General features: G+C 38.0%; 9 protein-coding genes and 1 long non-coding RNA gene across 11 annotated transcripts in view; 7 read left to right on the top strand and 3 right to left on the bottom strand.

The window, feature by feature from the left end:
- LOC132144049 (polycystin-1-like) overlaps positions 1-9,183 on the bottom strand; it is a 78,076-nt gene extending 68,893 nt beyond the window's left edge. Inside the window, exon 1 of the mRNA XM_059554773.1 lies at positions 8,690-9,183. Coding sequence (XP_059410756.1) covers positions 8,690-8,958 — 269 coding nt within the window. The 5' untranslated portion in view covers positions 8,959-9,183. The remainder of the gene's footprint in view (positions 1-8,689) is intronic.
- A 10,680-nt stretch (positions 9,184-19,863) lies between these two features.
- LOC132144050 (somatostatin receptor type 5-like) lies at positions 19,864-25,196 on the top strand. Of its 2 annotated transcripts, none has more exons than XM_059554775.1 (2): positions 19,864-21,278; positions 24,262-25,196. In XM_059554775.1, the coding sequence occupies exons 1-2, from the start codon at positions 20,160-20,162 to the stop codon at positions 24,343-24,345; spliced, it is 1,203 nt and encodes a 400-aa protein (XP_059410758.1). In that variant the 5' UTR covers positions 19,864-20,159; the 3' UTR covers positions 24,346-25,196. The 2 variants fall into 2 exon arrangements, with proteins under 2 accessions (XP_059410758.1, XP_059410757.1); XM_059554774.1 differs by having other exon boundaries at positions 19,866-21,278; positions 24,483-25,196.
- Positions 25,197-42,850: 17,654 nt separating this feature from the next.
- Positions 42,851-44,082, bottom strand: LOC132143201 (uncharacterized). Its single transcript, XR_009434218.1, has 3 exons — positions 44,037-44,082; positions 43,890-43,959; positions 42,851-43,318 (listed from the first exon to the last, which is right to left on the bottom strand). It is a non-coding gene; the product is annotated as an uncharacterized LOC132143201 (long non-coding RNA).
- Positions 44,083-66,554: 22,472 nt separating this feature from the next.
- LOC132144054 (gastrula zinc finger protein XlCGF7.1-like) lies at positions 66,555-67,940 on the top strand. Its single transcript, XM_059554779.1, has one exon. The coding sequence runs from the start codon at positions 66,611-66,613 to the stop codon at positions 67,520-67,522; it is 912 nt and encodes a 303-aa protein (XP_059410762.1). The 5' UTR covers positions 66,555-66,610; the 3' UTR covers positions 67,523-67,940.
- A 2,358-nt stretch (positions 67,941-70,298) lies between these two features.
- On the top strand, positions 70,299-76,036 carry LOC132144053 (gastrula zinc finger protein XlCGF57.1-like). The gene is made up of 2 exons (XM_059554778.1): positions 70,299-70,595; positions 74,225-76,036. Exons 1-2 carry the CDS (start codon positions 70,496-70,498, stop codon positions 75,796-75,798), a joined length of 1,674 nt encoding a protein of 557 aa, XP_059410761.1. The 5' UTR covers positions 70,299-70,495; the 3' UTR covers positions 75,799-76,036.
- A 7,824-nt stretch (positions 76,037-83,860) lies between these two features.
- On the top strand, positions 83,861-88,807 carry LOC132144052 (gastrula zinc finger protein XlCGF57.1-like). The gene is made up of 2 exons (XM_059554777.1): positions 83,861-84,484; positions 87,213-88,807. Exons 1-2 carry the CDS (start codon positions 84,385-84,387, stop codon positions 88,805-88,807), a joined length of 1,695 nt encoding a protein of 564 aa, XP_059410760.1. The 5' UTR covers positions 83,861-84,384.
- A 2,696-nt stretch (positions 88,808-91,503) lies between these two features.
- Positions 91,504-95,195, top strand: LOC132144051 (oocyte zinc finger protein XlCOF6-like). The gene is made up of 2 exons (XM_059554776.1): positions 91,504-91,796; positions 93,041-95,195. The coding sequence occupies exons 1-2, from the start codon at positions 91,649-91,651 to the stop codon at positions 95,107-95,109; spliced, it is 2,217 nt and encodes a 738-aa protein (XP_059410759.1). The 5' UTR covers positions 91,504-91,648; the 3' UTR covers positions 95,110-95,195.
- Positions 95,196-95,827: 632 nt separating this feature from the next.
- On the bottom strand, positions 95,828-101,386 carry tekt4 (tektin 4). The gene is made up of 6 exons (XM_059554780.1): positions 100,761-101,386; positions 99,390-99,460; positions 99,029-99,172; positions 98,628-98,850; positions 96,630-96,784; positions 95,828-96,557 (listed from the first exon to the last, which is right to left on the bottom strand). The coding sequence occupies exons 1-6, from the start codon at positions 101,307-101,309 to the stop codon at positions 96,344-96,346; spliced, it is 1,356 nt and encodes a 451-aa protein (XP_059410763.1). The 5' UTR covers positions 101,310-101,386; the 3' UTR covers positions 95,828-96,343.
- A 4,999-nt stretch (positions 101,387-106,385) lies between these two features.
- Positions 106,386-110,831, top strand: LOC132143203 (LITAF domain-containing protein-like). Its single transcript, XM_059553346.1, has 5 exons — positions 106,386-106,470; positions 106,717-106,822; positions 109,683-109,766; positions 110,382-110,523; positions 110,595-110,831. The coding sequence occupies exons 2-5, from the start codon at positions 106,726-106,728 to the stop codon at positions 110,698-110,700; spliced, it is 429 nt and encodes a 142-aa protein (XP_059409329.1). The 5' UTR covers positions 106,386-106,470; positions 106,717-106,725; the 3' UTR covers positions 110,701-110,831.
- Positions 110,832-124,679: 13,848 nt separating this feature from the next.
- Positions 124,680-127,445, top strand: LOC132143204 (uncharacterized). The gene is made up of 6 exons (XM_059553347.1): positions 124,680-124,767; positions 125,622-125,731; positions 126,357-126,440; positions 126,513-126,557; positions 126,973-127,020; positions 127,287-127,445. The coding sequence occupies exons 2-6, from the start codon at positions 125,638-125,640 to the stop codon at positions 127,322-127,324; spliced, it is 309 nt and encodes a 102-aa protein (XP_059409330.1). The 5' UTR covers positions 124,680-124,767; positions 125,622-125,637; the 3' UTR covers positions 127,325-127,445.
- Positions 127,446-144,179: the final 16,734 nt, after the last annotated feature.

Consider the following 144,179-nt stretch of genomic DNA (forward strand, 5'->3'; position numbering starts at 1 on the left):
GGGGAAGAAAGGAAGAAAAAGGAAAGAATTTTATGGCGCGCTCCGTTTTGTTTATGTTCGAAATTTCAGAAGGAGGGGGTCAATGATTCAGGCCAGCGCTCTGTGTGTGTGTGTGTGTGTGTGTGTGATCATGTATCTCATTTATTTAAGTCAGTGTGTGTATAAATTAGAGCCAAAATATACGTGTGTTTGTGTAAATATTAAGTCTGAGTGAGTGTGTTTGTGTGTGTGTGTGTGTGTGTGTGTTTGGTCCTGATAAGTACCAGAGTGGTACTGTAGCACCTCGGGGCTTTCAGTGAACAATCGTCCACTGTGAGCCGCTCGCATCTGGCTTTATTCCTCAGCTGGGCTCTCTGGATCTGTCCGACCCGGGCAGGGTGCCTCATTCTGGGCTCATGAGTGGCAGAGTGGCCCCTCTCCTCCTGGAAGTCCGTCCCCGGAGGATGATTAACAGGGTACTTTCCAATTGCCGGGAAAAGAGGGGAGGAGGAGAGAAACGCTTCGTTCCTAGAGCTATAGCGAACTGCACTGCTGCCTACTGAGGATGCATTCACACAGAACATGTTTGTGTTCAAAAACAGACAGAATTATAATACAGTCAAGACATGTTTTTACTGTTAATAATTTGATGTCTTAATGTAATAAAAATGGCATGAGATGCTATTGAGAGACACCATCAACGATTTTAAAAAATCGTGTTTTTTTAATGACAATCAAACTGATTTTACTCGAAACTCTCATTCTCATTAGTGTAATGTGTGAAAATTAAAATATGTAAATCGAAAAATATTTATACAGGACAAGCTGTGTTACTTCTGATAAGAAACAAAGCCTCAGCTTTTGAAGTTTTGACACTTTTAAATGTTGTGTGACCGATCGCTGTATCAGCTTCAGTTCAAGCAGCAGCGCTCCGCTGTATCAGACCACCTTAAATGGGTCACATTGAGATTTCATTCTCTATTAATGACATCTGTGGTTCTGTCTTGACCGAAAAGAGGGTATCTTAGGAGATGTATTAAGTTATTACACTTTGATGGAAGATTATAAAGACATTTGTTTGTAATAACTGCCAGCCCTTCTGAGTAAAAAGCTCTTTGCTTTGTCCTTCTCAGGACATGGTGTGCATTTTTACTCTGCTGCTGCATGAGCTGTCTGGATCCCAGCTGGCTCACACACACACACACACAAACCTACAGGCGCGCAAATATATACGACACACTCGCGTAAACATACCGAGTCACAGTCGAGCAACATCAATGAAGCCGAACCACCACAAAGGCACCTCAGAAGTCTGTTCATATCCAAATGTGACTCCATATATTGGTGAAAACTCCAATGAAAAGAAACAAGAAAAAATATGTTTGGCATAATAAAACGGAATCCAGTTTCTTAATTTGCATTGTGACTTTTTCATGACAGTCAAGCATATTTTATTTCACACTCTCATTTAACTAAAAAACAAATCTAATTCACATTAGTGTAATGTGAGAAACAAATCAATAACAGTAATTTTAGTTTAATATGTATTAAAATGTTAAAATAAGCACAATTGACCATTTTTAAAACTATCATTTAAAAGTATATTTTTAATAAAAGAAATGTAAGCATACAAATTACACAAATATAAATATGAATGCAATTCACTCTCTCTAAAATTTTTCTATAAAATATTACATAAACATTTCATAAATATAATCATTGAAAGTTGGATGTTTGGGAATGCCAATTTTAATGTAATAATGCAAACTATTTTCAGCCTTGAAATGATTTGCTACTACTTTTTTTTTAAAGCAAAGTATACATTTTTTTTTTTTTTCTGGGGAAATATGGCTAAGACATGTTTTACGGAGATTTGCCATTCTATAAAATTTCATGTCTCGATATTATAAAGTTAAATACACTGCCAACAAACTTCAGTGTTCACACCGTTAAGTCCATCCAGACCTTTTACTAAAACTAAACAGCAATCATCATCAGCACATCAAAACTATAAGCTCATTAACATATGATCATCAACATACAGGTTAGCCAATCATAACAGAGATCAACCAAAGACAGTAGTCTTAAAGAGACAGTAACGCACATACAAAAACACCCGGTGGAAAACGGTCATGAACCTCAGGAACAAACGTGAGATGTGACCAAACAGTACTCATATCTTTATTTAGACAGTTCTATTACATAACATGTTATCTGCTCTTATACGACCCCTTTAAATACTCGCAGCAGGAGAAGCCCAGCTGTCTGGAGAACAGAGATCAAAACATCAGCAGAGAGAGAGAGACAGAGACAGAGAAAAAGCTCCAGACACAGGAAATAGAGGCTCGAGATCTGGAGCAGAGAGTAAGTCATCCACTGGAGATTGAGAAAGCCAGATTAATACAAAGACTGAGTGTTTATATGCATCAAGTGCTCATATAAGGATGTTTATATCTGCTGTGGAAATCATGTATATGCATGAAAACGTTCAACTAAGTCCACAGTCATTGCTGTAAAAAAAGTGTTTTTGGCATTAACTAAAACTAAAACTATTAAAAATTAGATTTTGGTCATAGAAATAAAGCTTAAAACATTAAATAACTAAACAAGCAGAAATGTTGGCTTGGCCACTAACCAAAATAAATTTAATTATAAATAAAATATGCACAAAATTTACTAAAATGGTAATAAAATGAATTACAAAAACTTATAATAAAAAATTATATAAAAATGATAAGCACATAAAAAAAATACTAAAACTTAAACTAAAATGAAAACTGAACATGTAAAATATTAATAAATAATCTATTGTACTATACACTGTAGAGTACTTGTCACGATCATTAGATGGAGTGCCCATGAGCTTCAGTAGAGGGCACTCCACTCAGGACCATTCCACCCATCAACCACCAGATGTCACTTGGACACTAGCACCTCTCATACTGTTGCACCACACCCGAACTACATTACCCATGAGTCACTGCATCACAATCACCCTGCCACACCTGCACCTCATTCATCAGCCTATTTCCTTGCCACACCTGCACCTCATTTACACACACACATAAAAGCAGCACACTCACTCTCACTCAATGCGAAGTCTTGTTTAGCTAGTCTGACATTTCCGAGCGTTTTCCCAGTGTTTGTTATTCCTGTGTTTTGACCTTTGGACTGTTTATTCTGACTCTGATTCTCCGCTGCCTGTCCCGATCCCTGCTTGTTTCTGATTACGATTCTGGTTATCCCTGACACACCTGACGCCATTCCTGATCTCTGCCTGTATGACCATTCTGTTTAATAAATGCTGCATATGGATCCGAACGCCTCCGACTCCTTGTTACAGTACTGCAAAATAAATAAAATAAATAATAATAATATTCTGCTAATTGTATGAACATTTTCCTTAATGTCCTTTAACACTACGCAATGAAATAAAAAAATGAAAATAAAAAATAAAAACAGGTAGAAAAGAGGTTAAACTTTCACGTATACAAATGAACGAATCAGATTCATGCAGTACATTGTGTTGTATTATTCAGTTTTTTACAGTGTAATTAATACTCAAATTTTCAACATTAAAAAAATTCCTAGCAAACTCACGTTTCAAGAACATATTTCAAAACAGAAATAAAATCTGACAAATGTTATCATAAATTGTCTTCTTACCCTCTCAAATAATGACAAAAACTGTATATTTCTGGTTGGTTTCAATTTAATTTCTGGTCTGTCTGATCTATATTCAATCTCTGCTAAAGTTTTATCAATAGCAATTAATGTCATAATGTTTTCATAATGCACAGTGTCCTTTAACAAATCTTACAAATAATCGCAGCACTCCATATTATTTTAGTACTTCGTATCCACAAAAAATTCCTTAAAAGACAACAAAGTCAACATGACAGAGCTGACATGGGGTTAACAGACATGAACTGAGAGCCACAAAGGTCTAGTCTTAGTCTCATGGGGTTAAAGACAGCAACAGTTGCTCCTGAATCAGTGGAAAAACACAGACAAGCGAGTCAGGGACAAATTTATCAAGGACGTAAATACATGTGCAGAAAACACAGGCTCTCAGGGTTATCGAAGCCTTCGCAGTCTGTTATTATTCTTCCTTTGGCCGCTGTGCAGTAACTCATGCAAAGTCTTCTTGCTGTGTTTTTTATTTTTTTGCTTCAGGGTTTAATGCTTTACCGCCTCCGGCTCTCAGTGCCGACGGAAAGAGATGTGAGAGAACGGGGAAATGCATGGTAGTGGTTATTTTTACTTGCATGGGAATGAACAGATGAGGAGGGGAAGAAACAGCACATTGATGAACAAAAACACTGCCAAATATAAGCACACACACTAGCACTAGCGAGTTGAATCAGTGATGAATCAGTGTTCCTCTAAATGAAGCACAGCCCTGCAACAAATGACTTCCATAACCAGCTGCGTCTGGAGCAAACATTCCTGGACATTTTCATCAAAACACAACCTGATGATCAGGAGACCAACTCTAGATCAGGTCTGGATCAGGCTTGGTGAAATGTTGTGAAATGTTACATGAGTGCAGTTTTTAAGGTCAGGAATCACTATTGCTCATTCTCAGGGGTCAATGTCGATCTTTAACTTCTTGAGCACTTATTTTTTTGCTGCTTATATATATAACCAATTGCAAAAGTTTAGTGAAGTCGGAAAATCATTGCTTTTTAGTGTTGTTATCATTTACTTAATCTGAAGTTATTAAAAATTGCTTTCGGGAACTGAAAAACGTCAAAATTAGAAATGTTGTCTTGGAAATCAAAATAAGTTGAAGTAGTAAAATTACTAAGAGTATTAAATAAAAATAAAGCTAAACAGAAATATATATAAAACATTTTTTGAAATAATACACTTCATTTAAAAGGTTGCCTTGACAACTAACTGAAATAGAATTTCGAAGTTGAAACTGAAGCACTAAAATAAATACAATTTAAATAAAAATAAATTAAAGCTAAAGAGATATAAAACAAACATTAGTAAAATAATAAAAAAGAATACAAATATGCCACCTGATTGTAATAAGAAAATAAGAAAAAAATGTTTAGTTATAATCACTATTGCTCATATTTCCAAAACCACCAAGTATGAAAATTCTGGCTGAAATTTTTAGATAATAAAGATTTGAACCATTTTCTAAAGTCCATTGGAGTCTACAGTCATTGTTTTTTTTCCTATAGCTTTTATTACTTTATTAAAGTCTAAAACTATTACAAATCATTTTTGTTGGTAATTGAAATAAAGCCGAAATAAAATGAATTACAAATATTAGATGTTTGGCCACTGCAATCAAATAAGCTGAAGCATTTATCTCAAGCATTACATTTCTAAAACTGAAATCAATTTGATTGTACTTAGTACTTTGATTGTAAACATTTACATCAGTGTAAAGCAGCAGAGACGTGCTGCTGGTGGTGAATCCCGCTCTTGGTCTGTCTGTGCTCCTGTGTATGGTGATGTCATAATGTGAGACTGTCATGGCAACCAAATAAACCTCCGTGCATTCACTCAGTTAGTTCCAGCCCAGCCTATGAAACACACACACACATATACACACACACACACACAAACTCACGACTGCTCGGCGTGATTAAAACATACAGGACAGCAGGAATTCAGACCACCTTCCTTTCCACACAGTAATATCTCCATTCACAGGTTCAGACAGATGAGCAAACTTGGATGGAAAAGGAGTAAAAGACTCGCACACATCATTGAAGATGATGAGATCATATCTCATTTAACAAAATGACCAATTCTTAATATTTCTGGTGCATATACATCTAAGCCAACACAAATCAACTGACAATATGTCAGACTAACTGAAATAAACCTGGCTTGTTTGGTAAACTTGTTTTATGAGACAGGCCCCAGAAAAGACTGAGCAAGAAACATGACTGCGTCTGAGGAGACTTGAACACGTCTCTGTTGTTGTTGTCACACTGCAGCCCTCTCCACAGATGAAGCTAAGCACAATTACATCACTCCTGAGTCAATAATGATGGTTCCTATTAAACCCGAGCGCATACGTGAATCAGAAACAAAAGAGAAAGTGCAGCAGTCTGGCAGTTTACTGTCAACAACTCATTCACTGTGAACTACTCACGTCAGCACCAGACACTTACAGATTCAAATGGATTTCCAATACGCAATAACACAGCTTCTTATGAAAGATTGGAAGTTTGGAAAGCAAGTCAGGTTGGATTTGTAATTCAAACTCATCGAGTTCAGAATGACACAGCTGGAGAAGGAGTGGAGAAACCTCATAGGAATGGGAACGGGAGTCGATCTGGGTTTTACATTCTACCAGACGTCATTTCATTCTCACAGCAAAGAAAACGTTACCATCCATCTCGGTCTTAGAGACGCTTAAATATGAAAGATCAGCAGGCGGCCGCGGCCTCGCAATGAGAGAAAAGAAGTGAGGTCAATGATTTACAACTCCTCGAGCTCTTAATGCACTTCAGAAACACTTTCTGCATATTTTTTTCCATTTAGGAACCACTTAAATAGGAAATACCTTTTAAAGAGGGAGAAAACAGCATGCATTTAAGTTTTAAAACTGTGTAAAAAAACATAATGCAAAAACTCCTATTACCCATAAAGACATCTGCGTTCATAAACATTCATGAATAAAATGTACGGCTGCATTAGCACAACTTATTGCAATCTTAAAGCATTTGAGTTAACAGTTGGAGGCCAGGGCTATAATATAATATAATATAATATAATATAATATAATATAATATAATATAATATAATATAATATAATATAATATAATATAATATAATATAATATAATATAATATAATATAATATAATATAATATAATATAATATAATATAATATAATATAATATAATATAATATAATAAATATAATATAATATAATATAATATAATATAATATAATATAGATTTCAAGTCAAATTCCAGTTGCACGAATGCTTGTTTCAATATCACCATTTCAATATCGCCATATTTGTCCCTTCTGTTCGTTCAGTGTGTGTTCAAAAACGGTTACTTTAATTAATAACGGCGGAAAAAACAATAACTTTTTAGCTTTGTGTCTACAGAAATTGACTTGCAGAAATAAACAGCCTGAGAAATATTCACTGGAGAACAACAACAAGCCCCCTAATGAAGAGTTTGTAAATGTGACAGAGTTATTGACAATTTTGCAACAGTTGTCTGATGATGAGTAATTTCGGTCTTGAGGTTTATGCCCTAAAACAAAGATTTCAGAGTATCAGATTTTTCTGCACATGCATCTGCAGTCTATGTGAATGGATAACACATGCTGGAGCTCGAGCGCCACAGAACCCAGAGTAAAGAACACCGTGTTCTCAATGCAAGGACGCCGTCGCAGGACTCGCCACAAGTGCACAAACTCTTCATGCATCTGCTGGTACACAAGCTGTGTGCATGGGTTAAATCGAGTGCAGCCATAAACTTATACAGCTTCCTTGGGCTTTTCCTGGGTTGAGATGTGTTTTCTCCACTCAGAGAAAGCTAAAGTACCCAAAGTATTGACTTTTTGACAGTTCTTACAGACTGGGATGAAGACAGCACCATAAGAGTTCAGTCAGGCAATGAGTTATGGTGATGAGAATGGATTGATTTGGTATTGACTTTTGGTCACCAGAACAAAGTCAGTGTAGAGTTACCCATACGCAGGAAGCCATTTTGTTGTCATGTGACAAAACCACAAAATAAGATGGTTTTCATGTCACATAACCTCCATCATGACTAAAATATCATAATACTATGGACACATTTTAGTCACTGCATCTAAACGTTTGTAGAATACAAAATAAATCATGTGTGTGTTTCCAAAAACAGCCTATTACAAACAACATACTTGTGTTTTAAACCAGGCTTTCACAAGATTTTGGGTAGAATGGGGGAAAACGTCCCCCTACTGTTTTTCCCAAAATAGCTTCTAGATAAAGTCAAGACCATTTTTAATTTGTAACTATGGTTGACAAACGAGATGTACAAGATTTCAAGCTTGAAGCTTACACAGGTGATACACCATCATCTAATATCTATATGACACGAGAACAGTGTCTGTAGATATGTGTTATTTAAGAAAATAAAATAATATTTACAGATATTTTTTTTCTCAGACACAGTCAAAGAACATAGCTTAATTACTGTAGATATATTCTGTTCTGAATATCGAAATCCTTTTTCCTTCATATGTATTCTAGTTTGTTTTTATATTCAAGTAGGTAGCAAGTTAGCATCATCTAACTTTTGTTTTTTATACATTTTCATAATTGTTCATAATTTCATAACTATTAATTATATTCTTTTTAGTTTTAAGCTAAAACGACCTGCACTCTGATTTTGCTGTAAATGCATGAAGGAAATTGCTTTGTCTGACTGGGGGGCAAATTTTTATTACAAATCTAAGAACATGAAAACTCTAGAAATGTTTCATACTTGGTTCATAATTTATTATGTCAGTTTCACTAACGCTATTATAACTTTTCTGAACACATTTCACTTTTGTTCCCCCCCACTCTACCCTTCTGTTTCTCCCCATCCCCAGACATCTTCATGATCCTCGTGATTATGATTGACTGATACATAAACAGTGGCAGTCTGAAGTATGACACCAGCCAACCTTCTTCACCCGGATCACAACAGACACCCGCATCATCTCCTCACGGTCGCCGGGTCACTTACAGAGTGTGCGTGTCGGGCGGTAGGTCTGACGCCGCTGGGGCCTGATCCAGTCCGATGTTGGAGCAGTTAACCACGCACGAGTTTTGCGGTCCCACCGCCGTGCACGAGCAGTTACCCGGACACGGGCCGCACGCTCTCCCGTCCGCCGCGACGCCCGAGCGCGCCTCCAGGCAGCAGAGCGCAAAGAGCAGGCTGGAAAATAATCCAAACTTTGGGAGACAGACGCCATGTTTTCGCTTAAACACAATCTGTCCATTTCTACAAGGCATCGCTCACTCGCATCTCATCGCCCCTTCTGTCGGTGAAGTTTTCCTCGGGGCGCGGGGAGGAAAGTTCACTCTTTTCCCAGTTTTTCCATAGGAGAAACGGCGTTGAAAGCGTCGCAAATCGCGTTTCCCCCCGAGTTCGCTGACGTGCCCCCCTCTATTCCTCCGTTAACGGAACTGGATTCACTTCTTCTCCAGAGGAGGGAACAAACCTCTGGATTGATTGTGCTCTGCCTGAAGTGGCTGAAGAACTTCCTCTCGTTCTCTGCTGCTCTCCGCTGGATGAGGCTTCTCTTACACAACACGAGCTACTGATCACTAGGCTACAGCCAGTACACAAACTCGAGGTTTTAGACTTTATCTTTGACTTTATTTAGTTATGGCACAACTTTTTTACTATGCGGCCCATTTTATTGTCCATATGCCGAGAGCACGCGCGCACATAAATGCATTCGATGATGTAAAGGCTGTGGCACGATAAAGAAGCATCGTCCAAATATTGTTCACCACGTGCAGAACTTTACAATCGTGACATGAAAACATTGTAATTTTTTTTTAATTGTACTAATTAGTATTTCAATATTATTTTGAATTTCCGATGTCTTCATTGTCCAGTAATATTTTATTCTTTGCAATAAAGGCAGTTTCTTAATGACATCAACGTCCAGGAAGGGGCATACTTTTTGGTGAACAAAAAACAACATCCGTCACCCTTAAACATAATTTTATAATCATTTTATTTTTTACAAAATGTTGCTAATTTTAGAACTACCAAAGCTAATGGACTCCAAATGATTAACATAATAATAATAATAATAATTATTATTATTATTATTTACTCTCACTTTAAGTAAAGGTAACATTTTCAATTTGTTATTTATATTTATAAAAAAAGATAGAGATTTAAGTGTTAAATTAATTTACTCTGTCAACTTAATTAAAAGTCAATTGTTTTAGTATAATGACAATGTAAAAGCCAATTATTTAATTTTGGATTTTTAAGTTAATATTCTTAGACTTTTTAACATTTAATATTTCCCTCACACAGTATTAATGGATGTATCCACATAAAGATATACAACCTTTAGCATCAAAACGTTTGAAACCCCTAAAACATTCCTGTCTGATTAAATTACAGGATAATATCAACATTTTAGAAGATTGTCAGAACGAAAATGATGTCCTCTTATACAATGCTTTATCTCAATAATTCTATTCTGTGGACTGTCTTCCTGCTGTATAAATAATCAAGTCATAATTAATAGCTCCATCTTAAGAAGCTGAGCTTGACCAGATCATTTCTGAGAGTCTGATATTCCCTTTTATAGGAATACACTTTAAAATTACAACACAAGCATATTCTTTTCTTAAAGAAGGCTCAGAAGGTAATGATCCTGAAATAACTCTGCAGACGTGAATAAACTATAGCCTTTATTTCTTATCTTTTCCTTAGAGAAATTTTCCAAATAAGGCTAATTCATCATTCATGCACATTGTTTTGCAGTAACCAGAGCAAAGTTGATCTCTGACAGAATGTGGATGAATTATTTAGGTCTTGCTGGAGTATGTTGTGTGTTCAAACTATAGGGGGAGTCTCAGATCTTCACATCATCTGATTTAGTGCTGTATATGGACTGGAACAAAACCAAAGGAGATTGAATATACAAGTCATTAGAAAACACACATGGCTGCTTACACACTGTAAAGTTTTAGGAGTGACAACCATATTTAAATAGCTACAGAAGTGGATCCTCTAAATTTACTCGCTCTTGAAATGGTAATGATTGGCACCGTCAGATTTGGGTAGCTTTTCATTACACTCATAACCGTCCTGCAGTTCCTGCACAAACCCAATTTGGGAAAGTTTTAATGGACTTCATGTTGTTAATAGCAATATGAATGGAATATATTTTCTTTTATATCAATATGGTACAAGATTATCCTTTTTGAATAAATGGCAAAAATAAAAAAGCCATTTAAATCAAAAGCAATCTAAAGGTAATCTAAGTCTGATTATATTAACTAAAATGTGTAATGTAATGGATTACGCTACTATTATTTTTGTCATGTAATCTGGAATTAGTAACAAATTACAATTTGTAAATAGGCCTAATCTACCCAGTTTTATAGACATTTGCAGTTTTTTATGTCAAAATCTGGCAACACTGTCAAGAGGCTATTTGTTGCACAACTCTGATATTCATTTAAATATGTCATTAACTGTGCTGGGTAGATTACTTACAAATTATAGTCCATTACTAATTACAAATTATTTGATGAAAATTGTTGCCATAAATGTTGTCTAGAAAACTCATTTAACTAATGCATTCTGACTACATTTGAATTACTTTTAGATTACTTATCACCATTAACCAACATCAGAGACGTGCAAATGTGTTGCTAAATTATTGAAATATTAACTTTAAATACTTTTAGGCCAAATGGGTTTGACTGAAGAAAAAAAAAGGTTGTGAATTCCTGCATCACATGAACAATCATTCACACGTTCATACTCACTGCATTCAAAATGACACACAGCAGAAGTCTTTAGAAAGTTAAACGAATTAAAAGAGAGAAAAAAATTGGCAGAATCAATAATAGGAATAATTGACTGCCATTGTTTGAATAGCTTGTAATCATATAATTCATAAAAAGCATCTTTAATCTGATAATGGGTATTTTAAAAGATGATGTAGTCTGGTCACATGTACCAAATATTTAGACTCAAATTACTTAATCCATATTACATGCAAATCAGTTACCAGTGTAGCCAAATCTGCAGTTTTCCAGTGGAATTTGTTTGCAGTTGTCACTCCCTTAAATAACTGAATAGTGTTTGTAGAGAACAGGATTGAGCACTAAAAGGTGAACTGACAACTGAATTTAGCTGTGTCCATATCTAGTTGTCAAGTCTCTAATAGGAGTCCAATCTGTGCAATTTGTAATTTTAGGTAGTTGCTAGGGTGTTGCTATTTGGTCACTTGTGTGTTGATGAGGTTTTCCAAGTAATTGCCATGTTAAAAGTCTCTATTTTATACTCCATTCTAGGATCTACATGAACAAGTGTCAATGTAAATAAGTGTCCCTCACACACACACACACACAGATCTGCTCAACATGACACGGCTTTGGGAATGTCACCCGAGTGTCTGAGGTGTTTTTCACAGGTGTCTCCTTCACCCTGATCTGAGCTGCTCTGCAGATCAGTCTGTCTCATCATCCTGGGATAAAGGGAAAGATAAAGAGATCTCAAGCCCAACCTGAGGTCGTCACTGATTGGACGCAGGACGTTTCCATTCGTCCGTCTGTCTCTTCTCCCACCTGCTTTGCTTATTAAGTTAACCTTTCTTTATTACATTGTTGTGTTTATTTTGAGCCATGTGCTCTGCCAGTCTCCACGGCAGGTGTATGTTGAGCTAGCTTACTTGTGTTTTTATGGATATTTGTGCTGTGTACTTATACTGTACATGTGTCTTTGAGGAGCTGAACGGACTGAAAGATTTGACTTAATTCCAGCTGTGCTGTGTTTGCAGGAGACCACACAAAGATTTACATTTCAAATAAACACTGTTCTTTTGACCATCCTATTCATCAAATAAAATCCTTACAAAATAAACAACATAACATACTCACATAGAAACCAGTTATTTTAAATTATAATAATATTGTTAAAAATAAATGCAGCCTTGGTGAGCAGAAGAGACTCAAAAAAAATCGAACCGACCAAACATTTGAACAATAATGTCCCCATTATGGAGAAATAAATATAAATAAAGATAAATTAGCATAGTCATAACTGTATATGTGTATGATTTCACCTTCACATAGTCTACATCTTATACATCATATAGTCTATAATCTACATATTTTAGCTGAATAAGGAAAAAAACGTAGGAAGTACACACATTAAGTACTGTATGTGAAATGAGAAATGTTACCGTTTATTAATCTGAGAGTGGTATATGTACCACCTGATGAAATATTTTGATGAAATAATGTTCATTATACACATTTTAAGATTCAATCTATCAGTTCAGTCATAAGAGTCATATTTCATAAGTAGCACCCCACTTCACAGCCACGATCAGATGCATCTATCAAAACCAATCATCCATTTTTAACCAGCAACCTAAATATAAAAATAAAAAGTGTAAATTCAAAGCATCAAAACATACAGCTAAAGAAAAAGAGAAAGAGAGAGAATGATGGAGTGTATAACATTTTCACACATCTCAAGCAAACTTTACTGAGCACATGCTGAATAACTGTTAGCTCTAGCTTGACTGTCTATGATTGAAAGAAACTGCAGTCGTTGACTGACGTATGATTCATATATCGTGGCATTTACATTCTGTAGTCCAAGGTATACGGTGCAATCATTAATGAGTCCAAGCACATGCATGCTACATTTCCACCAATGGTGAGGCCGTGGAATCTGTCATAATGTGTCTGTTGTGAGGGACTACATCCCTGCTGAAAAACAGGCATGTTATGAAGCATGGCAGCTGGTTTGAGCCGGTTTAAGCTGGTCCTGAGCAGGAGCTAGATGCTTAGGACCGGTTTAAGACCAGCACATGACCAGCTTTAACCATCAAAACATGCCAAACCAGCATATGCTGTTTTTTCAACAGGATCAGACCCCCTTTAAACCATAAACAACAGCCTATTCATTTCTGCCAAGCATTTGTCTGAGAAGATTGTCTGCATCAGTTCTCATCTTGACAATTCACTGATCTGGGATCATCGTCACGAAGCCGTTACTGACCTAGGGTCAGGTTAACTCAGTAAAGTGGCATAAAAGTTGAAGAGGAGTGGGTTATGAGCAGACAAGCCAGAGGAGGGAGAATGACCTGCGATGTAAGCGTGAGCTGCAGTGGTCTCATATTTTCATCAGGATCAATTTCACATCAAATTGGCACTGCTTACTGCTCTCTTTGGAAGCATTGGACTGTATTACAAGCACTGGCATTCATTTTAAATTTCAAAACTTTGAGTTTGGAGCAGAATGCTCATATTAGATCTCACAGAACACTTCAAAATTAAAAGTCACGCTTCTTTATTTCTGCAATCAGGCACCTAAATTACTGCTCCACATGTCATTAAAATTGCACTGGGGAGTGAATAAGGCAGTTACTCGCTATTAGATTGGAACATTATCAGAAACTGCAACATTATATACTGATTAAATCCGTTTTTTAATCTGGTGTAAATTGCATTAGAGATATTTGAGCATCATGAAACAGCTTTTACATAACTTAAAATTTTAATCAAAGTTTCCAATATCTCCTATATGAAATTATACTACGATGATGATGATACTATGAAATAAATAAATCACATTTAATAATTTATTTAATAAGAAGTAAATGCATATAATAACCTAAATAAAAGAAATAAAGATAATATGAAAAAAAATAACAGGCTGTAAAATACTTACTTCAAAATGCTTATTCAATATTTTGGCTATACAGTGCATGCAGCTGGAAGTTTAGACTGGCTAAAGCAAAGCAGACGTGATCTCTGTTATCTATCGACTAATTCACATTCTTGTTGGTCAGATTAATTTGCATATTTCTATGCTAAAAGTTAAGTTGCGCATATAAATATTTGGACGCTTAAGTCACACTTAAAAACAAAACATCAAAGTGGCATCAAATGAATGATTCAGGAGAATTCAATCCACAGTTATATTGAATATATTTCAGCACAGATTAGATTGGATTTTTCTGACTCCATAATATTTCATTTGTAAATATCATGCCTGGAGCAGCCCAAGCTGTCCATATCAATTTATTTTTCCATTTATGTTCTTTTCTTATCATGTCCCCTAATTGCATATATTTGCACTCGAGAACAGCAGCTTTCTAAGGACAAATGTCTTGAGATCAAACCTCAACGCGGCGATATAAAAGCAGTCCTAATCTAATTTCACTGCTTAGACTGAGGTGAAATCATACGATATTGGTAAGAAGATGCTGTAGGAAGATCTGATGTGTAAGATCTGCTGGTCTTTGATTGTCAGTAGAAGAACAAATGGCAGTCTGGGAGTCATATAATAAACTGCATTAAATCTCCTTCCTCTCTGTCCAAATGCAGGTAAACTATATTACCCTAACTGTATCATGTAAATTATTTACCATAGTGACACTAAATCCAATGACACACAGACAACTTATAGTCATGACTCCCAAAGCTTAAATATTGTACTCAAGTCTTTTGACAAAGTTTTTGCAATGAACTCAATGGTTGTGACAGTGATATAACCTCACTTCGGCCTGCTCTTATGTCTGCAGCTGGGGAAATGTTCCATGCTAACTGCAGTGTAAGTGAATTAGACTGGTGGAGAAGCACAGAGATCAACATTAATTCTGTGGAAGAAACCACCACCTGTCTCAACATACACTCAATACACTCCCAAACTCAATATATGTCTGTAGATGGTATTATGCTCTTCATAAAGGTCACTGTTAAACATGATTTACAGCAGCAGAAACACCTGCGATCCCCACAGAGCTCCCCATTAACCATTTACCTGCCATCTCCTTCTCTCTTTATCCAGTATTTCAGAAAATAACTTAAGCAATTACACATTTATGCCATTGAATGCTTAGGAATTTATTATACTGAATATGTCTGCCATGGAAACAAGAAGAAGAGAATCTGACATGAATACTAATAGATTCAGTATGGGTTTTGGCCAGTAGGGGAGGCTATCATCAGCCAAAAGGGAGTTGAGGGGTATTTGTTTTCGAATGCTGATCGATATTTGTCTAAGTGACTTAGTTTAACATGACAAAAAACGAAACACTGTAAACAAACGCAGAATAAAATGTCAATTAAGACAGTAAATATTTGGCACAAAATTGATTAAATAAATAATATATACCACTGATCTGAATACTGAGAGGATGAATTCATCTAAATTTCCATACTGCATTAATATGCATTTGATATCATTCAGTGTGACATCGGTATAGAGATTTGTAGCCTAAAAATACCCCGTGATCTGATGATCACTGAAACAGAATGCGGCCTGTCAGAGGCGTCTAGGAAACACTGATGAATCAGAGAGAAGCTGAAGATTTGCAGGAACACATGTGGATTCTAGTTCATCAATATCTGTAATTATCATGCTGTGTACTTGTCAAGTACAAAGCTGCCTCAGGCATGAATGAACTCGACTTCAGTTGATCTCTGCTGTGTGTTTTCTGGATCTTCGGGAGTTTCTCAGCAGCAAACACCCCTACCGTCTTAACACTGAGTACTTGTTGAGACAAATTGATTTTTATTTTTTATTAATGCTATATGTATATATACAACAGGAGTACCACCTGAAAGCATGTTAATGTGAATGAGATACATTAAAATAAGATATTATACATTTATATTGATATTTAGTTATAATATAAATGTGTATTCATGCATTTAAGCACCTGTTAAAGATACTGTAGGCAAGTTTTACACACAAACTATGGCCATAATCATGCATGACTGTACGTACTGTAAGGATGAACTTACATCTCTGCAGTTATGTATGTTTGTAGCAAAGATATCACTGTCATTTGTCCTTTGATGTAGTAACAACAAAAGACAAAATATTTTATTCAGCTGTGGTGGCACACTCCACAAACGCCAGCATTGTTGTTTCATTAAAACTTAAAAATCTTACATACCACAAACTACTCATCTGACCTTTTTTTTTTTTTTTTTGCATACAATGTTGAAAGGAAGTATGCATATTCTTTGCGAAATGCTGACCTCCAAAAAGGCCAACAATCTCAGTCGTACAAAATGATTGAAAAGGTGAGAGATATTTCTTGCAAAATGTCTCATTTCAGTGATATCTGTCAGGCAGTATGACTATTTTGTACTAGGTACCTAAAGAAAATTCCCCAGTGATGCCTGATGAAAGACGCCATCTGTTTCTGTGCGATTAACATCTCGAACGGTGTGTTCTGTGTACCTCAACTCTGCACGTACCTCAAAGCTCTTGTTTTCTGCTTAATTATGGAAAAATCAACCAGCTGTAGGTGAGATATGAGTACAGGAACTCTGCTTCCCGCTGAGAAGTGAATTATGTAATAAGGTGGCACTGTCAAACCGCCTCAGATGTAATGTGTGAGCCGTATGCCTCATTTTTGTCTCGCACCTTCTTCTAAAAGTTACTTTAAGCTTGTTAAAGGCACATCTACCTCCAGGTCATGTCAGGAATCAAAACTTTCTCAGGTCTCCGTGTGGGTCGCACCACTCATTTTAATGGCTAAAGCTGCTATGGTTCACATCGGAGGTGCTATGTTGTTGGCACTCTAGAAAGATGGATAAGGGGGTGAATTTCACAAAACCTGTCAAGAAAAGGTCAATAATGAGAAATAAGAAATTCCATTCGGCTATTTTTAAGATTTCCTGCATTTTGACATTATTTTTCATAATGTCAATCATGCAAATCGTTGAAAGTAATGGAAAAGTTTGCAGCTAAAGTTGCTAAAGTAAAAGTCTGAACACATTACAGTAATGAACATGTGTAATGGAAAAGTTATAAATTGCCGTAAACATAATGCCACAATACCAAAAGCCAAATGGTTGCAAAAATAAGACCAAATTATGCATATTTGAATGAAAGTGAAATTTTGTGTTTACAGTTGGTGGTCACAACAAATTACGATTTTCAATAATTTACAAATGTCCTAAAGAAATTTCACAGAATAATAGTGTTCATTCTATTTGTTTATCATGAAATGTTGCATCATAAGCTTCTGTAAAAATGGGTGTAGCAATTGTAAAATTGAAGGGCCTTATGGGCTATTTTTAGCCATCCAAAAGCTTCTTTTGCTTCTTGATATTGCAAATTGTTGTGTCTTATCATATTATTTAAATTTAGCATCTTAGCACACCGGTTTGTAGTGGAAACAGTTTGACCGTTTAATGCATGTTGTAATTCAAGGGATAACGTTTAGAATAAGTACTAATATTCACTTCAGAGAATGTACAAATCATTTTCATATTTAAAAATGCTATAGCTCGGCTAATGTAAATAGGCCTACTGCTGTCAGAAAGGATTTCAACTGTACCATAAAAGTATCCATACACTTCATACTCACCATTAAAAGTCTTCTAATAAGTTTATATTAGGAACAGACAAAAATTTCACATGAAATCTTCCGTTACGCTCTACCAGTTCAAACTGTTTCGCCCGCGAACTTTGTTGTTTACGTTCTGAGCTGAGCCATATAAGGTAAACAAGGGAGGAGTTTAAACTGCGCATCAACTTTATAGGCTCTAATGCATGTGGAATTTAAATATTCAAAAACTATAATTAGAACTCGCCTTCCTTCAAACTGCATATTATTGCATCTGGTAGCATCCGATATTTTTAAGTCTGGAAAAAGTTAGGGTTAAAGAATTATTACCCTGTCGGATGATCGGTTGTGACTGGAGTGCGCGCACGGGTTGACTGCAGGATTGTGATTTAACTGCGACCTCTCTCTCTCTCTCTCTCTCTCTCTCTCTCTCTCTCTCTCTCTCTCTCTCTCTCTCTCTCTCCAGGTTTAACAGGGAGGTTTAGCTCGATCTAGAGTGAATCGGGCAGCAGATGCCATCACCTGTCGCGAGGCTGCACATTGGTGCGAGAGCGCGCACGCAAAGGCTGTATCTCCTCAAGCTATAATTCAGATAGCTCTGCTGACAGATTTAACCTGCACTATGTTTTCCTGTTTTTGTTACATTTTTCTTCTCTTCTCATCCTCCGGTAAGCACAGTTTACTGTTTCAGATTGAGATTTTTATTTATTTTAGTCAACATTTCATCTAAGGAATCTTGTTGTAGCCTAATATTCGTAAGGGTATTTTTTAATTGCTTCAGGACTGGGTTTCGTTGATACGCTGATCGTATGGGACGTTGCGCAAAATAAGATTTAAAAAAAATCTTTAGAATTCCCCAATAATGCATGTGGTTTGTTTAAAGGTATTAAGTTTTAATGTCATCCCAGATGAATAGCATCATATGCATTTTAGTTTTTACGCATTTTAACAAAGTGTTAATTTCTAAACAAACATAATAAATAATGTCTCTAAATAATGCAACCAATCAAGAAAGACCGGGACACATCGTTCTTATCACTGTCTTTGACGACTTCAAGCTGATTTCATCAAGATGAGAGCAGATAGTTTGAAAGAAAATGCTTGTTTTTCAGTAAATAAGTCGAGACCCTCAACGCTCCTTCAGCTCCAGTGCGGTATTTCTGCGGGTAAATGCTGTGAATTGCATGAAAGCAGCAGTGAAGTCCGTAAATATCAAAACACTGTAATGGCCCAAAAATAATTTAAATAAAAAAACAGTATAAATGTATACATATGTGACAAGCTGCCCCAACTTTGCCTCTTTTCTTGAGAACACAGTTCAAACTTATGGTTAGCATATAGATTAATTATTTAATTGCATATCATTGTAATTTTATTGTGTTGAAAACTATTATATGGTTTAGGGGTGAGAATTTACATAACCTATATTTACATTAACATAAAATTTATTTTTAGGTTAACTGAAATCAAATGAGTTCTCTCTTAGATTATGATCTGACAGTCTGTTTTGGGTCAGCTGTGCTCAGATTGATAGAAAAATGCATTGTGAAGATTAATCACTGGACTAATATATATATATAAAACAAAAAAAATGCATTTTTCTATTGCATTTGTTGCCATAGTTAACTGTGTTTTACCTCTTTAGTTCAAAAGCTTGAAAAAAACTTATTTGGTTCAGTAGATGTCAAGTAGGCTATAGTGTTTTTTAAACCGTGCTTTTTAATATAGTTAAATCATTTTATTGCATGAATGTGCTGTGCCACTATGCAACACTGATGAGAGACATAAAACAGGAGACAGAAAGCGACAGAGAGATATGCATGTGTGCGTTGTGTCACTTCAGTCTCCTTGTGTGGGTTTTGGCTCTGATCTTTATAGCTGAGGTGTGATCATCTGCACTGATTCGGACTCTCTGATCTCTCACTGTAAAACAAACCATCTCAAGCACATTAAATGAACATATTATAAGCCATATTCTCTCCCTCTGACAAACACAAACAGAGAAATATGTACCTTTCCACTGAGCTGTTATGGATTCATTGCTGCGTTATATTCTCTCGGGCACTCATCTTACCTCTACACTAATTGCTGACCCTTTTTTATCTTTCTGTCCATTCCAGATCAAGAATGGAGTCATTAAACCAATCTGGGTTGGTGGGGACAATCCCAGGGGATTATAACTCCACTTTTGGAATGGGATTTTCAGGAAGTCCAGTTGGGAATTACACTGGCAATGTGTCCGATCAAAGCATGCCGTTTCAAGGTAGCAGCACGATGATTACTGCGGTCATATCATTCACTGTGTTCATCGTTGGACTCACTGGCAACACTCTGGCTATCTACGTAGTTTTGCGTTATGCTAAGATGAAAACTGTTACAAACATCTACATTTTAAACTTGGCCGTGGCCGATGAGCTGTATATTTTGGGCCTTCCATTCCTTACGACGCAAAACGTACTTTCCTACTGGCCGTTTGGCTCATTCCTGTGTCGTGTCGTTATGACGGCAGACTCGTTAAATCAATTCACAAGCATCTTCTGTTTGACAGTGATGAGTATTGATCGCTATTTAGCAGTGGTGCATCCTATCCGCTCCACTAAGTGGCGCCGACCACGAGTAGCTAAAGCAGTTAGCGCAGCGGTGTGGGCGTTTTCCTTCATCGTTGTTCTCCCCGTGGTGATATTCTCTGATGTTCAGGACACGTTTAACTCATGCAACATGAGTTGGCCGGAACCACGAGACATTTGGTCGACGGCATTCATACTTTACACAGCCACGCTCGGATTCTTCGGCCCCCTGCTGGTCATCTGCATGTGTTACCTGCTCATCGTAGTCAAGGTGAAGTCGTCTGGTGCGCGGGCGGGATTTACGAAGCGCAGACGCTCCGAGCGAAAGGTGACCCGCATGGTGGTGGTGATCGTGGTGGTGTTCGTCCTCTGCTGGCTGCCGTTCTACATCATCAACATCGTAAACCTATTCTTCATACTCCCGGAGAACAGCGTGATGGCCGGGGTGTATTTTTTTGCCGTTATCCTGTCGTATGCAAACAGCTGTGCCAATCCGCTACTCTATGGGTTCTTGTCTGACAACTTCAAGCAGAGTTTCCGGAAGGTGCTGTGTGTGCGCAAGACAAACGGCGTGGAGGATGGCGATCCCAGTGTGCCACGGACGGAGAAAACGACGACCCAAGATACCTCCCTGGCACCTCGGAACAATGACTTTAATGGACACGCACAGGGCAGCCAGGTACAGTCACTCTGAAAGCACATTTCACATATTTTACATGTGTTGAATGTTTATTTTGGGGCTGTTAATAGACAAAAAGAGACAAATTTTAATTGTGTCCAATTCCAATTCAAACTTAACGTGAAATTAAACATACCATTTATGCATTGTCGGCTTGCTCAAACTACACTTCAAACTTGATAAGCTTTAAATGGGATGCATGCACAGAACTTTACGTTTCTTTTAAAATAGAAATTTCTGCCTACAAGGGTTACGGGTGTTTTCTTTATTATACATTATTTTGATGCATTAATGTTGCCAGTCCTAGTTTATATCGCTAAAGCGTCATATTTTTGTCTTGGGGACATTTATGTGACAACATTTTTAACTAAATACCGCAAACTTTTTATGCGTTTTTGTAGTTCATTTATACGACAACAGCATTGTGTGTTTCTGTAAACTTCTGAATATGGGTTTCAAAGTACAAAATAGTTTTGCGTAAATTAAAAAAAATGCAAATTTGTGAAAAATGGTGATGTCATGCACATGTGTATTACGTGTTCAGTACTTGACAAGCAAAACAGCATTTGTATTCACCACTCTGAAGAAGAATGCTTCCATAAACACATGTTTCTGAGTAGTTTTGAGATATTGAGCTTCAAAGTTTTTGCATTCCACTTGAATGTGTAGATAGAACCTTTTTTTAAAATATTTTTTTTTTAATAAAAACATCACATAATGTAAATAAATTGTCACAGAATAGCAATATGGGAATTACTCAGTTTTGACAAAAATGTCAGACAGAACCTTATAATCCTTATAGATTTGCTTATTGTTAGTTAATTCAGTAACTCATGCTAATATGACCTAATTGACTTTCTTTTGTGGAAAAAAAAAGATGTTTAGCAGAGTTTTCACATCATGCTCTCTTCCAGCAATCAATGCATATGAACAAAAAGGACAACCAGAACGATTCAGAAGACTTTAATTCTTTAAGTCATATGATCTACATTCAAAAGTCTATCTACCTTATGTTTTATGTTCCACTGAAGGGTTGGGGCAACATGAGGTTGAGTAAATGTTGACAGAAATGTTACTTTTTGTTAAACTATTCCTCTAAACTGTTTTCTAGAAGAAGAAAAACAAAGGTTACAGTTAGGGCCAGTTGAACTCTCTGTAGATTACACACATGCTGAGAATTTTACGTTTGATACAGCTGCCCCAAAGAGACAATCTCAGTGAAATTGATTTACTAAGCAGCAAATTGAGTGAGAGAGAGAAAGATTGTGTTTGTGTCTTCCTGTCCATCAGTCCTAACCCCCTTAGTGCCCTCAGGGACAAACACAACTCATATGTTCCCAATAAACTTTCCCAGTGTCCATGTATATTAGCATCTGTGTGTGTACGTGAGTGAAAGAAAAAGAAAAAAGAAAGAAAAAAAAGAGCTGAGCGATAGTATGACCAAAATCTTACACCAGTGATTAATTTTAAATCAGTTTTTGTTATGAATACATTACATACCCATTTTCACCAGTTTTATTTGATCATATTGTTTAGCCCTAGTACAAGAGATGATGAAATGTATTTCTCTGTTTTATGGTTCAGCCTGACCAACTGGACCATAAGGGAGTATATGTATGTATGTGTGTGTGTGTGTAGAAATGTGAGTGTATTATAAGAGTGTCCTTCCGGGAGTGAGATCAGACGATGCCATAGTTCATTCAGTGGGGAAATCAGAGCCATGTGGCTCTAGAGACTGAATCAGGTCTGTATGACTGAAGAATTCCTTGTCTTTGATGGATATTATAACATCTGATGTAGGATCAAGGGGAAAAGCCAGTCTCTTTAAGGCAATACTGCATCCGCAGAGTTGATATCAGCTTTAATGTCTCTCTGTGGCAGACTGGCTTTCCCTGCTTTGACTGATACTCAGTCTGATTGCTGGAGACACAAAACACACATTCGCTCTCTCTCTTTTAGCCCTTTTCACCGGCAGTGTAGCACTGCTGGAACTGGAGGCCAATTTGGCTCCATTCTGCATGTTTACAGAGCAAAATAAATAAATAAATAAAATGCCTAGAAATGGTTCTTTAAACCTGCTGGTCTTGAACCGAGAACCAATCATCACCACAAGTTTTCAGACCAAATTACTCTGGCACAAAACAAAAAGTAGATCACTCTCATTATTAAAAAAATACACACTAGAAGCATTACATAGATTCAGCTAATGGACAGCTTGTGCCAATTTTTGTTACACTACACAGCTACTTTGCTCATTTTCCTTGTTAGTGTGAAAAAAAAATATTTTATTTAATACAATATTATTTGAATACATTAAATATATTAAATATAATAATACTGCACACACACACACACACACACACACACACACACACACACATATATGAATATTAAATAGTTATATATGTAATATTTTCTCTCTGAAGTCTGTGGAAATGCAGGCCAGTTTTAATTGAGGTTCACAGATCCCGCTTCCGAGCACCATCTCCAGTATCATTCCAGATTTATAGTTAAATAGTCTCTCTCTCTCAGTTTTGAGGAGTAGGCTACCAGCAGGGAATCTCAGAGGCTGAATTAGAACCACATTGTGCACCAGAAAGAAACATGTTTTTCAACAGGAAGAAAGAAGGAACAGGAAGAAAGAAAAAAAGATATGAAAATGGCTGAAAATGTTGGGAAACAGAAGGACAGAATGTTGTGCTTGTTAGGCTATTATTCTTACGAATGCAATTTAAAGGGACAGTTCACCTAAAAATGTAATTCCGTCATTGTTCACTCACCACAATGTTGTTCCAAAACCTGTATGCTGCTGTTTTCTCAGTGGAACACAAATAGAGAGATGCTGAAAAAACTGGGTCTGAAATAACTAATGGCAGGATTTTCATTATTGCATCATTATTTTTCTAAACTTCAGAACAGCATCTTTGACCCACACACAGCAGTGCAGAGGTGCCACTGTCTGTCCTGTTCTGTGTTTCTGCAGGATCTGCAGTTAGAGTCTTGCATGAGCGCATCTGAGAAGCCTCAGCCTGCAAGACCCCAGATCATTGGCCAGTCCACTCTCTAAACGCTGTTTCTCTCTGTCTGTCCTTTCCATCTTTATTTCGTCTCCTTTCCTGTGCTCTCTTGTCTTATCGTCTCTCTGTTCATCCCTTCAATTTGTCTGTCTGTCCGCCTGTCTCTTCTTCTGACTTTTTGTGGAAGGTGTGGCCTGAGCCTCAAGCCACGCCCCTGAATGTGCCAGTGACTCCGCCCTCCCACGCAGCAGAGCTCAGCCTCCACCCGGTGCCCGCTGTCTCTACGCCCAGCTCCAGCCATGACCTGTGACCCCAGGGGGTCGTGAGGGCCCATTCGAACAATGCCAGGATACTTTGTTTTGGGTGGAGGGTCCAGTGTGTTCTGGAAACACAGGGTCTTCATGCACACGGAAACCTGGAAATGTCAGGAATTTTAAAGCCGTCTGGAAAATTCTGTGTTGAATTTAAATGCTTTATAATATTTAAGCAGTTAAGAATTACTATTTGTGAATTTGTAAAACACTATTAAAAACCTTGAGTCTGAGGCCACCAGTGAAAATCTGTTTCGTGTTTTTAGAATTTAATAAAATCCCTTTTAAAGTTTCTGTTTTATGATTATGTGCATAATCATTGACTTTCTCCAGCATGACTTAAAAAGGAATAATGGAGGGTCTGAAATCTTATAAATGTCATTTTACATTTATTTGTTTTGAAAAATGTTTGAATCCAAATTTACTTTCTGGATTAGATTACATTTTGAATCCCAGATTTTCAACGTGGTCTCAGACTTTTGGGCCCAACTTTTAAAGAGTTTTAAGAAAGGATGAAAAAGAAACAGAAGAGGGATTTAGAAGAGAGACAGGACTTCAGATGCAAGTGAAGGGGACTGAAGGAGATGATGAATGTTGGAATATTGCTTTTCACACACACAAACACACAGGCTTTAAAACATTAGATCAATTTTCCTGCATTAAACACAAAGTAACCTTTTCTCTTTCTCCCCTACAATCAAATGATTAATGTGAAGTGTACAAAAGAAACACCCACACAAAGAATATGTATTAAATGTACCTGCTACAGCTGATTGCGAAAAACTCTGTGTATCCCAGTGTCCTTCACAACCTCAGACTAATTATGTTGTTTTCCTTCAGGAGTTCAGCAATCAAAAAGTGCAGCACAACTCCAAGAAGTTTGATGTAATACTTGGAAACTCATTCTAATACGACCAGCACCCAGTTATTATTAATATTCCCTTTTAAACAGATCAAACAATATTCCAACTACAAGATAAAACCAAATCGGTTATCAGTGATAACTAAAAGTAAAACCGTAAAAATCTTGTTTTCTTGAAATAACTTAATGTTATTGCAATGGGAAAATTTCTAATTTTCATTTAGTTTGAGTTGAAGTACTTATATATAACTTAACAGAAGCAAAACTTAAAGTTAATAACATATTAACTTAACTATATAGAAATTTTTTAAAAAGTGGTAGAGCATTGCGTTAGCAATGGGTTCGATTCCAAGGGAACACATTAGGGAATAAATGTTAGACTGAATGCACTGTAAGTCACTTTGGATAAAGGTGTCTGCTAACTGCATACATTTTTTAATTTATATTACTGATACTAAAAGTTTTCAGATAGAGATGTGTAAAACACAGTAAATGATTCTGTTGTACTCCTTTCCAATGCTAGAACTGCAGAGCCAAATTTGGTTGCAGTATGTAGGTCAAAGTTTTTAATTGACAAGAACATCTGCAATGCAAACCAGTTGTTTTTTAGATATATTTTTCCAGAGGTCAGCGACTCAACAGGGTTATGGGTGGACGTATGAAGTGAATGGACAGAGCACAGCCGTTGACCCTCGACACACTGGGCAGAAACTTCCCTTTCTTCATCTGGGGATTTGCACTGACAGGTATAACCAGAAGTGAAAGATTGCTTCTGGACGTCAGGATCCCAGCCAACTGAACTTTTTGACATGTCAGAGGGGTTGGGAATCTGTGGAAACTGGGATTTTAAAGTACTTTAGGGTGTGGTGTTCAATGGTTGTCGAGTATGAGGGTCAAGATAGTGTTTCCTGATCCGTATTGACATGTTTAAACTGTCCTCTGCTCTCTGACAAATGTAGCAAAGTGCCTTTTCTTGTCCCAGATCAGACGTTTGAAAAAGCGAGGCATCAGTGGAGGCCTTAGAGACACAACCTGTTGTTTGCTTTCTTTGTTGCTCGGCTTCTTCCCTTGTCGTTTACTGGTGAGGGTTATTTCCGTTCATATGCTTCGTTGTTAAGTGTAATGTATTCATATGGTTTATATTTAAGAACGCTTTTTGTCACTTGTGTAATGATATTGTAAAGTGTAATGGAAACCACACCAACAAACATTATCATCGCCTTTCTAAAGTCATTTCTATTGATCTTTGATGTACAAATGGTCTCATTTGCCGAAAAACAAAAGAGAAAAATTGGTGTGGGATGGATGAACCCATCCAGTGTGGTCGCAGTCACCCTTCTGTACCATTGGTGGAAGTTTCTAGAAATGGCTTCAATTCCTTAGCTACAAAGATCTTCCTAGTGCGACAGTGTTTAAGTGTTCTGCGTGTCGGCATGTGTAGTTAGCTGTTCATAAAAGCTATAAAGAATGTGCATTGCTTTGTTAATGCTAAATGTGCCTCTGATATTAACTTGGAAGACACTCATAATTCAGCAGGCATATTTAAGGCCTGTTCATGTCAGTCAGCAAGCTTAAGATTCTTCTATTAAACCCAAAGACTTGTTTGATTCTAGACTTGTTAGGAACTGTGAATGACGCATTAACAAATCACTCTGTGCTGAAGAGATGCTGAGCAAATGTCGTGTTCTGCAGTGTTGCTGGTATTAATGTTACTTTATAATGATTACTCACTTTTTATTATTCATTTGTTTCGCGATCCTTATCAGGAACCTGTGTAAGAAAATGTTTATAAAAAAAAAAGATTTAATTGGAGGTATTTAAATACACAGTTTCCTGAAAGAGACCCTTTAGATCATGTATTGCACTCGTTTATACTTAATATTAGAAATCTATATTAATGGCATATTGCTGACATTAAGAGTGCGCTTGAATAGCTGATGCCATTATTACTTATGAAATCAATCACCAGACCTCCTTAAGTGAGAATCAGAATATTTAAGTTGTACATGTACTATGTTTTTGTCTAAATAAAACAGTTTGTTCATTAGCCATTTGCTCTTGGTTTTTCTTTCAAATCTGAGTTGCATTCAGGTGACACTGTACCATTGCAGACTTTTGAGTTTTGTCAGGCGTTGTTTCTGCTATTTTAACAAAATGCATTTTTAATTAGCAATAACCAGACCAGACTTGAATTGCAATACCTTTAAGGAGGTTTGTAATATCTGGAGAGAGTCTGTTTGGGTTTTCCATTCATCTCAATGACAGTTGCTTGGCTTGCGCAGGACCACCTCGAAGCATGCAATTTAAAATCTGCCATATTGCCCAAGACGACATAACCTTTTGAGCCTTTAAATGTCAGGTGATATATCAATCTTTATATACAGTCCTAAACCGTCATGAACAAAAGTACATACACATCTGCTGCAAGAGAAAACAAAAAGTCAATCACATGACCAGTCTTTGAATTCTTGCTGGTTATTATTGGGTCATTTACACTTCTGAACAATTGTAATTATTAGCTGCTAAAACATGTACATTTTAAATAAATGGCCAGAATCCAAAGGCCAATGGTGTTGTACAGGCCCCAATGCAAAAACCATTAATTCAGGGCCTAAATATCCTTATAGTTCACATTAATAAACTATGAGGATATAACACTGTAATTTTGTGTTTACAGTCTCTTACAGTCTCGCCAACTTAGTGGTCTCAAGGTATCATTTCATTAACAACTTAATGAACTCCATCTTTAGAGAAATTCAACAAAACATTTGTCTTGCACCTTGATTTTATTTGTCCTAAAGTGTTCTATTTTGCTTAATAAAACAAATTTGAGTGTGTAATGATGCCGTTAACCTGATTTTATGACTGAAGCTCTGAAAATGTAATTTACTGTAAATGGGTAGTGGCTACAGGTAGATGCTATTTGTAGTGTGTAATGGTGGTACATGATTTATACATGGCAGACAATCAGCATACTGTTTACATTTAGTGTATGATAGTATGCTAATGCCTTCAAAGGGTTTACTCTCCGGAGTTGAAGGGTGTAGGGGACCAAAAGACTTTTCTTGAAGTGCCCTTCTGCGTCATCATCGCCGTCATCATGGAAAGAATCTGTGCAAAGGATCATGGGAAGCGAAGTGCCAAGACAAAAAAGGATACAAGTACCGTAAAAGTCATTGATATGTTTCCAGCGATGTATTGCAAGCTTTCTGAAGGTGTGAAATAGCTTATATAAAGAAAAGTCAACATTTTTGCAGTAACACACAGAAAACCGTCCACTTTTACACCTGCCGATCTTGCCATTTATTTGGACGCTCAGAGCCATATTAGGAGAAAAAAGGGAGGAGTAGAAACTAAGCTTAAACTTAATTGGCTTAAAACTTAAATTGCATAGCCTATATGTCTCTTTGCGCCATATTTGAATATGCAGAAACTAAAATAGCAGTTTTTGTAATGTAAGTAATAGCATGCAGCTCTTATGTTTGTGTGCAAACCAGTAAATCACTTTTGCATTCTGCTGCATTAAGCCAAATTTAGTCCTATTACCAGGGACTAATTAAAACAGTTCAATGTTTTAAATGAAAACTGTCTCCTGGTCTTGTTTGTGTGTATGAACTGCTTTTGCTTCAGATGTAATGTCTCAACCTTAGACTTCAGTTTCCCATCTTTTCTCACTCTGCCTCCATTTGCTCCTCTGTTCCAGCTCAATCAGGTTTTCAATTCCTGGTTTACATTCCCTCGTTCCACGTTCAGCCGCCTAGGGAGGATAAAAAGACTCTTTGTGTCTTTGTTTTCAATCCACTTTCACATTGTCATCTCAGACAGAGCTGAACTCTCTCTGCAACAATACACTTATCTGAGAAGTCATTTTGTGTCAAATAGCAGAGGCTCCGTGGATGCTGGAGGATTCCCATAGACTTCAAATCATGAATATAGCAGAAGTAAACAAAGATGCAGAGTAATAAAGCATCCTTCTCATCAGACAGGCTTATCTTTTTCCAGCTTGACAGCAACAAATCTTAGGTTTAGATCCGACAGGCAATAACACAGGAAAGCAAGCCCCCCAAAAACTAATAAACCAGATACGATTTAGGGCATGGAATTAGAAAAAGACAAATACTATAGCATCATGGCAAACACGATTAAGAGCCCAGTGTATCTCAGAAACAGCAAATAACATAAATACAGTTAGGATCCCTGTTCAAAAAAGTTAAACACTTTTCTATTCTTAAAATGACTGATAGATAATACAAGATGCAATTAATGTAATTACATACTCAGTGCCTATGGTGGTTAAAAACAATAACAAATTCTGAGTAACTCTGTTAAAACCTTATAAACGGGACATTTAAAATAACATTTAAGTGAACGTTCCTCAACACTTTGTACTAAAAAAGCCAAATACTGACAACAGTATAAACAAAACAGGTAGCAAAAACACATGCTAGGGAAAACAAGTATCATATTTCCTTCGTTTCATGCCATTTTACTCAAATATTACAAGGTTTTTGTACAAGGCTATTGTAAAGGAGAAAACCTAATTTATATGCAGATTTGTATCAAATGTAAAGGTACAAAACAGCTGAATCAAGATAGCTTTGACTGATATAAAGATTCAGATGATTTCCACAGATGTCTGGCAGTAACTTCGAGACATTCTTTAAACACTTAGGTCTTGAGCAATATCTGGACATTTCATTGCTGTTCTGAGGAGGAACATTCAGCAGTGTCCAGTGAGAAACTTCAACTTCTGGCACAAGGAGGAGGACTGCAACACCCCAGAGAACCTAGAGGTGATGCATTAATGTTAGTGGGATGTGCGTTGTACCAGTGGACGGCGTTCAGAAATCCCTGTGTTGACATGATTTATAACCATGAGATCTTTCTGCTAGATTTTTTGGCTTGACTGAAAATCTCAGGGAACTTACACAACCGCTTTGCACACAAATTTCAGGGGAGCCTACAAAGAGTAAGGATTTCCAATGTTTGAGATAAGCCAGCGAAAGCTTAGTGATATCCAGCATTCTTTGGAATAAATGAAGGCCGTTCTCACCATTTCTCCTGCTCTAATAAGTCCCTGCTCTGACAACAAAGACCGGTACAAACAAAGACCGATAATGCCTTGTTCGATTCTGTTCTGACTGCTTTTGATGAATATCATCTTGCATGGGAAACTGGAACTACTTTCAGCTAAACAAATCACCTTTAATAAACCTGAAGTGCTCTTGCGAGATGTTTTTTTTTACACCTTTCGTGTACTTTCGTTCTGAAGGTCAAGGCACCAGAATCCAGACTTGGGGGAATTTGAGAATTTATGAAGTTGCAACCTTGGAAACTTCATTAAAAAGCTGCCGCTGCTCCTTTCTAATGTAGAGTTTCCTGTCTGTTCGAGTGTGAAGCTGATTTGATTGCAACTCATTCTGCACACTGCCGACAAACTCTTTCTGCCAATGCATCATTTGACGCTGGACGATCATTAATGCTGACTGGGTTGAAGTTTCAGTGATCACTGAGGAGAAGATTTGTTGAATGGAAACACCTTCACATTTATACTCAATAGCTGTGAATCCTTAATAGCGCTAACACTCACTTTTGAAATTCCTTTTTGTGTGGTTTCGTTTTGTTTGACATCAACACTGTACAGTTTGTCCCTCTCAGTAGCAAAAACTACATTTGCTATGGTTGTACAAGGAACCCCAGGAATATAATTTGAAACAACTGGGACTCAATCTTTTGCAAGGCACTGTTTGCTTAATCGAAGCTAACCCAAGCAGACACACATTCACACTTAACACTGTGCCCCAGCAACAAATATACGTCATTGCCAACAGAAACTTGAAAAACATGGAGACACGCATTTGCTCTTGGATGGGGTTTTTGTCCATGGATGAGTGTAGAGCTGGACTAACTGTACTAACTGTTCTTATGGGGTTTTTATGAGATACAGCACTGGAAAAATGTGGCTGTTTTATGGTGCTTATGTTTTCTTGCAAAATGTGTTTTCATTGCTTATCATTCAATATGTGTCAATATGTACCCCAATCCAAAAGATACAAAAATTATGTGGCATAACATCAAAACTCAGTAATAAACACTGACAAATCTAGGCACAAATTTAAATTCTGTGCCAGAGAAATTAGCCATTACAATTTACATATAAATAGAAACATAATATTTAGAATCTATACAGAAATCAATAATAAATATATGAATAAATCACCCTGACGAAGATGAAAGCAGCCGTTTAGCAAAGACCCCTAACTGTGTGACCTTTTCAGTGGCTCCCTTTTCCTCTGATCCTGGACCAGCATCCAAAACCGAGTCCTGATCTAAACCACCATTAGATAAAGCCTACACCAGATCTGAAACAAAACAGGACAGTATAGTCTCGTTTAGGACAGCGCTTCAGAGCACCCTGTCAGACTGAATTCTGGGATGCGGGAGATTCAGTATAAAGCTTCTCAGACCAGACACGTAAACATCCAGAAAGAAAGCAGCGTATATGTTTATCTGTGTGGGTGTCTACACCTGTCTCACACTGTGATCTTTAATAATGCTCTGATATTTGAAAAGGTGCAAGCTAAAGTGAGATTCACGTCCCTCCCTAGCCGCCCGCCCACAGAAGCTAAATTGATTGTAATTATATTAGGCGGAAAGAATGAGTGGGATGTAGAGAAAGAAAATTTCATTGTTGCTCCTCTATTTGACACACTTTCCATGATGACTTTATACATACCAACTTCCTGCTCCGTTTTGCATGTAGTAAAGTGTGCAAGGTGTAGACCGAGCATACAGTACTTTGAGTACATTTAGATAGACACCAATATGCAGGGGCGGACTTAACATTTCAGCAAGGGAAGAGGCCGCTATAGGGCCCCTGGGGAATCAGGGGCCCTCATCTGAAACTAGCAAAACATATTTGCAGCATTGAGCAATGTAGCCAATCACAGGCATATCTGAGACCAGAAGAGTTTATGTTATGCTTTGAACGCTGACTAAAAAGCTTGCGAATCCTCTCATTATAACAAAGTGTAGATATGATGTATATAACAGATTCATTGTGAAGTGCAGGGAGCTTATTAACGGGATGTCGTGAGATTGCAACGATCTGAAGTGTATGACAGCTTTTAGTGATTATATGAGGGGGCGCTCTTTGCATGAATTCTAGGCTGTATGTTACTGAATGTCTCAGAAAAGAAATGTTCACCTCAGTAATGAAGGTATTGTGGTTCAGGTCATAATTTTCAGAATGACTTGTTTGAGTGCTTTTACAGTGCAAACCGCCGTGCACTCATATAAATGCACAAATTCTATGACTTGCTTGATAATAGATTATATTTACATTTATTTCTCGACAAACCCTACAATATGCCTTCAGAACACTTGGAATATGGAACAAGTTGCATAGAATTTTTTTTGTTTGTTTGTTTTTAAAAATTATTGAAGAAGGTTACAATTTATTAAATGGACAAGTGCAAAAAATAAGTGATCGCATCTTTTGCGATCCGAAAAAAAATAAAAATAAGGAATCCTGCTATGGCTTTAGAACAGTGTCAGGTTGATTAATTATATACTGGTTGTTAAGGCATAAGTAAACTATGGGAGCAAGCGAGCAAAATTAGGGTTTGGTATAAAAGAGCACATGGTTCTTGTGTTGGGGCCCCATACCTGGAATTTGCTTAAGGGTCCCCAAATCATTAAGTCTACCCCTGCAGATATGAACAATATTAATATGACCAGCTTTCTAAAACATGTAAACAGCAAAAATACTGTACCTATGCGAATGACCTTGTGTTGTAAGTAGGTTTTGTTCTCCTCTCCTTGTAATTTTGATGTATCTCTTCAGTCTCCTCCACATGACCTGCGATTCGTTCTCACTCAGGGTCAGTGTGACTCTGGTATCACATTGAGCCAAAGAAAATAACAGAACGAACAGTTCTGAGCATTTCATCTTGTGCTGTTTGGTGTTCTCGAACATAATGATAATTAGAGTTCAACAGCCAAAAAAAGTGGAAGTGGACATTTTCGCAACTCTTCAGTCATATTTACAGATCATTCAAGGATTATTTTTTTATTTTATTTAGTAAAACACAAAAGGAGCTGTTAGGAAGAATGGTTGATCAATGTCAATATGTACGACTTCAGAAGAATTGGTATAGACATTGCACGATACAGATGGATTATTTAAATCAGTTGTGTTGTATTTTATGGAGTCTGGCAGTATGAATTACCCAAGATCTAAACATGTGCAAGAAGGTCATACAGATATAAAGTAACATGCATGGTGACAAAAATGTATTCTTTTAAAGTCTAAAATGACATGATGATGTTCAGAGGCCATATACAGATTATACAACATTTTACTACAATCAGTTTCATTTATTACTGAACTGAATTAAATCAACATTGAATTGACCAGAGCTAAATAATGACACTATTCATTTAATTCCATGATTGATTCTGCTATTTTCCTGTTTATTTCATTGTGAAGCTGTTTTGAAGCAATCTGTTCTCTACAATCAGCCTATTACATAAAGGACTATAGAAATAAAGGTGACTTGACTAATAAATCATATTACATTCCCTTGCATTGTCCCATGCCCTCATATAGAGGTTATAGTTTATTTACATTGATTTATTTTGAAAAGTGTTAGGTGTTCTAGAAAGCATGCATTGATTCATTTCAAAATAGCTTTTTAGGAAATGCAATTAAGACCTTGCCTCATCCTTCAGGCTCTCACCATGTTTCCCCTCATTTTTGTCATTCCACTTCTCATCGGTAAAGACATTACAGCATTTGGATTGGATTTCCTGAGGTAGATTAGAAGCAGACACAGCAAGAGCCCATCCTGAATGCTTGGAATTCTGGGTAATGGATGGAAATTAGTGATGCCATCGGTTAAACAAACATTTGAATGCAAAACACACACTCACGCAAGCTACTGCAGATGCACACTTTATCTTCGGCTGTATGTTGTTTCTTGCACAGATTTCCTATTTAATTCAATTTATTTAATAACTTTATTTCATCGTTCGCTTTATTCCATGTCTTCCAATCTATACTTTAGATTTGTCTGAGGAATACATTGAAACTTAAATTAATATTGATAATTTTGCTTTAAATTGAGAATCAATTTAGTCTAATTGTTTGGAAAATAAAACCGTAGGTCACTTATGCAATACTTTCATGGAGCTTTGGTTATTTTGAAGCTTGACAGCTCCATTCCACATGCACCATTATTATTTTGAGTAGAGTTGTCAAGATATTCTAAGAAAGTTTCAGGTTCAGAAATGTGTCTAAATGCATGAACTATTCCATGTTTAGCACTGCATGGTCCTCTTGAACTTGGGTTGATCCTGAGGTTATTTTTAATTTTCTGTTGCATCAATAATCCAATATACTCTAAAAATAGTTCTTACAGTACCTTAACATGACTGTTCTGTCTTTGAAAAAGGTGAGTGCGCCTGTACGCTATCTATCATTATTCAAACACACTCCTCATAAGAGAAACACAAGCACTCGAACGCACTTAAGGGGAGAGCTGAGTGGGGTGTACCATTACACACCCCACATTTGTGCACCTCTCACATTCTGTTCTTTGTAGAACACACACTGACAACTGCTGAATAGATGATGCATGAATAAAGGCAGACAGAGAAAGGAGAATAACATATAGACAGGGACCGAGTAAAGTAAGGGAGCTCCTGAGACAGAAAAGGACATAGAGAAAGGGGAAAAGATATCCTTCCATTCCCTGAACATCAAGACACGAGTTTGCCTGTGAGAGAGAAACTTATCATGACAGGGTGACGATAGCAGAGGTTTAGAACAATCATATACTATATGCTTTTGTAGCATTTTTTTATTACTACAAACGGTTGTAATTTAGCTTTTCATTAACATTTCCCACCCTCTTTTTGACCCTTAAAATTAAAGAGGTGTTACTTCCAAAAGTAAGAATTCTCTCATCATTCACTCATCCTCAGGCCTGTGCACTATTCAGTCATATGATGTCTATAGTTGCTTGTATTCGATAAAAAAAATTGCTCTGTTTCTTTGAAGTCAGGAATGAATGATGATGAAGGTGTTTGGAAAGGTTTAATCTTGTATTTGTGATTGTGCTCAATAGAGTGCATTAGTGCCTATCCACTTTATCAGCGGTGCTTTCCAGAAGCATTTTTTCCCTATTCATTTTTACCATAAGGAATAAAAAAAACAATCTTAACTGAAGTGTTATAAGCCATGAACCAAGTGAAATAGCTACAAGGTGAATCACACATTCAAACTTTTATTTGAACCAAAAAAAAAAAAAGTATTTGAAAATGAAAAGTATTGAAAAGTATTTTAGTATCTTCACACTACACTAAAATCCCATGAACCACTGCAAAAGACATAATCGAAAATTATCAATAAATATTCAGTTAAATTTTTAAAGTTCAATTAAAAGTTTATTTGTATAGCCCTTTTTACAATTCAAATCATTGCAAAGCAACTTTGCAGAAAATTATTTTTCTACAATATTTAGTAGTAGCTTATAACTAGTGACTGTCAGTTTACATGCATATGACGGGAATTTTCAGAAAAATTAATACAAGACATAGTTATGTGATGCAATCACACTTATAGCAATATTTGTTAGTTCTGTATGTTGTTTCAGGGTTAGCATCATCTGAGGTCCTCTGAGGGTCAACATCATCTCTTCTCAGGTGTTCTGGATCCAGACTGGAGCTTGTGTAAATCCTAGTTACCACGGGATGTAACAAATAGAGACATAATTAGCATTGCTGCTATTCCAACCAAGTAAAATTAATTAGTTTAACCCAAGCTAAAGAATAATAATGTGCATTTGATCAGATACAACTGCAGTCACAAACTATAAGATGCATTATTCGAATGTTGAAGGTGAACATAAATGAGATGTACAGCTCTCTGCTTGCAGTGCGTCAGTCACGCTCATCAGGAAAGTTAGTGAAACACACACACAAACACACATTTTCATCAAATACTTTGTCATTAAAAGCGGTTCACTTCCATGATTTGGTACGATTGCATTCACATAAGCGGTGAACCGTACCAGAGTTCACATGAAGCGTACACCAGACCACCGTTTTTAAGCGGACTCGCATCCGAGTATGGAAGACAGCGTTCACATCATCCAAACGAACCGAACTCTGACATCAATCGAACCTGGGTGTGCGCCAAAAGTGCTAGTGTGAAAGCACCCTTAATCTAGATTTAAATAGAGAGAGTGTGTCTGAACCCCAAACATTATCAGGAAGTCTTTTCCATTATTGACAACCACCTAGAAGTGCATTACAATAGTCCAGTCTAGAGGTCATGAATACATGAACTAGCTTTTCTGCATCAGAAACAGGTAACATGTTTCGTAGCTTGGCAATGTTATTAAGATGGAAGAATGCAGTTTTTATAACTTGGGAAATATGGTTTTCAAAAGACAAGTTGCTGTCTAATATAACACCCAGATTTTTGACTGTAGAGAAAATTACAATACATCTGTCTAGTTGCAAACTGTAGTCAACTAGATTCTGTGTACTGTTTTTTGGTTCAATAAGTAATATCCCTGTCTTATCCGAATTTAATAAGAGAAAATTATAGGTCATCCAATCTTTTACACACTCTGTTAGCTTAGATAATTAAGAAGTTTGGTCTCGTTGAGATATATAGCTGAGTATCATCAGCATAATAGTGGAAACTAATCCCGTATTTTCTAATAATATTACCAAGGGGCAACATGTATATTGAAATAGCAGAGGTTCTAGGACGGATCCTTGTGGCACTCCATATTTTACTGATGATAAATGAGATGACTCCCCATTTAAATAAACAAAATGGTAGCAATCGGACAGGTAGGATCTAAACCATCTTAGAGCCTGCCCTTGAATACCTGTATAGTTTTGTAATCGATCTATGAGTATGAAATATAAAACTATTCATTTAAAGCAATTGATTGTATATATAGAAGCAATATAATTTACATTTATTTCAAAATATGCATGCATATACATGCATATACTTTAATATTTAAAGTGTATGACTACCATTCCTACTCTCTGATTGGTGGAATTTTCTGTATAGCATCATGGGTAATGTAGTTTTTCACCAGGGATTCCGCCGCTAAACAATTACTTACAACATAAGTTGAAATAATGCAAACTGATGGCTTTATCAAAATTATATAGGCTACCATTGATCAACAACCTCTGAGCCCACAGTAGGTCTGTCTTTAAAGCCTCATGAGTTATTGTTACAAATCCATTTCCCTATGGAGAAAATGAATGTAATTTTTAATTCCGGAACCCTACTGTTGCCCTCTATTAAAGAACCGCACCCCTGCAAACACTACTGTTGTTATGTGAACAGTCATATTGTGATATAGTATATTACACTTGTTTGAAAAGAGCAAGATATAATTTTCCAGGATTTTTAAGGATAAGTGAGTGTGTTGGTTTGGATGAAGTTTGATCATATTTCAGAGATACGGTCATAAAGGACAGAGTGCACTCTATAAAAACACGCTCTAGTTATTCCTTACGACTCTATCTCTGTCTGCACCTGCAGTCTTAATCTTGATAAGTCCTGTTTAACACTGGTGAGTGTTTGTCTGTGCCACGGTTTTGTCTCTCATCCTCTTCATTATGAGCTCAGCATCCTCAGGTTTCGGTCTAATTAAGATGTTATTTCTTCAGCGCTTCCCGCATTCAGACCACAGACAGGAGGGTGTTTATTCAGAACCTCTTCACTTTTTAAAATCTCTCCATTATGATGAAGGGATACTCCAAATTATCTGTGCATATCTGATAAAGCCAGAGCAGCCCGAGTCATTGGATCCCTCCAGTCACAATAACTGCAGCCGTGACTGCAGTCCCGCTTTAATCACATTGACATTTTCTGGTAAATATTGTATGGTGGGTAAATGTTTACGCAGTGAGTGCCTTCAGTGCATTTTGTTGCAAAAGTATTCAACCCCCCAGTAAGCAACAGTTTGAAAAAAGTCTTTGCAATGTTATTTTCTGCATGTTTACAGATGCTACATCAATAACCCATCTGGCACAGATATTTTGGTCACACTTTATTTTGATAATCCACTTTAGACATTCTAAGTATCTTTGCAACTACTTGTCAACTAAGTCTCATTAATTTACAACTAAGTGCATGTCTACTAACTCTCAGAGTAGACTGTTAAGTTAGGTTTAGGGTTAGTAGAACAAGTTGACATATAGGCCTACTTGCAAAGTTTCTCATAGTCAGCATGTTGCATGTTGTGGACCCATCAAAATAAAGTGTTAGAAGATACTAAGCGACACATAGTCGCAAAGTTACTTACTGTTAGTAGAATGTCTAAAGTGGACTATCAAAATAAAGTGTTACCGATATTTTATTGCCCCCTTGAGCACTGATGGTAAGATTGGTTAACATTTTCACATGCAAAATGGATGTCAGTTGTTGGTGGTTTGCTGTCAGTTTTAATGCTCTGAATCAGTCGTCACTAACAGTTTCTAGCTTTGCATTACATTTGGACGGGTTCACAATCCAACCGAAGGTTAAATCTGTTAAAATTAGACTGAAATTGTCAGTTATATTTACCCTACATTTGACTATTTTTCATTATATTTCAGAATTTTCTGATTATTCAAGAACATTTTACCACAGTGAATCATATTTCATTTACAAAAGCACCCACTCATAGTCCTCTGGCAGTGTTTAAAGCCTTGAGTCTTCTTTGATATGTATGAATGAACCGTGTACATGGATACCGTGAAATTATTCTTCAGAATGTGAATTTGCTGCAACAGGTGGCCAGCAGTTTTCTGATCATTCCACAGATGTTCAAGTGGATTCAAGTCTGATTGAATTACATCCTTTTGTTGAGCCATTCCTCTGTAGTTTTCTTCAGTTCTTGTGGGAAAATAGATTGGCATTCAAAAATAGTCTCTGACCCAATTTACCCCCGTCTTAGAAGTTTGCCTTTTTGTCTATGCACTTTTTTCATGCCTTCTACAATCATTTCCCATTTTGAGTCTCATATTGAGTCTCGTTTTCTGCTCTGATGTGAGCACAGTTTGTGTTCCTTTAATGACTTTCTGTATGCTGTGTGTGTTTGTCAGTGATTTTGGCTCCTAATTTGGCTTCTATTTTATTCTGTAATACACTGAAACAGAGGAGACACACATAAATGCACACATTTAACATGTTTAAAGGGATAGTTCACCCAAAAATGAAAATGTGATGATTATCTGCTAACCCCCAGGGCATTCAAGATGTAGGTGACTTTGTTTCTTCAGTAGAACACAAACTATCAGTCTTATAATGGCAGTCAAAGGGCTCCACAAAACCAAATTAAACCCTGCGGCTTGTGACAATGCATTGAGGTCTTAAGACACGAAACTAGAGTTAAAAATCTTTGTTTGTGTTCTACTGAAGAAACAAAGTCACCTACAGGTAAACAGATAAACATCAAATGTTCATTTTTGGATGAATTATCCCAACAATCTTTGCTCGTCCAATTTTTACTCACACGTCCAGTGTTTATCACATTTATTCACTGTCTCCTTGGATGTTTTCCCTGTGGACTGATGGTATGGCAGATTGAAAGCCCTGTAGTTATTTTGTTTCTTTATTAGACTTAATGAAGACACCAAATTAGATATTGGATGAGAGAACAATCACACACTGGACATTTTTATTTTGGACATACATTTATTTATTTTAATTTTTTAAAGCTAGTTTACCGTGAAATGCAATGGTAGTGTTTCAGGCATCATGAGATACATTTATGCAACTGAAATTTTACAGATTTCAAACTGTATATATCACTAAGCATTAGAATGTAAAAACACACTAACCTTTATCCGTTATAATGCAACATGGCTAGTGTAATGAGAAGAAACACAACTATAATAAAACATCACTGTAATTACTTGTGAAGGTTCACAGAGGGACTTTCATTGTTTCTCACCTTAAATTATAAAGTGTTAAGACTCAGTGTTCAATGAGCTAAAGGAAGCCATCAGCATTAATGTCTTTGAGCAACTGTTGTTAAGTCAATCTCTTTTCATTTCAATCATACGGTGGATGATAATGGGTCTCATCACACATTGAATGATGATTTTATTGTGTGTAACACACTCTGGGTGGGAGATGTGTGATTGAGACCCTCTCCTTTAGCAGATGAAGTGTTACCGATTAAAATGTCATGCACGAATGTGCAAAAATAATGTTTTTTGTAATGTAATGTAATGAGAGGCCTGACGAGACAGCAATGTGGTCTAATTGGTAAATTCAGCTAAATGCAGAATAACAGAGAAATCAGAATGAAGGAAATTATTCATGCATGTACACATGGGCAGTGAAAAATTTTCTAACTTCTTGAAAAAAGTACTTGATATCATTAATGCATAATTGCTTTGGATATAAGTGCTTCTAAATTACTAAATATAAAAGTAATCTCAATAGTTCAACCTTGTTATAGGACAAAAATCCAATAGTTTCATATTTTTTTATGGGGAAAATAAGTCCCTAAGTGTCTGTCCTTTTGCTTTGGGTCTCAGGTAGAAAAGTATTATTTATTGCATATTTATTCATAACCTTTTCATGAGAAGTGATTAAAACACAAATCCGCACAGCATTAGCATTTATGTAATTTTACCCAACCTTTGTTTGGTTTTTGTAGTGTACATGCTTCAAGGGTGTTTCTTTTCACAACATGTTGTTCGTTTTCAGTTTTTTACTGAGTATTTATTGTGGAGCGGTTTGTTTAGCCGGCAGGGGTGTGATGATGACAGCCCACACCCACCATTTCTTAAATGTCAAACCTTTTAAGCTTGTGTCTCTGTGAATACCTGGCACTCTTCCAGCCACATAAAGTTTCTCAATTTTTTTCTAAATTAATTTGGTTTAGGAGCTGCATCTGTAAGTGTAAAGCAAACTCAGTGTCATTTTAGCATGAAAATAAATTATAACCAATGGAGCCCAAAAGTGGGTGCAAACACATGAACACAAAAACAAAATTAAATTCAGGATATCGCATTTCATTCTGGAGGCATTGGTTATTTCCCAAACTACTTGTGTGAAATATTAACTAAGGTTGAAATACTTTATTAAAAAAGGCAAAAAAGGTAATATGAAAACATATGAAATACACCACTGATTTATAAAGTGGATTCTGCTCTCATCTGAAAGAACCTGTGCAATTTAGTATTTCTCAGTCGACTGCTTTTCATTTTATTCCTCATGGTTTAAAGGTTTTTCAGGTCTAGGCTTCCTTCTCATTACGGCCCAGTACCTTTGTGGAGTGACCCGGGAACAAGCGGTCAGCTTCAGGCCGTCCACGGGCCACTTGAAAACCACAGAGAAAATTGGGGGGTCATTACGGCCCTGTGAAGAGCCCTCGAGGCTTCTGGGGAATAAAATGGATTGAAGGTATTGTGTAGGAAAAGATTGAAGTCTATCTCAATAGATGATGTCAAAGCGGAAGATTCTGTCATCGCAGATCTGTTTCTGAGAGTTATTGATCTGTGTCACGCACGGATGACAAACTCTGTGTTTTTGCTTGCAGTCTTTCACACACAAAAAAATCTGGTTTTGTTAAAAAAAACAAAGAAGTGCCAATATCCGAGCTTAAAAAAACAACAACTTGAGTCCTGAGGTTTGTTTTGACAGTGTTTTTGATTTACTGTAACTAAAAATAGTTGTATACTTTTAAATATGAGCGATGTTGATGGTTTACAGCCTTCACTGTGGATTTTAAAAACATCCCAAAATAACTACAGAACACTTCTTTATCTGGAGCCCCAACATCATCGTAATGAGCTCACTACCATTTGACGATTTTAGCACAGTTTTCATGGGAACCATCACACTGTTGCATTTTAAAGTGACAGTTAACATGGTGAAGACCAACAGTTGTGCACATCTGTAATATTATGGTATTAGAGTATTACTGTAAAGTTTGGAAAAGTGTGGGCTTGTTAAGATGTTTAAATTTTTTTAGAAAAAAAATCTCTTTTGCTTACCAAGCCAGTATTTACTTGATCAAAACATAAATATTGTGAAATATTATTATAAATAAGAAAAATAAAAAAATAAACAAATCCTTTAGTCTTCAGTGTCACATGATCGTTTAATGAATTTTTGCAAAAAAAAAAAAAAAAAAAACTCTTAACCCAAAGACTTCTGATTATTAGGGCAGGTGGGTACAAAGAAACTGATTTGATTAAGCTCAAAGAGCTTGATATGAAATTAAAAAAACTATCTAGAATAAACCATATAGTGGAAGGATTGCACTGAGATTGCAATTGTACCTCAAGATTAAACTCATCTATAGAAAATTATAACCTTGAGAAGATAAAGACATTAAGACCAACGAAATTCTTGTTTCTTTGCTTTGAGTTTATGACACAGGCATGAATCATGATTTTCTAAAAGCTATTTCTTGCCATAAGCAAGCCTTTTATATATGCTTTAAAATGAATATTTTTATTCTATAAAGTTTTTTATTGGACAAAAACATTCTTAATTCAGGAAGTTGAAGGTTTCAAATGCATAAAAGTTCCTTTTCTCAGGGTTTAGGAGTACATTAGCATATAAATGATGTCAAAGCTGATATACATTAACAAAAGGTCCAGTTTGGAGATCATGGGGTTTTTAAATGTGCAAAAACGTAAGTGTTGAGTCTCCTTATGATTGAAAAACGGCTCCACCGTTGAGTGTTGAAGATGTTTCAGCCTTCAGATGGAGAAGCTTCATCTGCCTGGATGTTCTAGGAGCACTCAGCGAAGTATTTGGAAGGAAGGACAGAGCGACACTCTTTCACCTGCAGCATTGCCAACCTGAAGCACATAATTGCACATTTACTAGGAGCTCAGAGCTAGAGATCCGTCACAATAACTTCTTGGGACTCAAGCCACTGCTATAAACAAGATGTTTGAGATCATATGTGACCCTGGACCACAAAACCAGTCTTAAGTCGCTGGGGTATATTTGTAGCAATAGCCAAAAAAACATTGTATGGGTCAAAATGATTGATTCTCCTTTTTTATGCCAAAAATCATTAGGCTATAATGTAAAGATCATGTTCCATTAAGATATTTTGTAAACTTCCTACTGTAAATATATCAAAACAAATTTTTTTGGTTAATAATATGTATTGCCAAAAATTCATTTGAACAACTTCAAAGGTGATTTTCTCAGTATTTTCATTTTTTTTGCACCCTCAGATTCCAGATATTCAAATAATTGTATCTTGGCCGAATATTGTCGGATCATAACAAACCAAACATAAATGGAAAGCTTATTTATTAAGATGATGTATATATCTGAATTTAGAAAAAATGACTTAAGACTGGTTTTGTGGTCCTGGGTCACATATGTGCATTTGAACCCTTGCATGAATGAACTTACAACTTGTTGCTGCTTCCCGCCAAAATCTTCAAGCAAGCGATGTCATCAGAGATGTCATCATCAACGAGAGCTTTCAAGACATAATAAAGACATGATGACATAAAAAAATAGCTTGAATATATCATGATGTGTTTGACCTCCACTCACCGCTGCACTCAAGACCACAAAGGTTCAGCGATGGGCTCGATCCGGATGTCCGGATGATCCATGTCCAGAGAGGCTCCTTTGCTTCTAGCATCTCAACGTTCTTGCCCTCGGGGAGAGATCTTGCATGTCTTCCCTTGGGAGGACTTTGTGGTTTAACAGGGATTAAGTGTTCCTCTTCTAGTTTCTCATCATCTTCTTCTTTTGCTGGGTTTTTTTCCTCCTTTGGTTTGGGGGGAATTTGTAATGCAGGTCTAATCTCATCTTGGTTGATCTGGATGCTGGTGACGAGGCTGGTGTTGAAGCCGGAAGTGTTTTCCAAATTACAAACAACTAAAAGAAACCAAATGAATAACTTTCTGATGTTTGGTGACGTAAAATATGAATAGGATTTGAGAGCTACAGCAGAGGGTTGAATTTTTAGTGAATAATGACGTAAATTTGACAAAAATATGTTATGACTATTTTAGTCATTTTAATCCCGAATTCGAAAATTTAACGAAAACATGAAGGTCCCCCAGCTAGGAATGTTATTGTTCTAAGAAAGTACCAAGAACATTACATGTTCTGGGAATGTTTTCAGTGGCAAGTTTTATTTTAGTTCCCAGAATGTTCTGCTAAAAATTAGGATAACATTCTCTAAAAACATTCTAAAATGTTTATTGATGACATCGTTAGAACATTATCCTCTAACATTCTAATTAAGATTTAATCAGGAAGCTTCCCATTGAACATTGTGTGTGGACTCAAATGTTGCACAGATTTCAAATTAAATTTGGTTGAATGTAAAAACTCAACCTTTGCCAACATCAATAATTAACTCCAAAAACAGTATTTCCAACTTCAATTATTATAAACCAGATTGACTTTATTTCTGTCATATATTCACAAAAGGTCTTATTGAGATTAACAGAGGTTTAGATGTTGATGTCTGTTTAAAAGTAATAGTTTGGTTCGATGTCACCGTTATGGTGATCAGTGTTTGGAATTAATTGGGAAATTTTACACGTGTGGTTTTAATGCTTTTCTTGCTGTAGCTATGTTTATTATGGCAAAAACAGCAAGATAATTCATGATAAGATGATACTGGCTGCCTGATGATGTTTAAAAAAATCATCACGTAGCAGTCTGATTTTCTGCAATCTAATCTATGGTATTAGTTGTACTTTTTTTATGGCAACTCGATGGTTCTACAGGCTCAGACCCAGCAGAATTTTAATCAGATTATTTCAAGAACTAAAAAAAAAAGAAGAATTTTCATACAGACATCAAAAATCAGTATATGAATCTCAACAATGAATGGTGGCATGCTGCAATGTATTCTGGGTGCCTCATACAAAACTCATCCATGGCTCAGAGAATGCATTGCAGCATGAAGCATGTCCCCATTGTTGATATTCATACACTGATTCTTGATGTCTGTGTGTGTCTAATTATTTAGCATTTAAAAGTGATTTGTGAGCAATGTGATTTAAAAATTACAGACAGAAATACAGATTATCTGATTAAAACACTGCTGGATCTTATGCTGTTGAACTTATGCAATACAAAATTAAGAGTATAGATTTGACTCTAGATGAGATCAGTTAATCAGATCACTACAAGAGGATAGTTTTAACATCAGCAAGTAGCCAACAGCTAAACATTTTTTTTCTCACTGTTTTTGCCGTAATAAATATAGTTACAGCAACCAAATAAAAACTAGCATTGAAAAGTTTGAGTCAAGCTGCCTAACTACTGATCATCATAATGGTGACGTCAAACCAAACTATTATTTTTAATAAACCATCTACATCTAAACCTCTGTTAATCTCAATAAGACTTTTTGTAAATGCATGTCAGAAATAAAATGGAAGCTGTTAATGCTGATTTTGAAGTTATTTACTCTGGAGCTTGACATCAAACAAAGGTTGGGTTTTCACTTTCAATCAAAATTTTACCTGAACAATGTCAGTCCACATCTAGTGTGATGGGAAGCTTTATTAGAGTGTTAGAGGATAATGTTGTAACAATGTTATCAATAAACATTTTTAGAATGTTTTTAGAGAATGTTATCCTAATTTTTAACAGAACATTCTGGGAACTGAAATAAAACCCTAAACCTAATTTTCAATGGGGTTTACGAAAATGTAGCTACAAATGTGATTGTTGAAATTCATATGATTTAGACACCTATTCGCCAAAATGTGAAATTATTTCCAATTTCCATGAGATTGTGTTGTGATTTTTGTCATTTTTAGAGCAGAAAAAATGTACTCACATCTAGCGATGTGTTTGTCCTTGGTCATTTGGTCTCCAATGGATCTAATCACCTGAATCTGAGATGCTTCCAGCTGCTCCTTCAGCTCACATTTACTCATGATCCGTCCCTCAGTCACACTGAACACCAGCAAAACCAGAAGCAACGCCGCCAACATCTTCACAGAGAGAACGCTGTGGATCAAATGATAGCCTACACAGAACAAAGAAATCCACAGAAAGTGAGCGTTGTTAAATTAATTTCCTCTTTATCAAGTCCCTTTCAAACGATGTTCATTTCCACCTGACAGCCCGCACAGACTTTTTATAATGCTAACTAATTACCAAAGAGCTATTAGCCTATTTAACAACAACAACAAAAATGGAAAGAAACAAGCTCCATTTTATAACATAAAGACCAACTCCAAGCAAGAACTATAACTATAATGGTACAGTTTTGTTGTAATTGTGTGCTCGAGCATTTAAAGCAGATGATGATAACTTCAATGGGTGATTAATGGATCATTATCATCTGTTTAACGCGATCTCATGAATGGTGAAATTTTCTAGTATGCCAAAGTATGCCAAAGTATGCCAAAATGCATATCCAGAAAAAGTGCATGTAATATGCACGCAAAACTTCGTATTATATGCATGTCAAACGTGTGCATAACAAAAGTTAGTTTCTGTGTACAAATAGAATGCAATATACAAAAAATAAATAAAATTAATGCTAGTGATACACATTATCATGAGACCAACAATTCGTGAAATTTTTTCTCACAATGTCAGACTCGGCAAAACTGTCTCATGGTAAATGATAAAATCACATGAAAAATGGATAAATACAAATTTTATTTTTTTTAAATGAACAAAGACAAGTGAATGTAAATGTTTTGTTTATTCCTACTCTCATTTTTGTTCTCTGCCAAATTATGTCCAGAAATGGCCACTGTTGTCCTTGGTGTGTATTTGAGAGGAGATAAAAGGAGAGCCATGCTGAGCTCAAGTAGTGTAAGTGGGCAGATGTTTATGTGCTGATAACAGCCCAGCAGACGTGAGACACATTTATAAAGAGAGAAAGAAGCTTGACAACTGCTTCACTGTCAGCCCTTGTCAGAGACACACAAGGGGAGACGCTTTCCTCTGTTTCAGCCTCAAATTAAACTAAGTCACTTTGTGGAGAAAAACACTTTAAAATGAGCTCCAACTGACACATTAGAGCTCTACGATTCAAAAAGTGCTCTACATAAAGTAGCCTACATGTTATAAACCACCACTACTCAAAACAAACGAAAATGTCATTAAGTGCTACTTGAAGACACCAAGTGCCTGTTAGAGTAAATAAATAATGGTTTTATTAAATATCAAATGTTCAAATATGAAAAGCACAACTGCTTACCAGAGGTTCTGTTGGGAAGATGCTTGCTGGTGATTTGACACTGGTTTGCTGGTCGTTCTTATATACATGCTGTGACCTTTAATCACATCAGCACTGTACGCTGGTCACACCAAGACTAATATTTAGGACAGGCAGGTCAACATCTGTGACAAAAGCTTCATTCTTTCACTGTTGTTTACCTTTCCTTCAGTGTACAGTGTACTTAAAGGGTGTTTGAATACTCCACATTTTAAAGTTGTCACCTGATAAGAGCCCCTTTTAGTTGTTATGTGGGTTATTCAAATACAGAGACGAGAGCCGCTAATGCAAAGTGTCAATAATCACACCAGTACAATACCACACAATACACATTCGAATTTCTGATTCAAAATGCATAACTAAGTTTCTAAGTGATGGTTGGATATTTTCCTTTAGTGTTTGATGCAAACCACAGAACCAAAGTATCATACTTTTGGTTTTATTGCCTCAAACGTTCACAAAATCCCTCCTTATGACAACAGTAGAGCGTTAAAGAGGCTTTTGTGAAGATGTTATCTGCATCGGTTGCTCTGGAATGTTTTTGAGCCATTCGCACTGCTGAATTAATGTTCAGGTGCGTCCCATAGAATTCATTTGTTTTATGTTGGTGGGTATTTTGGTTTGAATTTGTATTTCGCTTCGAAAGTTTGTAGATGATTTTCAGAAAATAGACAGAATCATACAATCACATTTTTTTCTAGTGAGTTTTTGAGAAGATTTTAGAGAACAAAAACAGATTTTATGAGAGCTTAAAACTGGAATAAACATTGCTGAATAACTAAACTGCTCTTGTTGCACCGAGTCTGACATCAATTTCTGATAGCAAAACTCTTAGAAATAAAGGTTCTTTATTGACATCTATGGTTCCATGAAGAACTTGTAACAGAACCTTTCCACAGACGTTTATAGTGGTTCTTTACACTCTTAACAATAAAAGTTCCGAAAGGGGTTTTTCCCAGTGATTCCATAGAAGAACCAGTTTCGGTTCCCCAAAGAACCTTTCTTAGATGAACCATGCTTTTCATAGTGTGGAGATTTTAAAAATCTAAAGAACCTTTATTTTTAAGAGTGTAGACTGTGTAGAGAGAAATTTTTAACACTAAGAAAATTAATTATTCTTTTAAGAATCGTTCATGGAAATTGTATTTGGGAAATCAAAAATGGATCCTCTATATGTCATCTCTGTGAAAACCCCTTTTTAGAAGCAGTATTTTAAAGAGTGTGATGCACACATCTTGACTTCGAGCTGAACATAGGCGCTCAGCAGACGCAGGTTTGATGCATGCAAGAGTTGTAATAAAATGTCAAATTTCACAACCGTTGTTTGTCACCTGCATGCTTGAGTGAACCAGACCTCAGCTGGGGTTTTTAGCTGACCAGACAGATGATTTGAGAAAATCTGATCTATTCGGGGTTATAGGAGGCAGGTGTCAACACTTGCATTTGAAATGTTTTCATAAGAGGAGCAGGACAGGCCATTAAGATGATGGATAAACAGCAGTTTTCTGAATCTGTTTTCAGAGTGAAGGCTGCTGCTGTCTCCACATATCTTTCATTAAAAGCCCATTTTAGCATTAGGTCATTAATCACATCTTGTGTTCAGAGTGGCCTTGTGAAGAACAGAAAGCTTGATTCCTGCAGTGGACAAAGTGAACTAGGTTAGATCAGAAAGAAGAATCAGAGCTTTCAAGACAGAAAAATAGATTAAAAGTTTAGGTGTGAGGATTTGATTCAGAGTAAATAAAACATTGAGGTGAGAGTATCTAAAATGGCTGTGCTACATGCTTTACTACATTTTTTTTCCAGGTGTAACTTTTCCAATAACAAGCTTGCTTTTAATGAGTTGCAGTGTAGTGTGACTAGACACTAGCTTCACTTTGCATTGCACTCACCACTTTACAGCCAAATACTTTTGATCAAAGCAATTCCTCTCTTTTTTTCCCCTCTCGAAAGAAACATTAAGGAGGCCAGTTCGTTTAAGTGAATTGGTTCACTTGACAGTTCCTTTAAATGAATTTCAGAGAAAAGAAGTGACTGTATGGCATTTTATGCATTATTTTTCCAGAACAATATTTCAATGCTGCTGTTTGTCACTACGTTTTCAGTTTACTAACAAAAGAATAAGTGCTTTATAGTTTATTTAATTGTATTTAATGTACATAGTTAGTACTTGTAAAAGATATATAGTCATCCAAGTCGTTTAAAAAAATGTGAGCGTTTTAAAGCTCTGCATGTTCAGGGTTTGGTTTTTTAGTGTGTGTGTGTGTGTGTGTAAAGGTTGTTGTAATTGCGGTTCAGTCAGGTCAACAGAGAGCAATGTTAATCCCACACAAAGAGAAGCACAAAAGAACACTTGACCAGGAGAATTACTCTCTATTCAATTAGATCTCTTAGACTCTTTTCCTCTTTCTTCTCATAATTTCTCTCTGTTCTTCCCTTGTACAGTTAATAAACAGCCTTACTGTAGGAACAATCCACAGGCCTCTATGTGCCACACTACAGTTTATGAAGAAACACATTCAAACTCTTTCAACTGGATCTTTGAGATTCTTGCATGGATCAGATTTTGCCAATACTGTGGTGACTATCTATCTGTCTATCTATCTATCTATCTATCTATCTATCTATCTGTCTGTCTGTCTGTCTGTCTGTCTGTCTGTCTGTCTGTCTGTCTGTCTGTCTGTCTATCTATCTGTGTTGATTATTGTACCACACTATATAGCTTATATAACCTTTATTTTATTTCATGCCTTGTTTCGTTCCTTATTTCTCCCTCATCATCTTGGCTGCATGCACAGAGGAAAGCAAACACACGCTGTAAATCATCTTCTGTTGTGTGTTTATCACTGGCAACAATCTCAAGCACAGCTTCTGTTTATCTTTTATGAGCGTGCTTTATGAGCTGCTTGCATTGATTTCTAGTCTGCACGTCCAAAACTCAAGTGCAGAACTCTAAACACAACCCTCTTCTTCAGCTGAACTTGTAGTTAATAAGTTGTTTCTGATTTTGTCTGTTCCACCCCAGAACACACACACAGGTTCTCTTTATACACACACGCAGACTCTGAATAATCTACAATATGCTTGTGGTGTGACGAAAGAGTTTGGCTCAGATTCAAACACGAACGTTCATCTTTTAATGTCATGTTTGATGTTATTCATCACATACACGCTCATACACGCTCACCATAAACGAGGTGTATGAACTGCATTTTAATGTTTTGACGTCTTCACCCCTGAATTTTTTAGAAAACTTCTTTCTGTTCTTCTTTTGAAACATGAAGCGATTCTGAAGAACATGGTGTTTGTTCACGCAAAAGCTGGCAATTCAGTCTTAAGTGTTTTTCCAGGGTGTTCATATTGGTTTCTAGGTGGATATTTACACTCTCTGTGATCTTTTGGTCTCTAGATATGACTTGGGTCCCTCCTTCAATGTAAATCTGGGATTTTTTTTCACCTGTTTTACAGTTCAGCAGGTGAAAATCATAAGCTTCATAAAGTAACAGCAACCCTCTCCTTAAAAACAGCATCATTTGAGCTGTAATTCAATGCACTGCCATTTAAATACTTATTATCATTATTGTCCGTGCAGTTCATTTTTCAACGCAGAAGACATTTTCTGTGACTGTGAGATGTCCGGTTTATTAACGCTACAGGGAAACTGGTGTAAATGGTAAATGGACTGCATTTATATAGCGCTTTCTGCATTTATATGGCTTTTTCCACATGGCCATCCAAAGCGCTTTACAATTTGCCTCACATTCACCCATTCACACACACATTCACACACCGACTGCGGTGTCTGCCATTCAAGGCGCCATCCTGTGTGTCTTGTCATATTATTTTAGTGTATTATCTTAATTATGAACACATTTTTGTAATGCAAACAGTTATATACTCCACATTCTTCTTCTCGTTATTTCCCTATAGTGGTTATTGAACCGGAAGTATAGCCCATCGCGTTTTGGAATAAGGATAGTTGTGGTCTTTTAAATTTAGAGCGATTTTTAAACCTTTACCGTTGTCATCCAAAAGAAAACACATTCAAATTCGCACCACTGGCACAAGCACCACAGATCAGTTATTGAGTTTTAAATATTCTGTTTTTCAGTTTGTAATTATTTTCACATTTTTATGCAAATCCCCGATGTGTCGTGTTACGATGTTTCTATTAATGTGAGTCGCCTACCAGAAATTCACCTTTAGAAGAACCAAAAGCTGCTTAATTGTGCTGGTTTTATGGTTTTATGGAACTAATCCTACTTTCATTTGCATGGTGCAAATATAACAAAAAAGAAAAAGAAGAATTCATGACAAGCAAATAATGATCAAGAAGAGCGGTTCAGAGAGAACAATTCATTAAAAAGGGAATATCTCTGATTTCTTACCTGTGTTGACTATCTCTTCCTCTCTTATTGAAATGTAAATCAATAAGGTTACAAGTCAGTTGGTGGTTAATCAAACTCATTTCCATATTAATGAGGCTGAGAGAATACAGAGAAAAGGGGGATAAAACCAAACTGATTGACCATTTTAAAGGAAGAGGGAGAGAAAAAACAAATGAGCAGAAATGGTGGTGGGAGGGAGTGAAAGACAAAGGAGAAAATGAGGTTTTGAAGATGAAGTAAAAGGAATTGAAGAGGATAAAAGGGAGCTGAAAAAAATTCAGCTGCGTGTCACAGGAATTAATTACATTTTAAAATAAATTCACATAGAAAACAGTTACTTTATATTGTAATAATATTTTATAATTTTATTGTATTTTTTAAATATAATAAAGTAAGCAGAAGAGACTTCATAAAAAAAATAAAAATACTTACCAACCTCAAACTTTTGAATGGTAGTTCATTTTTAAATCATAAATAAATTATTTATAATTACTACTTTATTCCCATGTTTTTTTTATGATATTGAAATCGGGGTTTGCTCTTACAGGGCTGTGCATCACTGAAGTTCCTGTCCAAATAGTAAGCGTTCCTAAAATCTTTAGCTTTGACTGAAAGAATACGGTTGCTAAAAAGTTGCATGAATTACTTATCTTCAAGCAGTTCTTCAGCTTCCTTATTTTTTTAACCAAGTGCATGTTTTTTTTAAAATGCATGCTTTGATTTATTTTTTTTACATCAGGTCATGCAATAAAAATCTTTTACAAGTTTTTATTAATGGCCTTCCATGCCACAAAACCAATCCTGAGACTGTGGGGATTCAAGATTTGAAATGTTCCCAGGCGAACAGCAAACCCTGACTCAAAACTTTAGTGGAGGCATCACACACAAGAAACAAAGACTCAAGATTGATGAAATAATAAATAATAGTAAATAATTAATTTGAGGTATATTCTAGGATTTGGGTCATCTATGATAACCGAAACCCGTTTAGATATGAATAGGAAATCCCAATAAGGATACATGTGTGTGAGAGAGGGCAAAGTTTTCCGACATCTTGTAAACCGCCTCATAAAGTTCAATTAGATTCAAAACTAAATATTACCATTTCTCTGGAGCACAAGAAAGCTGAAACACAGGCTGATCTTACCCTCCTTCAGCTGTGTGTCAGTTACGGTCTGCTTTCACTGCATGAATCTGTCTGTAGACCCCAAAAAGGTAAAGAATGATTATAATAGAGACTGACACCTGGTACATTCCAGTCTGACACAATTCATCAAGATCTCTTCTGAGAGTTCAAATATGTCTCTAGATGTAAAATGACGACGGGGATAAATGCATTCAGTCCATGAGAGTCCCTTGTAAACACTGTGGCATGGACGCTTGTACTTAATGAAGTGAAACAGACTAGAAAAATAAATATTGTTTCTCAAACACTGGCCATTCTTCATGTTTTATGCAACTCTTCCTGGGAATAGCTGAATAGATGTGAATATATAGGCTTGAATGTTTTGTTTCTGGTCTGTGCACATCCACAATGCCTCACTGTATGTCTACAGACGTGCTGCCTTGTCATTCACACTGATCCACTCGCATCGACCTTGAGTGAAAATCTAAAACGCTCTACATTTATTGATGAAAAAGCACTGATTCGGTACAGTTTATATACACACACTTCAAGGGCCATGCAGTATTGCAAGGACCGGAGGCAGAACCAGTCTAGTCTGACAGGAAGAGAGGGAACAGTTCCAGACAAAAATCAAAAAACACTTGAAGCCTAAAACAACATAACAGGGCAGGACTAGGCAAACACGACAAGACGGTTACCAGCGAAGCATTAAACAACTTACAACGGTCTGACAAAAGACAGAGCACGAGAGTAACTAAAATAGAGGAGAGCTAATGAGGAAAGAGTGGCTACAGGTGTGACAGAACACAGAGAATTAAGGATAACGAGTGGGAGGGGGAAGAAACAACACTGACAGCAGAACACATGAGCTGCCAAAACAAACCCCATGTGTTCTGAGACTAGGCACACAGACAACAAGACAAAAACACAGCAACTCAGACCTAAGTCATGACAGTACAAACCCCACCCCCCCTCCAGCAGTGCCACTAGGCGCAACCAGGAGGTGCTCACCTCGTCGCCGGCGAAAGTCCTCAATCAGAGTCTGTTCCAGAATATCCCGAGCCGGAATCCAACTCCTCTCCTTAGGACCGTAGCCCTCACAGTCCACTAGATACTGGAAACCCCGACCACGGCGTCTAACATCCAAAAGCTTTCTCACAGTGTAAACTGGAGTACCATCCTCTAGACGAAGGGGGGGGAGGGGGTATAGGGGAAAAAACAACGGGATTAAGGGGGGACCTAAACACAGGCTTAACCCTGGACACGTGAAAGACAGGGTGAACCCAACCAAGCGTGGGAGGAAGCTTGAGCCGCACTGCCACCGGACTCAGAACCTTGGCCCAATAAACCTGGGTGCCAGCTTACGAGAAGGCACCTGAAGAGGCAGGTCCTTTGTGGAAAGCCATACCTTCTGTATGCAAACGTACTGGGGAGCCAGAGTCCGGTGACGGTCAGCCGCAATTTTGATCCATCTGGAAGCCTGGGCCAAGGCCTCCTCAGCCCTCCTCCACCTACGGACAAAGGCCAAGGCAGACAGGACCGTGGCTTCGGGTTCCTGTGCAGGGAAAAGGGGTGGTTGATAACCGATGGAACATTGAAAAGGAGACATACCCGTAGATGCCACCGGGAGGGAATTGTGGGCATATTCAACCCACAACAACTGCTGACTCCAGGAGCTCAGACTCTGTGATGCTAGAAAGCGGACAGCACGCTCGAGATCCTGGTTGGCTCGCTCGGCCTGCCCATTGGTCTGGGGGTGGAAACCTGAAGACAGACTCGTAGAGGCCCCGATCTGTCTACAGAACTCTATCCAAAAACGGGAGATGAATTGTGGTCCTCTGTCGGAGACCACATCAACCCGGAAGACCATGGATCTGGAAGACGTGGTCCACGACCACCTGAGCGGTCTCCTTGGCGGAGTGGAGTTTGGGTAAGGGGATAAAATGGGCCGCCTTGGAGAAGCGGTCCACCACCGTCAGAATAACGGTGTTACCTCTCGACGGGGGAAGGCCAGTGACGAAATCAAGGGCCAGATGTGACCATGGACGAGAGGGAATGGGTAGAGGCTGTAACAGACCAACAGGAGACTGGTTAGAAGTCTTATTCTGAGCACAAACGGAGCAAGACAACACAAACTGCCTGACATCTTGGACCGTGGATGGCCACCAAAATTGCTGACGGATGGCAGCCAACGATCTCCGAACCCCTGGATGACAAGCAACTCTGGACTCATGACCCCACCAAAGGACCGAAGGACGCAACGCAGCCGGTACAAACAACCGACCCCCCGGACACCCCCTTGGGACCTCCCCCTTCCGCACGGCCTCCCTTACCCGTCGCTCGACATCCCAGGAAAGGGACCCCACCACCACCTCTCTGGAGAGAATGGTACTGGGACTCACCTCCTTCCCGGGATTCTCTAACAAACGAGAAAGGGAATCAGGTTTAACATTCTTGGATCCTGGCCAATACGAGAGGGAGAAATTAAACCGCCCAAAAAAAAAGTGCCCAGAGGGCCTGGCGAGCATTCAACCTCTTGGCCGAACGGATATACTCTAAATTCTTGTGATCCGTCCAGACCAAGAAGGGCAACGCTGCGCCCTCCAACCAGTGGCGCCACTCCCCCAAGGCCAGCCTGACTGCCAGCAGCTCCCTGTTACCTATGTCATAGTTTCGCTCGGCCGGGCTCAGACGGTGAGAAAAGGCGCAAGGAAGCACCTTCCCATCCTTGGGGGACCGATGGGACAGGACCGCACCTACCCCGACATCAGAAGCATCCACCTCAACAATGAATTGCCGTTCCGGATCTGGGAGACAAAGAACAGGAGCAGAGATGAAACGGGACTTGAGAACACCAAAGGCCTCCTGGGCTTGTACATTCCATATGAACGGTACCTTAGGTGAGTGCAGTTAAGAGTGCAGCAACCAGGCTAAAGTTCCTGATGAATCGCCAATAGAAGTTGGCGAACCCCAAGAACCACTGCAACGCCTTCCGTGAGTCAGGGGTTGGCCACTCGGTCACGGCCCTTACCTTAGCGGGATCGGCCTTGATCGCCTCCGTCGAGATAATATGCCCCAAGAACGAAACCGACTTGGCATGGAACACGCACTTCTCCACCTTGACGTACAGCTGGTTCTCCAGCAGCCGTTGTAGCACCTGACGGACATGTTGATTGTGGACCTGCAATGAGGGAGAGGGCCGGAAGAGGCCGGCATTTAAGGAGTCCTGAATATACTTGTCCATCGCCTCTCTCTCAGGACCAGACAGGGAATACAAATGGCCCTCGGGCGGAGAAGTGCCTGGAAGGAGATCGATGGCGCAGTCATACGGCCGATGAGGAGGCAGGGATGTGGCCCGGGACTTACTGAAGACCTGACAAAGATCACGGTACCCCTCCGGGACCCCGGCAAGATCACATTCCTCAACCTAAAAAACAGAAGACACAGAGCCAGGAGACAAAGCAGAACCAAGACAAGACGCAAGACATGACTGACTCCAAGAGAACACAGAATTGCCGGACCAATCCACATGAGGGTTGTGCTGCACCAGCCACGGGTGCCCAAGGACAACAGGAGCACCCGGGGAATCTAGGAGGTACAACTCAATTACCTCACGGTGATTGCTAGATACCACCAGACTTACAGAGGTAGTGGAATGGGTGATGGAAGAGATGAGGAGACCATTTAGGGAGCGGACAGAAATAGGAGAAGGATGTGGAATGGTAGGAATACCCCACCGTGCCGCAACAGAGGCATCCAGGAAGTTGCCTTCGGCACCAGAGTCGACCAGTGCAGAATAGGAATGAAAGGAGTCCTTATGCTGAACAGAGACCTTTAACAGGGTACGGGAGATGGGGGAGTCGATATGAGGAGTAGCACCCACCAGGATCCCCCCGAACTACTGATGGGCTCTGGCTTTTAAAGGACACTGGATTGCCCGATGGCCTGGCTTCCCGCAGTACAGACACAGGCCCCGAATCAAACAATCCTGCTTCTCTTTAGGGGTAAGGCGAAGATGACCAACTTGCATAGGCTCAGGGTCTGTTGACGGTGACAAGGCGGTGGAAGCACTACTAGGGGCACCCTCCTTCAGCATCCAGGAGGACTGAGCAGCACACCGCTGACGTCGACGCTGAAGGCGCCCCTCCACAGGGAGGGCCAGATCCACAAGGGTGTCAAGACTCTGAGGCAGCTCGTGAGTAACGATCTCATCCTGGATGTCGTCATCCAAACCTTCCCGAAACCTTGCAACTTGGGACTCCTCTGTAACATAGCGGCGAGGCTGGAGGGCGAAGACCAGAGAGCATTGGGACAGAAAGGCTCGGCAGGAGTGAATCTGGACATTGAGGTCTACTTGGGCTGCGAGGCACTCGACCTCCCTTGAGGTGGTAGTCAACTGACTGGAATGCTGTCCCAGAAGAATGCCTTGTTGGCTGACTGCGACTCTTACTTGGTCTGCACCTGCTGAATCCATCGTGGTCAGACCGTTCTGTCAGGGACACGCAGGATTCAGTTGCAGGTAACAAAAAGTTTATTTAGCCCTCACTGGGCAAACGGGGAAAACAAAGAATGATCACTCCACAGGGCAAAAAGAAACCTCTCAGCGGGGACCGGTCCTAGCGTCCTCTGTGACGCAACGTCAAAGTCACATCAACCAGAGCGTCATTGGGGACGCAACGTCAAAGTCACACTGATCTGAGAGTCCTTGGGACACAGCGTCGAAGGCCCACCAAACTACCTGAATGAGAGGATAGAGTGCAGAGAGGAGCTGGAGTCAAGTCTTGGGGGATCCCAACAGAAAAGCGATGCAAGGACCGGAGGCAGAATCAGTCTAGTCTGACAGGAAGAGAGGGAACAGTTCCAGACAAAAATAAAAAATCAAAAAAAACACTTGGAGCCTAAAATAACATAAAAGGGCAGGACTAGGCAAACAGGACAAGACGGTCACCAGCGAAGCATTAAACAACTTACAACAGTCTGACAAAAGATAGAGCACGAGAGGAACTAAAATAGAGGAGAGCTAATGAGGAAAGAGTGGCTACAGGTGTGACAGAACACAGAGAATTAAGGATAACGAGTGGGAGGGGGAAGAAACAACACTGACAGCAGAACACATGAGCTGCCAAAACAAACCCCATGTGTTCTGAGACTAGGCACACAGTCAACAAGACAAAAACACAGCAACTCAGACCTAAGTCATTACAACAATTATACATCCAATGATGTTTATTATATTTTATGTTAAAATGGTGTAATCCAAATGAATGCACATCTTGTATTTAACCCTAAACATTTTTGCATAGATCCCAAATACAGTAAAAGGGGTGTAGAATTGGAAAGGAAAATAATGAAAAGGAGGTGGATTTGTTTGAGTGTCATCTGCCAGGATGGACAGGAGGACATGATCTCCCTCTGCCTCCCTCTGTCTTGACTGGGATGGAGGATAAAGTTCAGTTCTGACAGAACCTTCTGGAGTGACATGCAATGAGAAATAGTGAGAAAATGTTCAGCAGAGTGAAAAGATGATTTCACTGGTCGTTGAGATGGCAACAAAGGAGAGGATGTGTTTACCCTGTCGTGGAATGATATGACTTTCATTTTCTTCTGACTTCAATTCCAGCACATTAGCAGTGTTTGGTGCGATGAACAGGATATGATGTCATTCTCTCTGCTGTTTTAAAAAATAATTAATAATAATAAATAAAAATACAATCTAACTTTCTTGTATCTTAGATTTGTGCTCCTTTAAGCCAAGAGGTCAATCTGTGATGTGTCACGATTATTTTCACCACTGAGGAAAAACAAAATAGTGAATCAATCAGAATGCATTCACACATTTAAAGGCAAAGAGAGCGACTCTCAGAGGCTCAGTGATACCAATCATATGCTGTTTACAGCAGCAGGACAAACTGTTTGTCTAAAATATAAATGAGCGTATTTCAAAGCCTCTATTAGTCCAGAGCACTATCAGAACCGAGGACAGATTCATGACATGCAAAAAGCACAAGTGTCATACAGCTAATGGTTCTGACAATTACATTTTTATGACATGTTTATGACATGCATGTTTATGACATTTATGAAATGCTCGCTGAACTGTGCTGAATTTGTTCTGGGTTTGGAGATCTCTGGGCAGTGGGATTGTGTCGAGTCTTATTACATATGGGGTGAAACCATATAGAAATGTTTCACTAAATATTTCTAGAAAATCTTTAAAGATTTCCTTTAGAGAAAAGAGGTGATTCTGTGTTCCTGTACACAGTAGAGGTTGCATGAAAAGCCTAATTGCAATGTAAGTTGCTTTGGATAAAAGCGTGACTAATGCATGACTAGTATCTTCAACAATTAGGGCTCCCCACATAGTCATAAATGCAAATTGCCTGACACAGTATTTGTTTTTCATTATGCATAAATAACCACATTGTTAGTGTCTTTCACACACACGCACACACATACACATACACACACACACAAACACAAAGCCTCACAAAACACAAACATGAAAAGAATGCAACGTCTTGAGACTCAAGTGCAATGGGCAAAAACATCAGTCTAGCACTTATTTACATTGCAAAGACAAAACAATTGAAAAGTACTGCAGTCAAATGCAAAAACATGTTCTGTGAAGTTACATTCGCCTTAATTAAGCCTCATTATGGTTCGTCTGAATACTCGATCCTGGCAAGTGTGCATTAAAACGAATTGGGGCACACACACCCACACACATTACTCACACACAAACACTCATAGAGAGAGAGAGAGAGAGAGAGAGGTGAGGGGTCGCACGTTTGCATTGTACATATAAGCGACAAAAACTTGTTGTCAACTCTTTCCTAAGACTTTTAAGTTATTGCTTGTTTGCAGTGCAATATTTGACCATAAGGATGCAAATCATATTTTTGTCAGTTATGGCTCATCAGTGCTAGTGTTCTGCCTACTTTATACAATCAGACACAGAGGCGAAACAGTGTGGTATGATCACATTTGAATGAATTATAGCATTTATTTGAATTAATTACCAAAAGAGAGAGAGATGCATGAAATGATTTCAATGTACTTCGCGGAGGGTGGTTCTTGTCCTCCACATCGTGCATTAAATCGTTTAACGCAAAGCTAGCCGTGCATTATCCCTTATGTATTAGAGACTATGGGCTTCTTCAAGCAATCATATGAAGTAGTGATATGTATACTCACGTACTCATGTGGTTTGAATTTAAACAGAGTACATGGCTGCAAAGGCTGTTGTCACGGTCCGTCTAATCGCTGTCATTGCTGATATCTCACTGACATGAACAGGATCCAGGCTTGATCGAAACACAGTGTGCTTACTGTGAGTGTGATTGTTTATGACAGCAGTTTTACACTATGTTCATGTTTAATTAACTCTTGAATAGTCCAGCACAGACTAGCTGTTTAAGAAGTTGAGTAATCGACTATTCTGTGCATCCAAGCCATATGTACAGCCATACATTTAGCAACTTATCCAGTGAAATCAAGTGAACTTATCAAGTAAAACAGAGATGTTTCAACTGTCTATTAGCAGACTAGAGGTCTCAAAACATATTGCATCAATATTATAAAAATATTAAAATGGAAACTATGAAATTTGACGAACATAAATGAAGCCTAACATGCACAAACAAACTCAAAAGAAATAAAAATCCTTCCAAAACACCTGGTTTCTCTATTGTTTGAAGGCCTGTTGTTAGGGCTGATACACATTGGTGTTTTGTGCTGTATTATGACATATAATTGTAATTATATATATGCCCTCTGTTTATTTCTATATGTAGCCTACTGTTTTTAGATCCTACATCTTGTGTTGAAGAAACTTTATCTGTTTTGTATATCTTTGTATAGATTTAGTTTATTAAAAGGGATAGTTCAGTGAAACATATCTGCCAGCACCCTCATGTTGCTCCAAACCTGTACAATACAAAGATTGATTGAGCTTCTAAGGACATTTGAATTAAAATAAATACATTTAAATTGTGTTTATTGTCTGGAGTTGCTGTAAAATTATGATCATCACTGTGATTTCATGATGATTCTTGCCTAGTAAAGTGCATATAAGGGTGCATACATGTCTTTTTATGTGTTTGTGTGACTGCATCATCCTCCAGAGCTTTCTGTGGCCCTCAGTCAATTTGTCTGTCGTCTATGTATGTGTCTCTGTGCTGCATTGTTCTTCTGAGTGAGTGTTTGTGAATATGCCTTCTTGTGTTTCCTTTTGATCCAAACCTGTTTTACAGCAGGTGATCTCACCGTCCCCCGACTGCACCTCAGAGCTGAGCTGGAAGATTCAATAAAAAAGACCAAATTAATGAACATGTCAGATGCAGAAATGTGTAAGTGTTGTGTTTCATATAAAGTATTATTACTGCAAAAATAAATAAATAAATAAATAAAGAGAGAAAGCACATGAAAATGCCCACAATGACATAACATATTATATTTTACCTGGTCTGGGGGAAAATATAACAAGTATAAAAAAACATCTTAATAAAAAGTAGGTTTGTTTGAGAGTTGAAAGTGTCCATCGTGATAAAAAATAAATGTGTGTGTGTAGACGGTGTTGTGTTGAATCTTTTCTGTCTGCATCCCTGTGAAATTTGATTTCTTATCTCAAAGGTTTATGATAAGGCTTTAATTTGTGAATGATGGTTACGATAAGGAAAATAACTTGCATTAAAAAACTGCCAATTGTTTTGCATTTTCTGCCTAAGAATATCTTAACTTTTGGAAGGGCAATCAAATTACATTAAAAAATCACAGCTGTTATTATAAAAATGACAGATCAAGTCTGCATTGTTAATGCACAATTCTTCAAAAGCAGCAGTTTACTATTCCATGAATACATTAATTTCTCATATGATGCACAGCATACATCCTATATGCTTTAAAACCAGTGTGTGTTTCTGAACCTGGTAGTAACAGGAATAAATGTAGACAGAAATATGAATGATGGCTTTGAAGTCGAGAGGGGAAAAAGAGGCTAGAATGAGAGGTTTTGGTGTGAAGCATGCAGCCTAAAACACACACACACACACACATACACACACAGGCCTTGTGTGTCACTGAAGCCAGCAGACACAGCATTGACTTTGATGAGAAAGTCTGTATGAAGTTCAGACCTTCCTGTCGATCAGAATAAACATCCACTTGGAGGCTCTAAGGGGAAGGACCACTGAAAAGACCAAACCCTGTTTAAAGAGGAGAGAGTCTGTGTCCAAACATCTGTGTCACTATACTTCATAATGATAAGCAAAAAGAAGTAAGTTAATGAACAGGATTTCAGAGTCAACCCTAAGATTTATATATTTGAATTGTAAATAAGATTTCCATATATTTGGATTATACTGTTTAACTAAACTAATAAACTTCAGATAATGCACATTTGTCAGCCAAAAAATAAATGACATGGGTTAGAAAAAGGTGAGATGTCTACACTCAGAAACTCATGGCATAGTTCATTAACTATGTGCATCTATTTGATTTTATTTAAATAACCATGTTTTCAAAATGCAGGATAGATAGATAGATAGATAGATAGATAGATAGATAGATAGATAGATAGATAGATAGATAGATAGATAGATAGATAGATAGATAGATAGATAGATAGATAGATAGATAGATAGATAGATAGGTAGATAGATAGATAGATAGATAGATAGATAGATAGATAGATAGATAGATAGAGAACAGAGGTATCAGTACTAAGCATAGCACAGCCTTCAGAGCTGCATTCATCCATCCACCCACTCACCATGCCTCAAGTTTTTTTTTTCACTCGCACTCCTCTATTTCTCACTACACAGTCTATTCGGCACTTACAACCAAGCTCATCAAAAATTAATTATTCATACACACATGTTGAACTGACCAATCCGGATCATGCAGGTCCATGATTCTGACAGACTCTGTATAATCATATGGCAGAATGTGCTGTTTCATGCATGTCTCATACACGGATGTTTACATACTCTGCTGATTCTACGTCTATGAAAAGGGTTTTGACAGCATTTAAGCTGTAATTATATAATCTGTTGCTGCTTTACAATCTTGTTAATGAGATAATCAGCGATTGCACTGATGCTAATTACCAAGAACACCATACTTAGACCTTTAAGCTGACTGCTTTCAATGTAAACAGTGTGGATCTCTGTGGAAACAGGAACACTTTACATTTATTTATTCATTTATTTATTTTTCCTTTCTATATGACATTAAATATGACATTAAAAGTCAACATTATGACATAGTCATAATTATTAGGTAAAATTTACAATTTATGACATTCTTTCTATGTCAGTTGCAGATATAATCTCTTACAAGTTATGCATAAGTTACTTTTATGTCCATGTTGTCTTTTTATCTTCAAAAACTTTTAATCATCATTTATAAAACACATAATTAGCACAAAAAAATATTATTCATGATTAATGGTTTTTAACATGTTTTAGTTTTTTTTTTAAATGTTTAACTATTTTTTAATGTTCAGAGAACATTCAAAAGTAGCATTCCCAGTATGTTTGCTAAATGATGAAATAGAATGTTCCTGTAACATTTGCATAATCAAGAATAAAACTTGTAAAAATGTATGTTTTTAACATTAACAGAACATTCACAAATAATTTTTTCAGAACTCATGCGAACGTTAGTAAAATATTCTTAGAAGATATTTTTGTTAGCTGGGATTGCACATAGTAGGAAATTACAAAAACATCTAACACCATTTAAATGTCTTCTCTCAGCCTGGACATGAAGGAGCTGAAATTGTGCAGCCTGAGGAGGAAAGCTGTGCTGTTATCACTCACAGGAACTGTAAAAACCTAGTTTACTTAAGATGCCGCATTTACTGAAGTTAATGATCAAGCGTGTATTTGTGACAAGGAGTTTATATATTTAACAGCCCTGTGTGTTGGTTGGTACATTAGAGCCCTTGCTGTTATCTTTTGCTGTTATCATTTTTGACAACAGTGTTGAATCACACAGTGAGTAAATGAGGATGAGCTGATAATGCTTTACACTGACAATTAACTCTATGTTTGTGTGTCTACGTTTTATTATCCGAATGGGAATGAAATCTCTAAGAATGGCCTAAGAAGAAAAGCATAAAGATTAAACCACATTCTGGACACAGCCCCAACATGATTTAAGGCCCATGAATACAACAAAATAATACTGCAATTCATATCATAAATTGCCAAGAGTTAGTCTTAGACTTAGTCTATTATTATCTAATATATATTCACAGTAGATGTTAATTGGGTGCCCTAACTTGGATTGATACTCAATTGTGTTTGTATGTAAAACAAACAGACAGAGGATATAACCTCTGCCCACACACATATTCCAAAACAATACAGTCTTTGTGCTTCGGCTCCACTCTTTCTCACTAGTGTCCTTCAAGATAAGATGAGTTTTCATCCTTTACTTAATGCTTTCAGCTCCTTCAGATCTCATTTCAAGAAGAGTTCAAAAAGAAAAGAGAACAATAAGCTAGATGTGCGTTTTCATTTCCATATGTGCTACAGCTAAAGCTCATAAATAATTATACAGGTATAATAACGGAGTTTCATTTGTTGTTGCATTGTTACAAAGAGACACTCATCCTTTCACATAGTACGATGAGGTGTGGAAAAAGGTTTAGATAGCCTAATTTATGCTTTGCTGTATAAACATATAGGTAACCACATTGTTATGCACAGGATCAAACATAAGCCCGATGCACACATTTCTATGTTCTCCACAAACTATGATATCCCCTCGCGTTACTTTGTGTATTTTAACTGCTCACACAAAGTTTGGATAGAGATAGCTAATATTTATTAAAATAATGCAGCGCCAAATGGAGCTTTTTGCTTTTGACCCAATTGATTTGTAAAACGATGCTCGTTTGCACCGCTCGAAAAGCTTTACACTTGCGACACCTGCTGACCAAAACCATGTGCAGCAAGAACACGGACCAAACCTATATTTGATGACACAATATACAATGGCAATATACAAAACACAAAAAAAAAAGTTTATGTTTATTTTTGTTCTTAATTTGATTAATTTGTAGTGCTTGCTGTGTGTGTTTAATGCAAACATTTAGAGATAATTAAATATCACTCTCCTTTTTGCCATTATATACACACGAACCTACATTATAAAACTGAACCCCGATCAGTTAAAACTAATATATCGGACGCTGGTTTATCTGTTCATTGCCCTCTAGCGGAGAACCATTCAAATTCCAAAAGAATCAAACCAGTGTGTGACGTAATGAAGCTTCGTTTGCTGAAACCACGTGATTGGTCGGCTTCATACGTGTTTCGAACCCTTGATTCAGAACAAAAGATTCATAGTTTCGAAGCTTCGTGGAGAAGTGTTGTGATTTTGCCCATTACCACATTATACTTTCCTGTTTTAAATTGAAACAGATTTAGACGTGGAGTCTCTAATAAGGAAAACAGTGAATCAAACCAGACTGATTATATCTTCGAAATAACCGGGATGGAAAACTGCCTGGTTATAAAGATGGAGCAGCGTGAAAACAGCAATACAATGCCAGATGTGAAGACAACAAACCGCCAGTCCTCACCAAGGCAAAGGCGGGAGAATGCAAAACAATGTAAGCTGGTTATTTGCAACTTAGAAACAATAAGTTAATTCGGTTATTGTTTGATGACGACTATTGAAATATTACGTTACGTGTGTAAAATGATAGAGAAGTGTTTAGCTTTCTCCATATGTTTTGTCAGACCAACTAGGCTACTTTAAAAGTCGTTAACTAAAAGTGACTCCAGAGATGCCAAAGGCCTTCATGATAGAGGTTTTAGACAATAAAAATAATTTCATAGATGATTTTATAATTAAGGTAACTTTAACAATTTACTAGAGAAACAGGCCAGTGATAAAATGTCAAATTTCTCACATATGTTGTAATTGGAGATACTGATGCCAAATATATTAAATGCCAAATGCCTCCTCCATGTGAAAACAAATGAATTCACCTAACAGGTTAGAGAAACTGGGGATCAAAACATGATTATAGTTGGAACATATATGTATACATACAGTTGAATAAACCGATATATTAACGTGTGATTATAATAATAATAGTGCCTCCAGACTCATGGTTTATTTCTGAGTCTGTTATTTTGTCTGCTGTGTGTAACAACAGCAAATTTTCTAAAAATGGCTAAATCATAGGCTAAGACCATTTTGCTCCTGGCCAACTAACTGTAGCATCAAGAAGACCACTGCAACAGTTTTACAGTAATATTATTTATTGCCCTTATACTGATTACTGGGATCTTTTATGTTTATTTTAGATCAGAAGGTACTGAAAGAAGATTTCACCTGTTCTGAATGTGGAAAGAGTTTCAAAAATAAGAGGATCCTTAATGACCACATGACCAGTCACTCCGAAGAGAAAGCTTTCATCTGTTCTGAATGTGGAAAGAGTTTCAAAAAGAAGAGGATCCTTAATGACCACATGATTGTTCACACTGGAGAGAAACCTTTCACATGCTCTGAGTGTGGAAAGAGTTTCAAAATGAAGAGGATCCTTAAACAACACATGAAAATCCACAGTGGAGAGAAACCTTTCACCTGCTTCGTGTGTGGAAAGAGTTTCAAAATGGAGAAGGTCCTTAAACAACACATGAAAATTCACACTGGAGAAAAGCCTTTCACCTGCTCTGAGTGTGGAAAAGGTTTCACAGTGAAACAAAACCTTAAATATCACATGAGAAACCACACTGGAGAGAAACCCTTTACCTGTTCTGAGTGTGGAAAGAGTTTCATCGTCAACAAGAGTCTTAAGCAACACATGAAAGTTCACACTGGAGAGAAGCTTTTCACCTGCTCTGAGTGTGGAAGGAGCTTTGGTTTTAAACAATCCCTTGAGAAGCACATGAGAATTCACACTGGAGAGAAACCTTACATATGCGCTGAGTGTGGAAACAGTTTCAGAGAGAGACAAAATCTTAATGTTCACATGAGAATTCACACTGGTGAAAGGCCATATGTGTGCCCTCACTGTGGAAAGTGTTGCAGATTGAGAAAAAACCTTCAGAATCACATAAGCATTCACACTGGAGAAAAGCCTTTCATTTGCCCTCTGTGCGGAAAGAGTTGCAGAATAAGACAAAACCTTCAGAGACACATGAGAATTCACACAGGAGAGAAGCCTTACAGCTGTTCCGAGTGTGAAAAGAGTTTCACAATGAAACATCGCCTTACGAGACACATGAGAATTCACACGGGAGAGAGGCCTTTCGACAGTTCAGAAAACCCACCAGCTATTGAATATGTGATATAGATTTGGCCATTTGACACAATAAGAATAAATGTAATACCGTTACAATTAGTGTACTTGCAGCAACTGCAGGCAGTCTTGATGATTCATTAGCTGTGTTTCCACTGTCGGGCTTAAAGCAGGCGTGCTAGTGCGTGCCAGGGCCAGTCGCGTTTCCACTGTCACTTCCGGGGCTTGATCGTGCCTCGTCGGGGCTTCCTCGGGGCCAACGGCCAGGGTTTTTTGGCCCGACGAAAAAAGCGGGCCAGCTGGGGATAGAGGAGTGGTTATGAACAAAGGCGGAGTTTCTCCGCATCTGGAGAGCGTCAGCGCAGATCATTTCAGAAAGATAACAGCTATAACACCAGCATTAAAGACTTTTAAAAAATAAGTGGAGCTCAAAACTCACTCTTAGTCAGCAGCGAGTGTTTGAAATAACTTGATCCGATGTGGATTATAATCACTAAACAAGGCAGAAATATTTATAAGCAATGTAAAAGACTGACTATGAACGCTAAACATTAACGTTACCATAGTAAACATTGTAAATGTGACCGCTTGCAGAAATCAGACATCAGCTTCTTATTCTCTATATCACTATCGTGTATTTATTTGGTAACTTATATTACCTGTCATAAGTCTCGTCTCGAGAGTTTAGCTCCATGTAGCCTATCATAAAAATATTATTGATTAATAATAAATATTAAAATTTATTTCTGTGTGTTTAATTTTAAGTCCTGATAAATTAATTCATTATAGTCAATGTATCACTTATTCTATAGTAAAACATCGATGATTTTGAATTTGAATATTTAACCAAGCATGCAAATAAACGGCTGCTGTTATCATGTTCGTTTTGTGATTGCGCATGTTCCAGTGACTTATTTCTTAGTTTTCTGATAACTTCTCTTTGTTGGTGAAATGATGAGGTTACGTGACGTTGTTCCTGAGAGGTGTGTAAAGGGCGTGTTTTAGTGACGCGCAGCGGAGCTTCAGGCCCTGACTGTGGAAACCCTAATCTATTCTTGCCTCGGTGCTACTTGCCCGAGGCTATTAGCCCCAGCTGGCCTGTTTTAAGCCCTGGCTCGCACTGACCCGACAGTGGAAATGCGGCTTTTTAAAACTTGTATAGTCCTAACAGAACTACATAGTTAATTAAATAGCAATGTTTTTGTGGTTTTTCTTCCATTATTTGTGTATTTCTTTACTCATTTATCATTTATATATCATCCTGTATACATTATATATAGCCTTCCTTAATATTTGTTTGCCATGTTTTTCTAATGATGTGTAATCTTACATTGTTCAACATTTACCAATGCATTATTAAAATCAACAGTTGTGCCTGTTAACAGTTAATGCACTATGAATTGACATTAACTAACAGTGAACAACTTTAATTTTATTAACATTAAAAAAGATTAATAAATACTGTAACGTAAATGTGTTGTTCATTGTTCGTTCATGTTAGTTAACTTTATACATTAACATTAACTAATGGAACCTTTTTTTTAAGTGTTGCCTTAAAGGGTTTCTTTCTCCCAAAAATAAAATTATGCTGTGTTTTACTCACCCCCGAAGCATCCTAGGTGTATATGACTTTCTTCTTTCAGACGAATCCACAAATCCAAGTCTACCTATATATACGTTTCAAAAGTTACATTCACATTCTCTATAGATGCTAAAGCAAAGTGCATTTCGGGTACAAGATAATAGATTTGTATAATAGTTGTCAAATTTAATGGCAATAACATGAGATTAACAGATCTAAACAATGACTGTTGCATTTAGGGTTGCAAATCTACGACTTCTTAGATTTACTGTCCTTGAATTAATTTTAATATATATATATATTTTTATTATTATTATTATTTTAGATCTGAGGGAAGTAAAATAGGTTCTTTCATTTGGTAGTTAACAGACGCACACAGTCAGACAGAGACGCAAGATGAACGCACAGACCAATGAACCGTGACAACATGCGTCTGAGGAAAACCGTTGGAATTGTGAATTCAAATGCGGACGCGCGGGAGAACTTGCGGAGCAGATTTCAGCCAAATATGAAACAAACATCAGTCCCAAGAGAAGACATATTCATCGTTATAGGCCTATTATTGAGCACTGTAAATCAATGAAATCATTTTCTAAAGATTTTGTCAGTAACAGTTTAAGCATTTTAAAGCTGGTTATATTTAGGACATGTCATGGAATAATAAATATGTCACTTTCCGTAACCTATTTAATGCGAGGAAACTTTGTAATTAATGTTTTGACGTGAACTGCTTGTGAAAGTTTGATTTAACAAGTTATTCCGAATTAATGGAGAAAACCTCTTGAATGTTTTTTTAATGTAGGCTATTTATGTTTTTAAAACATTTTTTTTATTTAGGCACTACTGAAAATAAACAATTGCTACTACAAGTTAAAATATTTAATTACTCTAACTACACTGTTTGGTAGACATTTTATTTTCCATTGGTTCTACATATTTCTGATTGAGCTAGTGTTAATAAATAATTAAATAATGTCAATTGATCAAATTCATTTTTACAGAAATTCAGTTAGTCCAATTGAAATATTATATAGTATTATTCATTTAGCTACATTCTATGGAAAATATATAGAAGTATTTCTTGATTTATTTTCTTTGTAACTTACATAGCCTAAACTGACATTAAATTATACAACACTGAATTCACCGCCCCCTATTGGAAATACATCGAAATGGCCAACTTATGACGTAGCGAAGACTCTTTTGCTGAAATCACGTGTCCTGGCTAGGTTGATGCGTGCTCCGAACCACTGATTTGAAACAAAAGAATCGTTGACGTTTCGGATCTTCATGAACCAGTGTTTTGAAAGCGCCCATCGCTGCATTAATAATGCTTATATTTTAATCTAAATCAGTTTCGATTGTAGAATGTCTTATAGAGAATAGAATGTATTAAAACTGACTAACGGGTAGCCTACTCAGCGAAATAAACTTGATCGATAAAGATGGAGCAGCATGAAAGCAACCAGACAACACAGGCACCAGATGTGAAGACAAAAACCTGCCAGTCGTCACCTAAACAAGAGCAGAACAGTGAAAGACAGAGTAAGTGGATTATTTGTCAGATACACAAAATCGAAAGACTTAAATGAATCTGTTATTGGTTGATCGTGACATGTGTCAAATGATTTAAGAGGGGTTATTCCAGATGTTAAAATGACCGCAATACTTGCGGATTTGTTAGAGCAACTAATTGTTTTTTTCCTCTATTGTTTTTTATATATATCTAAAGTCAGACTGAAGTCAGAGAAGGTAAATGTTTTTAAAATGTAATTTTCAGATGCTTGAATAAATGATCATTCATTCCTTACAATAAAATTAAAAAGACATCTACACCACTCTCCAAGCAGAAGTATATTTCTTTATTGACTGCTTTCCTAAACATTCTGCAAGCTGAAAATTGTTCATTATAATAGAAAAGGGAACTGGGGGTAATTGAATTTAATAAATTATTTTTTTAATAATTAATTTAATTTAATAACTATAAACTAGCTTTTATTCATTTGTGATTATGAAAAGTTACTTCACACACACACACACACACACACACACACATATATATATATATATATATATATATATATATATATATATATATATATATATAAAATCCATTTTGAATGTTAAAAATAGATAGTCATTTTATGTACTGCTTTTTATAAGTCTACATCTAGTAGATTTAGGCTACATGCTCTCTCCACATTGAATGTGTCCTAAATGACTATAAAAATGATAGCTGTGTGAACATGACAGAAGCTGACTTTTGACTTAACATAAAAACTTAAGGATTCATCATTGATGTTTGATCTATGATTTACAATAAAAATTTAAGTTACATCTGCTTCTGTTTATTTTTTTATCACATGAATTTACAAAATAACTCCATTATGGCTTTTAAGGTTTAAACATTTAGATAAAAAACTAAACAAAACTCTGTTTATGTCACATGTATTAAAAAAGAATGAGCATTTATATACATTTTCCATACAATTATCTGATCTGAGGATGTTTTGATGACCTTTCACATCTCACTTTACTGTTATAGAGCAACAGAGTGAGAAATAACCGGAGTGTTACACTCACCCCACTAAACCTTACTCTTATCTGGGTCAAGGCCCCGATGTAACCCCTTTGGGTATTACTCCCTGAGCTCCGAGCAGGATTTGAACTGGCATTATCGGCATTGCAGGTGTTTTCCCATTTTAATTCTGGTCTTTTAACCCCGATCACGTTTCCTCTTTCCTGATATGGACAGAGGTGGGTAGAGTACCCAAAAACTATACTCAAGTAAAAGTACTTCTAGAAATATTTACTCAAGTAAAAGTACTAGTCTTGAATAGTTACTTGAGTAAGAGTAAAAGAGTATCGGATAAAAAATCTACTCAAGTAGTTAGTTACTAGTTACTTTGGGTCATATATACTGAGCCTATTTTTATTTAGATATGTAGATAAAATGTATGTAATGTATGTGTGCGTGTATAAATGTATATATTTAATCAGCCTTTACTCCAATTTATGTAATTTATTATAAAACCCTGTCTGTTTACTTAAATAACAGATATAGGTGTCATGCCATAACATATTTTTAATACGACTAACTTTATCTTAAATGTGAATTTAACATTGAAAGTTAATGTGATATAAATATTGCTACTAATCTTTCATTGTTCAGAAAGAGAGCAAATAACATTTACAATATTAAAGATCATTTTCACTGACAGTCTAGATTTCAAACACTCTCAGAAACTCCCATTAAAATCCCTGAAACTGTTAACACTGTGAAATCAATATCTTAATTAAAGATTCGTACACACATCTGCACTTTGTTGTTTCTGACGAGAGAATTCGCCAGAAAGAGGTCTCCAGTCAGCGAGCGAGTGAAGGAAGCACCGGCATTTTAGCGATGACTCATCGGAACACCTCTGATTGGCCAATGCTTTAATAAGCTCAAAGGAATCATGTGTGATTTGTTATAATGCGCAGTGCTGTAAAAACACATCTATCACTGGCTCAGCGCCAGCAAGCAATCACAGATCTGAATTTAGCAGCTGATGACATGACTTGCTGAACGTACTGGCACCGGTGTGATTGTATTAAAATTAATAAAATCTTAATCGGCTATTTTTTGTCTTTTGGAAGCTGCATTCAACTTGACTCCCCTCTGTTATAAGCCACACGTACAACAAACTAATGTCACAGTGGTATCGTGTACTGTAATCGAATGTAGCCCAAGTTATTACCTGTTCAACAGTAGACAGCACATGCGGTGTTCATCTAATAAGGATCTCCATCGCAAGCAAATAATAGACTTTGCAGATTTGCTTTCAATTCAGTGCAGTTCCATAGCCACGTCTTCAACGCTGCTGATGTTAAACGTTACAACTCTGAGTGAACCACTTCAGATGCTCAGCGCGCGGCAGGGAACTGAACGACTCATTCAAACTGATTCATGAACCAATTCACTCGTTTGCCAATTGGTTTGATCAAGCCTTTGAACAGAATTGACTCAAAAGAATGAATCATTCGTGAATGGGCATCGCTCATTTCCCAGAGAAAAGCAGACGGCACGTTTGGAATAAACTGAAACATTTATAACATTTATTTGTATTAAGATAAAGTAACGAGAGGAGCGTCGCCCACAGTAATGAAGTAAAAGTACAGAGTTTTCCCAAAAAATTTACTCAAGTAAGAGTATAAAGTACCCATCTTTAAATATACTCCGAAAATTATTAGTTACCCCAAAAAATTACTCAAGTAAATGTAACGAAGTAAATGTAACTCATTACTACCCACCTCTGGATATGGACATACATTTTGTGTATAATTGTCACAAAGTGTTGCTTGGCCACTTGGTTGCACAGAATGGTTATGTTTTGGGAAAAATGGAGGGTCTCCTTTGATCAATTTTAAGACCCAGACCCAGTTGAGAATGAGCAGATATAAGGAAGACAGTGGACTCAGACGATCAGGCACCACTGATTAGTTTTTATGATAAATCACTGACTTAGTGGGGAATCTCCTTGATCTTAAAAAGTGTCAATTTGTTGGACTCTGGTTCATGGTAAATCCTACAGCGTCTTGAGATCAGAAGAGTCAGGTATTACCCACACAGCTCTTGTTATCTGGCCTCCATTACATCACTCCCTAAACCTCACTTCCATCTGGGTCACGGCACCAATGTAACCCCTTCATGTTTTACTCCCCTCATTCACTCCAAGCAGGATTTAACCTGGCGTTACCAGCATGGGAGGTGAGTGCACTAACAAGGACCTTTAAGACCACAGCTTCTAGCATCAGTTGCTAGTGCACCTCTTGGGGTCAGGGGAGTGAGGTTTTACTCACAAAGTTCATACCTCCATTACACTTGCTTTTGGCTGACAGTGGAAACGTGTCTAATGTGACCACATGCATCCCTAACCACCCATGAAAGTGGTTTGAATTTTGGATCCTGTTTAAACCTTTTTTGGCAAATACAATTGAGTTAGATCTTAGCACCTTGTATAAATGAGACCTAACAGTATCTTGTCATGGAAAATTCTGTAGGCAAGGACATTAAAATCAATATTTTGTCAAAGACCTCTGTCGCATTCGGCTGTTAAACTTACTTTAGCTCAATCTCACCTTGATTATCATAGAACTGATTTTTGACATTGATATTTTAACATTTGTTTTAGATCTGAATGAACAGAAAGAAGATTCTGTCACTTGGGATGAAGGTGGGATGCATTTCTTTGAGCAAGCAAGTCTTGCGGAGGAAATGCGAATTGACTCTGAAGAGAAACCATTCATTTGCTCTCAATGTGGAAAAAATTTCACAGTGAAGCAAAAGCTTGAGGCTCATTTAAGGATTCACACTGGAGAGAAACCATTCACCTGCCCTCATTGTGGAAAAAGTTTCACGCAACAAGGTCAGCTTAACATTCACATGAGAAGTCACACTGGAGAGAAACCTTTCATCTGTCCTCAATGTGATAAGAGTTTCACATCGAAACAAAGCCTTAAAAGTCACATGAGAATTCACACTGGAGAAAAACCTTTCACCTGCCCTCAGTGTGAAATGAGCTTCACACAGCAAGGATACCTTAAACGTCACATAAGAACTCACACTGATGAGAAGCCTTTCACTTGTCCTCAGTGTGGGAAGAGTTACAAAGTCAAACAAAGCCTCGAGAGTCACTTGAGAGTTCACACTGGAGAAAAGCCATTCATCTGCCCTCAGTGTGGAAAGGGTTTCACAGCAAAACAGTGTCTTAAAAGTCACATGAGCATTCACATTGGAGAGAAACCTTTCACCTGCTCCATCTGTGGGATGAGCTTCACACAACATCAAAGTCTTAAACGTCACATGTGGACTCACACTGGAGAGAAGCCTTTCATTTGCCCTGAATGTGGAAAGAGTTTTGCAGTGAAACAAAGCCTTGAGTGTCACATGAGAATTCACACTGGAGAGAGACCTTTCTCCTGCCCTCAGTGTGGAAAGAGATTTGCAGTGAAACAAAGCCTTGAGAGTCACATGAGAGTTCACACTGGAGAGAAACCTTTCTCCTGCCCTCAGTGTGGAAAGAGATTCACAGTGAAGCAAAGCCTCGAGAGCCACATGACCACTCATACTGGAGAGAAACCTTTCACCTGCTCCGAGTGTGGAAAGAGTTTCACAATGAAGCAAAAGCTTGAGAGACACATGAAAATCCACACTGAAGATAAGCTTTACATCTGCCCTTTATGTGGGAACAGTTTCACAATGAAGACCAACCTTGAGAGACACATGAAAATTCATACTGAAGAGAAGCCTTTTGCCTGCTTTGTGTGTGGAAAGAGTTTTAGAATAAAGCAAAACCTTGATGGTCACATGAGAGTTCACACTGGGCTGAAGCCCTTCATCTGCTGTGAATGTGGGAAAAGTTTTACTGTGAAACAAAGCCTTGAGAGTCACATGAAAATTCACAATGAAGCAACGGCTTTCACCTGCTCCGAGTGTGGAAAGAGTTTCACCGTGAAACAAAACCTTGAGAATCACATGAGAATTCACACTGGTGAGAAACCTTTCACCTGCCCTCAGTGTGGAAAGAGTTTCACACAACACGTACACCTGAAACGTCACATGAGAATTCATTTTGACGCAGTTGGGGAATCTTCTCTGCTGTCTCCTGTGTACACCATCCATCCAGATGAAGTGATAGCAGTCATAGCGTATCAGGACACCCACCAGCTGTCGGAGCAGAGTGATGTAGTCAGTCTGTTTATATGATTATTTGGTAGTGACCGATAAAAGACCAATGGGACAATTTGGTCAGGATGCCACTTTTACACCCCTACTCTTAATGAGAACATGTTTCTGTTGTTCATTATAATGGGAAATGCCGTGTTTCCCCTTCATTTTAAATTTCCACAATTATTCTACATATTTTGAATGTTTGTTGTACCTTGTTTGTTAAAGGGATACTCCACCCCAAAATGAAAATTTTGTCTTCAATCACTTACCCCCATGTCGTCTTCGGAACAAAATTTAAGATATTTTGGAGGAAAACCGAGAGGCTTGAGACTGTCCCATAGACTGCCAAGTACCTTACACTTTCAAGGTTCAGAAAAGTATTAAAGACATTGTCAGAATAGTCCTTCTGCCATCAGTGGTTCAACCGTAATGTTATGAAACAACCAGAATATTTTTTTGTACACAAATAAAACAAAAATAACAACTTTATTCAACAATTTGTCTCCTTTGTGTCTCTCCACATCACCGTTATTCTTGTTTTCTTTGTTTACAAAAAGTATTCACATCACTTAATAATGTTACGGTTGAACCACTGATGGCAGATTTACTATTCTGACAATGAGTCAATATTCCCAAATGGGATTGTACCAGGAAACCAGCAAATCTTTTAAAATTGGTTCCAGCATAAAGGATAAGCACAGGTGAGTACCATTTGGAAGGACAACAGTTTGTCCAAAAAAATCTTCTTTACTGTTCTACTGAGGAAATAAAAAAAATTTAAATAAAAAATCAAGTCAGAACGTTTCATTTTTGGGTGAAGTGTCCCTTAAAGTTTAATTAATCTTTGAAAAGCAGAACTGTAACACATGGAAAGTGCTCATTTTACATTAATTTATCCAAGAAAAACACTGATTGTTGTTTAAAGTAGGTTTGACTAACACAAATATCTAAGGCCGGGCATACACTGTGCGATTTTCATCCGATTTTGAGCCGAATTCTGACTCGTGAGACTCTTTTTTGGGTCGGGCCGATTTTCAGCATTTTCGTGCGTCATTTGTCGTGCAGTGTTCGTGCAGTGTACAAGGGGAAATGAGAGGCGATTAACCTCTCCTGACCGGAAATTGGTTGGTCGGATGGATTTCTGACTTTTGGTCGCCTCTTGTGAGGTATCACACTATTGAAGCAGTTGGTACCTTGCCGTAATCGCACAGAAATCGCACAATGTATGCCCGCCTTAAGGTTTTTCATAGGGGTGCACCGATCAAAATTGGCCGATCGTAATGCGCATCTCGTCAGTAAAGCCGGTTCTCTAATCAGTGGTAAATTCCTTCAGGTGCGTGAAGCTCTGTGTAGAGCTGCTCTATGTGAAATCACTGAGGGAATTTACCGCTGATTAGAGAACCGGCTTTACTGACGAGATGCGCATAACGATCGGCCGATCGTGATTGGAGCACCCCTAGTTTTTCAATAAACTGCTCATTTCTTATCACTTCATTTCCCATCTCATGCCCTTCTCCTGCTACAGACGAGTTAACTTGAGAGTGCTTTTGAATAGTTTTGAATGTCAGACAAAAATCTTCCTGGCAGGGAGGCAGTGACGACTTCTAAAATGTCTGGCCCAGATTTTCCTGACTGAACTGCTGCAAAACAGAAAGTCAATGTTAGTTGTTTATCACTTTCATTCAGAGATTTAAACAAGTCAAAATGTATTTTGGCATTGTTTCATCCTGTTGTGACTGATGTACAGTATTGTATATATAAGTGAATCAGCTATCTTGAGGTAGAAATAAAATGCAGGACTTGGTTTTGTCCATCTAAAATTGACTAGAGCATTGTTGTTTGCTATTGCTGTGATCTTAGGTCATTGTACACACATCATAAGATAAGGGATGTCGTTGCAAGTGATAGGGAAAGTTATTTTGATTAAAAATTAAAAGAGCACATGATTTGTAAACAATAATAATTTAGAAAAAAATGTCTAATAATTTTCAGTATTTTAGAATAAACATTGCATTCTTCAATTATATTGTCAATTTTGATTTATTGGTGATTTTAATATTTATATAATTAAACTGTCATCAAGTATTCTATTATATTAGACTTTTAGCACTCTCAAGATTAAGACATTAATGATCAAAATATTTTCTACTTTTAAAAAAAATAAATTACAGATTTAAATCAGACTAACAATTTAGCTGTTGTTTTTATTCACAAATTGTAAGAAGGAACAGCTAAACTAAAGTGGTTCTATATAAATTTACTAAAGATGACTGCCTCGCATGCAAAATAACCAACAAAAAATTATGGTGGGACCTAAAAAAAATGAAACATTTTAAATCTAAAGTCTGATTTAATGATTTTAAAACAACGATTAGATTTAGATTTTTTTATGTTTATGTTTATGTTATGTTTGTGTGTGTTGGTGTGTGAGCCCTGTGATGGACAGTCCATATGTCCAGGGTGTTTCCCCGGGATAGACACCAGCCCCCCATGGTCAGTGGATAAGAGGTTTGAAGAGTGGACGGATGGATTATCTGTGTGATTATTCATTTTGAGGGCTGTTGCTATGTAGAGTCTGATATATCTTTCATCTGCTCAGAATCAAGATGGCCATCGTAGGACTTGCAGGTTGTAATGAAGACAAAGCTTTTTTAGTCTTTGAATGTAAATACTCCTGTCAATTCCTACCCAATTTTTGGTCAGAAATTTATTTTATTTTATTTTTTGTATGTGCACTGAATAGAGTCATAACATAAAAAAATGGACCTGGTCATATTTTGTACCATCATGATGTTTTTAAATGTTTTATTCCTTTAGATCAGGGGTTGGCAACCTACGGCACGCGTGCCAACAGTGGCACGCAGAGGGATAATCGCTGGCACGCAAGCAATAAGGAAAACTGTATAATGACGTACAGTTTGATGTAATAACTTCTCATAGTCACACAGCCTGTTAGGAGCTACAAATACTATTAAAGTGTGAGAATTAACTTGCATGGATGCACGTGCAAACACTGCACATACTAGGTGCTTCAGATCAAAGCCTCGGTCTAACAACACTCGTCAATGTCAAAATGACTGAGATGGCCAATCAGATCAAAGTAGGCGGGGTTTACTGTTCAAAGAAGCAGAGCGCGAAGCGTCAGTTTAACGTTAAAGAGAGTGAGGTAAGATGAAGCTGCAAATCAATTTACATTAGTCAACTTTTAATAATACGTTTTACCATAGAAATGTTAAATGACCTAAAGCTATATCCAGTGATGAAACATTTTCTGAAATATGGCCATTTTGAGAGAAAGAAAGTGGGGGGGGGGGGGGTAAATTGTCTCTCTCTGCAGACAATGAAGCGATTTTGCCCCTTTGTTGTTGAGAAATATAATGTAGCGATTCAGTATCGATTAATAAAAGTATCGTGACAACACTCATAGGTTTATGAGTTTCTGAATGCTACTTTTTGCACAGCACGATCTCAGATCTCTGTGTGCGAGTGGTGTGTGTTGTGTGTGTGTGTGTGTCTGTGTGTGCACGTTCAGTTCATCAATTAAAGCAGTGCATTAACGTTGATTAAACGTTAAAAAAACGTTTTTTTTTTGTAATCGTATAATAAAAAATTGTGTATGTACCGTTTAAATACAGAATTATATCGGGGTGTGTGTGTGGGGGGGGGGGGGGGGGGGGGGGCTGTGTTGGCACAGTGGTTAACCATAAAAATAAAAAATGGCACGTCATGCCGAAAAGGTTGCTGATCCCTGCTTTAGATTATTTCAACACCTAACCTGTCTCACAAAAGTTGCAGTTTGTTCTGGTTTTGTTTTCTTATTAAACATGTGTATGTTGTTGTTTTGTTTTGTTTTATTGTATTGACTATTTAATTAAAACACGTTGACATCACATGCTGTCATCACCTCTCTTTCCAGTTTTATTTTCACCCTGACACTGTAAAATGTCTCTATTAGCAGTGTTTACTGGAATGCTCTAAAGTAGGGAAATACTGTACACTATGTCAAAATAATGTCAAGCACTCGATATTCATCCAAACTAAACATTTTGTTTAATGCAACATTCTTAGGTAAGCTGTATTATTATATTATTATTTAACATGTCCATAATGTTGCTGCAGAAATTAATTCAAATTGCTTATAATTTTCTTAGGATGCCCAGTAGTTCAAAGGTGGGAGAATCTGTGCCCAGTTTTTGCAAATGCTTATTACTGAATTCAAAGATCTAGCCTAAAACAACTTTATTGCCGGTATTGCTGCATGACTCCGATTATTCTGAGGGCCTTAAATACTACACTAATCCTTACTTTGTGGAATAGAACTGAATTTAAACTGAACCGAGATCAACTAAAGTTACTGGTTCGTGGGTTCTCCAGATCAACGTATGGTGGCCGAGACAGCTCAACACGCTGCAACTTAAGAAAACACATGCAAATTGAAAAAAGATCAGCAAGTGAAGAAAACATCTTCATCAGTTTGACAACACAAGTGTTGCAAATCATCACAACACATGCATATAACGAAAAGTGCTGCAAATCATCACAACACATGCATATAACGAAAAGTGCTGCAAATCATCACAACACATGCATATAACGAAAAGTGCTGCAAATCATCACAACACATGCATATAACGAAACTCGCTGCAAATACTTCACAACACATATAAATTAAGAAACACTGCAAATCCTCAAAGCACATACACATTAAGAAACAATTAATGAAGCATTGCAAATTTATTTTCATTAACCTTGAAATTATATTTAGTTGAGAATATCAAAGTTAGCCATCTTAAGTAACGTTTTACATTTAATCATGTAATTATTCATTATATGTATGTATGTATGTAATTATATTCAGCTTATTTAAAAAAAACACCATGAAAAAAAAACTCACCTTTCAGTTCACCAACAACTCCACTGACCAGTAGCCACTGCACGATAAACAAATCCAAGCCGGGTCCAACACTTTTTGAGGTCTCCTTGAAACATTTCCATTGTGGTCAGTGCTATTTGCAGCGCGTTTGTTAATTGCATGTGTTGTGAGGATTTTCAGTGCATTTCATTAATGCATGTGTTGTGAAGGATTTGCATCGCGTTTCATTATATGCATGTGTTGTGAGGATTTGCAGCGCGTTTCGTTATATGCATGTGTTGTGATGATTTGCAGCAGGTTTCGTTATATGCATGTGTTGTGAGGATTTGCAGCAGGTTTCGTTATATGCATGTGTTGTGATGATTTGCAGCAGGTTTCGTTATATGCATGTGTTGTGATGATTTGCAGCGCATTTCATTTCTGCATGTGTTGTGATGATTTGCAGCAGGTTTCGTTATATGCATGTGTTGTGATGATTTGCAGCAGGTTTCGTTATATGCATGTGTTGTGAGGATTTGCAGCAGGTTTCGTTATATGCATGTGTTGTGAGGATTTGCAGCGTTTCTTGATATGTATGTGTTGTGAAGGATTTGCAGCGCATTTCATTTCTGCATGTGTTGTGATGATTTGCAGCGCGTTTCGTTATATGAATGTGTTGTGAAGTATTTGCAGCGCGTTTCGTTATATGCATGTGTTGTGAAGTATTTGCAGCGCGTTTCGTTATATGCATGTGTTGTGATGATTTGCAGCAGGTTTCGTTATATGCATGTGTTGTGATGATTTGCAGCTCCTTTCGCTATATGCATGTGTTCTGATGATTTGCAGTGCGTTTCGTTATATGCATGTGTTGTGATGATTTGCAGCTCCTTTCGTTATATGCATGTGTTCTGATGATTTGCAGCGCGTTTCGTTATATGCATGTGTTGTGATGATTTGCAGCTCCTTTCGTTATATGCATGTGTTCTGATGATTTGCAGTGCGTTTCGTTATATACATGTGTTGTGATGATTTGCAGCTCCTTTCGTTATATGCATGTGTTCTGATGATTTGCAGTGCGTTTCGCTATATGCATGTGTTGTGATGATTTGCAGCTCCTTTCGTTATATGCATGTGTTCTGATGATTTGCAGCGCGTTTCGTTATATGCATGTGTTGTGATGATTTGCAGCTCCTTTCGTTATATGCATGTGTTCTGATGATTTGCAGTGCGTTTCGTTATATGCATGTGTTGTGATGATTTGCAGCACTTGTGTTTTCAAACTGATGAAGATGTTTTCTTCAATTGCTGATGTTTTTTCAATTTGCATGTGTTTTCTTTAGTTGCAGTGTGTTGAGCTGTCTCGGCCACCATATCAACGGCATCTAGCGGCGAACTTCGAATTTCAAAACGACAGTGACGTAATGAAGACTCGTTTGCGGAATTCACTCGCATTCGAATTAAAAGATTCATAAAAGTTTCGAAGCCTCGCGAAACAGCGTTCGAAAGCAGGCATCACTACAGAAAAATTGCATGTGTGTAACATAAGAGAGTGAATCTAAACGGACTGATGAAACAATCTGCGAAGTAAACGGGATCAAGTTTCCTTGTGATGAAGACTGAACAGCGTGTAAACAGTCAGTTCACAGAAACAACAGATGTGCAGAATTCTGCCAGACAAGAGCAGAAGAATAAAAGTCAGAGTAAGTTTGTTGTTCGTCACTTACAGAGTCAAGTTAGCAGGTTGTGGATAAAATAGAGAAAGCTAGTGTTAGAGGCTTTTTTTATATTCAAGCAGTTAGAAAATGAAGAGCGCAGGTATTAGAAGGTCAAGTGTTAATTTTTTTATATATAAAACAAATAAAATGCTATTATTAGAAAAGAGAGTGATAAAGTCAATATTTTAAACTTGCATGTGAAAGGGTTAACTTGAATACAAAATCAATTATAAACCAATGCTGAATTTTACTTAATTGTTTACTGTTTTGCAAATTCTTTGTAACTTATAGCGTCACTTCAGGAGACAATAACACGGGAGTGACAGATTTAGCCTTTAGAATGACAAAAATATAACAATGTCCTCTGTTGCATTAGAGTGGGTTGGACATAAGTTACTTTGGCTTTCTCGCCATTATTGTCCTTGATTTTGACATTGATCTTATGTTCATTTTAGATCAAAAGAAACTGAAAGAAGATTCTGTCACTTGCCATCAATGTGGAATGGGTTTCGTTTATCAAGCAAGTCTTAAGAGGCACATGACAATTCACGCTGGAGACAAGCTGTTCATCTGCCCTCAATATGAAAAACATTTCATATTGATTCATTAAGATTCATTAATCTGTGCAAGTCATAACCGTTACTGTAAGTTCAAGATAAGAGGCCTCCCTTCCAATTCTTCAAGAACATAGACAAAGTTAACAAACAAGTTTTCATCACCTTGGCTTGGATGCAGTGCAGATGCAGCTTTGACCAATATAAATCGCAAGTGTTATTTAATAAATGTAATACATTAAACTAGTTTCTTATTACTACATTCCCTGCCTCTTTGTCTTACCCTTCATATTGGATGCAGAAGACTGACAATAGGTTTGAATAACATGGGATATAAGACTCAAATGGTATAGTTTCTAATTTAGTGAACCAATCAAGAGACAATGCACACCTATTAAAATGAGTTGATCATTTATTGGTTTTCATTCAGTGATGATCTGTTAAAGTACCTTGGTGTCATGTCACAATATTCTATATTATATTCTATATTCTAAAAACAAAAAAAAAAACAATAGGAACCATCACAGACATTCTAATGGTTTCACTACATTTAGGCTACATTTATCAGACACTTTGCTTAAAAGCGACTTATAGTGCATTCAGGCTATAAATTTTTTACTTTACCAGTAAAACTGAACCCATCATCTTTTGCTCTGCTAATAATGCTCTACCACTGAGCCACATTACAAATACCAACATTTAACCAGTAACAAATGGTTTCCTGTAGTGTGTTTTGGGACATATTCCATTAGGATTTAGTGGTTTTAGCAAGTTGACCAATTACCAGAAACCCACAGGGTCCAGTACAGTTCCCGTTAAAACCAACACAAGTCCCATTATAACCAGTAAAAGCTTTATAATTCATGTATGGTGTCTAAATTCATTTAGCAGTGTTCCTAAACAAATACCTCATTGCCCAACTGTAAAGAAGCAAAGAGAAAACTCAGTATACACTAAAGATTTTTCACGGCCATCAAAATCAAACGATCAGTCACAATCACAAACAGATCATTAGTGATTAGTATGTAATGTAAAAGGCTGATCATGATACCCTCTCAAACCAATTACAAATGTTTTCATTAACATGTAATCTGTTATGTGTAATCTACAAATTAATAACTACCATTGATTATGAAATAACTCAGTTTTTCGTTGTACACGCGTGTGTTTCTCATTAAACTGTACCTACATAATAAAGCTGACCCGAGATCAGCGGCGTCTAGCGGAGAACCGTCGTCGACATTTCAAAGCAGTGATGAAGAAGACTCGTTTGCTGAAACCACGTGACTTGGTCAGTTTGATTCGTGATCTGAACCACTGATTCAAAGCAAAAGATTCTTCTTAAACGTTTCGAAGCTTCATTGAGATCATACAAACACAAACGCTAGGCTTGTTTTAAACCAAATACATTCGTGTGTGGTTATATACAAAACAGACAGAATCAAACGCGACTGATTGAGCGATCTATGGAATAAACGGGGAACATTTCCTGGTGATAAAGATGGAGAATCGTGAAAACAATCAGACCACAGAAACACCAGATGTGAAGACGAAAACCTGCCAGTCCTCACCTATGCGAGAGCAGAAGAATGAAACAGATGGTAAGTTATGTCACTTACAAAGAATCTTAATTGTTTTTACAAATGGAAAACCACGTGCGCCAAATGATTTATGCATGCAGGAATATTTGGTTTTAGCAGGGTGTTTGTCATAACAACTATATATTAAAATTAGATAATTAAAATGTACAAATAAAGGCCAAAAACAGAACATCCCTTTACTAATTATGCAATAAAGGTGCATCCCTACATTACTGGCTACTCAAGAAATAAACACATAGGAGGACATCAAAAACTTTAGTGAAATTTATTTTATGATCTTACCTGTATATAATTTAAAAGTCGCACAAGATTGATTTGTATTATTTTGTACAAAAACAATTAGCCTAGCAACGAGATGAAGATGGCAAAAATATTACTAAAAGTTATCTATTTCACTGCAGTCAAAAACTGAAAACAATACTGCCACCATATACATTATAGGCATGGGCGATATCTGCTTAAAAATATATCACAATCATTTCTGGTATTTATTGTGATAACGATATCAATGACGATAATTCAGTTAATCTTATGCATTCACTAAGAGACAAAAAAAATCCTGTTTCTTTAGAGAAAGTGTTATCTTTCTTATTTTTACCCTGGTGTTGTGAAAAGTACACACCTAATGTAATGACTATTTCATACTGGAAGCCTTGCGTAGAAACTCCACATACTGTATACATTGCAGAAGTAATTGCACTGATGAAGCTCCAGGAAATCCCTAATATGGACAAAGGTATCCACTTATAGCTTTAGCTGAATAAAATGCAGATGGAAAAATTTTACCTGAGGAAATATGAACACAGTAAACATGCAATTGCGACTGTATATGGTTTATCTGTGTTCTTTAAGCAATCTTGCCTATTTTTATAAGGATAGAGCATATTTATAATCCAATACTGATCGACATTGCCTTTAGTATAATTTCTGCCTCATTCTGTGATATGAAACCATGTCTGATCACAAAGTTATTCCAAACACTCAACTAATGTTATGGATTTTTTTGGCCAAAGAGCATGTCAATGGACCCTTTTCAAGCTGTGATGACGCATTTAATGGAAAAACTAAAAACTAGTTAACACTAATGCAAGGGTGTTTTTAATGCAGGGTCTCTGGAAGGGATGGTAAATTTGACATCGTTTTCTCTTCTGACTGCTGTTATCAGTCTCTCTCAATTTTTATCCTTTTATTGAAAGTCATGCAAACACTATTGCAGAGTTTTTCTTTTGATATTTGAGCAAAAGATGCATATGAAAAAAAAATATTTTTATGCTACTCTTCCATTCACTGCTGTTCAAGTTTACCCAACTATGATGACTCTTGCTGCTGAGAAACCCGGAAATGTGAAAAAGGTCAATAAATGGTATCTTTAATGGAGAAACAGGTTTGTAAACAGGCTCATACCCATGTAAAACTGTATCACACACATGCTATTGTAGAACATTTATTCAATTTATTGCACTGTAAGTTACAACCCTGTCCAAACCAGTTCCTGACTGTAGGAGCTCCTCATTTACCAATATATTCCTCCTGAATTTCACCTCAGCCTTCCATCATGTTTCTCCGCACATTCGCACACAGATCTAGACTTTATCGTTATTATCGTGGAAAGACTAATTCTTAATTTGGGGAGAATTTTTACTGGTATATTGAAAATGATAAGATATCGCCCATCCCTAATACACTGATGAAGATTCTTATGCTGCGTTCACACCAAATGCGAATAGAGTGTCTGACGCGAATGATTTCAATGTTAATGAGGCATTTAGCACGGCGCGGTAGATGCAAATTCGCCTCATTGAGGCAAAGCAAATTGAGCGTCTAGCGCGATACGTGCGTCTACCACGAATGGTGCTTTTTGTGCATTTATGCATTTGATGCGAATTCGAAGCTGATGCCCGAGTTGAACAATTTAAACTTTGGTGTCACTTCATGCCTCGTTAACCAATCCGGAGCCTGCTTGCTGCTGTGGCGGCAGGCCCGCCCGGAGTCACTCATTCAACATGGAGGAACGACTAATAATGTCAGTGAGGAGTCAACCGGAGCAATATGACACAAGTTCATATTTCTATAGAGACCGGAATAAAAAAGACCTTGCTTGAATGAGTGTTGGTGAGGAGATTGGGCAACCTGGTAAATTGTAAATACACATTTCACTTTTGAGTCACGTACACGTTTATCGACCCCCGGCTTTCCCGCCATTTTTTACAACTATTTCCCCCCTAATATACAGCTACTTTTCGCAAGAGTAAATACAAAGCGATAACTCTCTCGATGAATGCTCAGTCAACATCAGCCATCTTGCAAACAGACAACCGCCTACCACGGATTTCGCCTCAGACGCGCGTCAATTTCCCTTCAAACGTCTATTTTGCTCTAGACGCGCGAATGCATTCAAAATGTTGAAGCGCCAAACTAGAGACGGTAGATGCAAATTTGACACTATATTCACATTTGGTGTGAGTGCGGCATTAGGGCACCAACTATTAAATTTTTAATAAAACCTATTTGCCTGGTTTCTTTCAGTCATGGGCAATAAGTTTACAAATCTGGCTGCTTGCTTTATATATCGAATTGCAGTTCAGGAAAAACATGTCTGTGCCTAAACAATGACCTCTGTTGCATTCTGCTATTAAGTTGGGTTGCAAATCTATACATTTGGCTCAAAATACCACCTTTGTTGTCTTTGAATTGATGTTTGACATTGATCTTTTAATGTTTATTTTAGGTCAGATTGAAGTGAAAGAAGATTTTGTCACTTGCCATGAATGTGGGATGGATTTTTTTGATCAAGCAAGTCTTGAGCAGCACACGAGAATTCACACAGAAGAGAAACTGTTCGTCTGTCCACAGTGTGGAAAGAGTTTCCCAGTGCAACACAGGCTCGAGGCTCATTTAAGGATTCACACTGGAGAGAAACCATTCAGTTGCACAGAGTGTGGAAAGTGTTTCACGCAACAAGGTCAGATTAAAAGTCACATGAGAAGTCACACTGGAGAGAAACCTTTCACTTGCCCTCAGTGTCAAACTAGTTTCACATCGAAACAAAGCCTTAAAAGTCACATTAGAATTCACACTGGAGAAAAACCTTTCACCTGCTCTGAGTGTGGAAAGAGCTTCATAACACTAGGATACCTTAAACGTCACATAAAAACTCACACTGGTGAGAAGCCTTTCACCTGTCCTCAATGTGGAAAGAGTTACAAATTGCAAGAAAGCCTTGAGAGTCACATAAGAGTTCACACCGGAGAGAGGCCATTCGTCTGCCCTCAGTGTGGAAAGGGTTTCACAGCAAAACAGTGTCTTAAAAGTCACTTAAGCATTCACATTGGAGAGAAACCTTTCACCTGCTCCATCTGTGGGATGAGATTCACACAACATCAAAGTCTTAAACATCACATGTGCACTCACACAGGAGAGAAGCCTTTCATTTGCCCTGAATGTGGAAAGCGTTTCACAATAAAACAACGCCTTGACATTCACATGAGAATTCACTCGGGGCAGAGACCCTTTTCCTGCTCTCAGTGTAGAAAGAATTTTACAGTAAAACTTAACCTTGCAAGACACATGAGAGTTCACACTGGAGTGAAGCCTTTCTCGTGCCCTCAGTGTGGAAAGAGATTCACAGTGAAACAAAGCCTCGAGAGTCACATGACCATTCACACTGGAAAGAAGCCTTTCACCTGCTCCGAGTGTGGAAAGGGTTTCACGAGTAAACCTAAGCTTAGCTATCACATGAGAAATCACTCAGGAGAGAGGCCTTTTATATGTTCTAAGTGTCCAAAAAGTTTCACAGTGAAACAAAACCTTGATATTCACATGAGAATTCACTCTGGAGAGAAACCTTTTTCCTGCTCTCAGTGTGGAAAAAGTTTCACAATGAAACAAAACCTTGACATTCACATGAGAAGTCACACTGATGAGAAGCCTTTCACCTGCTCTCAATGTGGAAAGAGTTACAAAGTGCAGCAAAGCCTTGAGAGTCACATGAGAGTTCACACCGGAGAGAACCCTTTCGCCTGCTCCGAGTGTGGAAAGAGTTTCACAGTTAAACAAAGCCTTATGAATCACATGAGAATTCACACTGGAGAGAAACCTTTCACTTGCTCCGAGTGTGGAAAGAGTTTCACAGTCAAACAAAGCCTTATGAATCACTTGAAAATTCACACTGGAGAGAGGCCTTTCACCTGCCCTCAGTGTCCGAAGAGCTTCACACAACATAAACATCTTAAACGTCACATAAAAACTCACACTGGAGAGAAGCTTATTGATAGAGAAGGGGAAATCTCTACTGTTACTTGTGTACAGCATCAGTCCAAATGAAGTGAAGTGATGTAGTGAGTTTGTTTGATTAGGAGACCAGGACTGATATGAAACCAATTGGACAATTTTGTCAGGATGCCACGTTTACTCCCCCACTCTTAACAAGCAAATGTTTCTGTTCATTTGTACCAAAAATGCATGGTAGGACTTTTGTGATGATGCGTATGGATAGTATACACTGCTTTATTCCATAAAAATTAATACTTGTCAATTTGGATTACATGGTGACTTTGTATCACAAAACTCTAAGGTTTGGTTTCACATACAATGTTTAGACTAAGCCAGGATTAGTCCATAGTTCAATTAGGACATTTAAAACATTTTTCATAAACATGCCTCTTGAGACAAAACAAAGGCATTGTTATATTTTAAACTCAGTCAGTGCAAGTTTCTTTCCGCTGAAACAGCTCAGATTTACATTTTAGTTTGGGATTAGGCTTAAATCTTGTCTGTGAAACCAGGGGTAGGTGTCTTACCTTGCAGTCTCAGGTTTGAAACATGAAAAAAAGTAAAATGCAACCTACATTAGCATACGTAATAATTTATATTAAACACATTTAGTTGTACTTATTTACAAAATCTAAGCACGAATATGACAATGGACCAGTTTAAACTGAATGGGTTATACCAATATAACAGCCTCATGCACAAGTTAACAAACAAGGAATTCTACTACCATGTTTGAAAAAAAATTGTAAGACAAAACATTATACAAAAACACTAAAATTAACAGTAGATTGGCAAGATTGTGAATAAAAATCTATGTATAATGCTTAAATTAGCCCCCAGAATCCTTCTGTCTGGCAAACACCATTTGAATTTTTAAGTACGTTAGCTGTGTCACGTATTCAGTTCTGTAGTATGATTGTATGGTTTTGGGAAGGATTAGAGTTAGGCCTAAATTAAATACCACTCACTATTTTTCCATTATATTCTCACGCGTTTGCACATTGACATTAAACCAAAACTTAACCGATAAGTTAAAACCATATTAGACACTGGTTCATGGTTCACCAGATAATCGGCTTCTAGCGGCAAACCATCGAAATTTCGAAATGTTTTAAACCAGTGATGTAATGAAGCCTTGTTTGCTGAAACCCCCATGACTCTCGCACTCTGAAACAATGATTCAAATTAGAAGATTTAAAAACATTTCGAAGCTTCATGGTGCCCTAGGCTTACTGTACATCAAATACATTTGAGTTTTTTTATTATATTTTTAAACTATTTGATTAGTGAGATAATTCATTCTTGTTGGGTAACTAAAAGTCTATTTTCCTCATTATTTTATTTTGGAAAACTACATCCATGTGGAAATTTGAGGTTTGGGGGATCTGACCATTTCATCTTAGTGCTGCACATTACACATTTTAGATTTACATTTAATCATTTAGCAGACCCTTTTATCCAAAGAAACTTAACAATTAGAACAACAGAAGCAATCAGAAAAACAAGAGGACAGCATCAGTATAGAAGTTCCATGACAAGTCTCAGATAGTTTTTTTAAGAATATGATAGAGAAGAAAAGAAAAGGGAACCATTAAAACAGAGTTTAGCTCCAACCCTGAAAAAAAAACAACTACCTGTATCCTGAAGACCTTGATTAGCTTGTTCAGGTGTGTTTGATTAGAGTTGGAGCTAAACTGCAGGGACACAGGCCCTCCAGGATCAACGTTCCCCACCCCTGCACTAAAAGGTATGGTCATAAAAAAAATAAAAAATACACCCCTGAAATATGGTAAATAAAGCTCAGCCGCATCTGCTTGATATGTCGAAAAAACCTCTCTAGTTCTTGCATAGAGAGAAACATGTTTGTGTTTTAAATGTAGGAATCCTTTTGAGAGATGATGAACCTCCTAGAAGTGATGTCACTTGAATGAACATTATTTTACAAGGGTTTTTGATGAGGGTAACAGGGCTGACATGAAATCAGAAAATGCATATTTATGCCCAAAACATTGCTTAACAATGAGACTATATTTAAAACCATAAGCAATTTATTTTTATTTTTTTGTTTAGTTTTTTATATGTATTATATGTATAATTTTGCCTTCATTTTGAAAATTAAAAGCCCTGCTGAAAAAGAAAAATCCCTTTGAGGGACAGGCCATAAACCTTACCCGTATCAGCATAAATGCTATTTAGATCATTTAATATAATACGCAATTGAATTATGTGATATTGATGAAAGTCTACATAGTATTGTAATGTTTTTAAATTGCAAATTTATTTGTTGTTATATTAAATCTATGTTTTGATTATTCTTAGGGATGGAAGTCACCGATTTCGTGGAATGACCCAAACAATAAGAATAACTGTATTTTCTCCACAAGGATCTACGTCCATAACATTTTGGCAGCTGGATACACATTATTAATAATCCTAAACTGAATATCCTCCATTTTAGGTAGATTTGCCATTTAAGATAACTACAGATTTTTTTTTTTTTAATTTGTAAATTGTTTTAATTTTGAAGGTGTATTGAAATTTGTAGATAACTTAAATTTGAATAAATTCCCTATTACTTTGTTCTTACGTTTTTGTGTCCCAAATATATACTTCTCCGATCTGTTACTCTATCCAGAAACAGGGCAGGGACAGCAGATCATCGCCCCTAGCGGGGGAACCATCGAAATATCAAGCGTCTCGATCCTGTCATGTGACGCAACAAGGCCTCTGTGTTAAAGTCACGTGACTTGACGAGTGCGGTCCGCGCACGACCGCTTCGCATTCGTATTGATGCTTATTTAAGGAGAAAACCAAGTCAGCAGTGATTTTAAACCCGAATCCGATTTGGCTGTTTAATAGGCATTAGAGAATAGAGTGAACGAAACCTGATTGATGGAGACTGATGGAATAAGCGGCTTCGAACATTTCCTGGTGATAAAGATGGAGCAGCATGAAAACAGTCAGACCGCAGAGACTCCAGATGTGCAGACGAAAACATGCCAGTCCTCACCTATGCAAGACTGCAAAAACAAAAGGCAGTGTAAGTTGGTTATTTGTCAGATACAATGAATCAAATAAGTTAAAAGATTATGTTTGTTCTATTAATTGTTGATCGTGACTAATGAAAAGTGATGAACATCAAAGGACGAATGACGAATAACAAACATTGTTAGGCTACTCCAGATGTTTAAGTGTCTGCAATAACTGGGAATACTATATAGACCAAGTATATTTAAAAAATAATGGACTGAAATTTAAACCGGAGAAGCTTAATGAGATTTTTTAGATCAGATAATTTGATAATTAAGATGATTCATTATTTTCTGGGAAAATTTACTAAGTCTAAGTATCATAAGAAATGGGCAAAAACAGGTAAAGTGGGCCAAGGTTTTTTTTTTTTTTTTGACAAATCATGTACAGTATCATTAATGTCTACGCACATAATGCTCAATTTTACAAAAGTGATTCTAACTAAAAAAAGTTCTAATAAAAAAAAAATCTAATAATATTATAACACCACATTAAACATTATATTGTATCATTATATAACATATTATCAATATAATAAAAGAAAAATACTTTTAAAAATGTATTTTTTGTTGAATATGGCACCACATTAAATTATAAGTGTGAAAAGTATGTTGATCAACTGACTGTACATTATCCTGCGTATTATATTGCACTGGCTGCTTACATTTAAAATAAACAGGTGGGCATTAAATATTGATTTGAGTTTAAATTATATAGTAATCCTTCCTGTATATTACCTTAACACTTCAAAAGAAGAACAGATATTTCACTGTGACATTAAAAAAGAGCAAGAAGATGAACTCTCCAAAAATATTACAGTAATATTAATACTGAAATATACATTTTCGTTTGTATGAAACGTAGGAGTTTCAGTTTATAATGTGATGTGAGAGACATGAAAACATGCTGCCAGGTTGCCTTGGACATCAATGAATATATCAGAAGCCATGATTGACCAATCAGATTTAAGAATTCAAGATAGTTATGTAATAATAATTTAAAACAGTTTCTTATTTCAGTTACTTGAGTACTCAAGTATCCATCCCAAGCTCTAGTCTTATTTAGTGTAGATTTGGTTCAATAAAACAATGCATTCACAAGCTGTGTAAACCTTTCTTATACATATTTAGTCTGTTAATTTTACTTTATTGTTTGGGGTGCACATCTATTATCGACCATTACTGGATGGCTAATGTCTCAACTTTATTGCCCATAAAGTGATTTTTGACATTGATCCTTTAATGTTTATTTTAGATCTCAAGGAACTGAAAGAAGATTCTGTCACATGCCATCAGCATGAAATGCATTTCATGCAACAAGCAAACTTTAAGCAGCACATAGGCATTCACACTGGAGAGAAGCCATTCATCTGCCCTCAGTGTGGAAAAACATTCATATTTAAACAAAGCCTCGAGAGACACATCAGAATTCATACTGGAGAGAAACCTTTTTCCTGCTCTGAATGTGGGATGAGTTTCATAGAGAAACAAAAGCTTAATATCCACATAAGAAATCACACGGGAGAACAACCTTTCACCTGCCCTCAGTGTGGAAAGAGCTTCACATTTAAACAAAGCCTTGAGAGACACATGAGAATTCACACCGGAGAGAAGACTTTTACCTGCTCCGAGTGTGGGATGAGTTTCATAGAGAAACAAAAGCTTAAAATTCACATTAGGATTCACACTGGAGAGAAACCTTTCAGCTGCCCTCAATGTGGAAAGAGTTTTAGAGTAAACAGGAGCCTTAAGAGACACATGAGCATTCACACTGGAGAGAAACCTTTCGGATGTACCCAATGTGCAAAGCGTTACACAGTGAAACAACACCTTGAGAATCACATGAGAATTCACACTGGAGAGAAACCTTACACTTGCACGGAGTGTGGAAGCAGTTTCATGGAACAACGACAACTTATAATCCACATGAGGATTCATACTGGGGAGAAGCCTTTCACTTGCCCTCAATGTGGAAAGAGTTTCACACAGCAAGGACAGTTGAAATGTCACATGAGAATTCACACTGGAGAGAAACCTTTCACTTGCACTCAGTGTGGAAAGTGTTTCACAGTGAAAAGTACGCTTGACAGTCACATGAGAGTTCACACTGGAGAGAAGCCTTTCAGCTGCTTTCAGTGTGGGAAGAGTTTCATTCAACAAGGGCAACTTCAAATTCACATGAGCGTTCATACTGGAGACAAGCCTTTCATATGCCCGTATTGTATGAAGAGTTTCCCACTGAAGCATGGCCTTGAGAGACACATGAGAATTCACACTGGAGAGAAGCCTTTCAGCTGCTCTGAATGTGGGATAAGCTTCATAGAGAAACAAAAGCTTAATATTCATATGAGAATTCACACTGGAGAGAAACCATTCAGCTGTTCTGAGTGTGGAAAGAGTTTTACAGTGAACAGGAGCCTGAAGAGACACGTGAGAACTCACACTGCAGAGAAACCATTCACCTGCACCCAATGTGGAAAGAGTTTCATGGAACAAGGCCACCTTGAAAGTCACATGGGAATTCACACTGGAGAAAAGCCTTTCACCTGCTCTGAGTGTGGAAAGAGTTTCACAGTGAACAGAAACCTTAGGAGACACATGAGCATTCACACAGAAGAGAAGCCTTACACCTGCCCTCAGTGTGGAAAGAGCTTCACAGAACACGGACAACTTAAAAGTCACATAACCATTCACACTGGAGAGAAATCTTTCGCCTGCTCTGAATGTGGAAAGAGTTTCACAGTGAAACAAGGCCTCAAGAGACACCTAAGAATTCACATTGGAGAGAAGAATTTCACTTGCTCTGAATGTGGAAAGCGGTTCATGCAGCAAGGACACCTTCAAAACCACATGCGAATTCACACTGGAGAGAAGCCTTTCATCTGCTCTGTGTGTGGAAAGGGTTTCACGATGAACATTACTCTTGAGAGGCACATGAAAATTCACACTGGAGAGAAGCCTTTCAGCTGCTCTTATTGTATGATGAGTTTCACAGTGAAACAAGGCCTTGAGAGACACAACAGAATTCACACTGGAGAGAAACCATTCACCTGCTCTGAGTGTGGAAAGAGTTTCATGCAACAAGGACACCTTCAAATTCACAAAAGATTTCACACCGGAGAGAAGCCTTTTATCTGCTCTGAATGTGGAAAGAGTTTCACAGTGAAACAAAGCCTTAAAAGTCACATGAGAATTCACACTGTAGAGAAAACTTCCAACAGATTGGAGGAGTCTCCTCTACCGCCACCTGTGTGCTTCATCCATCCAGATAATGTAGTCAGTCATAGCATACCAGGACACCTATCAGCTAATGGAGGAGAGTGATTAGTCAAACTATTTGAAAGATTAGGAGGCCAGGACTGATAAGAGACCAATGAATGCCAATAAAAACACATTGTAAATAGAAGGAGCTAAATTAGGTTCTGTAACTAAAGCCATCATTGCAATCCAGTAATTTCTGATTTTTCCCCTTCCGTATTTTTTTCTTTGTGTATTTAATTTATATTATACACCTTTCATATTTTTTTTACCTCATATATAGCTTTCATTTGTATTAATTCCTTCAGTTTTGATGCCGTATAGATTTCATTTAAGATTCAATGATCTGTGCATACAGTCTGTGGTGCCAACATGACAGCATCGCTTCAATGATTTCATGACTTGACGTGAGGTAAAAAGCAGGAAGTGTTTTAAAGAACTGATTACACTGATTATACAAAAGTGCTAACTGTATTAATATACTTTGAAAACACGGACTGATGAAATTGTTTCTCATGTAATCTGAATAAAACCATACTGTAAGATTTTTTACTTAAACAGAGAAAGTGCTTTTCAGTTTTGTCTATATTTGCATCAGATGGTCTTTGGGCTAAAATAAGTATTTCGATACAGATTCCAGTTGTCTTTTCGCAGATTTCACAATTTTAGAAATATTTACTTATGTCATTGTCATAGAAATATTTACTTATGTGGACTTACTTAACAAAGATTTACTTAACAATAATACAGTAATAATAGTTTTCATATGTCATAGTTTAAATAAAAGTCATACAGCATTGTTTTGGACATTGTTGATTTTTTTATTCTTTGGGCAAAAATGGTTGAAACATTCTTCAGAATCATAATTTGTTTGAGTTCTGCATAAGAAATAAAGTCATATAGGCTATAAATGATATGAGGGTGTGTAAATGAGGACAGACATTCTCATTTTTGAATGGTCTCATTTTTTTATGAATTTGTGTAGGCCTAAAATCTTATCATAGTTCATGTTTAATTAAGTCTACTTATTTCATAATACAGTACATAGAAAACAATATCAATGTCAAAAAAACGGTACACACTAGACCATTTCAGTTTATTATGTATCATTTAAAACTATGTTTGCTTTAAATTTTCCCCCAAATCATTTTCTTTAAAACCAGAGGATAGACATAACCACTGCATTAAAAAACAAAAACACACACACACACACTGAGGAAATGCACACACATTACATGCCACTGGAAGTGACTGTCTAATGAGACCAGACCTCTTAAGAAGTGGATATAATGACACTGTGTCAGTATCCAGACAGCACTGTGACAGAAGGGTAGCGTGTGCGGTGCGTCATACACTTCTCTCGGTCGATGAGGAGGGAGTTTGTTTTGCAAGAGATGTCTTTCTCCAGGGACAGTCTGCTTTCTTCCAGGTCCGATAATGATTTGCGTGCTTCATACAGCTGCTGCTGTAGGGCTGATACTGTACTGTTGAGCTCTGACACCTCACCTAACAAACTACACAAACACACACACATCAGATGGGTTTATGTGTGTTAGGAGTGTGTGTATGTATGTGTGTTTATGTACCTGAGCTGGGGCTGGTCTCGGCACTGCTCCATGTTGGGTCTGAAGGTTCGGTAATGCAGTCTAGATTGAGCCACTCTGAGAGGAGCTTCTTTATCATACACAGCTTGCTGCAGGTATGAGATATTCCTCTCCTGAGCCCCAATCTGCTCTATAATCTATTACACAGACATATTAAAGGAAAAGCTCACCTAAAAATTTTAATTTGCTGAAAATTTACTCACCTTCACTCCATACAAAATACAGATGTGTGTTTTTTTTTCATGGGAATAAGTATGAAAAAATGTTGCATGTTGCTCTTGCTCACCAATGGTTCCTCTGCACGTCTGCAGTGAATGGGTGCCGTCAGAATGGGAGTCCAAACAGCTGATAAAAACATCACTATAATCCACAAGTAATCCACAGCACTCCAGTCCATCAGTTATTGTCTTGTGAAATTGTAAGAAAAAAATCCATACCTAGATTTACAGCTAATATGCGAGACCTATATTAATAATATTGCTTTTTCGAGTTGAAAAGTAATTGCCTTGTTTGAATCAGGAGAGAATTATGCAGAGATCAAGCCCAATTTACAAGCAAAAACAGTTCTAAACAAATACGCTCATGCTAGGAGCAATGGTTTTAAAGTTAAAACTTGAAGTGGTGTGGATTATTGTGATGTTTTAACAGCTGTTTGGACTCTCATTCTGATGGCACCCATTCACTGCAGAGGATCCATTGGTGAGCATATGATGCAATGCTACATTCCTCCAAATCTTACATTTTTTAACAAATGTTCATTTTTGTTTGAACTGTTCCTTTAAAGGCAGGGTAGGTAAAAAATGTATAAAAAAACGTTTTTTCCAAATTTGTTTAAACTTTATTTATATATCAATACATAATTAAAATGTAAGTACTCTGAAAAAGAAAGTATAAAAATCGAGTGACTGTAGACCTCTCACGACTGTTTTAAAGACAGCTCATTATTTCCATTCACTCCACCCCCTCCCTTCTGGGCTCCTTCCAAAGCCTCTACTACGGCTCGCTAAGTAATGTTATGTTAGCTATATTACGCAGCTACGTGTGCTAATGACACATGCTTCATGAAAAAATAAACAAAAAAAATATGTATGATCAAAATACAAAAAGAAAGATTTACCTGTCCAGCAGATATAAAGCCATCAAGGAGTCACTTTTCAGCCCCTTGATTTCCCTCAGTTCTCGCCATCGCTGGAAAGCCACGCCGATATTAACTCGCGTTTTATTTCTTTGTTTATCCAAAGACTTTTTGTTCATTGCCTTTTCTTGTACTGTTACTGTCTTCCTTTTTTTGCCTGGTTTGCCTTCACTAACTGCATAGGCTGGTACTGTGAATTTTGCTTGCTGTTTCTCTGCCATTGTTTTGGTATTCCTAGGATCCTGCCTGTTGAATTCCTCAAATCAAACGTGCATTCGCAAGTGGGCAGGTCATGTGTGGCAAAAGGGTGGTTGCCATGGTTGCGAGAGAGTGACAGTCGCCTAAGCCAATCCTATGTTTCGTCCCGAAATGGAAATAATGAGCTGTGTTTAATACAGATTAAACGGTCTAGAGTCACTCGATTTTTATACTCTTTTTATCAGAGTACTTACATTTTAATTATGCATTGATATATATAGAAAGTTTAAACAAATTTGGAAGAAAGTTGTTTATACATTTATTACCTACCCTGCCTTTAAACCAGTGGTTCTCACCTCTAGTCCTCGGGACCCACTGCTCTGCACATTTTGTATGTCTCCCTTAATTAAACGCACCTGATTCAGATCATCAGCTACTTAAGAGAGAGATCCATGACCTGGAACAAGTGTGTCAGATAAGAGAAACATACAAAAATGTGCAGAGCAGTGGGTCCCAAGGAATGGAGGAGCGAACCACTGCTTTAAACAAAATTTGAACCTCTCGATATGTTTACTTGTATGAAATTTGTATATTATATAGACTCAATCATATGTGATGCATTGTGTAAACGTAAACATGTGTATTGCCTGTGCCAGGTGGAGCTCCAGCTGTGTTTTGGCTTGGCTCAGTTCCATGCAGCGCTGGTTGAAGGCCTGATCTACAGCAGCACACTGTGCCCGTAGGTCCTCAGAAATCTCCTGCAGGACCCGCTCTATCAGCCGCCTCAAGGCCTGGCTCGCCACCTCCTCTCTCTCCGCCAGCCGCAGGTTATCCTGAGTAAACCTACGCCAAACCTCCTCATCGCACACCCTACACAGAAACACATCTGAGATCCTGTCACCACAACAGCTGCGATCTAAAAGTGCTGGCAGTGTTATGCACTATCAGACACCCAATGGAGTCAAAATTTGTTCTTGATCAACCGCTTTAAACAGTCTTTGCTGTTTAATGTCACTCCAACTGAGCTGAGGTAAGGTTTGGCACGCACTGGTCCTGCAGCACGGCTGAGCTGGGATGCCGTTGTGTGTCGGTGCTCCTGTTGTTAAAGCGTCCACACTGGTCATCCAGACTGTAGGCATGCTGTTTATCAGACCAGTCTAACTCAAGAGTCTGCTTCATCTCCCGGTTCAGCCTGACAGACACAGACAGGTTTAAGACTTTAATCTGCAATCCAATCAAAATCCATTACAATTGTGTGCTGAACACTTATAAATGTTGACCAAATGTTATTTTTCTGGTGTACTATTGCCTTAAGGAATGCTTTGTAAGATATAAACGTGAATTATTGCTCTGATATAGTATAGAATTTGAACATAATTAAAGAGAGATCCATAAATTGGAAAACTGGCCTTATCTGGTCGACAGTTTGATCCAGAGTTTTTTTCAGCAAGGCCTGAATGCTTCTGATCAGCTCCACTTCCTGTTGGAAATCATTGAAAAAATAGTTTCAGTTTAGGTTGTTGACACATTGAACTTGTTTTGTGTTTAATGGCATCTTTCTTATTCACTATGCCAGCTACTAGTAATAATAATGGTCAAATGTTATTTTAAATATTTTATTAATGAAGGATTCTACAACTACTAATAATTGTATTGTTATAGACCTATGTACTATTATTGTTCTCTATTAATGAGTAAAGAAAAACAATTTTATGTTCTTAACATAAAGAAATTTACAAAATGTCCACTTTGTGGGGAGTTGAAGACGTGTGTGTGTGTGTGTGTGTGTATTAGTGCTGTCAAATGATTAATCACACCCAAAATAAAAGTTTTTGTTTAAAGTATATAATAATGTACAGTACAGACCAAAAGTTTGGACACACCTTCTCATTCAAAGAGTTTTCTTTATTTTCATGACTATGAAAATTGTATAGTCACACTGAAGGCATCAAGGGCTATTTGACCAAGAAGGAGAGTGATGGGGTGCTGCGCCAGATGACCTGGCCTCCACAGTCACCTGACCTAAACCCAATCGAGATGGTTTAGGGGTGAGCTGAACCACAGACAGAAGGCAAAAGGGCCAACAAGTGCTAAGCATCTCTCGGGGAACTCCTTCAAGACTGTTGGAAGACCATTTCAGGTGAAGCTCTTGAAGCTCATCAAGAGAATGCCAAGAGTGTGCAAAGCAGTAATCAAAGCAAAAGGTGGCTACTTTGAAGAACCTAGAATATGACATATTTTCAGTTGTTTCACACTTTTTTGTTATGTATATAATTCCATATATAATTCCACATGTGTTAATTCATAGTTTTGTTGCCTTCAGTGTGAATCTACAATTTTCATAGTCATGAAAATAAAGAAAACTCTTTGAATGAGAAGGTGTGTCCAAACTTTTGGTCTGTACTGTATGTGCACTGTGTATATTTGCAGTATTAAGTATTATGCATATATAAACACACATAACAGTATATCTTTTGAAAATATTTACGTGTATATACATCTATACATTAAATTTTGTTTAAATATTTGTTATATATAAACTTTTTTTTTCTTAACTATATACATGTTTAGAAATAAATATATACACACACACTGTACATGCATATTATATGTAAACAAAACTTTTATCATGGCTGCGATTAATCACAATTATCATGTGTGTGTGTGTGTGTGTGTGTGTGTGTGTGTGTGTGTGTGTGTGTGTGTGTGTGTGTGTGTGTATTTATTTATTATTTTTTGGGGAAAAATAAGATTTTCCCTCCTTATTGTCCTTCAGTTACCTTAAGAAGTTCCTCTTCCACCTGGTCCTCCACCAGGTCCGGCCCGAAGCGTCTCTCTCGGCAGGTGAGGTTATCAGTGGCGATGGCGAAGGGAATCTCCGTGGCGTCCAGCGCTTTCTCCAGCCGCCGCCTGGAGGCCGTCAGCAGGTCCGTTTCCGCGATCAGTCGCTCGATGAGCTGCTCCAGCTCGGACCTCCAGCGGTGGATGTCCTGCAGCCGGTTGCCCAGGTGTTTGGTGCCCGCGGTCTGCGTGCGTAAAGTCCCGGCTTCGGTCTCTTCTTTCAGCGCTTTGGACTCGGTGCAAATCCTCTCCGCGTGATCCCGGTCCGCGACGGACCGGTTTAACAGAGCAGAGTTATTGGCGAGCCACTCCTCGGGGGTGTATTTGGCGCTCCGGTAGCCAGCCGTGGCCAGACCGGCGGATGTACCCGCGTACACGCTTTCTTTAACGGCGGTCTCCGGGTTTGTGACCGGCGGCTGTGAGCCATTCTGCGCCGCTACCCGCGTGTCAAAATAAGGGCGAGACACTAAAATTTGGGATGACATCATATTTTGGTATAAATTAAAGTATTTTAACAGCCTGTAGTTGCTGTAGTGGTTTAAGTCCCCGAATGTTTGTATTCCGTTGCTTGGATACCGACGGTTTCTTAGGACGCATTACGCACGCGAGAGTTCCAACGTTTCACGTTTCAACATTCTTTATTATTTTGACTCAAAACCTGTTATTCAGATACAGACCTTGGATTTGGGATGCAACCAAAGTTATAGCTAGGCAATTAGAGCAAACAACAAACAAATGTATGTATGTATGTATGTATATATATATATATATATATATATATTTGTTGTAACTGTGGTTATACCCCCCATTGGATTCAACGGAGACAAGTGAAGTCAATTAGAAGATGTGTCGTTCGTGAACGAATCGTTCTTTTTGAACGAATCTTTTAGGTGAAAGAATCGTTCTCGTTCACGCAATCCACTGACTCATATTTCTCGTTCACTGAAGTTCCTCCCTCCACAGCAGCGCGGCGCTATTAGCAGCGCATGCGCAGCTCAGTGAACCGAGTAGCTCTGTGAACTGTTTCATCCTGTCAAAGAATTACTCAACCTCGAGCCATGTGACAGAGCATGTGATTTGTTGAATGTAGTGAACGAATACGCCCTTCAATGAACAGTTTCAAATGAGTCTGAACGAGATCTAGAGATCTTATCATTCGTGAACGAAATGACTGATCTGATACCCATGTCGTTCGTGAACGAGTTGAATGATTTAGTACATCTCGTTCGTGAATAGTGGTGGAAATTATGATTCTTTTTAGAGATTCGTTCATTTTCAGTTCGTTCACCAAAATGATTCGTTCAGAATCGTTCACTGATTCGTTCAGTGACCATTTCTTCGTATTACACAAAATAAGCCAGCAGATGGCAAAAAAAGAGTGTATTATGTGTTATGTCTTAAGTCAATGAACGTATTCACTTGTTACAAAAACTGATCTGGCTTTATTAAAATGTGTGTATAATCACATTCAATATATAAAGTCTAATTAAGTTTTTCAGATGAACAAAGCACAAGGTTTTCTTGCCTAATTAGCATTTTAATTGTTTGGTCAGACAGTTTGTATATTATATATTCACATTTATAAATCGGGGATTAAACGTGGAGCTGCTAAATATCAAAACAAGCGTATGTGCACAGTACAGTAGGCTACTTAACTGCGCTTTGCATTTTTGCCAGATTGACATGCTAAATGGCAGACTAACCCGGTTTACTCTCATTCATTTCGTTCACGAACGAGATAAGCTATGTGCCAGTTCATTTCATTCACGAACGACATGTATCAGCTCATTCAACTCATTCACGAACGACATGTGTATCAGTTCAGTCATTTCATTCACGAACAACATGTATCAGCTCATTCAACTCATTCACGAACGACATGTGTATCAGTTCAGTCATTTCGTTCAGGAACGACATGTATCAGCTCATTCAACTCATTCACGAACGACATGGGTACCAGTTCAGTCATTTTGTTCACGAACGATAAGATCTCCAGATCTAGTTCAGACTCATATGAAACTCGTTCATTAAGGGCGTATTCGTTCACTACATTCAACAAATCACATACTCTGTCACATCTCATACTCAAAGGCTATTGGCTCGAGGTTGAGTAATTCTTTGACAGGATGAAATGGTTGTTGCCTGGTTCACTGAGCTGCGCATGCGCTGCTGTGAAGGGAGGAACTTCACTGAACGAGAAGTACGAGTCAGTGGATTACGTGAACGAGAATGATTTGTTCACCTAAAAGATTCGTTCAAAAAAAACGATTCGTTCACGAACGACACATCACTATTCGTGAATGAAATTACTGAACCAGAACTGGCACACATGTCGTTCGTGAGCGAGTTGAATAATTTAGTAGCTACATCTTGTTCGTGAATGAAATGACTGAATTGGCACATGAGTTGAATGAACGGATACATGTCGTTCGTGAATGAAATGAACTGGTACATAGCTTATCTCGTTCGTGAACGAAATGAATGAGAGTAAACTGGGTTAGTCTGCTATTTAGCATGTCAGTCTCGCAAAATGCAAAGCGCAGTTATAGGCACTGTGCACATAGCTACGCTTGTTTTGATATTTAGCATACAGAACTCCACGTTTAATCTCCGATTTATGAATGTGATTATATAATATACAAACTGTCTGACCAAACAATTAAAATGCTAATTTGGCAAAAAAACGTCGTACTTTGTTCATCTGAACAACTTAATTAGACTCTATATATTGAATATGTTTATGCACACATTTTAATAAAGCCAGATCAGTTGTTGTAACAAGTGAATACGTCCGTTGATTTAAGACATAACACATAATACACTCTTTGCCACCTGCTGGCATATTTTGTGTAATACGAAGAAATGATCACTGAACGAATCAGTGAACGATTCTGAACGAATCATTTTGGTGAACGAACTGAAAATGAACGAATCTCTTGAAAGAATCATAATTTCCACCACGTCGAGCGTACTGTGCAGACTCAACTGAGCTTGATGACGTAGAGGTCACGTGAGCAACCTGTCTGACAATTGTAAGTCTTCTAATCGCTGTGCCAAGAGAAATCTGAATCACCCACCGAATCTTGCAGACGTTGTTGAATAATTTTGTCCTGTTGCTTTTATGGACTCTCTATGGGCTTCTCCCTTGACTTCTTGCCTCCACGTCCCCCCGATTGCTTCATAGACAGTAAAAGATTGCCTGCGAGCTTCTCCTCCTGTACATACGGTAATTTCTCTACTGTGCGACAGAGAGTCGCAGGTTATGACACAATCGTTAGCCTATTTTTACAAAAACTGCTTCTACAGGGCCACAACGTTAGATACAAGGTAATGGTGCCTTTTATATATTTTCGTGTTTCTTTAGAAATAATGAATGGACAAATGGAGTCTCTAAACGCCTCAGATGTAAAGTTATTCGCTGTCAAAGTGACGCCAAAATGAATGTGAGTCAATGGAATGCTAACAGCACGTGGGGGTCCGCTAATCAATGGCGGCGCCCGGGGATGCTTTAATAAAATATGAAACCCTGCCCCCTGGTCTTGGTAAGTATCCTACAGCAGACATAGCCGGCTGAAAGTAGGCCTACTGGATAAGTGCATTCTCTTAAAGTGACAGTCTTTATATTAATCGAACAGCAACAACAAAGAAATCACTCACTACTCTTGATTAAAAAGCTTTTGTAACTTTAATAAAGAACAATCTTTCATTTATACAGTCAAATATGCGATGCTGTTCTACATTTGATAGGTTAATTCAATTTCTGTTCCTAAAAACTAATGCTAGACCTCCCTAAAAATATGGTATATATGTGTACATATATACCATATAATTATGGTAGGCTTACAGTGGCTGTCTGATATACTTTAAAATAAACATTTATTATTTCAAGCCCATGCATGAGGATATCCGGCACAATTATTTATTGCCAAAATGTTTTGCTGCATACCCTTCTAACACTGGATAGTTGCACCCCTGGTTATACATATGGTAACTAATACATAAAAAAACATGGTTACTACACTTTTAAAACCATGGTTCATTTACCCCATAAAACAGTATCAGATAAGGAAAAGGCAAAACTCCAGATTTGATTAATGCAAGGTGATGCACATTTATAATCCTGTTCATGGCACTTCTGAATGTACAGTGCTGAGTTTCTCAAAAGCATCCTAAGCGTATCTTTCTCTTTTTTTAGCAAGATTTTAATTGACATCATGTTGCTTCACTGAAGTTAATGACTGACTAATTCCAGGAAACGCCGGACGCAAATTGAAGTGATATGACTCAGTGTAGAATGGAAGAGCACTCATCTGTTTTAGTGGGTTAATGGAAAATTCCTCCCATGGTGGACTATCACATTAAAGTTTTATGAGCAATGAGTACAACTGATAGAGCAAAATATAATGATGCATTTACAGTGTGTGCACATCACCCATAAGAAGTGGAAGAGGGGAACTCAACTGTAGTAAGGTCACAATCTGGTCACATATTACAAATAAGCAGTGTATGAACACACTACAGATAAAATCAGAGAGTAATCAAACCATTAAAATCAAATAGGAACATGATAAACAAAATGGTTTATAGTCTGTAGATGGTAATTTACACAAACAGGCTATTTATTCAAATTAAAAAACAAAAACAGGATTCATTAAATATTTTTTAAAAAAATGTTCAAACTTACATTTTACATGCGAAAGTGAAGTGACATTCAGCCAAGTATGGTGACCCATACTCAGAATTTTTGCTCTGCATTTAACCCATCCGAAATGCACAGACACAGAGCAGTGAACACACACACACACTGTGAGCACACACCCAGAGCAGTGGGCACCAATTTATGCTGCGGCGCCCAGGGAGCAGTTGGGGGTTCAATGCCTTGCTCAAGGGCACCTAAGTCGTGGTATTGAGGGTGGAGAGAGAACTGTACATGCACTCCCCCCACCCACAATTCCTGCCGGACCAGGACTCAAACTCACAACCTTTCGATTGGGAGTCCGACTCTCTAACCATTAGGCCACGACTTCCCACCTTTGTTCCCACCTTTGTTCCCACCTTTGTTCCCACCTTCCCCCTGTCTTTGCCCTATTACATAAGATGTAACATTGCTTAAACTGTGACACCCAGGAAGTGACATCATTTTGACCCTTTACAGCATGGCATGAAGACAAGTAAAATAAATTAAATTAAAATTATGAATGTAATTGTGTCGACTGCATTCATCAAACACAACTATTCAGCCCTCTTAAATTACCAAAGAAGAAAAACAAACAAATGTTCAGAATCTTCAGTTGGTGTAGAGTGCCATCTAAATCAAGCTGTCTGCTGATCAGCCAAAATTTCCTACAACATTAACAGCAAGTATAAACAAATGGAAAAATAACTTAGTTGAACTGATAATAATGCTTTCTCTGTGTTGCAAAATAGGCAGGTTATTCAAAGCCCACGTGTTTTAACCAGTTAAAGATGACCCTGTAAGTTCACCATTATCTAGCCTGTAATTTTATTCCACCATTTATGACTGTAGCCTGCTGTTCTCTCTGACTGATTCTATTATAATCTTGGTCCACACCCTCTCGCTCTCTCTCTCTCTCAGCAATCCAGACTCTGCTGTACATTCAGAGGAGAAGCAACACAAGGGACTCACAGGTACGTGTTGTGCACACATTTTTTACTTAAATTGAAGATTATGCTTTTTTATACATCTAATACATAAAGGCATATGTAATTGAGCTTTGCATTGAGAAGTCAAGGCTATCATGATAATATACAGGGTGTACTGTTTGTGGCATGTACTGTAGCAATAGGAAAATTACTAGAACAAGATTAGGAAGGAGAGAATATGACTTGACGGATATAAAGAAACATCTACTTTCCGACTATTCGCATTCACAGGTTTTGATAATGGAAAAAGACTACAGACCCCCTCCTTCTGGTCCTCAGATCAATCAGACAGGCGTAAACTTCCCTGGCCAGCAGGCCGTGTACCCACCGCAAGCAGGTCAGCTGATCTTCCACTTCACCCTCACTAATAAGAAGGAACAAGATGATTACACAGCTGTGTAATAGAAGTTAGAATGGCGACCTCTATAAATGTGAGCCAATATTCAATAGTCTTTTTTGTAGATGTAATCCTTTTCACCATAGGCTCGCGATGAGGCAAGTACATTATACAGCAACCTATAAAGTATTGAACCCTCTTAACCCTAATGCTTGGTAAAGCGGTGAAAGAGACATTCCATTGTATAATAACCCTGTCTAAAAACACTATGATTCTCACTATCTCTTTACTTATCAATGGGTACCTGAAAGAATATTCTTGGTTTTAAAGCATAGAATATTACCACAGAAAACACTGAGCTACACAAATACAATGGCTGGTGAAAGAATAAACAACAAGAATGCCATAGCGCTTCATGCTACCAAACACTAGACTGTCGAGCTAGTAATAATTCTTCAGCTCCACTGCTGTTTGAGCTGGAACAAATAGTAGACTCTGTGCTACGAGCTGGATCTGTGGAGTTTTGCAACACACATTGTCATGCAACATGGTTTTTGGCACTTCATTCTTCCAAAACTATTTGCATAACTGGCCTATCATTATTCTTTTCATCCCAACTGAGTTACTCTGAGCTGAGCTACTTTGTGAACAAGTTCACGTGGAAGAGTATCTTTTATGGCAAGCTATTAATGCTCACCATGGTCAGCCTACTTCATGTGATTGATGCGGCGCTTTTGCAACACTCGGTTCACATGAATAGCCACATTATGTACTACAGCATTCATTATTGTGCACTAGAGATGTTGGGTGCTTCATGCTACCAAGCAGTGGTTTGCATGATTAATTACTCTGTTCTTTTCAGCTCCGCTGTTGCATTGAGTCTGTGTATAAATGTGGGCAACCTACAAGTTTGTTGCCTTTTATCAGTTTTTCCGGTGCATGTTGCGTTTCGGAGTGATTTTACTGTTCTCCACGCTTTAGCTTGAAGATGGAGAGGATAGCCCTAAAGCCATTATTGCAGGGCTTATGTTGACATCCAAGTCCCCACTCTGTGGTTGGTGCTGGCATACCTGATTTAGTATCCATTCCTGTTTCAGAGGTTTTTCCCGCAACTCAGGTGTCTCGGGGCCTCATGAGGGAGGATCAGGCTGTCATATGGTTACACCATCCAGCTTATTGGGTTGATTGGATTTGCGTCCTACCTTGTGCTTGAGTAAGCAATGTCAAGGACTCAGATGCTCATCCTGTCTCTATCTGAACCAGAAATTAGTTTGTGACCATCAGTCTAGGATGCGTGCTTCTGCATTCAGATCGTCAGGAGACATAGAGAGTTCCTCAGGTTTGCTTTTTGAATAAGTTTGCCAATACTTTATTCCATTGAACTGGTCTTGAACGCCAATAAAGTGGCTGTCACATTAGGTCAAAGACTGACAACATGTGGTCTCATACGTTGGTCAGAGAGGATTACACTCTCGCCCCCTGTCAGGTTGGTGAGATGTGTTCTTCTTTGGACGCAGACCAGGTTCCTGTCGATCAGAGCAGTTCATGTCCTGGGTCACCTGACCTCAGGAGTGGACTTACTCTTGCACCCTCAGTTGGGTGAGTCTCATATGGCTAGGTTCGGCTGAGCGGAAGTGGATTGTTTGCTTCGAGCATGCGCATTGCCCGCTCTGGTTTCCTTGTCTCCTCCGTCGCCTCTGGGTGGGGACGTTCCAGCAGAGAATGACCCAGGACCAGTCTTCTGCCTTCCAGTCGACCTGCTTGCTTCCAAACGATTCTGTTCAGAGTAAGGTTGGTCTGAGTGAACATCTCCATTACCCTTAAGGACCTCAGGCGTTATGGTACATCGTTCCCAAAGCGATGACGTCATCACAGCATTGAAGTGAACCTATGAAAGGGAATATCTCGGTTACGTATGTAACCTTGGTTCCCTGAATAGGGAACGAGATGCTGCGATGCTTGGCCATTCCGTACCTTCGATAGCGCTTCCTTCATCATAGTGTAAATCTAATGAAATGGCGCTCTGCACGCATATATAGCATACGTACGTATGGGCGGTGCTAAGCGCTATTGGCCAATAAATTGGCGTGATGGTATAAGGGCTTCAGACATTCGTCACACCACAGGTGTTCCCAAAGCGATGACGTCATCGCAGCATCTCATTCCCTATTCAGGGAACCAATGTTACATACCTAACCGAGATGTTTACATGTGTTGTTAACTCGGTAGTAGAGGAGGTTCTTGCAATTCCGCACTGTTTTACCATGCCTGGAAGTCACTGCTGCGTTAAAAAACTGCTCCAATACCTCACACGATACATATGGGAAACATAGGAACACAGTTTTTTTAGGTTACACCAAGCGCAAAACAGCGCCATTTGGAGAAGCTCTCAGGCATCCAAAATATCGACCCATACGAGCTCCCTGCATTTGGGTTGCCACCCGTCCCTTAAAATACGGAATCGTCCCGTATTTAAGAATAAAATAGCGCGGTTTTTCCCGTATTTTCAGGTGGTCATCGTGGCCCCGAGGGGTGTCCCCCCCCAGGCGTCCCTTATTTTTCTGTATTGAAGGTGGCAACCCTAGCCGTCATAGTCCAAAAACATCACAGTAGTCCACAAGTAAACCACATGTCTCCAGGCCATCAGTTACTGATTACTAGATGAATACTATTGGAGAGGGTGGATAAGTACATGACATACAAGAGAGGAAATCAACGACCATGAGCACCAAATCAGCATATTAGAATGCTTTCTGAATACAAATTCTGATCTTAATAATTCCCAACATCGAACCGGTAGTGTACACCTCCACTGCAGTGGGTTTCAGTGTTTTCAGCCAGCGCTTTGACTCTTTTACAGGTCCACAAGCTCCACCTTATCAACCACCTCCTTATGGGTTTGGGGATCCGACCATCACTGTCCAGCCCACGGCGATCCCTGTGGGTGAGTGTTCAGCTCCCAAGACCCATCCTTTCTCTTGCTTTTATTCATGCAGTGACACTCTGGTAATCACTGTGGTTAAACACTATGTTAACATAACCAGGATAAACCGTATCAACTAATATCTAATAATGAAAGGCACATTCCTGTATACCATAGACTCCTGATAACCAAACAATTTAATATTTGTTCATGTTATTACATTGTTTAAAGCATAGTTTACATTAGAGAGTGTACAACATTTAGTATTTTTTTAAACTACGTTTATAGTATGGCTTAAGGAAAACCAAATATATGATCATTGACCTGAATTTTAATTTTATGAAATATGATATAATATTGCATGTGTATTGTTTGTGACTGAATGTTGTCATTTTGTAACAGTTCTCAGAGAAATTCAATAAAATATAATGTTTTCTGCAGAGGACAAAACTCTGCTTGTCATGAGAACAGAAGTGTCTTTTTGTGAATCTGATGTTGATGTCTGATGTTCTTGGACAATGGTTTACTGTGCAACACAAGCTTGCACTAGCTGTTTTGTGTGTGTGTGTGTGTGTGTGTGTGTGTGTGTGTGTGTGTGTGTGTGTGTGTTTAATAGATGCATTTGTACATATACAGCTGCACAGATGGTGGTTGTGAGTTTTCCTGATGTACCGGTCCGCATTACCTGTCCTCACTGCATGACAGACGTCCTCACAGAAACTGAACATATCAATGGATTGCTCACCTGGCTAATTTGTGGAAGCCTTGCGATCTTTGCGTAAGTATGCACAGATTGCTGATTAATTCACAGACCGCTGATATTTAAAGGTTGTCTGCTGTGTTTTTCAGGTGCTGGCTCTGTTGTTGCATCCCGTTCTGTGTGGATGCATGCAAGGATGTGAAGCACACCTGTCCAAACTGCAAAAACATAATCCGCATTTACAAACGTATGTAGAACATACTGCACAAGAGAACATGAAGATCCACCAAAATACTGAAGAGTTGCCCAGAAATCACTTTATGCACTGTTACCTTATTACAAATTTGTGACATTCAAAGCGATTCAATAAAGAGTGATTGAAGATATCATAAAGTCTATTTACTTACCTTTTATTGAGATATCTCTATCAATTTGTATATATACAGTGCCGTATAGGCAGGGTTGGACAGCTTTTTTTCCCCTTAATAAATTGATTCACCATTTAAAAGCTGCATTTTGTATTTACTTGCATTATCTTTGCGTAATATTACAATTTGTGTTATCTGAATCTTTTAAGTGTGACAAATATGCAAAACAAAAAAAAAAAAACTAGGGGGCAAAAGCCTTTTCACAGCACCGTATATACAGTATATATTCAGTTTGTTTGTGTGTGTGTTGAGATACATTGGGATGAATAAAGGAAGACCGGATATCCATTTATAACTATAGCAGACCTGCTGCTACCATAATAAAGACCCATTTCGAATGTTTACGTGCTTTTCTTCTCTTTCTGCTCCCAGTTGCTGTGAGCAGTTATGAAGTATTGTTCTTTTAAATACTTTCCAGCATTTCAGAAATAAATGGGTTAGGCCTATGCAAACTACACTAAAGTACAACAGTTAACCTACAGTGTTCAGACTTCTTGTAAACTCAGAAATGTGGATTCGGATGTGTTTGTCTAAAAACAGTAGGTAATTTGGCAGTGGAATTTTACGGGGGTGGTGAGAGAAAAACATTTACATCCTGGACATCCCCCTGAGAAACAATTACCCTCCTAATAGTGCTTTATACTATCTTTTTACACATTGCATTGCGTATCGTGCGACTTAAACATAAAGCCATGTCTGCATTTATGTTTGGAGACATGACAAACAACAAGTGCTACTCTACACTGCTCAAAACTCTTGTTTGAATCATCAGTGGCAAATCCTTTAAATATGTATACCTACTTACAAATATAGTCAGAGCAGATGGCTTAGTAGTCTTCTCTCCCAGGTTCAGGAAACAGTCCTCCATAAAATCGCTTTTTTCACATGCATTTTTGGTTTGAACTGTTCTGGAACAGTGTTGTAAATACAACTTAACCACTGATTTCAAAAAGAGCTTTCGTTAAAAATTTGATGTTTTGGAGCACAGAAATAATTCTGGCCTCATTTTAAGGAAGAACCATGGCAAGTTCATTGTTGAACTGAAAAAAGTTAAAGTGAAACAGAAATGTTATAGAGGTTTTAGTTAATGGCAATATTTTTATACAAAAAATGTTACACGTTACAAAAAAATGCTAGAAAGTCAAAGCCACACAATTTGTGCTCCTATTTTGGGTTGACATATTTACAAAATGAGCTTTCAGATTTTGTTTAGGTGCAGTACTTAACTTTATCCATTAGATGTCAAAGCTCAACTGGTACACAGAGTATTGGGATCTGTGAATGGCATTGCGGTGTAATTTTTCCCCAACAAACACTGCACACAACATGTGTCAGAGCTATGTATCTCTAAAACATGCTATGCCCAGTCTATAGAATTATTTATTTATATGACTACAGTGATCGTGTATTTATTGCAATGTACAAAATTCAGTTTCTTTACCAGAATGATTTCTGATTTACATTTATCCATTTAGCTGACGCTTTTATCCAAAGCGACTTACAATTGCTATATGTGTCAGAGGTCACACGCCTCTGGAGCAACTAGGGGTTAAGTGTCTTGCTCAGGGACACATTGGTGTCTCACGGTGGATTCGAACCAGGGTCTCTCACACCAAAGACGTGTGTCTTGTCCACTGCGCCAACACCACAATTTAAAAATTACAACAACAAAACTTCACATATAAACTACAGGAAAACATACAAAACCTTTACAAGGTTGCAGTCATAAAGAATTTCAGTAAATTGTAAACATAAATGTATGAATCTAATATTTGACAGATTGCATACATCTTCAGATGATATACAGGCTGAGTAAACCTCAACAACTGTAGAGTATAATATATAATGTAAAAGTAAATAAGGCATTTCTTCTTTCTTCATTATAATGGCATTTTAAAGATAATTCACTGGTATCTACAGCTTTACTGTACACTGTAAAAAAACAAAAAAACAAGCTGAGAAAATGTAAGAAAGAAAGAAACTTGAAACACCAGATGACAACTTTTTTCGTCAAGTGAGCCTCAGGTGTTGCAGACAGACTCACCCACGAGACTTGAGTTTCGTTTGTGTGTTTTGTCTGTACATTTCTGAAATTGTGGGAGACATTGCTTTTGCTTTCACCTCAAACACACCAAATTCATCTTTCAAACCCAAAAATATATTCCTTCAGTGACCTCACCGAATCAACAGCACAAAGTGCAAACAAAAGTGGTCTCTAGTTTGTTCAGTTCTTTATGCAGTGACCTTGCATCATTTTGTCTTGTCAGGTTCTGTGTGCTGTTTTCTGTAGTGTTCATCAGTGACTCTTGAACACTTTGCTAGTGGATTCATGTCTTTGATGTGAGCTTGCAGGCCATTGTACACTCCTGACATGTTTGTAGCGTTATCATAGTGTTGTCCATAGCAGTTACTGATGTTTATGTCCATTTCATGTAAAACTGTGAGTATGGCTTCACACAGTACCTTCCCTGAATGCGTGGCTTGCTACAGGGAGGAATTTTAGGAATCCCCCTTCAACAAGGCCCTCGGGTGAAACATACTTGTTGATGAATGTAAGCTAAACAATGACATGTCTCTTGGTTACTACAAAACATACACAGTAAAATCCTGAGTGTTATATTAACACTGCTCTGAACATATGATGCCACTCAAAAAGAGTGTTTAAAAAGTGTTAAAGTAACACTGAAGCAGTGTTAAAGTTAATGAGATAATAATATGATTAATTAAGCACTGATTGAGCATTACTGATAATGCAGAATCACTGAAGAAAAGAGAAACACAAAAACTACAGTTGACTTCAGCCACAGCCTTAGATGAAATCAACTGAAAAGATATTCAATCTCTCAAGATCTCAGAAGAAGATGATTGAACAACTCTACAAACAACATCATCAGCTTCACACATTACTACAGTTAGACATTTTTTCTGGAGTATCTAAAACAGAAGGTCTTTATTGAGAAATAAGGTTGAGATTTGTATTTATTTTTTCAACTTACCATTTTGGTGAATAATGTTTGCTTTAGTTGCCTCTTCACCCTTAACCAAGATGTTTCCTTTCATAGGTCACTTCGATGCTGCAGTGACGTCACCGTATGGGAGCTCTATACTGTCACGCCTGACATAGCTGGGATCTGAGGATAGCATCTGGCCAAATGAAAAAAAAAAACCTGGAAGCCAGGAACTGTCCTCACATCTAGGCTGTAAAATTTGACAAAAGTGCTTGGTGAGGACCATCCTGCCAAAGCACATATATCATCCATAGAAGATCCATTAAGCAAGGCTTACGATGAAGCAACCTCCCTCGTGGAATGAGTTTGATTTCCTAAGGGCGAAGCGAGTCCGCACACCTCATAGGGTAAGGATATAGCCTCCACCAGCCAATGGGACATACGTTGTTTTCTGACAGCACAAATTTTAATAAGTCAATTAATCAATTTATTTATAAAGCACCTTTAAACATAACTTCTGTTGACCAATGTGCTATGCAGAATGCAAAAATTTTAAATAAGCACCATCACATGATAAAAGACAATGACAAACAGGACAACTGCATCAACATTCATTTGGTATAAGACAGATTAAATAGAAAAGTCTTTAACCTCGCTTTAAAAAAGGACAAGGTGGGTGCAGTTCTAATTTCAGGTGGGAGATTGTTCCACAGTCTTGGAGCAGCAATAGAAAATGCTCTATCTCCTATATTCTTAAGTTTTGATCTAGGAACCACTAAGAGGTCTAAGTTCATAGACCTAAGAGCTCTTGTAGGTTAGTGGAGTGTCAGTAGATCAGAAAGGTAAGCTGGAACTAACCCATTTAATGACTTAACTAATAGCAGGACTTTAAACTTAATTCGGTGACACTGGCAGCCAGTGAAGCGACTGAAGGACAGGAGTTTTATGTTCCCGTTTAAGAACTCCGGTCAGAGCTCTAGCACCATTCTGGACTATCTGCAGGCAATTTATGGATGATTGACTGATCTCCAAATAAAGCAAATTGCAATAATCCAGCCTTGTAGTGATAAAACCATGTATAACTTTTTCAAAATTAGAGAATTAAAGGAAAGACTTAATTTTCACCAGGGTTCGAATCTGGTAAATGCTTGCCTTCATAACTTGATTTACCTGTCTATCAAGTTTTAGGGCACTGTCCAGTACCAATCCCAAGTTTTTAACATATGGCTTAACATAAGGTGCCAAGGCACCAAGATTCACATTTGTTGTGTCATGTATACTGGAAGATGTAAATACCATAACCTCAGTCTTACTCTCATTCAGACTTAAAAAATTCTGTGACATCCATGCTTTAACATCCTCAAGCCAAGCAGCCATCTGTTCTAGACTATTTTTATGTTTAAGAGGAAAATATGTTTGTGTGTCGTCTGCATTACAATGATAACTCAAGTCATATTTTCTAAAAATAGTACCTAAAGGAAGCATGTATAAAGAAAACAACATAGGGGCCAGTGTGGAGCCTTGAGGAATTCCAAACATCAGCTTTAACATCCTCAAGGCAAGCAGCCACCTGTTCTAGACTTTTTATGTTTAAGAGGAAAATATGTTTGTGTGTCATCTGCATTACAATGATAACTGAGCCTTGAGGAATTCCACACGTCAGCTTTACAGAGGAAGATCAATAGTTACCAATGTTAACTGAGAAACTCCTGTTTGTCAGATAAGACTGAAACCAATGTAAGACTGAGCCTCTGATGCCCACTATGTGTTCTAAACGAGACAGCAAGACATTATGGTCATCCAGTATCAAATGAAGCACTTAAGTCCAGAATGCTACCAAGTCTCAAGAGTCAGTGGCTAAGAAAATGTCATTAAGCACTTTTACCAGAGCCGTTTCAGTAGAGTGAAATTTTATAAGGCTGGACTGAAATATATACATTTTTTTATTGTCGACCAAAAATGTTTGAAGTTGGCACAGGACTACTTTGTCTAAAATTTTTGTCAAGAATGGGAGATTAGAAATAGGTTGAAAAATGTTATAATTCGGAGGAATCCAAGTTAGGCCACTTAAGTCTGGGTTGCACTGATGCGTGTTTCAAATACTCAGGAACAACTCCTAACTCGAGGCATTTGTTTATAAAATTTAAAACTGTCGGACCCATTACATTAAACACTTGTTTAAATAATCGTGCCGGAATAGTATCTAATGGTGAACCTGTAGGTTTTAGCTGCTTCACAGTGTCATTTAAAAAAGTTATTGAGATAGGTGTAAACTTACTGAGGAAGCGGTTGTAATTTAACTGACCTGCAGGATCACCAGTGGTCAATTGAATATTATGTCTAATTCCAACTATCTTACCTATGAAAAACTGGCAAAACCACTCACATATAGACACTGACTCAGTCGGGTAAATAGAAACAACAGGGTTTAGCACAGTACTAATCACATTAAAAATGATTCTAGGGTTATTGTAATTCTTGTCTATAAGTGTGGAAAAATAATCTGATTTGGTCACTCTCAACTCATTCTGATACTTAAGAAGGGAGGCATTAAGCATCTCATAGGAGATCTGTAATTTATCCTTTTTCCTTTTCCTCTCAACTTTTCTACATGCCTGTCTCAGAGTCCGAGTAGTATTATTCACCCATGTCTCAGGGATTGACTTTTGATGTTTTGTTCTCATTGGAGCGACATCATCTAAAATTGGCAGACGTAGCAGCAGTGATTCTCCGTGTCTTAAGGGCAGTTTTATAGTATTTAGTGCTAGTGGCATATTAAAGATAATAGGATTATGATCAGAAAAACTATGGTCACATATCTCAATATCACCCAACAGTATCCCATGGGACAGAATAAGATCAAGAGTGTGCCCCTTTATGTGTGTAGGTTTTGTAACAAGCTGCACTAAGTCAAAATGTTCTATAAAATTAATAAAATCTTTAGTAAATGAGTTTTGAGGGCAACATATGTGAATATTACAATCCCCTACAAATAAAAATCACTCAAAATCTGCCATAATACCCCCCAAAAAGACTGAGAAATCCATTATGAAGTCTTTATGTGGCTTTGGAGGCCTATAGACCACAGCAACAGGTAGTGTACTGTCACAGTCCAGCACAAATAACTGCAATTCGAAAGCTGTTGTATACAGTTTGTACAGTCCAACACTGAAAACAGTCTTTACATATTTTAGCCAAGCCCTCCCCCCTTTTCACAGAGTGGGGGGAATTGAAATATTTACACTTGGGTGGTAACAGCTCCGAAAACAGAGTTAAATCTCCTTTTGAAAGCTACGTTTCAGTGATAAATAGAAATACTAATGATTGGGCAGTAAAGAAGTCTCTAAGAATAAAAGTCTTATTTACCACAGACCTTGCGTTGATCAAGGCCATTTTTATCTGCACAGGGTCTTCCATCTGGCGTGATGCTCTGTGCAGCGGGCGAAGAAAATGTACCGAAATGCCACGGCAGAGGCAAGGCGAGAGGTGTAGATGTCGTTGATCTCCCATGTTAGGTAGGATGGGTATATTCCAATCATAGGTATCCAGACTTGAACGCCAAATGTAGGAGCGGTTACTTTCAACTTCCCTTGTTAATTGATCGAGCATAGTGTTCAACATACTGCTTGCCTGCAACAGGATCTTGAGCTTGACGGCCACACTGCCATGTTTACCCCGTCTTTTCCGACACTTATTCACCAGAGCATAGTATGGTAAGCGATGTAGAGGCGAGTATCATGATGGTGTTTGATCTTGAAGTGCTTCAGTGGAGATTCGCAAAAGTTAAAAGTGTAAAAAAAAAAGTGTTTGACGGTCATATACTAAAAGTGTCGATGCAATTTGTCCTAACAGCAGCCACATAGACACAAACAAACTAAAAAATGCAGACGACAACAGACGGCACAATCTTGTTTTCTTGTATTTAACCCCCAAGAAAAAATTAACAGCTGGTCGGACTCATGGCATCGGGCTGTACAATCAACATAGATCTTCAGCGCCCTCAAAGGACAAAGGCTTAGAACTCCTAAGCCCACCTCAGTGGGGGAGAAAGCCTCCAAGACCACCTGCTTGAACCAGAAAAAGGATTTGAAGGGGGGGAGGCATAGTCAGGCCTTGGTCACAGCAAAACTTACACAAATCCTGGTGCAAAGTCCATGCACAAAGGTGAAATACAAAGAGCTTTTAAATCCACAACTCTCTTGAGGGAAGATAAAGCTAAAAATAGGACTGTCTTTAGAGTCAGGAGTTTTCAGAAACAGTTTCCAAGGGCTCAAACGGATTTCCTGATAACCCTCGTAATACAATGGATAGATCCCATGATGTAAATCTGCAGGGCGGAAAGGCCGCAGCCATCACAAACCCTGCATAAATCGAGAGACCAGGGAATGAAGGCCCACTGAAACCCCATCTACGTACATTTGGTGAAGCGACAGGGCAGTAAGCTGGATCCATATTACGAAATCTACCCCAGGTAGTAAACAGTTTCCATTTCAAGGCATATAAACGTCTCATGGAAACTACCCTAGAATTAATTATAGTCTCGGTGGCGTCTACTGAGAGACGGGGACATATTAACTCACTCCGCTCAAAGGCCACGCCCACAGCTTACACAGATCTGGCCTTGGGTTCCAGATCATTCCCTGTCCTTGCAACAGCAAGTCCTGTCTGAGGGAAATCTTCCATGGAGAACCCGCTAACAGACTAATCAGTTCTGCAAACCATGGCTGAGTGGGCCACCACGGAGCTACCAACAATAGTTATTGCACTCTGTCCAACCGTATTCTAGATAGCACCGCTGGAGTTAGCTAAATCGGTGGAAGAGCAGACAAACTGGTTCTGGGGTATTCGTGGGCTATAACGTCCAGTCCCAGGGGTGATGGGGGGGGGGGGGGGTAGGGTGGACCATAGTGGGCAATACATAGTTGTGCTTGACGCGAATAAGTCCACTTCTGCCTTTCCAAATGTTTGTCATTTATACCTCATCGTTTGGGGGTGTAACCTCTGTTCTCCTTCCTCCAGGCTCTGTCTCGAGAGCATATCTGCTCTGAAGTTCAAGTGTCCAGGTACATGAACCGCTCTGATCAACAGAAATCTGTTCTGAGACCATAGAAGGATCTTCCTTGCCAGCCTGCATATGGGGCGAGAGCGTAATCCTCCTTGGTGATATAAATACGACACGACCGCTATGTTGTCCATCCTGATTAATACATGATGGCCATTCAGCAGCCTTGGAAAAATATTGGAGAGCTAGAAAGCATCTGTCATGACAGTCTAACGGCAAAAATAGACCCCTAGGCAAACTCCTTTCCAAAGAAATTTGGCAGACATCCAGGTCTTTATCGTCAGAACACACCTCTGTGTCACTGAAATCGTTCAATGTGGATAGCAACGGGGTGAAATCCTTTGGCCTTTCATCCACCATTGAACTGGACGCATATGAAGTAAGCCTAGATGGATTACAGGGGACGCTGCTGCCATTAGACCCAAAAGTCTGTGGAACAAACTCACCATCACTGTGCAGCCTGCTTTGAAGTGGCGAAGGCATAACATGAAAGACTGAATGCATAGGGGAGAAAATAGTGTCTTCATCGCAATGGGTGACAACAATGGTGGTGAAATCCGTGGCGGTAGTGTTTGTGATGTGTGCTGAATAAGGCTGCTTCTAGGACCTTGAAACCTCTTGGTGGAAGTCTGGGAAGAAGGGGCTGGTCAAGTACAGGACTAGTTAAGAAACGGTCATCCAACTTCGATAGGGATTGGGCCTGGGCTAGAGGTCTTCACGGGTCCAAAAATTCGTGCCCGAACCCGAAAGAGACCCGTAATGTACTACACCGAACCGACCCGGACCCGTCTAATATTTCAAAAACTGGACCCGGACCCGTGTAGATCCGAGAAATGCCTACCAGGACCCGACCCGGACCCGTATATTATTTAAAATCTGGACCCGAACCCGCCGGGAAGACACAGACCCGACTGGACCCGACGTTCACATATTCCACCTTAAATTACTATTACAAGTCAATAAACCTGTTGCGAAAAATAAAGCTTTTTGTCTTACCTAATTTAAAGAGGCGTAGTATCTCTTCCTTGTACCTGCCTGTGATGCATTAATCCTCCGACAAGAAAGTTATTCATGTTATTCCTCTCGTTATTCCAAGTCCAAGCTGAATCCACTCATTATTTCAGCTTAAAAATCCACTTGATGTCACGGTGACGGATGACAAATCCTACTGTGCACATGTACATTCTGACTCGAGTTAACTCGCATAATAACTTCGACTCTTTGCCCTTTTGAACTATAATAACGATAGCTCGTACAATGCCATGGCTGCTGACGTTATTTATTTGCTATCATCTGATCTCTGTGCTCTCTGCTCTGCATCGAGTCTGAATCTGACCACTAAAACTTTAAGATTAAACGGTTTATTTATAATATTATAAAAATGGGAGAAAATGTAAAACGCGGTTTGGCGGTCGAAGTGTCCCTCACTGGTTGCCATATAAACATGAAACGCGATCGAGACTGCACATGCGTGCTAGCTGTATCAACCTAAAATGCTTTAACGCAATTTGAGCGTCATAGAAAACATTAATGTGACAGTTCACCTCAGATTGTGTTGCTGATTTGAAATATATTAAATATGAGTGTGTCAAGTCTTTAAGCATTAATACCGTGCGTGCACTTGTATTAACTCTGAGTCTGCGCGCTCTGCTTCTAAAAGCAGAGAGAGAGAGAGAGAGAGAGAGAGAGAGAGAGAGAGAGAGAGAGAGAGATCGATCACTTTTTTTGGCTCACTCTTTTCTTTTCCTAATTTTACAAGTTGCAAGTTACAAAAAACACAAGCAGTCTTTGATCACGGCCGGGTGTTCTCCGAGTCCGATGATTCCGATCGCACGGGTATTACACACAATGTTAAACAGACCCGGGACCCGAGGTAATAGTTTCGGACCCGACCCGGACCCGGCTGATGATTTAAAATATAGACCCGAACCCGTACGGGTCCCGGGTCGGGTCCGGGGTCGACGGGTCTCGGGTGCACTGTGAAGACCTCTAGCCTGGGCAGCCTCCATTTCCCAATCCAACCCCAGTTTATCTGCGTGGGTAACCACATCCAACAGCTCACTGTAGGAAGGGGAGGTGCGTTTCTCCTGTCCGCTCGGAGGGAGAGAACCAGGACCAGAACATCCTCTGAGTCTGCAGGGGTGAACAAAACATTGTTTATGAAAAGCAACTCTGCTGATTTATCGCACTCAAGTGGGCCAGAGCGAGTGAAGTGTAAAAAACTCCAGTGCAGCACTGTTTTTATAGTCCAGGTCGCACACATCGCCCCAAGCACCTCGCAACCGCCAAAGCGTTAAGGCAAGGGTTGGACGCAAGGGCAACTTTAGAGAAATTTTCTATTCCCGAGCGGAGAACTTTAGCCGAAGGTTATCACAGTGAGAAAATGTAGAGAGACTGCTATTTTGCATACCTTTCATGAGTGTTTCATGAGCGAATTCTAGAGCACAAGTACAGCTCCAATATATTTAGACTTATGTGTATGTATTAGTCAAGTATACTTAAATGTCATTTTAAGTATATTTCTGAGGAGTACATAAAGCCCATTTCTGAGAAATACATAAAGTGTACTTTCCTGTGTGGCTTGCTACAGGGAGGAATTTTAGGAATCCCCCTTCAACTAGGCCCTCGGCTAAAACATACTTTAATGATGATTGTAAGCTGATTGATTTAAAGAAATAGGAATGTGTCATCTCAGTGCAATGCCTGGAATGAAACATATTGTACTTGGTGAAATTAATTTTAATAAATATAACCATCACTTTGAATAATTTTATCAGTGAATACTGTTCTTGGTTGTTGCTTGTTGTGTTGCATGTCTTTCCGCATCTTAGTCCATTGAGTTATCTGCTTGGGAGCTTTCATTTCTGCACCTGTAAAGAGCATTTAATGCACACGTATCTATTTCTGAAGGTCTAACTCAGTGGTTCCCAAACTTTTCCATTCCACGACCCACCTAGACAAGTGTAATATATTTCACGACCCACCAAAATATTAAAAAAAAAAAAAAAACAACGAGTGAAATTACTTTAAACCTAATCTTACTTAAAATTTTTATGACAGAAATTAAGTATTTAAGAAAAATAACCATTTTATTTTAGAGTACAACTGAAAATTTCACTACAAATTTACAAGTTTTAATTTTTGTTTACTGGCGTTAAAATATGTAGTGTCCATAAAAACGTGAAGCAGGCTCACTCCAGTGAAGTGTGATCTGCGCTGCTGTGTTTTGTTGCATTCATGATCCTTCCGTGTGTGTCGGCGAGAACGGAGCACAATCCAACACTTTTTTAGAAAAGCATAAGAAGCAAAGCAGAACTATCTAAAACAGTTTGGAGATTAAAATAATTGTGAAATAGGTAAAAAAAGACCGATTGAACCTTTTAATGACATTGCTCTGAGACCTTCAAAACACGCAACGCACACGGACTTAATTGCAATTTGAAAATCACACTAAGGATATTGCAGTTCATTATTAATGTTGGTGGGCTATATCGTTGTGATGAGTGGGTTCCCAGTTCCCGCCTCCTTCTTCCTGTGATTGTGAAGATTTTAATGTTTTACACTGGTGCCGAAGCCAGGGAGGAAGGAGGGGCGCGCTGCCGAAGATCCTTCGCCGCTGGGGTGAATCCGCAGTGCCATCGAGCAGGGCGAAGGAGTCTGCCGCCGAGGGTGCTCGATGTGGTGGGCTGGAGTGAGTTGCCGGGGGGGGGGGGGGGGGGGGGGCGAACTCACTCCAGCCCACCGCCTCGATGACTCCTTCGTGGAAAGAGGTGGGAACCGGCGGACAATCAAACAAAGTTTTAATAACCAAATAAACACAAAACAGCGCGACAGCCCCTCTCGGATGACTGCCGTGCACAAATAAAAAACAAACACAAAATAAAACCCAGGCCTGGTCCTCTCTCGTCCTTCACTGTCATCGCTCCTCTTTTGTATCTTTCCGATCTCCTCCGTGGTTCTTGAGACCGGTGAGTGTTGCTCATTTCCCAATCACTCCACCGGCCTAGCTCTGTTCCCATGGCACTAGGCCCCGCCCCACTCGTCACATTCGTGCAGCCCTAGACTGAACTGTGTTAGTGTCTGTGTGTCATTGAAACGCAAAATTAGCTGCAGCCAAGTGACTTTGTGCGACCCACCTTGTTCCATTCCGTGACCCACGAGTGGGTCGCGACCCACAGTTTGAAAACCCCTGGTCTAACTGAATGCAAGAAAACTGAATGAAATTATATGATATTAAAGCATGTTTTTAAAAGACTATTTATTTATTGTTATTTACCCATTTAATTCTAGCAATTTAATGGCTGTGTCCAGTATGATTGAAATTTAAAGTGTGTATCTCCCTAATTACAGAGAGGGTTTACCCAAAAATATCAATCATTTACATCCTTTATGTCGTCTACACGTGATAAACCTGTAGGTTTTGATTACCAGCATTCTTCAAAGTATCTTCTTTTTAGTTCTGTTGAAAAACAAAATGTCAGGGGTTTAAAAAAGAAAGAAAAAAAGATGGGGACTTGATGTAACAATGTAAATGACAGAAATTCTGGGTTAACTATACTTTTAATTAATAAATTAGTAGAAACTCTTTTCACACACTTTTAACAGTGAATCCCATAATAAAATGCTTGAAAAATACACTTTCAATAGATCTATATCTTCCTGTTGATCAGTTCGTCTCTTTAGTTAAGATTCCCCCAATTGTTGCAGAAAGTATTATATTACATGATATAATCATGGTCAGAGCAGACATGTACTTGAACTTACTTTCATCGACTCATCGACTGTAGTCAGTTACATGTGTTTTGGCTGGTGAGCACCTGTACATACAAATCTGCTTACATAACAACTGTAAAAGCTTGTAATTGTCATTGTAAAAATTACTGCAACTAGCTTATATTTAGTGAACTGAGATTATTTGAAAATAAACATTATTTTCAAATAATCTCAGTTCACTAAATATAAGCTAGTTGCAGTAATTTTATATAAAATTCTATAATCATTATACTAATAGTACAAACAAATCCTCTTCACTCTAACATCCTTGAAGTAGGTACATTCATAAAAATAAGAATGTAGAAACTAAAATTACAAACTTTTCTCCTTGTATGCGCTGGACTGTCATCATCCTCCTCTTCATCATCTGTTTGTTTGCAGATCGAAGTGTTGTTCGTCAAAGTTAAGTGCAGCGTAACTAGACTAACATAGATCAAAGACCAAAGACCAAAACATGTTTTAATAGCTTTAGGTGGAAATTAAAAGTTTTCTGGCAAATCATCAGTTTCACACGCAAATTTAACCTCTTGCGAGTTACACTATGAACTTGGTTACTTAAAATTCTCAAATTTAAAGACGCATCTATGCTTACAAGAAATATTTATTCAAAAAAATCCCATACATCCACATCTTTTGGTAAATAATCCATTGTGATTTATTGTTATCAGTACAGCAGACTGACGGTCATAAAAAATGGCAGCTGCAACACCGTGTGACATCCTACGAATACACACAAATAAAAAAAAAAGCATAATACATTTTACCAAAAGTTTTTACTTCAGCGTGTAAATTGAAGTTATCTGTATTGAGTACACCTGCGATCCTCTTATTAGTGGGTTTATCTCAAGCATTTAAGAGACCAAGCATTTGGTCTGACAGTCTGAGACTGAGCAAAAAATTATTAGCCACCTCCTTAAATGGAGATGGGACACTAAAGGAGGTGTTTGCACTAAAATTCGGGAATTAGCATGAGCCCTCATGACTGTACTTTCAGCTCCACCCCTTATCTTTACCATATTCTTACAGACTCTTTATAATATCTCAGTTTCTTTTCAGGACAGAGCAACTGTAAGAGAGTTCACAGCTTTCCGCCGACAGCAGAAACACACAGGTATGTGTCATATTACATAAAGTTTGGGAGTTTTGGATTGATTTCAGATTATCTGTTTCCACAGACAAACATATACATTTAAGATTGATGTATTTGAATTGCATATAATTTATATACGTAAATGTTCACAGTGTTAAGATTACTGAAAACTTCATGTGATGCATATTTGTCAGTCATAAATAAAACAGGTAAGATTTTTGCAAATGTAGCTATTAATAAACAGAAAATGTTTTAAATACACAGTGATAAGGTTTATATGATTATTATCAATAAATCCAATTTGTTTCATTAATTTTTTGTTAAATTATTGTATATTGCTTGTTCCACAGTTAGGTTTTTGTTTAAGCTTTTTAAGTGCACTGTTATGTCTGGACACAAATAATTGTTAATGCTAAAGCTGAGATAAAAATAATAGCAATATTATGTAAGCTGAATTTATCAACAGATGATATGAGGGATATCAGGTAATTCTCAAAGTCAGGTCACAAGTGATCTTATTTACCCTTCCTTTTATTCCTTTTATTTTTATTCATCTGACCATTCGTTGATGTTACAGTGTTTAATGTCAGTAATTGTCAGCAGCTACTATTAAAGCTTTCACTTTAACAATGTTTGATTTGAAACGTTTGATGCAGATTCTCTTTTTTTGGAATCCACGCATTCCGCTGATTTCGGTTTCTAACAACTTGAACTATTGGCAGTTAAAATGTTGGCAAACTGGCTGATCGGGACTCAAACTGAGACGATCTGTTCTCATGAGAACACAGTTGATAATTAAGTCACACTTAAAAGAAAATTGCCTTGCCAGTGTTGAATATGGATCTGTCACACTATTAAAGCACCCGTTTTCTCAGTTACAGACTGCTGTTAATGGAAAGAGGAAAATTGCCCCCTCCATATTCACCAGTGGCCCACAACAACATACCCGGCCCAGGAATGCAGGTTGCCTTTCAAACCCAGCCAGGTCAGTTGACCCTCTGGTTCTGAACCGTAACCATGTTCATGGCGTCATTTTTTTCCATCAGTGATCATGGTCTACCGTACACAACCCACTACTGACAGTCATGACATCCAGCATAACTTAAGCATCTACATCTCGCATAGATCATGGCAGATGAGACTTCTTTCAGAAGGAATGCTTCCGCATACCACAGTGTTACTGTAAACACCCAGCATTTCTAGAAAATATGTGACTTATTTTCATTTTTTCCGACTGACTGCAATATTTGCTATCTAAAATTGAGCATATATTTGATAAATGTATAAAGTGTTTTGGTAGTTAAGTGCATTTTGAGGGTGGAATGAGCTGCTGTGCAAAGATGAAAGTTGGTTAGGGGACTGTGTGAAGAGTTTTGGAAAAGTGATAGAAGTATTGAGAAAAACTAACAATTGTTAAAAAAAACTGTAATTTAAGTAAAAACAACAACAACAACAATAGTCTGAATGTCAGTGTTTACTGGAAACACTTTTTATGCTTAAGTTATAAATGTAAATCAATTTGATAAATAAGATAAATCCAACCTTTTTAAAAAAGAAAATAAATCCTGTCATGCCACCATTTGGAGATGATGATTGTCTGTTTTTTGCAGCTCCAATGGCCACAGTTTACCAACCCCAAGCTGCCCAGATGCAAGTCATGGCTGCACCTCAGCCTGTATATATGCCTGCCCCTGGTGAGTGTTAATGTGCTGTGGGTGTCTGGTTCTGTGGGTTTCATCACCAGCTTGTTTCTCTTTCAGCTCCAGCACAGCCTGTAATTCATATGGTCCAAAATCCTCCGCCAGTCCAAGGTGAGCAGTAAACCCTTTTTATTCATCCGACCATTCGTTGATGTTACAGTGTTTGATGTCAGTAATTGTCAGCAGGTACTATTAAAGCGCTCACTTTAACAATGTTTAATTTGAAATGTTTGACGCAGATTCTCTTTTTTTGGAATCCATGCATTCCGCTGATTTCGGATTCTAACAACTTGAACTATTGGCAGTTAAAATGTTGGCAAACTGGCTGATCGGGACTCAAACTGAGACGATCTGTTCTCATGAGAACACAGTTGATAACATAATTAAGTCACACTTAAAAGAAAATTACCTCAATCGTGGCTGCAGCTCAGCCTGCATTTATGTTTGCCTCTGGTGCGTGTTGATGTGCTGTGAGTGTCTGGTTCTGTGGGTTTTCATCACCAGCTTGTTTCTCTCTCAACTCCAGTGACACAGCCTGTAATTCATATGGTCCAAGCTCCTGCGCCGGCCCAAGGTGAGCAGTAAACCCTTAGATTACTCTGTGTTCAAATACTAGAAGGTTTTATCAAGCACAAGATTAATCTATGTGACATGTTAGAGGACATCAGTATTACTTTGTTTTCTTAATCTTTTTTAGTGCACTGTGATGTCTGGACACAAATAATTGTTAATGTTAAACCTGAGATAATAGCAATATTATGAAAGCTGAACTTATTAACAGATGAGTGCGATGAGTGTCTGGTTCTGTGGGTTTTCATCCCCAGCTTGTTTCTCTTTCAGCTCCAGCGGCTCCTGCTCCAGCCCAGGGTAAGAAGTAAAGCCTTACTTTGTGTTCAAATACTAGAAGGTTTCATCAAGCACAATGCATCGGTGTGACATGTTAGAGGTTTAAAATCATAATATTATACATTTTTATCAGTATTAAAGTGGTCATATGATGTTGCTAAAAAGAACATTATTTTCCATTATTTTCCACATACTGTTTATTATTGTTGCTCCTCTATGCCCCACCTTTCTGAAATGAGTCGATTTGTACAAAGCTCACCGGTCTGAAAAGCGAGGTGTGCTGTGATTGGCCTGCTATCCAGTTCATTGTAATTGGCTGAATACCTCAAGCGTGTGACGGAAATATTACGCCCCTTACTGTAATGCAGTGTGTTCTGGCACAATACAAAAACAATAAAACCCATTATAAACGAGGCATTTGTTGCCGTGTTAATTTCATCAACGAAGACGAGGACAAAAAATATTTGTTAACGAACATTTTTTCTGTGACTGCAATGAGAAGTTGATGAGCTAAGCCTATATGATGATGAAAACTATGATTAAATTTATGCCGTGTCTTCGTTAACAGGACGAGAGGGGACTATAATGTTATTTGTGGAACATCCTTCAAAATGTTTACATAGTCTCAGTGTGGCAGCTGCAGTGGATGGTAGACTACCAAAACGCTCAATGGCCTCAGCACCCGAAGGGGTAGGGATAAGGTGACCAGACGTCCCGTTTTACCTGGCAATCAAAATTCATTGTCGTTGTTAGTGAAGGAGGGATAGGCAGAATCGCGCTGATAGATGTGCTGTCTCTATCTCGTGCATGCTTCACTTCTTCAGTGCTCATATACAGCGTGTGATCAGTTCTCAGGGCTCAGGTACACACACAGCAGTCCAAAGGTCTTTCGTGTAGAATATCTCAAGCAAATTCAGTTAAATGAACATGAACAGGTGGATGAAAACTGAACCTGTGTCAATATTACATGCATGCCTTCCATCTTAAGTATACATCCGTATCAATAATGTTAACCAACAGAAGATGTTAATTAAATGTACACGTCAAGCAAGCCTACACTGTAAAAATTGTGCCGTTAAAAAAAAACAGTAATTTACTGGCAGCAGGTGTGCCAGTAAAGTAATGTTAATTTACAGCTCTCAACCATTCATTTACAACTTTTTACAGTGTTTTACCGTAATTCTACCATGGAAATTAACTCCATTCTTAATATAAAACTACAAACACTTAATGTGTAGTAGTAAAGTAACTAAACATGACTTTAACTCAAATCACTGCAGTTCATTGTCAGCTTTGAATTTGCTGAAGTACTCAACACAGAGATCACCAGTGTATCAGTGACACCACATTTACTGTCTTTATATAAAGCAACAAATATCAGTGATTGTGGCTCATCATTGAGTAAAGCACAATTTCTACAAAACTACAATAAACTAACAGATCTCTCTTATGTAAAAACACATTAATACAGTTGGGTTCAGCATTTACTCTCCTTATCAGTGTATGACTTTGCATAACTTTTTTTCTATGGATGTTCGTAAAATATATAAAATTCACTTTTTTTTAATTTGGTAAATGTGACTTTTACGTTTTACAGTATATTGCTGTTTTTTTCCTAGACTTAACAGCAACAAACTGTAGAAAAACAGTTATTTACTGGCTGCCAGTTTGTTGCCGTAAATTAATTACAGTTTATTACTGTTAAATTATGTTTAAATCTTTAACCCTTTAAACCCCACAACAAAATCCTCAGTTTTAAATGAACACTTATAATGTGTGCACACTACAGAGTGTTAGAGTAACACTGAATCAGTGAAGTTAATGAGATAATTCTGTGATTAATTGATGATTGAGCATTAGTGATGAACCGCTGCTGTTAACAAACAGAATCACTGAAGAAAAGAGAAACACAAGAACTACTACAACTGACTTCAGCCACAGCCTTAGATGAAATCAACTGAAATAAAATACATGAAATCTCTCAAGATCTGATTAAACAACTCCTAAAACAGTTTCACCAGATTCACATTACTAACCAGACTGACTTTATTTCTGTCAGACGTCTACAGAAGATCTTATGGAGAGTTAAATAGGTTTAGGTGTTTTTTTTCTCACTACCATGATGGAGATCAGTGTTTACTTTAGTTGTGCTCTTGAACCGTGACTTTTCAACACTTTTTTTTGACACAGGTTTTGTCCTGCTGGTACCCAGCATGCATTGCATTATGAACCTTTTGGTTGTCACCATTGTTGAGGTTCATATGCTGATTGTTGAGGTCTCTCTTTAAATGTTAATGACATAGAAACTCAAAATATTTTAAAACAAACTGTTTTTAGTAGTGATGGGATTTATGGCTCTTTGAGGGGATCCGGATCTTTGCGATCCGTTCCTTTCAAAGAGCCGTTCAAAAGAACAAAAGGCTCTTTTGGCTCTTTTTAAATATTTAGTCAGTTTTAAGAAGCTAGCTTGGGGGCATCTCAGTTTATCCTGGAAATAATCACTGGGAGGAATGATGAGGTGAGATTTGTAGTCAAATAATTAAAACTCAGATATCACACACCAATATCTGAGTTTGAATTATTCTGAAATATTGATTATTACCTCATTTGTCATGTGTGGACTATATTCCATAGGGTTGCACAAATCCCTCTGCTTAGACAGTGACATCACTATTTTGGATTTACCTTTAGTACAAAGTGTGTGTGTGTGTGTGTGTGTGTGTGTGTGTGTGTGTGTGTGTGTGTGTGTGTAAAGCTACGTTGACTTATGTTATTCATACAATACCTACTCAAATAAACATCAAAAACAAAGCCGGCTGCAATGAATTTCTGTGCAAAACAGCTTTTACTACAAACACTTTCACACAAGAACATTGTTATCACACAAGAACATTTTGATAGAAAACAAAAAATATTTAAAGTAGATAAAATTAGAATAAATAAAATGGAAATGTCTACATACTACATACTATTACTACTGTAAACTTTGCAAATAGGACATCAGCCCCTTCAAGTCAATGAACAATAACAAAGTGGGCTGCAATGAACATGCACAACTAATAACTAATATCATCACGCTATAAAGGGTTGGCCTGCGCTGGGTGCGCCCCTCCCCCTATAACTGTTCTGTCTCGCGGAGGAGCTCATTTGTGTGCATCTGTGTGAAACACGCATAGGAAAAAAGAACGACAGAAAGAACGGCTCCCCTCCAGCCGCGACTCGGCTCCCATCGTTCATGTTTATGAGCCGTTCAAAAGAATCGGTTCGTTCGCGAACGTCACAACTCTAGTTTTTAGATCTTTATGTTCATCACATCACTGTTCAGTCTTACAATATATATTAAAGAAAAAAAGAATAACAGTTGTAATAACAACTTAACCACTGATTTCTAGTTATGTCCTCTTTTGGAAGACCAAAAAAAGTAGTTTCGCTTTCACAACGAAACAGTGTCTCCACAACATGGTGCCGGTGGCAACAGCAAGAATCAAAGTTACGCCTTCTTTCTTTGCGTGAACATTTGGCTGGCGTTATGCAAAAAATCCCACATTGTGATGTAGACATGTGGGGGCGTGTTTAAACAAGCTGTTTTAGGGGTGAGTGTTTGACTCTTAACTTTTTTTTTAAGAATATCTCTTTGGGTTTGAGACTTTAGTCTTTGCAACTTTACTCATCTTCTTTATGCACCAATAGCTTGTAACACCCCAAATAGAAAGGAAAACTTGAAATCGCATCATATGACCCCTTCAACTCTTTTTCTATGTATTTATAGATGCAATAATTATTCCACCAAATCTGACTACTGCTGCGGGGCGCATGAAATGTCATTACTGCCAGAAGGAGGTCGTAACAGAGGTAAAATACGTCAATGGCATGTTGGTGTGGGTCCTCGTTGGAACTCTTGGCTTTTTAGGGTAAGGAATCATATTCATCAGATTCAAATGTATCAAACTGATATAAGAAAAGAAACCACACTCATTTTTTTCATTCCAGGATCTGGCCGTGTTGTTTGATTCCTTTCTGTGTGAACGGCTGCAAGGATGTAAAGCATACCTGTCCCAACTGCAAAACCACCGTCAGTGTGTACAAACGCATGTAGCTTGCTCTGAAACAAAGAAAATCTGATCGACCAAAATAAAAACTTTGAGTGTCAGAAATAGCAGCATTATCTGGATTTTAGGGGGAAAGCAAGGTTGGTTGCAGGACTTTTTGCATTTCCTTCTGTTTTTCAGAGACTGTGTGTGTTAGAAAAAGCCACAATTTTAATGCTTTAAAGCTACATCTGTCAGTTGTAATGTGTGAATATATGATAATAAATGTACAAATTGTTCTTAAACAGACAAGATCAAATGCTACAATTGACCCCAAACAGCGGTTCTTTAAAATTATTTTAAGAAATAAATCTGTAAAATAACAGAAAAAAAGCGGCACCATTAATTTTGTTAATTTTTATTTATTATAAAATATAATACAATGTTGTGAAAAATACATGTAAAAAAAGTAAATACAGTAAAGCAAAATGTTTGTTGTACAATAAATAATTTCCCTAAAATTAATACAGGTAGGTGTGCCTTGTATTTAAAAAAATATTTCAGTGCATGCTACAAAAGTTGTACTCTAGTACAGCTACCTTTTACTGTAGTTACCTCCCAATTTTTTTCTGTGCCCCTCTGGCCACCTTTATTTCCAGGACACCCTGATGACATTTTCAATATGCACAATAAAGACAATTACATTCACATGTGCATGCTCATCTGCTTTCTCTTAATAACTAAGTTCTGAAGTCACTTAAATGCAAATGTTAAGGGAAGATTTTGTTTTATAATTGTGCAAACATTATGGGAATATTGCTTTTGGATGACTCTACTCAGAACATTCTAAAACAAGTAGTAAAATTTAAAAATGGTTAGATGAACACCCAACTAAAATATTTCAGGAAAAACATTGAATAAATGATCTATCAATAAAGAAATAAAAGCAAATTATTTGAAATCAAATGAATGCAAAGATGAAGGTTGAGGGAAAATGTACCAGCCCATCTGCAATGGGTTTCAGTGTTTTCACAGATATGTCATCTACACTTTACCTCAAATATGGGTCTCCATCGACCACAGTCCAGTTCACAGAGGTCCTGGTCAATGCAGATAAGTGTTCAGCACAAAAGACCAATCATTTCTGTTTTATTTCACGTATTGAGAATCGTTCCCAGCACTAGAGTGTGAAATATACTGAATGAATTGTCATACAAACTCATTTTGAGAGCATTAGTGTGTTTCCTTTAGACTAGATGGCATACTAGCTTCTAATCAGCAACATTACCTGTCCTCACTGCCTGGAGGAATAATTTAATCTTATTGAGAACCAGTGTTGGGGAGTAACTAGTTACATGTAACGGCGTTACGTAATTTAATTACAAAATTAATGTAACTGTAATTAGTTACAGTTACTAAGAAAAAATGAGTAATTAAATTACAGTTACTTATGAAATTTTTAACGATTACAAAGGGGATTACATTTGAATATTTACACACATCCACATACAGATTTAACTGATTCCTTTCCCAAATTGCACTGACTATTCTGAGACATACATCCTAATAATTTCCGGGATGCGGAAACACAAGTCTAGTTTGTAGAATCCAGTCATAAAAACGAAATGCCTAACGCGGACGGAACATGCCACATTTTGGATGACTAAATCAAAAGTAGGTCAGTACACTTGAATCAAAACATGACATCGACTAGTGTCTGTAAATATTAAGCCCCAAAAATGCAATATATGACTCCTGCACGTTCTGCGTGTCTGTGGAAATCAGGCGCGGACTGGACACCGGGAGAACCGGGACAATTCCCGGTGGCCTGGCAGCCGATTTTGCCAGCTATTTTAATATCATTATTGTATAATTGCCTGCTGAATGTACTAAAGCGATCATTTGCGAATCCGCCGTTTGATAATTAAATCGCTAATAAGTCATGAATTGTTAGTCATGACTCGCGCCTCTCCGCGCCTCCGCCAAACGGTTTGGATCAGACTCAGAGTAATCAATGCAAGAGAGAGAGAGAGAGAGAGAGAGAGAGAGAGAGAGAGAGAGAGAGAGAGAGAGAGAGAGAGAGAGAGAGAGAGAGAGAGAGAGAGAGAGAGAGTGAGAGAGAGAGAGAGAGAGAGAGAGAGAGAATAGAGAGGACTGCTGGAGCAGAGAAGCAGAACTACTGTTCAGTTTCATCTGTAAAGATGCTTTTTTGTCTTTGTTTTTTTATTTAATTAATCAAGCAGCAGCACGTTGCTCATCAGTCATCACTCAAAATACTTTATAAAGGACATCATTATTATCTGTTGTGATGTTACAGTAGTAATTTAGCTGAAAAAAAATCAGATTTTTTTTTATAGGTTTAGGGGGAGCTACGACAGACAACAACACAACCCTTACGAAAATTAACGTTTTAATATATTACTATAAATCCAGAGAAAATAGTTACTATTGTTTAACTGTGGTAACCAAAAATTTAAAATGATTTTACAAATTGAGTTATTTAAAAATAAATACAAATCCATTTGCAAAAAACAAAACAAAACAAAACAAGGTTATTGTATATAGGCTAAAAAAAGCATGGTCAATTTTTGTAAGGGAAAAACATGACTCGTGTACAGTATTAGGATTTTTCTATAAAGATATTGTAGTATTGTAGAGTATTGTATTGTAAAGTATAGTTTTGTTCAATCTTGAGTATTAAAGTCATGAGAGAGATGGATAACAGGGCAAAATAAAGAGACGGAAGAGAAAAATGGAAGTGAAGGTGCAGTTCAGGAGAGAACTAATAATTATTTTGCATGTCCCTAAATTAAAGATTTAAACCTTTTTTTTTATCTCAGGTCCATACCAAAAATAGTATTGTCCATGAATTTGTTTGTATGAGTTTGAATTTTCCAGTCTGAATGTTTTTCCCAGTCCGCCCCTCCTGTAAATTAATGGCAAAGACATGGTTTCATTTACTACAGATAGGCCTACTGAAGCTCGCAGTGTTTTCAACCTCTGCCATCTCAATATAGGAGTACACGAGCACATAAACATAATTTCTAGAACTGCTTTGTGTCACTTAATGTGCATTTTACTTATTTTGAGAAAACTATCATCATATACAAAGAGACAGCAGTTTCAAAAAAACACCAATGTTTCAGGAGTTTATTACACAGAATACGACACATGCTTATTAGATAACTGTATTTAAGTTGATGTATATGCTTTTATTTATTATTCTTTAATTTTCACACATTTAGAAAAGTAATCAAAAAGTACTCAAAAGTAATTAGTTACATTACTTTAATAAAGTAATTGAAAAAGTTACAATACTATTACATTTTAAACAGGGTAACTTGTAATCTGTAACCTATTACATTTCCAAAGTAACCTTCCCAACACTGCTGAGAACACATAGCTCCAGACTTACTGTCTAAATGTTTATTTGTTACTAGAATACTTACAAACCTCTAAACAAACATCACAATCTGAAACCAAACCTCTTTTACTCCAATTCAGCACAAACATGGGGTTTATCTGTATTACATACACCTACACTCTTCTTGTTATGTCAAGCGTTTAAGAGAATATGAAGGTCAGCAGTCTGAGACCGAATAAGCTGACTGATATACTGTAAGACTGGTTGGGAAAAAGATGAGACATTAGGAGTCGCTGGAAATTTAGGCATTTTGTGAACATACTCCATCTGACCATTCAGTTAGGAACTCAGTTTTGCATGATGCTGAGGAACTTCTGAAAACAGATTATCATTGGCGCTCATACTTGTAATTCAGCTCCACCTCTTATCTCTGCCATGTACTATCCAGTGATATCTATAGTGAAGAGCATCGGCATTTCCACAGCTTTCCACCGACTGCAGAAACACACAGGTATGTGTCATATATTATGATTTTGGTGTATTAGCTCGAAAAAGATAGGAATCATTGTCTTTATTTTGCATTATGTGCATCCACACAGTCACATTTGTGATGTTTGGATACAGATAACGGTTATATGAGAACATGAGATAAAGATAATGACAATATATCAAAAGGCTGACATCCACAGCAACCTATGACTTATAATCTTTATCACTGCCCTCACCCTCACTGTTTCTATTCTCTTTGATCATCAACAACTTTTTTTTATTACTATAACCTCATTTTCTGATGCTCTGCTCTCACTATCATCTATAAGTTAAAAAAAAGAAACATACAAACAGTCACCTAAAACATGAACAAAGGTTATTATGCAGCCTGCTAATGTTGAACAATAGTACCAGTGCAGTCAGTCTGTTTTTTTGTTTTTTTGTTTTGTAGATCTGTCAAACGATTGAAGCCCTCTCTTGTTTTTTCTCATTGACAGATTGCTGATAACGAGACAATACTGGACAATACTGCCCTCGATATCCAGCACCACCTGGGGTCCGAACCAACATTCCCTAGCAGCCACAACAGGTCGTCTATAAAAAACCCAAAGGTCAGTGGACCCACACTCTGATTTTCAGTTCAGATATATTATCAGCCAGTTGTAACCATAGTGGTTTTATAATGACCACCTGCAAAGAAAGTCAAGGCAGCAGTAATAGCATCTGGCTCGGCTCAGTGTTCATCTTCAGTTCTCTCTTCACAGCAGTTCAGTCAGTGTACTGTTTGAGTAAATGAATTACTCCGGGAAATTGGTTTGTTTGAACTCAGAGGGAGTGTCAGCCACATTAAAAAAGTTAACAGCTTTAGTCATTTGTGGATTAATGCTTATTGGAGACGCGAACTGTTTTAAACGATTCAGTTCGATTTGGTGAACTGGTTCAAGAAGATCCGGTTACATCGAATGATTCGTTCGTGAACAAGATATCACTAAACTGCAAAGTTTTGAACTCTCTCACAACAGACACAGAAGACACGACAATGCTGAATAAAGTCGTATTTTTTGCTATTTTTGGACCAAAATGTATTTTTGATGCTTCAAAAAATTCTAACTGACCCTCTGATGTCACATGGACTACTTTGAAGATGTTTTTCTTACCTTTCTGGACATGGACAGTGGACCGTACACACAGAAGTGTGTGTATGGTCGAGGGGAGGGCATGCCCCACCCTCCCCTCGTCCTCTCGCCGCGCCGTCGGGTTTCACCGAGCGCCAACCTCCCGCTCTCTCTCGTGAGGCCAATAAGGAAGTGACTAAAACTGCAATTCATCGACTGGCCGCTTGAGGCTGGCTGCAAAAGGGAGTCAGTTCCATAGACTCCCCATGTTAAAATGCCCAACTTTACAGCAGGAAAAAACATGTTTACAGCCTGGTTCAAAAAATTATTTTGGTCTAAATAGCTAATTTTGCCCTTCATGACAACTGTGAGGGGGGTGAATTTTTTTATAACTCATCCATTTAAATAATATTAAGACTTAAAGTTCTGCATAATTAACGGCGTAGCCAATTGAGTGACAGGTGGATTGCCGCTGCTGACACTGCCGTCGTGCTGGTTGGGTGTGGCTTCAGCAACTAGCTCCCGCCTTTTTGCCCAGTTTTGATTGTCCGGCAGAGTCACGCGTTGACGCGCTGCCAAGATGGCGACGGCCCGCTCTACACACTTTAGGTTTCAAAAACACACTTCAGGAGACTACGGGTGACGTCACGGACACTACGTCCATGTTTTTATACAGTCTATGTGTTTCACACAGGAAGACCAGCGCCCCACTTCGGTTGCGAGCAGCTTGAATTAGTTCAAAGACACTCTGCTTCGGACACTAAAAGTTTTCAGCATACACATGATGCATCTGTACAGAATAGTACATTACAGGTTATGATCATATTATATTTGTCTCTCCATGTAACTGCAGTGGTAGCTGCACCTCCTCGTCTGACTGAAGTCCCGGGGCAGATGAAATGTCTTCGCTGTCAGCTAGAGGTCGTCACAGAGACAATCTTCATCAGTGGCCTGATGACGTGGGCCATCGCAGCAGGTCTTGCCCTTTTAAAGGCCATGTTGCAGGTTAACCACCACTTTCGATTAATGGGTACATAAATCCATCAAGATATGTATATCATTTTTAAAATGTCTCAAAAATAGTCTTAAAGACCTTTTTTTTAAGTTTTTGGTATTAACAGTTTTTTTATGCAACCGGGCGATGACGTCACGTTGGGGAGAAGTCAAAGCAAGGTAGCCTCAGTCTAGTATGATGCCGCGTTCCAGGCAACCCGTAACCCGTGTTTTTCCAACCTTAAACCCATGAAAGTGCACAGGAACGGCAATCAAACTCGTGACTTCCCACCCGTGAATTCGTGTCTCATACTAGATCGATGTACTCCCGAGTTCCGAGGTCACACAGCACGCGAAACAACAATGACAGCCCCTACGGATAATACTGCCTACGGATGCAGTTTATGCAAGTGGCACACGTTGAAAAAACGATTTTAGGTCAATGTACCGTTGCAATAAAAAAAATAATCTAGTTACAATTCCTTGCACTCAGAAAGTTTGGCATAACTTGCCTGGAACGGTACAAAGTCGTTAGTCGTGGTATGAAAGTGATTACGAGCTCAAAAACCTGCCTGGAACACAGCATCAGAACTATAGCGACTGACTGGGATGAGGAAGAGGTGGCAAGAGCCAACATGTATGATGACCTGCAGCTGTGTAATTTCGAACCTGCCAGACGTGAGAGGGCAAATGAGGAATTGCCAAGAACTGATGTCCGTCAAAGCTTATTAAATGCATGGTCCGAAGAGAATGAGTAGAGAGTTGGTGAAGTGTCCTGGTGAGTTGCTATCGTTTAACATTGCAGCAATGAGCACTGGAGCTAGTCTACGAGCAGCAGTGCACAATAACGACACACACACACACACATATATATATATATTATTATTATTTATTTATTTTTTTTACTGTCATTGAGTAGCACCGAGTGAAAAATCAACGTTTTCTTTATATCTAGTGGCAGTGATCATGACGTTAGTTCAGATAAGTACCGGTAACCTTTGTCATAGTGTCGTAGAACTGGTAAACTTTGTTTTTGTCATCTAGAAATAGAAGGTATCATGCTAGCTATATGGACGTTTCTAAGCGTTTATCTCTTCCTCCGGTGAAAATGTTGTTGCGTGTGTGTCGCTGTGTTTGGCAGGTGCTTGTGTGGGTGCTGTCCCGTGGAAACTGCGCTGAAAAGCTTGTGCTGTAGGGAAGTGAGTGCGTTTGGGCCGCTGTTGGTCAATATCTATCTATCTGTCTGTCTGTCTATCTATCTATCTATATCTATGTATTTATCTATTTATCTATAATCTGCGCTATCTGAATACTCTCGTCTACTACTCGTCTCTCTAGTCACTCTCAATGCTCTCAAGGCGGGCTTTGTTAAATTCTCTCCCCAACGTGACGTGATGCAATGCATTATGGGGGAAAGGAGACCGCTGTAAGATAGTACCTACTTTTTCGTATTATATTCCGTTTTGTGATACCCAACAACATAAAATACAATGGATAACAGTTTAAATGTTTATTACCAACAAGAAAATTGCACAAATTCGTAAAAAAATTTACCATGCAACACAGCCTTTAATGTAAGGAACTGCATTCTCACATTGACTTTTGACCATCTGGTACACTTTGCAAGAACTGCCCACTTAGAGAAGGGTCTGGCTGACTGACCAAAATTTGTATGTGATATATTTAAATATATATTTATTTACACATTTATAATGAAGCTGTTATTTTAGTACAGTTAAAATGAATATCAAATAACTGACATATGCTTTAGTATGTTTCCAGCTAACAAGAAACATTTTTAGAATTTTGGTAACATTCTGGAAAGGTTATTACCTAAATTCTTAATAGAACATTCATTCAGAGTTATCTGGTCTTCAATATTGATCTCAAAACTATTTGTACAAAATTATAAAATAGAATGTTTCCTAAATGTTCAAATAGTTAACTGGAAGAAAGTTTGACAAACATTTTTAAAAACTGGACTCTGAATGTTCAGAGAACAATCAGAAATAATATTTTCATTACCTAATGGTAACATGAGCAAAATGTTATTTTGTTAGCTGGTTAAACGCATCAGAATAAGTGTACTTCTTGATATGAGAAATCACTCTTTTCTGTTTTCTGTCCAGAATCTGGCCGTGTTGTTTGATCCCTTTTTGTTGGAATTCCTGCAAGGACGTAGCACATCTATATATATACACATACATACATACACACACATATTATATATATATATATTTGCATAAATAGGGAAAGTGAAACCCATATTGGCTTGTCATGTCATGGTGGTGTTTTCTTTTGAATTGGGAAGTTATATATTGATATATATTTTTATATGATATATGATTTTTCCTTTTCTTGTTCTTTTTTTAAATTGTAAATTTATAATGAACTGCAGGATGTAGGATACTTATCATGCATACACGTCTCATATCATATTGTTTGTAACAATGTTTCAATGCATGTAACAATCATGCCTTTGTATGTTCTACTGCATTCTATACTGCAAGATGTGAAGTCAGCGAAAATTAACAAAATGATTTGATTGTGACCGAACTAAGGGAACGTTCCAATGTTACATTTATGTGAACGTTACTTTTAAATGTTTTCTAAACGTTCTGAAACAAGTAAAGTTTTAGCTAAGCTATCCACACATCCTACTAAAACGTTTCAGAACTATATAATTAGCTAACGTTCCTTGGACTAATTTGTTTTCGAGAACGTAAAGACCAGATAACGATTTCGTAACGTTACTGGGAGACGTTTGTTTGTAACTTTGAGAGAACTTTGGCAAAACATTAGTTCCCTGTTTATAGACTCAGAAGGCGCTCGTTCAATAGGGCTTGGGCGCCAAGTTGCATTCTGGGACATGGCGGCCATGTTGCTGGCCTCGCGAATGTAAACATACAGCAAGTTGAACGAGAAGAGCAGAGTTGCGAGAAAGAAAAAAGATGTTAAAATCGCGAAAAGGTTGTGGGTTTTATAGGGATACGCTAAATAGGGATGCCAGGGACCGGTATGTGGACAAAATCTGGGCTATTAACGGTTTGGATTCATATGAAATTCCCAACAAAGAGTGGAGTACCGACGACGACTTGCTGCCGCACTTTGCATTACAGATATCTTCGGCTACCTTGTTTGTTTGGTGAGCGCCTACACTTCAGAATTGTTCCGAAGCTACAAGTCCTTGCAAAATCATAGAACCGGAACAGCGGCAAACATCCGGTAATCCGCGCTCTACCTAGCTGCTAGTTTAGTAACCGTTAGTGCTAACAACCATTCACACATGGACTTTTAACAATGTGTTTCAAAAGTGTAGTTAGTAGCTGTCAACCCTCCTGTTTTTTCCGGGGTTCTCACGTATTTGAGCTCTTTTCCCGCTGTCTTCCCGTTTTAGTATTTTCCTGTAAAATATCCCGTTAGCCCTTCAATCAGACCTGTCAAGTCTCTGTGTTGTTGTCCTGTTGCTACTTCCTTGCCCTTCCAGCGAAACAGATGTTTTCAAAGCATCGTTTTGCTTACTTGAAAGCAACCTTAGCGTGATGTTGGGCTTTTTAAGATAGCGTGGTTGTTGTGAGAGCACGATTTCATGCCAATCTGTAAGCAAAGTCACGTCAGACCTAGCTTCACAAATCGCTTAACGTTAGTTAATGCAGCAGTTTTGTATTGAATTTGAATTTTTGCTGTCAGCAGAGGGATAGCAATAAAAAGATGAATGCTGAAATTTCCCGTATTTTGGATGAGTAACCCGAGAAATTTCCCTTATTTTCAATATTGACTTAAGCTATACAGGTCCTTCTCAAAAAATTAGCATATTGTGATAAAGTTCATTATTTTTTCCATAATGTAATGATAAAAATTTAACTTTCATATATTTTAGATTCATTGCACACCAACTGAAATATTTCAGGTCTTTTATTGTTTTAATACTGATGATTTTGGCATACAGCTCATGAAAACCCAAAATTCCTCTCTCAAAAAATTTGCATATTTCATCCGACCAATAAAAGAAAAGTGTTTTTAATACAAAAAAGTCAACCTTCAAATAATTATGTTCAGTTATGCACTCAATACTTGGTCAGGAATCCTTTTGCAGAAATGACTGCTTCAATGTGGCGTGGCATGGAGGCAATCAGCCTGTGGCACTGCTGAGGTGTTATGGAGGCCCAGGATGCTTCGATAGCGGCCTTAAGCTCATCCAGAGTGTTGGGTCTGGCGTCTCTCAACTTTCTCTTCACAATATCCCACAGATTCTCTATGGGGTTCAGGTCAGGAGAGTTGGCAGGCCAATTCAGCACAGTAATACCATGGTCAGTAAACCATTTACCAGTGGTTTTGGCACTGTGAGCAGGTGCCAGGTCATGCTGAAAAACGAAATCTTCATCTCCATAAAGCTTTTCAGCAGATGGAAGCATGAAGTGCTCCAAAATCTCCTGATAGCTAGCTGCATTGACCCTGCCCTTGATAAAACACAGTGGACCAACACCAGCAGCTGACATGGCACCCCAGACCATCACTGACTGTGGGTACTTGACACTGGACTTCAGGCATTTAGGCATTTTCTTCTCCCCAGTCTTCCTCCAGACTCTGGCACCTTGATTTCCGAATGACATGCGAAATTTGTCCAAAAGTCCAGTGCTGCTTCTCTGTAGCCCAGGTCAGGCGCTTCTGCCGCTGTTTCTGGTTCAAAAGTGGCTTGACCTGGGGAATGCGGCACCTGTAGCCCATTTCCTGCACACGCCTGTGCACGGTGGCTCTGGATGTTTCTACTCCAGACTCAGTCCACTGCTTCCGCAGGTCCCCCAAGGTCTGGAATCGGTCCTTCTCCACAATCTTCCTCAGGGTCTGGTCACCTCTTCTCGTTGTGCAGCATTTTTTGCCACACTTTTTCCTTCCCACAGACTTCCCAATGAGGTGACTTGATACAGCACTCTGGGAACAGCCTGTTCGTTCAGAAATTTCTTTCTGTGTCTTACCCTCTCGCTTGAGGGTGTCAATGATGGCCTTCTGGTCAGCAGTCTTACCCATGATTGCGGTTTTGAGTAATGAACCAGGCTGGGAGTTTTTAAAAGCCTCAGGAATCTTTTGCAGGTGTTTAGAGTTAATTAGTTGATTCAGATGATTAGGTTAATAGCTCGATTATAGAACCTTTTCATGATATGCTAATTTTTTGAGACAGGAATTTGGGGTTTTCATGAGCTGTATGCCAAAATCATCAGTATTAAAACAATAAAAGACCTGAAATGTTTCAGTTGGTGTGCAATTAATCTAAAATATATGAAAGTTAAATTTTTATCATTACATTATGGAAAATAATGAACTTTATCACTGTATTGAAAGCTGTAGTATGCACTGATTACTGTTACGGTTCTAAATCACCTTAGAGGACTATTTACACAAATAATGTCCAGTAACTAGGAGAGGATTAAAGAAGCCAGAGTCATGTGTCCAATTCACTCAATGTATTAATGAAAAAATTTATTATTTTCTCACAATGTTAACACAATGTAAATGACACAATAAAACAGCATAGGCCTATGCAAAATAACCAAAACAATATTCTTTGAATCAAAAGATACAAAAATGTTGACATAAGGCAGTGAAAAGGTGTTCTTGAGAATACTCAGTCCCAACAAGTCCCAGGTTTCCAGAGAATGTCCACGTGATGAAAGGAAGGCACAGATATCTTCAGACGTCGATCCTCAGACGTGATGTCATCACATTGGAACTCGAACAGATGGTTTGTTAGTATGGATCTTTGTTTGATACTGATAGGGTTAATATGATGTGGTGATAACAGTGAGGCCTGTAGCTTCGTTTGTTACGATATTCAGTGTGTGTGTTGGGTCTGTGTGATTACAGTTCGCTGGACAAACGTGGATAAATGCGTGGTTCTATAATGAAACAAATAAACTCAATTAGTCTCTGTTACAATTCGTACAACAAAGTGCTGTGTCATTATCACTTCACATGATTGAACGTGAGAGACATCGCAAACATATGATAAGGGCATAATATAACAGCTGTTCTTTTATAACTGAAGAAATATCTTATTGATGCATCTAACAGCATATCAAACGATGATTATTGGACCGAATATGATATAAACACTTACGGTCTGCAATGACGCACGCGCTGATATTCACCATATAATTCCAGCAACTTCTGAAGCGATCACACAACATCGGCCGCCCATCACATTTGAAACGCCTAACTGCTCACAAGCTGAGTGCTATATATCAATCTATAGATTGATGGCTTTAATCAAACTTGCCGCATGCATTTACAATACTAACATGCACCGCATTTCTTCCTTACTTTTCTCCATTGCCGTATATCTGATCTCACGCTATTTTCTCCAAACTCGCGAGACTTCCGATTAAACTCCGCCCACTCAACAGGCGCAACAAATGAACAGAATACTGAACAACTATAATATTAAAATAAATGTAGCTTGACCATGGCCTTTTGCACAATCACAATATGCTAATTTTTTGAGAAGGACCTGTATAAATTAATATTCAGATGTAGATCCAAGATGGCGCCGCACATGGCTGCTTCAGTGCTTGGCTCTCCAGTGTTTGTACTGTTTTTGTTCGTTTTTCCTGTTTTTTGTTTAACAAACACGATCAGTTTCACCAGGGATGAACTGCTGAACATTCGGCAGAACACACCACATGATATTTTTCCGGATTTCTATTATACAGACGTTTTACTGAACATTGTTATCGGAGGAGCAGCGGCGCTGATCAAGCGCTTCATGACGCGCAGACGGGGAAAGCGAGCGGGAGCGCTCGTCAGACTCAGGAAGCGCGGATTTCGAATGCCGTTGCCTAGCATCCATCTCGCAAATCTCCGCTCTCTACCCAACAAAACGGACGAACTCCTTCTGCTCTCT

This window comes from Carassius carassius, chromosome 7 (genome assembly GCF_963082965.1).
Source record: "Carassius carassius chromosome 7, fCarCar2.1, whole genome shotgun sequence".
NCBI lineage: Eukaryota > Metazoa > Chordata > Actinopteri > Cypriniformes > Cyprinidae > Carassius > Carassius carassius.

Coding starts and splice junctions, on each gene's coding strand:
- LOC132144051 (XM_059554776.1), top strand. CDS start 91,649: ATGGAGACTGATGGAATAAGCGGCTTCGAACATTTCCTGGTGATAAAG. Junction 91,797..93,040: donor CTGCAAAAACAAAAGGCAGT/GTAAGTTGGTTA, acceptor TGTTTATTTTAG/ATCTCAAGGAACTGAAAGAA.
- LOC132144050 (XM_059554774.1), top strand. CDS start 20,160: ATGGAGTCATTAAACCAATCTGGGTTGGTGGGGACAATCCCAGGGGAT. Junction 21,279..24,482: donor GACACGCACAGGGCAGCCAG/GTACAGTCACTC, acceptor TTTTTGTGGAAG/GTGTGGCCTGAGCCTCAAGC.
- LOC132144054 (XM_059554779.1), top strand. CDS start 66,611: ATGACCAGTCACTCCGAAGAGAAAGCTTTCATCTGTTCTGAATGTGGA.
- LOC132144052 (XM_059554777.1), top strand. CDS start 84,385: ATGGAGAATCGTGAAAACAATCAGACCACAGAAACACCAGATGTGAAG. Junction 84,485..87,212: donor GCAGAAGAATGAAACAGATG/GTAAGTTATGTC, acceptor TGTTTATTTTAG/GTCAGATTGAAGTGAAAGAA.
- LOC132144053 (XM_059554778.1), top strand. CDS start 70,496: ATGGAGCAGCATGAAAGCAACCAGACAACACAGGCACCAGATGTGAAG. Junction 70,596..74,224: donor GCAGAACAGTGAAAGACAGA/GTAAGTGGATTA, acceptor CATTTGTTTTAG/ATCTGAATGAACAGAAAGAA.
- LOC132143203 (XM_059553346.1), top strand. CDS start 106,726: ATGGAAAAAGACTACAGACCCCCTCCTTCTGGTCCTCAGATCAATCAG. Junction 106,823..109,682: donor CGTGTACCCACCGCAAGCAG/GTCAGCTGATCT, acceptor ACTCTTTTACAG/GTCCACAAGCTCCACCTTAT. Junction 109,767..110,381: donor GCCCACGGCGATCCCTGTGG/GTGAGTGTTCAG, acceptor GTACATATACAG/CTGCACAGATGGTGGTTGTG.
- tekt4 (XM_059554780.1), bottom strand. CDS start 101,309: ATGATGTCATCCCAAATTTTAGTGTCTCGCCCTTATTTTGACACGCGG. Junction 98,851..99,028: donor TCAGCCGTGCTGCAGGACCA/GTGCGTGCCAAA, acceptor GTTTCTGTGTAG/GGTGTGCGATGAGGAGGTTT. Junction 96,785..98,627: donor TGGAGCTCCACCTGGCACAG/GCAATACACATG, acceptor TCTGTGTAATAG/ATTATAGAGCAGATTGGGGC.
- LOC132143204 (XM_059553347.1), top strand. CDS start 125,638: ATGGAAAGAGGAAAATTGCCCCCTCCATATTCACCAGTGGCCCACAAC. Junction 126,441..126,512: donor TGTATATATGCCTGCCCCTG/GTGAGTGTTAAT, acceptor TTTCAGCTCCAG/CACAGCCTGTAATTCATATG. Junction 126,558..126,972: donor AAATCCTCCGCCAGTCCAAG/GTGAGCAGTAAA, acceptor TCTCAACTCCAG/TGACACAGCCTGTAATTCAT.